At 33.1% G+C, this 117,540-nt stretch overlaps 3 protein-coding genes and 1 long non-coding RNA gene across 5 annotated transcripts; 2 read left to right on the plus strand and 2 right to left on the minus strand.

Moving 5' to 3' along the window:
* Positions 1-264: 264 nt before the first annotated feature.
* On the plus strand, positions 265-43,274 carry LOC144847824 (rab-3A-interacting protein-like). Of its 2 annotated transcripts, none has more exons than XM_078704359.1 (10): positions 265-391; positions 14,937-15,146; positions 15,670-15,799; positions 20,453-20,539; positions 20,632-20,709; positions 21,327-21,590; positions 38,186-38,394; positions 39,531-39,630; positions 40,325-40,391; positions 41,057-43,274. In XM_078704359.1, exons 2-10 carry the CDS (start codon positions 14,995-14,997, stop codon positions 41,122-41,124), a joined length of 1,155 nt encoding a protein of 384 aa, XP_078560485.1. In that variant the 5' UTR covers positions 265-391; positions 14,937-14,994; the 3' UTR covers positions 41,125-43,274. The 2 variants fall into 2 exon arrangements, with proteins under 2 accessions (XP_078560485.1, XP_078560493.1); XM_078704367.1 differs by lacking the exon at positions 265-391 and adding an exon at positions 11,759-11,797.
* LOC144836929 (uncharacterized) lies at positions 23,894-27,035 on the minus strand. The gene is made up of 9 exons (XM_078692238.1): positions 27,014-27,035; positions 26,392-26,532; positions 25,893-26,159; positions 25,661-25,699; positions 25,280-25,306; positions 24,805-25,088; positions 24,592-24,666; positions 24,207-24,375; positions 23,894-24,003 (listed from the first exon to the last, which is right to left on the minus strand). The coding sequence occupies exons 1-9, from the start codon at positions 27,033-27,035 to the stop codon at positions 23,894-23,896; spliced, it is 1,134 nt and encodes a 377-aa protein (XP_078548364.1).
* Positions 43,275-44,451: 1,177 nt separating the features above from the next.
* LOC144848367 (uncharacterized) lies at positions 44,452-100,117 on the plus strand. Its single transcript, XM_078705093.1, has 11 exons — positions 44,452-44,666; positions 59,629-59,819; positions 69,607-69,734; positions 70,885-71,003; positions 77,524-77,566; positions 89,637-89,755; positions 92,464-92,530; positions 95,113-95,232; positions 96,976-97,064; positions 98,003-98,636; positions 99,452-100,117. The coding sequence occupies exons 2-11, from the start codon at positions 59,672-59,674 to the stop codon at positions 99,548-99,550; spliced, it is 1,566 nt and encodes a 521-aa protein (XP_078561219.1). The 5' UTR covers positions 44,452-44,666; positions 59,629-59,671; the 3' UTR covers positions 99,551-100,117.
* A 15,811-nt stretch (positions 100,118-115,928) lies between these two features.
* LOC144853940 (uncharacterized) lies at positions 115,929-116,623 on the minus strand. Its single transcript, XR_013614472.1, has 4 exons — positions 116,588-116,623; positions 116,339-116,514; positions 116,089-116,138; positions 115,929-115,999 (listed from the first exon to the last, which is right to left on the minus strand). It is a non-coding gene; the product is annotated as an uncharacterized LOC144853940 (long non-coding RNA).
* Positions 116,624-117,540: the final 917 nt, after the last annotated feature.

Here is a 117,540-nt window from a genome sequence, read left to right on the forward strand (position 1 = left end):
GTGTTGAGCGCCCTATACGCGATAAACAGTTTAAACGTATAGAACTCCAGAATAAGTTAAATTTCCTTAGTACTTTATAAATCAATACTAGAAGAAAACTAAAAACGGTGAAAGTTTTAGATTTCCTAAAAGTTTAGTTATAACATGGATGGTTTTATACCTCCATGGTTAGTATATCGTATTCTAAAAGATGTGTTGTAGCGCCCTCTACACGATAAACATTTTACGGTTGAATCGCTCGCTCGAGCTAACTTGTTTTGTTGTTGTTTGATGTCAAAAGTACGTAAACACGGTTCTCTAGTAGTATTTCTTTAATTTGCTTGCTGATAAACATTGTCATCTCATTTAATCGGTATCGTTTGCTAGCTTCCTTCATCGTAATCACGTGCAGGTAAGTTTATACATCTCTATTTTGGAATTATTATGGTTTAAGTTCCTGTACTGTACTTTTTCACTTTTTAGCTGGTGGTTGCTGTGACTTTTTGTTTACCTCGTACGATCCATCCAGGTATCACATTGCATCTGCTGTACGCTGCTGAGACGGGAGATCCGGTGAGACTACTGCTTTCGACGAGTTTACTACTATTAGTGTTATTACTATAGCCTAGTTGTGGGTGGTCGGTTTATAGTTCATGGTATTCTGTAGATATTCAAAGATAAGAATTGAAAAAAAAATGTTTGCCCCAGTGCTTTATTATGCCCCTACTTTAAAGTTGATGAATGATCTGAGTACAATTCCCACCCTGCACCCGGCCCCCCCTCCCCTCTTCCTTCTCATTTCCTCCTCTCTTGCCTTCCCCTCAACAAAGTCTATATTGCTAAGACAATTAGCTTGACTGGAGAGGGAAAGCATAGTATAGCGATCATTATGTGTCAAGGCAAGACAAAGTTCTTTCATTTTTTTGTATCTTGAAAGTTGGATGATGCGTACGTATGATTCTCGAAATCGATGAGTTTGATATGTCAATTATATATAACATAAATAATTGGTAAGTAAATAAGTGTATCGCCTGAGTTTAGGTGTCATAATTGGTGTTAAAACCAAACAAATTTGTTGAATGATATTATTTATTCTTTACACATGCTAATATAAGAATTAAACAAAAAGGAGATTAGACTGAGAAATTAGACAAACAATGAGCTCTGGTAAAAGTACTTTAGTATGACCTTAGACTAAACTTAAACCTTTCTTTTAAATTTGAAATAAATAAATGCCAATACAAGGTCAAGGAACTAATGTTTATATTTAATAGTTAGATTTTCTGGCCTGTGATTGAAAATTACATTGAAATGACCAGGGAGCTTTAATATAATAATAATAGATAGATTGATATAGCGCAAATGTTGAAACGATGTCTCTATGTCATCGACAATAAAGAGAAAGAGTGGGAATCAAAAGGAAGAGAACAAAAAGACAAAAACACCAAGCTAGCACCCAAACCGGAGTATGGGGATACACCATCACTGCTAACTAGAGATCAGTGTGCATGGAAGTCCAAACCTCAATCTAGTCTGAGCTTCTAAGTTTAAACCGGGCTCACAGATACTGTATATCATAGCTGTCCTGGTTTTGATATACACAATTCAGCATTTTGTTGATTAATTTCATTTAATAAGAAAATAATATAGTATACTGTACAAATAAGGAATGTTAATGAGTGCGATGGTACAAATAATGTCATGAGGTGAAAGATTAAATTTCTACTTTCGCTGCGTTGGGTCTTCTGCCGACGAAAATACAAATACGGAGATAAATTGAGAATAGAAATAGTGCACTTATTTGTATCATGTGACCCACAATCGTCCAATCAAATTACAGGAATCTATTTAATAATTAAGTAATTAAATTTGTATAAAATGTATTGTAATATTCGATTTATCTATAGTCATCAATAAGAAATATTTTTGTAACAAATTCTAAACATCACAACTTAATTATGAATGCCGTAGTGGTAAGAATCAAAATTAAATTCTAAAGGTGTCATCTACTGTATTGAGGTTATATTTGATTGATTTTAACCTCCTAATCAATATCGAAATTAAATCATTGCTGCGACAACCGTGACGCTATAGATCGCGAAATATCTTATTTCGAAGTTGATAGTTGGTCAATATTGAAATGGGACCTTTGTGCTGCAAATTATGGAGATATTTACAATGGAATGAAAATAACGGTAAAATTGTGATTTCAGAAAATTTACTATGGTTGTGTTGCACACTAAATAGCTGTTACTTAAAGATGTATTGTCCCCCTGAAAAAATAATTCTTAACAAAATTTTTGTTGAATATGCCATTTTAATGTAACATAATAGTTATCCACTTTGACCAAAAATTGGATCGAAAAAAAATGTATTTACCTGAAAAACTAATTTATAACAAAAAATGGTCAAATTGGCTACCAGCCAATGGGTTTTTGGTTCAATTTAACCATTTACTTTGTCATTTTATAAGTGAAAGCATTTTTTTTCTACTGAAGTGATTAACTTTATTAAAACTACAAGATAACATATTAAAAGTCGGATTTAATTAATCTTCATTTTTCATGTTTTTGGGGAACAATACATCTTTAAGGTTTTAGGTAAGTTAGTTAATTAAAAATAATTGATTCATTAGAAAATTAATGACATTTTCTTAATATTTGGTGGGGTCTTTATTTCAAATTGTCCACAAAAGTTTATGGTGTGGAAAGGGTACAACTAAATATTAAATTTTCCAATAGACAGATCTTAACTGTATAAGTAATAGGTTTACAAAATAGCCCAAATATGCTCATTGGCACAAAATTACTGTATCATCATGACAATAGCAAAAATAAAAGCTAACCCTTTTATTATAATTTAATATAAATTTTCCTCTAAATATAGCAATTTAATTGAGTGGGATTTTTGGTTTATATTCTTTTTTCATTGTATTTAAATTGGCTTTTTGATGACAGGTTGGATAACAATTTGATATAAAGCTTCTGTTTTGATTTCATGCATGAACGATTTAAGAATTGTGGTTCGAGTATGGAGTGACTACTGTCGGTTGAAAGAGCATTGTAACGAATGTTGACTGTTTGTGAAAGCCAAATAATAAGTATTTACAGGGTTGTTGAATGTACTTCCCCTTTGAATTGTGTTCTACTTTTCATGTTTGAACTGTCAGAAGATCATGTGTAGTATGTTCCTTTTCAGGGGAATTGTTTTTTCTAAGTTCCTGATTTCCTCATGTGCATTTTATGCCTACAAAACTAACTTTGAAACCTCATTTCTTAAGCACTTTTTAAAATTTGATTTGGCCCATAAATAACAATTAATCACTAAAATAATCAACCTAACCACTTAATACTGTTCTGAACCTAACCATAATTAATCTCTTCCACCCAGCAAAATCTGTGCGCCCGGCTATAATAACGAATAGCATACTATTAACAGGAAAAATCAATGATTTCTGTTGAAATATGATAGCAAACATTCCATTAAAAATAAATTTATAAGATAAGAAATAGATAATAATTTTCGTATAAACACATTCTAAACCACCCAGTGACATACTAAAAAATAATTTAAAACGATTAAGATGAAGAAATCTATGAGAATGAGAAAAAGCCACCCCAACAGAGGTTAAAACTCAGCGTTTTATTTTAAATCACTATAAAGCCTGATTCCCACTAACAACGCAACGCAACCTACGCAACATAAGAAAATGCCCTTCCCATAATTGTTTTTGCCAACGCCAACCTACACGCCCCTCATTCCTCCCCCCCCCCCCCCTGCGTGAAATCAATCCTCGTTAGATACTGTAGATTTTGACCTGGTTCACCCCACCCAAGTACTATAAACCAGTGTTCTTGCACTGATTTGATTTCCCGTACGTAGCAATGTTTGCAGCACTGTTTTGTCATCGGTTCCCACTTGTTGATACGTCACTGCGCTGCGTTCTAGTGGGAACCATGCTTAGTGATAAGACACCATCAACAGGGTTGAAAGACATAAATCTAAATAAGTAATTTAAAACCAAACCAAAGAAATTTAAAGTTTAAATATTGGTAATTTTAACCTGAAAAATGAATGAAAAAATGGTTGATTAAATAGAGATGGTCCTTATGACAGTTTTGAGTTAGCGCAGTATTATACTGGCATATTTCCGCTATCAAAGTGTGTCCTGATCAAATATTGCATCTTATCATATGGCATTATCACCTGGTACCAATAGTTCCTAATCTTTTGGGTTCATAATAATAGTTGAGGTCAACGGTACAGTATATTTGATATATAATCTGGTTATACTTTTTGTTAAAAACCTATGTGTCATTTGATTGGTTGATTTGTGTCATGTGATGTGTATTATTTTCTCCATTTCAATGGTTGGAAGTACTGTATATTATTGCATGCTTCTGCTTTTTGTAAACATTGTGCTAGGAAATAATATGCGGCCAAACTCCGACATGTAGTGGGCATTGTTTGTTGACAAAATGCGAGTGGGAAAATAATCATGATGATGATATCTATGATTTTATTTAAATTATCTAATATAATAATAATAATAATAACTGGTACTTGATAGAGTGCATTATGCTGAAAGCCTCAATGTGCTTTACAAAGACAGAAAAATTAAAAATTCAAAAGGTAGGTTTTGAGGAGAGATTTGAAGACACTGGTGGAAGTTGCCTGACGGATGTCAATAGGAACGCATTCCAAAGAGAAACGGATGCAGAAGAAAAAGAACGATTTCCATAAAACTGCTTAATAAAGTAGTTCAGCGTTCTTGTGTTGTTTTTTTAACATAGAATAGGTTGTTTATTGTAAAACCATTGAATAGTAAAATTACTCTTCCCTGGTCACACTGCTTTCCTATGTTGTCTATAACAAAATTAAATGTGTTTGTTATTTTTATCCAATGTTTGCCATTTTTTTATTTCAAGTCGTCATTAGCAACCCGATATTTGATTTCAGGTACTGTAAATAGTTTGACAATAAATGACTTATGTCAGCACAGTAGGAGAAAACAACTAGATTTAAATTTTCTGAAAAATTGTAAAATGTTCGTTCACAGAATTAAAAATTTGAACTTTTAAAACGATTAACATGGGAGTATTAAAGTTATTTATTATTATTATATTATTTTATTAAACATGTGATAAATGTCAGATGTTTTTGACATATACAAACAATTCAATATAAAATCCTAGATCTATTGTGCACTAATACCTTTAGTATATGATCTTTGACGCATTTGTTTGTATATGGGTGTTTTTCAATGACCGTATTAGGAGTTTTGATATGATGTCAATCACCTACCCCTTGTCAAACTTTCCACATGAGAAAGTGCCTGTTCATAGGTAATTTCACACAAAAGTCAATCAGGTGTTGAAATGAGTCATGGTTGAATTATACCTAAATGTATTGTTGCTTAGAAGAGGGATAACCTAATTCTGGTGGAAAAGTTCAACTAATTGTGCTTTGTACAATTAGTACCCAGTCATGTTAAATTATACAGATGGTGAAAAATTCATGGAGCATAGCATTCAATAAATGAGATGTCTTCCTGAACATGACATTGGGAGAAAGAAGTCTTGGCAAACCAGAATTGGAAGACTAAAAGGCCTAAAACAAAAATTAAAAACCAAATGATATTGAGGTTAATCCATAAATATATTCCAAAAAACTTTATTTTGAAATTTAACTTGCTTATTTTGAAGAAAAAATTGCCTAGGACTGCACATCATTTAATTAATTCGATCATAATTTATTAGCCTAGGCCTATGTTTGTATTTTATGGCTGATGTAGTACAGGAAAGTCAACTCAATTCGTTGAAAAATTAAACATAGAGGATGTATTTCGCGATTATTTTGAGTTAAAATAACATAGAGGGCACTATATACAATTTTAATATAATGTCTCATGCGTTGGACACTGAAAAAGTTGGCAGGTATACTAAACTAAATTTTAAAATATTCAGACCCTTAGACCCCTATTATAAAATACTGGATCCTCCAATGGAGATCTTCACTGCTTGGACAGTATGTTTACAGGGCTAGCCCAATTCTGGTAGCAAAGTACAGTGTTATATTACCAGTCATATCTTTCAGATCAAATGTTAAATAATGGTCTTGTTGAGGTCATTGGCCCTATTATTTACTGGGTACTAAGTTCAAACCTTGTATAACCCTAATAAAGGTTCCCTCTCTAAAATCTTTATAGTTTCATGTTTGCAATGAGAATAATAACCAAGCAATAGCAATTTCCTAAATCGAGAGAAGGGAAGTACGCAATATGTAATATCAACCCTTTTAATAGAATTTAATATGTATTGATCTTTCCATTTGAGCTACTTTATTTAATTGAATAATAAAATTAGAAATGTACCGATACAAATGCTACTGAACTAAAGTAATTGAATTTTTAAAATATACTTACTGACGCGAAGAATTTATATCATTTTTTGCCACCTATTTTAAACATTTTTATGCTTGGGATTTTTTTTTTAACCTTACAAAGTTTAAGTAATCATTTAAAACTTAGTAAATTTTTATTTCTTTTTATACTGGGTAAGCTCTTCAGTACAAGACTGTTGTCCGGGAGGAGCTGAGACTGGACCATTATTCTTTTACTCTTTTCGATTATTGTTCTTAATTGTACTGTTCAAACAAACAGCGTTCGAAGGACGATGTAATGCGAGCAAAGGCAATATGGCACACAAACAGCATGTCTCGAACCCATGCCTCTCACACGCTAGTCCTTGTTCCATTCCCATTACGCCAAACTAATACATTGAAATATTGATTTCTTTGTTTAAAATATGAAATCTTTCATTGATCTCCAATAAAAATGTGTTCTTTTATTATTTGTATATGTAGTCTATGTTCTTGGATGTGTTTAGATTTATTGTCAAAAAAGATAATATTTTGACACACAAGACGTTTCATACTTATAATTCTTGAGCTTTTCAGACAAAAATTGACGATGGACTACTGTATAACTATAAGACAATAAAAAACAGACTTATTAGGGCAAGTCTACAGTATATGAAGCAGTGCATAAAATAGAACTATAAATATGAATTAGTCAGATGAATTATGTCTTTGAATGAGCATAGAAATTGACCTTCTGCATCTGTCTATATAATTCAACACAAAGTTTGCTTGCTTGGTATCATTTACATAGTACATTAGCTTTAAATAATGTTAAAGTTTTTGCCTCTGTCTAGTTGAGATGTCCTAGTTTACCTTCCAGTCTCCTGGGCGGTTATTATGTTTTCACCCCTGTGTATTTGTTTGTTTGTGAACAGCATAGAGGTCACAGTTTTTATCCAAATTTTGCTAAAAGACCAGATATGATCTATAGCAATACAGTGAAAACATTCTGACCAAAATAATAATATATTTTTTAATAATATTTTTAATTAACAACCATTTTTATATTATTTGGTTCTTATATTGTAATATATAGTTTCTGTTGAAAAATTCCTTAAGAAGAGAGGAAACTTTAAAACTGGTTTTATAAAAAGATTGCAAACAATTGGGGAAAAAAAGTTATTTGATGATGATGATGAAGACCTGAACCAATTGCGATTTTTAAAAACTTAAATAAAACTTAAAAGAAAATAACCATTCTTCCAAAATACGGTATTTAAATAAAAGTCTGATATTTTACATACATGTTATAATAAGTAATTATTTATATGCATTTAATTTGAAAAATAAAAGTTGATATTATAATAAAATGTATTAAATTATTAAGTTTGTTTGACAAAGACAGTTTTATATTTATATTCCATTTCAATAGTTTGAATAAATTAACTGTGGCATTTAGCAAAGAGAAAGTTGGTTATTGTCGTTCCTATGATAATTTGAAATACAAGGAATGTTATGCTAATGTATGATATTGTTGCATATTAAATGATCATAGTCCTAGCAGGAATTCCCCCGGGGGTGCCTATTAGTGGAGCGATTGGCAAGTGTATTACGCTACTGGAATGCTAATGGCTGGTAAACAGAAATGACAACATTCTATAGTCTGTAGAGTTTTGATAGATTCTGTAACAATAAAAAGTGTACTATAAATAATAATGTATGGAAAAAATAGAACACTATCCCTTTTGTATTTTTGCCTTTAAAAATATCCTGAAAAATAATTTTTCAATTACTTTCTTGTTGTTTTTTGTTGACTATGCCATTTTAATGTCACATAGTTATTCACCAAAAATGTGATTGAAAAAAAAAAAATTTACCCATTGGTTTTTGGTTGCATTTAATTACTTATTTTTTCATTTTATAAGTGAAAATATTATTTTTTTCATTATGTTTTTCTACAGAAGTGATTAACTTTGTTAAAACTACAAAATGGCCTATTCAAAGTGTGATTTTATTTTTCGTTTTTTATGGAAGACAGTACATCTTTAAAATCACATAAAAATGCTACTGTATATCTCTTGTTTTCATCTTGTGCATATTTTACAATAGTTTATTTTTCTTATGTCAAAATTGTATTTCCTTAATTTTCTTCTGGGCCTTATCATGGGCATTGACTTCATGAACAATTTCCTTCCAGTCTCAGTGGCCATCTGTAAAATAAAATAATATTGTAACCTCTTTGGAGATACCATCTTGTGAATATTCTATACAATAAGATAGAGTATGAGTAATTTACTTTATTTGTCTATTGAATTTATTACAGAAAATTTAATTTTTTTTTTTGGCATTGTCACCTTCTGTCTTAATATCATAATAGACATTGGCCCATGAACAAATTCTCTCCACTTTAAATCTGTCCGTGGTCATTCTTGTGTAATTTCTATTCTGGAAAAAAAGATAAACATTTCAACTGTCACAAACAACAACATAGTAAATTAATGTTTGCAAATAAAATGAAAGAAAGAAATCAGAATGAAATTGAATGTGTACAATTAATCACAACTGATATACTGATATTACATTAAAAAAAATTAAGATGGTGTTTATTTTTCATTAACTTTCAACTGTATTTGACGATGAATGTGTATCAATCTCTGTTGCACATGCAGTCAATCATGACTGACATTCAGGGACTTGACCTATGACATGATAACCCCAGTAAATTTCAAAGCAGTATTAAATTATTATTCTATTACCAATTCTTATCAAGTTGTTCAAATATAACTAAATTTATTCTTTTAATCAAAATGTCAGACAATTTAAATGTTGATTCTCAACTTTTACCTTGAAGCTGTAAATTTCTGTAATGAGAAGAAAATTGAAATGATAACAGTTTTGGCCTTGTGGAGAATGCTTGCTTTATTTTCAACAAGGTAATTTTTAATCTTGGATAGTATGAGGAAATTGCTGGTAAATTGTCAATATCGAGGGTCTAATTGTTTCTAACGCAAAGAAAATAAAGTTAAATAGTGTGTGAATAAATTGTATTTTCATTGGTAGTAGAAATAGGACCAATGTCAAGTAATACCATAAAGTGATATAGTGATATACCGCGTATAGTGGTTTAACAAAGCATTTCGCTAAAAATGCAGTTAAGTAGAGAGATTCACAAAACACATTTAATTTCAGCTTTAATAAGAAATGTTCATTTGGATTTTTTATTAACATGCATATAATGATCGCAACACAATGACGAGGTGGGATGCAAGTGAGTTAACCAATCACAAGCAGTGCTGTAACCACGAGAAATAAAGTGGTTCGATGATCGCACGAAAGGAGAACAAACTCTGTTCAAGCCACAGGCTTGTCAAAGGCCTCTATGAAAAGTGGTCAGGTTGAAACCTTACCAACCATATTGGTAGACTACAGCCACGACAAGCTACCCTTCGACGGGTCCATGACGTCGTGATTGATTAAATAACCCTAACGTTAATGCATTGTTTTGAGTACATGGTATCAAACCTTTTTGAAAGTAGGTAAAAATCACAGCTGAAGTTTCACTCAAGTGATGTTGTTTACATACTGTAGGTTGCACAATACCATTGTTTTGCAGATGTTTTACAAATTAAATGCAGTAATATAATTTTTAAATGATCCTTAAATTTATGTTTACTGGCCTTTTAACTGCAAACGGAAGAGATCTGGATTAAGCCCTCTTTGAACACAACCACAATTAGTCTCCAGTCTATGCTGGTCGATCTGCATGTCAGGACCCTTCCGCTGTGGTTTTCAGATGGTAACAGGTCTTGGACCCATATCTTCTCACCATGTTAGTCAAATTCCTTTCATTATTGTACCATATCATCATATCTATCAAAGTTAAATAGCCCAATAAAGCATACCAAATAGCCCACTGTGGTACAAGGCTTTGATAAAGCCTTTAACACTGATAAAACTCCTTGACCAATGAGATGACCATTGAGTTTGACCCCTAGAATGTCCAAGGTTATGAGATTTACATCACAAACTTGCAAGTTGCAGACCACAATTAGTCAAATTTCAACAACAAGTTCAGTAAATAATGTGCTATGTACTGCAATTAAAGGTAATATAATATTTTACATGTGTTTGTCATTGTTGTTTATGTTTGTAATTTCCTGTGGTTGAGTGAATGTTTATGGTTTTCCAATCTTCAACACCAAGGTTATAAATCAGTAGTTGGTTTAAACTTGTATTCCACTGCTGGCAATAGGATAGGGTACTTCTGTATAATCAGTATAACTAATAACCCATTCTGTATTAGCCTAGATAAAAGATTTGATAATGATATTAACAAATTTGTTTTAGAAAGTATTTCAGGTCATCAGCTTACAAGAATTGAAAAAAAAAAACATAAACATTCATTTACAATTTTTAAAATAAATTTTTGACTAAATAAATTAGAGCATGGTTCAGACCATTTTAAGTATTTCATAAATTCCCACGTACGCTCATAATTTTGCGTGCCCACTGCGAAAGGTACGTGTATATAGACCCAATGAACATTTGAAAGATTGTTTATCATGATTCCGGATCCTTTTTCACTTTTTACCCCGGGCAGAGATCGCAACTTCTGAATTCCTTGTTTTGTTAATGTTTTGTTGAAACTGAAAGGAATAAAATAGATAAAATGTATTGAAAAGTTAAACAGCTAAATTATTGTGTTTAATTTATTTCTATTGAAATTTTTAAATAACCGTGTGAACAATTTGAATCTTTACAATTACTATAATAATGACCAGATAATAACAAATAATCTTCGTTCTTGTTTGATAAGTGTTATTCAACATGTACAATGACACATTATGCTTTACAGGACAATCCTCTATTCTTTTGAACAGTAATATATTTTATATATTATAGGGTTTTGCCCTTTTTGCCTCCACAGAAATGCAAAGATGGCAATTGCACACAGTAGATCTTATTTACAGTATTTAATCGGTTTTACTTTGTAGTATAACTATGTACTGTAGTTGTTAACAAACGTAAATAATCCTTACCATTTGATTGGTTTATTTTGTGATGTGCTGTTGGTTATTTCGTCCTAAGCACAGGTTAATTGAATATTCAATGGTACTAATAAATGGCCAGCTTTTAACAAAAAATTCCCCCATATTTTGATTCATACATTTTAACAGTTTTAAATTTATTTGATATACAAGATATGGTTTATGTAATTTTTTTCAATTTTTTATCTAGATAGTAGGCCTACTTTATACAAAGTTAATATTGCATCATATTTTTAAATTCTGGGAATTAATAAACTGCTTTTTCTTGTTTCATATACCTTGACATTTGACCTTCGTTGGTATTACAATCTTAGGAAACTTGTTCACTTCCTTTCGTACATTGCAGCTGCGTTAGGAAGCTTAGTAAAAGTCGCTATAGTTGTGACCATTGGTAACTGTTGTTAACTTCAGTAAGTATTTTAGTAGTTTTGTTTATACATTGATTATGATATACAAGACCCCTTATTAAAGGGACAATTCGGGACTAAACACAAACGTTAATAGGAGTTTCCCTTGATGTGTTGGATGTCGATAGTATTATAATTTAACTGTCTATGTCGTTGTATTAAATTTGATTTGTTATTAGATTTTTCTTTTTGTTTTTAGTTAATAAGAATAATGTAAATATTTCAGGGTATATTTAAGTACAATATTGATCTTGGATATCTAAGAAAAAAAGATAATTACTTTTGGTTAACCATGATTGATAGATTGCCATCTATATAATTACGAAGTTTTGAGTAAGTGCTGAATCTGTATATTTAAAAATCTTGGTATATTTTATTGTTAAATATTTTGTACATAAACAGGTTGAAACAGAATCTAGTTACTGCAGTAACTACAGTATAATACTGTGGTATTTGAAAATGTTATTCAACTTAGTATAATGTCTAATAACAAAACTAAACTTTTTATATTAATACAAACATGTATTACAATGGTATCATCAATGGTGTCTATAATTCAATAATCATACTATTTCACTTAAGTCAATTAGACAGAATTACAATTTTACTTAAGTTGTATTCACTTTGGAGTTTTTGAATTTTAAAATGGTGAATAATATGTGGCCATTGGTTGGATACATTTTCTATATTTTCGTAATTGAAAAAACTAGACCCATTTATTGATATCAACATGTAAGACTATAAAGAGTGTAAAGTCTACCAACTGATAAAGCACCTAATTGTCACTATAAATAAGCACATAACAATGTGTACATAAATCAATATAATCCATGGCATAAGCTTGACATTTGTGTAGTATTTTCTAGGTTATACAGTATCACTAATTGTGTCAACCATTGTTTACTGTACCAGGATATATGTAGTATATTGGATTGTTTTATTTTTCAACAAACCTAAAGTGAAGCTGTAACTGGCACTTAACTAAAAGTAATGAAGGATCTAGTCGCAGGGCCGTAGCCACCAGTATAGTTGGTATGTTTTCAACCTGACCACTTTTTCACAGAGGCCTTTGACAACCCAGTGGCTTGAATAGCGATTGTTCCCATTTCTTGCAAATCCTGCACTACTTTATTTCTTGAGGCTACATCACTGAGTCGACATATTATCTGTAAAATTGTTGAGTGTTATACTATGCTGCATTGAAACACTGGTAGGCCTACTCATCATATCATCAAAGTTAAGCAACGTTGGGCCCGGTTGGTTGCGTTATTTGATTGGCAACCATCTGAGAAGATCTGGTTTGAGAGAGTGTGCAATGATAAGGGAATTGGACTTGGGTCAGTGTTTCATACAATAATTGAAGGTGCTGGAGAAGCTTTTTGGATTCAGGACTTGGGCCCATCTTTTATATATATTTTTACTCCATATTGTTCACAGTAACTTGCTGGTCTGAACTCAATGTGGCCACAATGGTGGTCCTTATCAACCTCAATCAGATATTAAACTGTCTCTTGGTTCCTCTCGTGATTTGTCTATTCTTTTAAATCATTACGATATTTGAGTTCTTTCTTTCTTCTCTACTGAAAGTGTCTTGTACAAAATATGGTGTGTCAGTTAATCAGGTTTTCACTTATTAGTTTTATCTTCGTGTGGTATTTTAGTTTTAAAACTTTAAAAATTGACAAAAACCAAAGGAAAAAATAATTTTTTAGAATTAGATATGAAGTTAAAATACAACATGGTTTATTTTTGTATGAGTGTTAACTTTCTTAACTTACAATATTGTATGTGTTTCTTATATATGTTTGTTAAACAAACATTGTCAGACTTAAAGTGCTGCTGTTTTGTATGTTGTTTATATATACCAAAATAAATAAATAAATTACTCATTACATATTCGTAATCCATGTACTGAATCGTCGCCAAAATAACTATGAAATTATGCATGCGCATTCCATGAGATGAGCATGTGAAAATGTGCATTTTCCTTGCGTTTTCAACTAAATTCAATTCAACTTTTATTTCATTTATATCCATATGGTACATATTATAAATATAACTGTGCCTGATTTGTTTATATTTTTTTAAAGAAATACAAAGTATTATGTAACAACCATAACAAAAATGTTTACGTTTATTTACTTCAACTTTGTGTTGTACATGTGGTCAATAGCTTTAGCCTTATTCTAGGAACAACTATGGCATTTGATGTTTATCAATAAAACAGAACTTAATGTTGTAAACAGTAAATGTAATACCGCATATCCTGAAATTGCACAACTTGCTATACAATCGTTGCCTTCAGCTATGTATTAGACCAAAGGAGACTTAATTGGTGTAATGTCAGGGTTATTTGTATACAAAATGGAAATTTATATAATCATGAGTGGATACCATGTGAACTTACTTCAAAATGAATGTAATTTTGCTTCTTTTTTTTTTTCCAATATGGAGTTTTCAATCATGTTACTACATATTCAGAATAAAGATAGCAGTTGCCAGAGTGAGATTAGTTTGCTACTTACCTGGATAAACTGGCATAGGCCTATCACACATCAACAAGGAGCGATTGAAGCGTGTAATTGTAATCATAGCTGTTATTTTCCATTGATTAGCTTGACATTTAAACTTGTGCTTTGTTACTGCTTTGGCCAAGATAGTTTTCTCAGTTTTGAGGGTTAGCTCAGTATCAAAATGCAATTTATTGCATTGAATCTTTTCAGTGATAAAATAAAGAGGATTATCATATACTCTATATCCACTATCAAACTGAACTTTTTATACTGAGCAACATTTAAAGTTTCCCCAAAAACAATAAAACATAAGGAGTGATGCAATGAAGCTTAAGAAATTTAAGCAATGAAATAATTTTGAATCTATGTTTCCTACATACCATTAAAATAGGAAGCTTTTGATTTGGGATGATCTAGGTCAAGTCAATCAATGTGTCATCGTCTGGACCTAGAAACCATCAAACCTGTGTCGAGGTGGGGAGCGAGGACACATGCCCCTATATTCGCGCACAAAATGTCCTAATATCACATAGTTTGATTGTTATTCTTGGCTTGGCTCCCCAATTGTAAAGCGAAAGCATTATAAATAGTTCGCATCATTTTTATTATCGGTTTGTTATATTTTATAGGTGAATGAAGACATAGTTGCAGGTTTCAACCTTGCTGGTTGTCAATAGTTTTATCACCATGGTGGACACGTCACCAGTTGTGCTTCAACTCCAGGCTTCATTTTCAAATAGTCATAGTGACTCGATTACAACGGTGAAAAACATTACAGATGAGTCATATGTAGATAAAAACTGTAACGACACAACGGAAGAACAAGAGAAAACAGAAAGGTATTATTATTTTAACATGAATAAAAGAAATATTGTTTAAAGATGCACTGTACGATTTCTCTTTGTGTCTACACTACCAAACTAGTTTGACAAAAAGTGTGTTGTGCCCAAATATGGTAGTTATATGGGCACATCATGTCCATATGGGCACATCATGTCCATATGGGCACATCACATTATAGTTTGATAGTTTTGAAAGCAAACTGATTTGCTTTTCTGTAGATTGTCACAATTGACAACACTTTTATGTTAACACTACTGTGTGCTTCTGTATATTGTCGGTTCACACTTGAGAAACACAAAGTTATTTTTATCTTCATCGTTGCGTTGCGTCCAAATGGGAACCAATCGAATGTCTCAACCATAGCGCTTGGTGAAACTCTTGTGACTGTATTGATAAGCATACATACCTTATTTGTAAATCTTCTTTTGAGTTGTAAGATAAGAAAAGTTTCATTTTCAATATTATAACAATTGTTTAGTCTTTACAAAATTATTATGAAATTCTACCATATGATTTCAGTGATCAAGATTATGAAAATTATGAAATGGAAAATCGCTTTCGCCAAAGATTAGGTAGCGCCGCGTCGGTAATGGATGCCAAGAACCATGCTTTTGAACGTGTAAAAGAGGAACTCCGCAGTGCACAACAGGTAACGTATACGAATCAATGAAATCCGCATAAATTATTAATAAGTGTATTATTTGATATTTTCTTATTGTTTTATAATAATAGATAAATATTTATTTATTTTATTTATTTCAATTCTTCATACCAACAGCGAGTTATCGCCACTTACAGATAGATTTAATTTATTATTTTTCAAAACTACTATTTTTACTAATTACAAAATATTTTTTTAGTGAGAGAGTATATCAGTTTTTAATGAACATATTGACCACATTTGGTTAACTGTAGATTGAATGATGTTTTTTTATGATGTTGATATTTTTGTCATACAGTTTAACAATATATAGATTTTTTTTATGAAGGATATAACAAATTACAAAAATGATGACCTAGCTACAATATGAGCATAAACCTAAAGCACAATTTATTGTTGTTACTTACTATTTATTGTTGAAGTATTATTAGCTAAGTTTATTGAAGTTCTTTCCACGGGAAATATTTGGGAAATTTATTTACAATGAAACTAAAACCAAATGATTCAATTGTTTACAAGTATAGTATATATAGACCAATTTGTTAGTTTACTTTAGATATTAATAGACATATTAAATGCATAGATTTTTAAAATGAGATACTGACATTGATATAAATTAATTATTAAATCAAATTTTTAATATTTGGCAGAAAAAGTTCTTAATTTTTACTGCTTTTCAGGTATACATTAGAACCCCTCCTTTGGAACACCTATTCAGAGGACACTAATTATTAAAAGGACACTTTTCTGTGGACGTACAAACAACAATAACTGTATATGTTTTAACACAAGGCCAACCCCATTAAGGGTCCCAAAAGTGTCTCCTTAATAGGAGTTTTACTGTGATAAACTTTATCTTTAAGAAAAAATCATGACAACATAACAGTTATATAATAATGAAATTGTTGCTACACAGATGTTAGTATAACCTTTCTGACCATCTTATCATAGTGTTTTAAATGATTGTGGAAACTATGTATGATTGTTTTAACGGCTATTTCCGTTGTCATTTCCTTTATTACCCTTTACGTCCTGGAAGGAAATGAATTACGAACATCTATCTGCAACAGTATATACTTTAATACACCAATCTTTCAAAAGTTTGTTTACTAAAAATTATTATCGCCCACACGATGGATTGATATAATAAAATAAATGAATACTGTATATTCTCAGGTATAATCCCAATTCGGATCTAATCCCACCTCCTACTTTAAATGTCTGATTCCCGGGTATAGTCCCAGTATTAACTTTTGATCTGGATGTAGGTTTTTCAGATTTGTTTTTTTTTTTATTTATTTGCTGGTTTGGAAATAAAATAAACAAACTTTTACCAATCATTTTTTTCCTGAATCATGGTTTCTCTGGGTATAGTCCTAATTTTGTGTTCTAGGGGGTGGGATTATACCAAAGGATATACGGTACAATATCACACATACTGTATGACTTTTCCTTTATAGACACCCCCTTTAAGTCCTGTCGTGTGAAACAAACAAGGGACAACATGTTGTAACACTACAGCTATCCAAGGGACATACTGTACCTAGCGGACACTTTGTTGGATTCTGATAGTGTCCCCTTAATATTGCCTTTATATAATATGTTCAACATAAACTCTTCACTTATAGAATGGTTGTAGAGTTCCTAACCTTACAGTTTGTCTCCAAACTTATTTTGGCCTCCTTCTGCACACTTTTTATTTACTAGTGTAAGTTTGTTCTGTAAATGTAAATGTTATTTGGGTGTGCACAGAAAAAAATAAAAACAACAACCCATTGTTTGTGCATTTTAAACATAGACACAATTCTACTTAATTTAATACTTATGTAAATTTTATTTTTACAGTACCTGAGTGGTCTTTCATAAATATACGTTTCATAGGTTGCGTGATATTTAAAAATGTTTTTTCTGATAAATCTTTAATGTAATGCACACTTCATCTTTCCACTTAAGTAGGAGTTACTGTAGCAGAAAGAAATATCCAATGCTAATGGTATATGTATTATTTGTATCCTCCTGAGATCTGCATCATACATATTAATGATAAGACCATATGAACATATTCATATTACGTTGACTCGGTTTTAAAACGTGGATACAATATTTTGAGCCGCAAATTGAACTTTGGCATTTCGTGTTTGAGTCTTCATTTTAAATTTTAATTTTTGTACTAAAAAGTAATTTAAAGTGGGGAGATTTTTAATATTTATAACCTAAAATATATTTTGTTACTATTTATTTATTTATTTATTAAACTTTGTTTAATCAGGGTGACTCAAAACAGCCGGGGCTGACATGCATGAGGCCCTCAACATTTAAAAAACGGGAACGATACAAACACTATACTAGCGAACTAAGATAAAATGTCTTTGTCGACCTTTCATATTTTGTCTTATTTTACCGTAATAGTGTTTTCCCTATGTGGTTGATTTTCTCTTTTTAAAAAAATATAATAAATTCATAAAGCAGAACACTATTAAAAATAATAATAGTTTGTCAAAAAGTAGTTCGTACAGAGATGTCATTTTAGCACTTTGAGTACTTAATTCAAACCCTTAAATTTGTATCAAATAACATTTTCACTATTAAAAGTAAATAAAAGTAGCACTGTTTATTACCAACAAAGAGTGTTAATTTTAATTTTTCAGTCCTTGAATAGTTATCTATTTTAGCGATCAATATCGTAGATATAACAATCTTTAGAGCACCATCAGCATTATAAATATAAAGCTCTATAGATGTAATCTTACAACAAAAGGTGGTTGAACCAAAGAGTATAATATATACATAGTACCTCACTGTTTATATTTGTTACTGTTTATTTATCAGAAAAATTTAACGTCCATCGTAATTTCTATTGAAGTGTATACAATAGCATCTTTGTAAGTGTTACCTTAAAGAAGTACATAATTCTAATAAAATTTGATAGAATGAAATATTGAATAAATCAAATATAGACTACTGAAATCTAGAGAGAGTGTGTAGCCTACTCTCCAGACTACTGAAATCTAGAGAGAGTGTGTAGCCTACTCTCCAGACTACTGAAATCTACAGAGAGTGTGTAGCCTACTCTCCAGACTACTGAAATCTAGAGAGAGTGTGTAGCCTACTCTCCAGACTACTGAAATCTAGAGAGAGTGTGTAGCCTACTCTCCAGACTACTGAAATCTAGAGAGAGTGTGTAGCCTACTCTCCAGATTACTGAAATCTAGAGAGAGTGTGTAGCCTACTCTCCAGACTACTGAAATCTAGAGAGAGTGTGTAGCCTACTCTCCAGACTACTGAAATCTAGAGAGAGTGTGTAGCCTACTCCCTAGACTACTGAAATCTAGAGAGAGTGTGTAGCCTACTCTCCAGACTACTGAAATCTAGAGAGAGTGTGTAGCCTACTCTCCAGACTACTGAAATCTAGAGAGAGTGTGTAGCCTACTCTCCAGACTACTGAAATCTAGAGAGAGTGTGTAGCCTACTCCCTAGACTACTAAAATCTAGAGAGAGTGTGTAGCCTACTCCCTAGACTACTAAAATCTAGAGAGTGTGTAGCTTACTCTCCAGACTACTAAAATCTAGAGAGTGTGTGTAGCCTACTCTCCAGACTACTGAAATCTAGAGAGAGTGTGTAGCCTACTCTCCAGACTACTGAAATCTAGAGAGAGTGTGTAGCCTACTCTCCAGATTACTAAAATCTAGAGAGTGTGTGTAGCCTACTCCCCAGACTACTGAAATCTAGAGAGAGTGTGTAGCCTACTCTCCAGATTACTAAAATCTAGAGAGTGTGTGTAGCCTACTCCCCAGACTACTGAAATCTAGAGAGTGTGTGTAGCCTACTCCCCAGACTACTGAAATCTAGAGAGAGTGTGTAGCTTACTCCCCAGACTACTAAAATCTAGAGAGTGTGTGTAGCCTACTCTCCAGACTACTGAAATCTAGAGAGAGTGTGTAGCCTACTCTCCAGACTACTAAAATCTAGAGAGTGTGTAGCCTACTCTCCAGACTACTGAAATCTAGAGAGAGTGTGTAGCCTACTCTCCAGACTACTGAAATCTAGAGAGTGTGTAGCCTACTCTCCAGACTACTGAAATCTAGAGAGAGTGTGTAGCCTACTCTCCAGACTACTGAAATCTAGAGAGAGTGTGTAGCCTACTCTCCAGACTACTGAAATCTAGAGAGAGTGTGTAGCCTACTCCCTAGACTGCTGAGTACCTTCAATTTCTGAATACCAGGTATTACCCGATATCTATTAAGAAAGTATCTTCACCTATTATGTTATACCCAAGTTTAATATAAAACGACAAGTATCTTTCTGTCTCTTTTGTTATTCCAGGGGCCGGATTTAGAGTAAATGGAAATAAATGCTTTTGTAGATAATAAAAGAAAGAAAGTATTAAGCTTTAATTTAACATAAAAAATACAGATAGCCCCTAAATAGTGAATAACACAAACACTATAATTAAATAAATAAGTTTGTAACCTTTGTAATATTTATATTGTACATAAAACATAATTCAGCATAAATGTACTGTACTGTAATTGACATTTGTCACAAGATGCATTCACTCACCAGCATCGGGGTTGAGAATCTCGATTTTACAATATTACACAACAAATATAACTATTTTGATGACACGCATTCTCTTACAGGCACTGGAGTTAAAAGATGAGGAAGTTGCTCTTATACGGGAAAAAATGGATCACGAAATTGAAGAGTTAACTGCCAGTTTGTTTGTGGTAGGGATTTCTTTAAGTGCTGTAATATCGTATTTGAATTACTGTAGTTTAATCGTGCATAGACTTTATTTCTTCGATATTTTATTTTGCAGGAAGCCCATGCTATGGTAAGAGAAGCCAATCTAAAGCAAGCTGAGGCAGAGAAGATTTTAAAGGAAGCCCAGGGAAAGGTAATTAAATTATGACATTCTAAAAAATCTGGTAGCTTAGAAAACAATTCCAGTAAGCGGACAGTTTAATATAAAGAGCTATTTAAACAGCTTCAAAGCGTGAAGTCTATTGGCTACACCTGAAAGCTGGAGAAAGTAGAACATCATTCTAGCTTCTCTGCCCTTTATTTATTTTATGTCTTTAGGCACATGTGGCCAAGGATTACCAATAGTAAATAAATCAGATCAGATAGGTAGTAATACCCTTGATGCAGGGGCTATTTTGTGAACCAGTTCACCAGGGTAACCCCCTACTCATATCGATTAATGAACTGGGTTCTTTAATGTGCACACAGGTTATAACTGTGTACAGAACTAGGAGCGAGTTGGCCTCGACCCATGCCGATATTATTAGCTCCTTGGGTATGGTAAATGGCACACCTGCCTTAACTGCTCGGCCATTTGACTCGCTCGACAGAACTGGAGACTAAAACAATCATATTACCAGTTTTCTGACATGACAGTACAATAGAGATTTTAATTTTTAACAATATTTTGTATCAGCCTAGGCCTGATAGAATCATGTGCTAAAATCGCATTACTCAGGCAAGTCATTTCTAACGGCACACTCTTTACAGATTGATGTATTGCAAGCAGAGGTTACTGCCCTCAAAGCAATGGTCCTAACATCAACACCCAGTATGCCGTTACCTCCGACACAATCACCGAAGAAATCGATAAGCATATTGAAACGACACAAGCCACAGAATCAAATTATCAGTCAACAGATGAGTATGTATAGTCACCATTGGAGGAATCCAGCATTGCTTGATACACCACTGGAACGAAGTAACAGCAGTCCAGCAGCTATTAATAACTCAACAGTACAGGAGCTAAAAGAGGTGACACGAATGCTTTGATATAATCATTATATAGTCTATATCGTGCCTACTTACCTGGATGAACCGACATAGGCCTTTTCCCCATCGAATTGAAAACATAACTCTAAAAGAATTAACACTGTATCGCCAAGACAGTGGTATCATATCGGAACGTGTTAACCATCGGAAATGGTGAGGTATACGGCTCATGGAATATACCACTGTCTTGGAGGGGTGTTAATTCTTTTCAAGTTATTTTCTCCCTATTCTCTCAGAAGGGAAAAAGACCTATGACGGTTTATCCAGGTAAGTAGCATTCATAAAAGACTACCAAAACCACCTTTCGGCAAAAAAGTTTTGGTTAAAAAAAATTTCTTTTTGGTGCAATTCAAGTTGTCTAGGATAAATTAATACTAGTATTAGTTATTATCTTATCCATTACAAAATAATTCATATTATTAGGGCTCCCCGCTGGAAAAAAGCTCGACGTCGAACTTGCAGTTAGTTACCGACAGTAATTCAATAGTATTTAGACAATGCGTCGATACTAAATCGACAGTATTTTGAGGATCTTTAAACAATAGAAGCAAGCAAAAACTAATTGGATTTACTATAAATAAACAGTTGACACGCGCTATCCTAATTAAGGCGGTTTATTCAAAAGCAGCGTTTTCTTTGAAGAATGACAATTCGCCGTCACATCGGTGACTTCCCTTACCCGCCTGATAAGGTGATCCGCCCACACCATGTGCCGCGTGTTGACCGACTATTAGTGTCTGATGTTTACAATTACAATCTTTGCCCGAGAAAAAAAAAACTTGACGTCTTTTTTTGTATATACAATACACGTAGGCCTAGCTTGCCGAGTGCCTAGCCTAGCCTACACTAGTATTAATAATATATTGATAATAATGTATATTAATAAAAAATAAAAATTATATCAAATACTGTATATCACATGACGTACAGAATTCCATTACGTTCTGTATAACTCTCTACCCAACACGTTTTATTAGCGAGGTCATGTCACGTTCGCATTAGCCTATCTATTTGCATGTTTTCCTCGAGTTTCAACTTAACCACCGGCAATTACAGTATTGTGAAAAAATAAATATACCCGATAACGTACACATAGTCTTACGGTTTTTTAAAAATGTATTCATAAACACGCCCCATATCATAACAACCCATCCTATGTTTATAGATTCGTAAAATGGTAAAATAGTATAGTCCATTTTTATAGACCTAACATGTTCCCAGCGCATAAGAGCCATTAGCAGCACATGGTTTAACAGCGACGCAGACTTCTCCCTTGTTAGCGGCGGCGTGTTAAAGACATTTTTGGCATTCCATTTCTCTTTGAAATACTACTTAGCACCCACTCCACTACTGCAACGTCATACTTGTTAACAACAAACAGTAACCTATGTATGATTATGAAAACTAATTTGAAAGACATTTTGGTAATTAAACATTTATTAATTAAGTCATAAATATACATTCAAGCATGATTTAAAATTTAATTTTAAAATGTATTTTCGTTAGCCAAGGAAGTAAATTATACAACAATAGGTCCAATACACTACCAACAAAATTAATCACATAAACATTTCGCAAACTTCACGCATCGTTAAGCTCTTCATAAATCCAAATTGTATTTTAGGATGTCACAATCAAAGTGTTAAAATGATAACATTGTTGCTCGCTCAAGTGGATTGCCTGCAGATTACTGAAGCCGGCTCGGGATCGTTATATATAATTATATAGAAAAGGTTTCGCAAAAAATGTGTATCAAATACAGTGGTAAATGTTTCGATTCAAGATTATAGGGTGGTGCGCGGATCGATGATTAGCCTTCAAAAGATTTTGAAGTATTGCACACTATATATTAATAGTGTGCAATCGGACCACAAGACCCCGACCAAGCGCAAACGTCTATTGTGATTCACCGATTAATTCCACCCAGTATTACAAATGATCAAATTAATATAGGCCTACAGATTATTGTATAGTTTATTATTTACGGTTTACTAAAACATTAAGACTCTATTAAAACAAAATTTCAATAAATTCTTTTATTTAAAAACTTAATTATTTACAAACATTGCTGATAAAAGTTTGCGGTACACCACGTGTATTAGTTCTGAAAAGAAATGTTGAGTTTCTCGACGTTTCGATCAATATGCTTTGATCGTCCTCACTCTTCTCACGTCGAGAAACTCAACAGTTCTCCAGAACTAATACACGTGTTGTACCGCAAACTTTTATCAACATTTGATTTCGCCATGCAAATCTTCAAACAATATTTACAAACAGTAATTTCTTTACGCTATTTGATTTTTTTTTTTTCTATATTGAATTTCTCTGAATTTTTTTCCAATGATACTTCTGGTATCTGCATATTCTGAATTTGGAAATCGGTCGGCAACGTAATCTGAAAAATGCACATAAATAAATATAGATAAATAATATTGACATTGGAGTTATAAACTTATAATTTTAGTTATCACATGTTTTAATTCGCCATCCTATTTAACATTTCTTTGAGCCTGACCAACTACACTATGGTATTAAATATGAATCACATTGTTTTTTAAAACAAACTTTCATAGTAAAATAAAATTGTTATCATGGTACCTTCAATCATTGTCATTTTGGTTTTGTCTATGGCATCTCGCCCATTCTTTCCAGAATAGTTGGAATTTTGTAATTCGTCTCTGCTAAACAAATTCTCAACCAGAAAACGAACCGCCAGTGATTTCTTGTTTATTCGGTCAGCCCGTCTTTTTATATTTCCAGGCAGTTTCTATACGAAAAATGTAGTTACAATACTCTTATAAAAGCCATATTGATAAATAAATACGTTAAAACATTCATTATAGGCCCACGAATTCCGTTCCCATGAACGGCGCAAAATTACAGAACAGCTATATTAAGGTTTTTCCAACCAAACAAATTGTAGTGTCGGACATTATAGAAACATTATTTATTATACTGTATATATATCTTTAACAGTACTTACATCTTCGGAAACATTATCTTCATTCCCCAGTGGTTGCATAGGCTGGTTTGGTGCTGCTACAGGAAATCCATTTTGCTAAAAGAATAATAAAATAATAATAATAATAATAATAATAATACGTCGGATTAATTTTTCAGTTAACCTGTAATTAAACAAAATAGTGATTCAATGGTAAATAATAAACATAAATAATCAAATGGCACATATACTTACTTGCAATCTTGACATGGCCTTCTCCACTGCAGCCGTGATCTTTTCTTCCATTTCTATACTCTTTCTCCGTTCCCGCTCTCTGACTTCGCTCTCTCTCTTTTCATTTCTCTCTCTTTCTTCTCTCAGTTCTCTTTCAACCCTCTCTCTTGCTTCTTTCTCCATCGTCATCTCTCTCTCTATTCTTTCTGTCTCTCCCTCATTCGCTGTCTCTCCCTCATTCGCTCTGCCATTCCTTTCATCAACAAACACTGCCATTGCCCTTGCGTATTCTTTTTGTTGCATTTCTGTGTATAAGAAAGAAAGATTAATGCTTGTATATGATTACTCTAAAATTTATAAGGCGGCACGGGACGAGTTTATAATCCCGTCATGGACCTATAAATTCTAATTTATAGATCCCACATTAAACACATGTGTTCATTTAGAACAGGTAAACGTTTCAGGATAACCAACGTTAATAATACATCTTACTTACCAATCCTTAATTGTTTTTCTGATTTTTCTGAAATGAATATTGTAAAATAACATGTTAATATTGACATCTATTCTTTATATTTACATTACAATATCCGTAGTTTCGAATCATTGTCATAAACCGTAGGTTTTACTCGCACAGTTTGGACACCATTTAAATAGTTTACAATTGAGTGTAGTTGGAAAGACACATTCAAGCTTGAACTGTAGCTGAAAATCCCACACATCCCAAAAAATTGTAGACTTTATATTTCAACCAATTATATATAACAGTATGGGCGCCGCTGATTATGAGTATATCATAGAAATGTGCGATATGTGTGTCAATGTTCGAACGACATAAATAAAACCTCTTCTAAATAGAATATATATTTCTTATTACCTTTCTTTTTCCGTTTTCCGTCCTGTCGTTTCTTATTAGCTATAATGAAATAAATTTCAATTATTGATTAACAATTTAAACAAATGCCGCCAGTAATTTTCATTTTAATTTTTTTTTTTTCAATCTTTATTATTTTTATATTTTTTTGTTAACTGATTAAGTAGTAGTTATAGTTTAGTCTAAAGCATTGGATTTTCAAGAGATTGGTATAAATGGAAACATTACTTTATACCTTTTGGACCTTGTTTCTTTCTTTTCCTTCTTCCATTCTGCTCTACGTTCTCTTTATCATTCTCTTCCACTTCATTGTCATCCATTTCTGCATCTTCTAACATCACGACTTCATCTTCCACTGCTCCATCTTCTGCTTCAATTTCTGTTTCCTCATTCTCTAGTACTTCTTCATTATCTGCTTCTACAGCCTCCTCATCTATTCCTGCATCTACTACCTCGTCATCATCCAGCCTATCTTTTGGCACTTCCAATGCCTTCTTAGTGGCTTTATTAAGAAAAGTTTTTTTTTTATTTAACTACGATCATAATCGTAAACATTCTTCTTGGATCAACAATACATTTAAAAACTTACATACATTTTTAAATTGTGTTTAATCGTTTTGATAGCAAAGTACAATGATCGTAGATTTTTTTATTTAGTTTTTATTGTTTTGTTAGTCTTCATAAAACGAATCTGATGATAAATAATAACAATAATAATAATAAATAAAACTAACCTGCCATTGAAAATAGTTTACCGTGAAAGCCTTTCACCATTACTCTGGCACCAATAATAAGTTTGCCATTGACAGACAGTTTCGACCCGGGGCTTAAGTCGGCATATGAGTGGTCGACGTCAAATATGACACGACCCCATGCTATAAAATAAAATTAACAGATCGTTAAGCTTCTGTTCAGTTACATTTTTAATTTACAAAAACTATTAAAAAACCTGATCAGAAAACTAAAACCCACTCCTTTACCTATACATCCATGAAAAACCTCTCAACTGACATCTCAAATGACATATAGGCCTATTATATATTAGATGCCTTTATATTATGACGATACATTGGGTCCTCCCAAATATTTTAATTGATAGGGCTTGGTATTTAGGAGGACCCGAGACATTGTATCAACTAATGGCTTACCATGGAGCTTATAGCTGATAATGGTATTCGGATCCGGCTACAGTACCTGATTAATCTTAAAATTGTACATATCGTAGCATAACGTTACTAATTAAGAGTAGGGTAAAACATCTAATTACTCAACTCCCTGACGCAAAACTACAATTACAATAATAACGTTACTTTATGTATTAGAAACAATATTTAATATAATATATAGCCTACTCACATTTAATCTGCAAAACATTCATTGTCGCTTTATATTTATAATGCAAACGTTTGAAGAAATACTGGAAAAGGTTGATGATTACCATACGTTCTAAAAAAAGCTGTGTGCCACGCTTTCATACGCCACAAAATGGGCGGGCATAAAATGCTTGGGCACGCTATTAAGTTATTTATGAAGGTTACATAATAGTTATTTCGAACTCTGTATGTCGATTGTCCTTTTCGGGCGTGTCTCTTAAAAGTGAAATAACAGTTATTACAAAGAACGACGATTGTTTTCGCGTGGTTCATTACAACGAATAAAATATTTTTACCAGCACGTACGAACTTTCATTCGAACACAACGAATACGTTTAAGCTTACTTTTGGATTATTTAAACCCTAAGTTCATTTTCTTAAACATTCGTTATTTACTTTGCGGTTTTGTCTCTGTATCGCTTTTAAAATGAGTGCTGTCGAAGACGATTTTCTATTCGGAATCACGAATGTGAATGATGAATTGAATGATTCTGCATGGATTGATCTTGTTCAGGATTCGCTCCATAACAAACCTCTATACGAAGGATGTACTATAACTGATCTTGACAGTGTGGCCCTTCTGATGTCCCTTTACATTGAGCACCAGGCAACTAACCGGCTGATTGAAGATATCCTAAATTTATTGAGGATGCATATGCCAAGAAATCTAGAATTTCCTAAACATATAAAGTCGACATATCACCTCAAGAAGCTATTTTTACAGGGAAAGGCCGATAAAATTCACCAACACAAGATGTGCCATTTCTGTAGTAAATTGTTGACTGAAGCTGACGCGGTTGCCTGCACAACTTGTAAAAAAAAGACAATGAAAACACCTCCGTTTTTCATTACAATTGATGTTGCAAGCCAGTTGAATGAATTGTACAAAGGTAATGATTTTATGTCACTCAAAATTATACTTAATTACAAACATTTGATGTATCCATTGATATTATTAGGTTACAGTACAGTAGCTTGTATGCCTATTTTGTTATCATTAATTTCATTATGGTGTACCGTTAACGGTTTAAACAATATAATAAAACAATTAAAGTATGTCTTCATTTAGTTATCATTTTATTAATAGATCCTTATATTTTATTATTAGATCCCAGCTTTAGAGATAATCTAAATTATAAAAAGACAAGGAAGCAGCCAGAGAACGGAACGATTTCCGATATATATGACGGAGAATTATACAAAGAAAGAGCTGTTACTGGTGGATTTTTGAGTAATGAGGACAATTTGAGCGTTGTATGGAGTACGGACGGTGCCGCAGTAAGCAAAAGCTCACACGTGTCAATTTGGCCTGTTCAAGCTGTCATTAACGAATTACCACCAAGATTGAGGTAAAACACACACTATTGGTATTTATTTGTTAGATAATATTTAAATCCAAAGGCAAATTAAAAAATAAGCAAAAAGCTAAATCAAAACGATAAAGCATAACAGACATAAAAATTAGCAGAGTAATATATTTATTATTCTGTGTCGGGCGTTCATTTACATTTGAAGGAGGCACATTTATTTCATTAGATTATTTCAAAGATAATATGCAAATTATATATATATATATTTTATTTTCCAATAATTGTATTTTCTTGTAGATTTACCAAAGAACGAGCTCTTGTGTTTGGACTGTGGTTTGGTAAAGACAAACCATTGTTATCAAGCTACTTTAAGGTTATAGCAGAAGTATGGAACAACTTACAAAAAAAAGGTGAGATATTCGGAATCACATATTAATTCAATTAATAATGTTAGAACACTTTTGAATACATCGAAAAAAATCATGCTAGCATGGAGCTATTAGTATAAAATTTGTTATAGCTCCATGATGCTAGCGTTTTATTATTTACATTTCGATCGCGTACCTCCCGCCGGATTGTCGAGTGCTAATGAACGTTTACAATTAAAATCGCAGTACAGTAGTAAGAAAAAGTAATTACAACTAACATTAACACAATCGTATGCACCGGACATGACGTTTAGTTAGTAGTTTTTTACCGTTCTTAAAATAGCAATTTCAGTCGCGTGTATTATTGCGCTGTGAGCCGCAACAGGTGAAAAAATATTAGGCCTATATATTGTAGAATGTATTTTATTTAGTCTTTTTAAGTAACCAATATTCAATAATTCACGAACTCATTTTCATTGCGGTTCAAGCCTTGATATCTGGGCTGTATCAAGTTACAGTGACAAGGCGTGTACAGTATTTACTAGCAACTCATGCCGGGTACGCGCTTGTCTGGTTGCGGTGTTCCTTTGTACGAATTATAACTCTAAATTTAGAATTGGTTAGCTAGCGGGCGTCGATATCTGGGCCATACTACATCCAGGGACCAATATAGTTACGACGCGCCAATTATTTCGCAACTCGCCTACATTTACAAGTCCGTGTGTGGGGTCGCTTTATTACGATCGCGATTCGCCTATAGTAGATCATAGACTAAAATTGTATTAATTAGGAACCACTTTAGGAAGTTAACAGCAAGACTTCTGTATGCCTAAATTGCTCTAAAAGACCTTCGTCCCCTGGAACGCAACCAAAACAAATCCTGAACACATCCCTAATTTTTTTTTTTAAATGTCTTTTATACTAATAAAGGTGTAATTGTGAACTGTGGTCCGACAAAAAAAAGAGTGAAAATAAAGTTTCTGGCAGGAACTATGGACCTACCAGCAATGGCCATGGTAAAAGAGATCAAACAGTTTAATGGGTTCTTTGGCTGTGGAATATGTGAGGAAACGGGCGTCCGTGCGAAGCAAGGGAAAGGAAGCGTTCAAGCGTACCCACAAAACGCCGAGCCAGCGCAATTAAGGACAAATGACAGGATGAAACGTCAAGCTATTCAAGCTGTGGCTTCCGGAAAACCTGTAAGTGTAACCTGCATTAGCCTTTGTTTATTTTGTAAAGATGTATTGTCCCCCAAAAACATGAAAAATGAAGATTAATAAAATTATTCTTTGGATAGTCCATTTTGCATCTTTAATATTTACAGCTTTAAATTACAGGGTTAATATATTGTGGCTATATACACAGGGCTATTATATGCAACATTAAAATTGCATATCAAAAAACTTTATTGCCATATTGTGATAATTTTTCTTTATTGGGGAAACCATTTTTGTCATTCTAAATTAATTTTATTTGATCAGGTTTGTGGCGTTAAACAAATGTCGGCCTTAACATTCATCGAAGATTTCGACCCAGCAGTCCAGATCATGATTGATTATCTTCATGGTATCTGTATAGGCGTCACAAAAGCCCTTGTCAAGCTTTGGTTGAAAAGCAGTGTTAAGGAGCCATACTATATCGGAGACAAGCTTGATCAAATCGATGGAAGACTTGCAAACATAAAACCACCAGACAATCTCACAAGAAATCCCCGCTCATTAGCTGCTGAACTGCCAAATTTCAAAGGTACCGTAGTTAAGTACAGTACATATTTAAATATCGACCATGTTATTTCGACTAGTGTGTTAAGTACATTATACAATATACTGTTTGAAGGTTTGCATGGCGAAATCCAATGTTGATATAAAGTTTGCAGTACACCACGTATATTAGTTCTGAAAACAACTGTTGAGTTTCTCGAATATGCTTTGATCGTCCGCAGTACATTATACAAAATAGGCCATACATGAAAGGACATTTAAAACCAAAGAAGATCGTCCAAAATTATTTTACACACAGAAACTTCTATTTAGATTTTTCTTTCAATCGTTTTAGTACATATAAAACATATTTAAAAGTTGTGTCTAATTTACTAGTAATTATCAATTATTATTATATTAACATATATTAACATGTTTTCTCTCCATACAGCCTCTGAATATCGAGCATTGCTACTGTATTATGGCCTGGTGGCGTTCAAAGGAGTTTTACCTGACAAGTACTTTAGGCATTTTGCAATGCTGTCAACGGCCATTTATTTGCTCCTTCAGGATGAAGTGACTTTGAACGACAGAACGACGGCGTCCAGTTTGCTCAGGGAATTTCACAGACTATATTCAGATTATTACGGTAATTAATTCATTTTAAATTTTGTTAGTAGGGCTACTGGGCTTGAAAAAATAGGTAAATTTAACCAATGTAAATGTGTCTTTAACAGCACTGGAAAGTTCACGGGGTCAGTTTTACCACAGGTTTTACACATAAAAAATAACTGAAAATTACTATACTACCTTTTTTGCCATTCATTAAATTTTCATTATTAATATATAGGAATTCAGAATTGCACTGTGAACTTGCACAATGCATGTGCACACATAATCCGGTGCGTTGAATTGGCAGGACCTCTTTGGGCTTTTGGTTGCTTCGCCTTTGAAGGAAACAATAGCACAATGGTGCGATTTGTTCATGGAACGAGATACGTTGGAATGCAGGTACAGTACACTAATTTTAATTTTTCCAGATCGTTTTATCAATATTTATTTAGAAAATCCGATAATAAGAGTTGTATGCATTCAAGGACGAATATTAATAATGTGCTTCGTAATGTAATGCATATTCCATTAAAGTGTGAGAAAAAAAATATATCATGATTTACTTCTATATACTGACAATGATTTTGACAGAATGAAAATATTAAACAACAAATTGTCTGTTTTAGGTAGCAAATGGATACCACATGCTTCAACGTATACGTTCTTTAAGTCAAGTAATCACTTGTCCCGAAGTTAATGACTACCTACGACGAGCAGCCAACAAGAGAAAAGGGTAAATGAGGAAATATAATTTTATAAAAAAAATATATATTTTTCTTTCGTTAACATTAATGTGTGTATTTGACACACGCTAATCAATACATTTGAGTAGAGGCCACACTTGTGTAAACTGAATTGTATAATACAGTATTTACTGTATATTAATATTATGATACACTTTTTTTTTTCATTTTAATTACCCTCCTAATTTACCTTTGTATCAATTTTTGTATATATCCCATGCGATTTTTGGGTATTTTTTCAATGAAACTTTTATAAATAGAAATTTATATTTTGTAAAAAAAATGTTTTTATATAGATACCAACTGTCGCCTGAATTAGGGCGGATGAAACGTTTACCGGATGACAACGGTGTTACCATGACGTTGAAAAGAAAGTTTGGATGTGACGCGGTTGTGCGACAATTTTCAAGATATGTAAACGGGTGGGATATTTTGATATCTGAAAACTGGCTCAGGCAAAAAACAAAGGATTCAACGGTTGTCGCCTACATGGATGGGAATGTTCAACGTTACGGGAGGATACTGGCGTTTTACAACATCTTGACTAATACCGAACAATTTAATGTGGCTGGCATCATCCCCGCCAATATTGTTTATGAGAATGGAATCGTCGGAGACGGATTGCCACTTATACATGGGCTCAATGCCGGTGGCCACACAAAAACCATTCAATTTGACAGGTAAGTTTATATTTTATATAAACTTTTTTTATTTAAATAAAATTACTAAGTGGACAATGATTTATTAAAGCGTTATTAATTAATAATAAGAATTAGTTATTATGAAATTTGTTTTTATTTACTTCTTAGATCACAGACACACTACGTTGATATCAAAGACATCGTGATGCGCATGGTGATGCTTAACGAAGGTGCTGAGACTGGCCTTATAATATCCATTGCGAATAAATCAGACCACGACTAAACTTCACCAATCAAACCATGGAGGATTTCAATTCAAACAAAACTGCTCTTTTCAGAGCAACTTATATTAAGACAAAGAGATTTGATAATGCATTTGTTTGTTTGTTTATTCATTTCCACTGAGCATTAGCGAATTTACACAAATTTCACACATCGTTAAGCTTACACCATTCATACAATTATTTCACTAAAAAGCTGATTATTTTATAAATATTGGAATTAAATTATATAGGCCTATATTTCAACAAATTATTCTAAATTTGGACAAATTGTTTTAATTTTCTGTTTAAAACAAATATTAAGTATGAGTAAATTTATTTTGACCCCCAAAAACCTGTTTGCGCTATGCATTAAGTCACACAGTGTTACGTCACATTACAACCGAGGGAGGGCAAACAACGATCGGAAATCCATTCAAATTTCTTATTCGCCTTCCTACCAGTACCAGCAACATTTGTAAATACAATTAATTGAATCACATAAACATTTTGCAAATGTCACGCATCGTTAAGCTCATTCATAAAACGAATGCAGTGTTTTATTTCAATCACTAAAAAGCTAATTCAACATTAAAGTTGGTTTTCAATTTTCACTGCAGTAATGACTATTAAGTATTAATTATTGATTTTTATATCGGTTTTTTTTTAAAGTATTTTATAAATATTGGAATTAAATTATATAGGCCTATATTTCAACAAATTATTCTAAATTTGGACAAATTGTTTTAATTTTCTGTTTAAAACAAATATTAAGTATGAGTAAATTTATTTTGACCCCCAAAACCTGTTTGCGCTATGCATTAAGTCACACAGTGTTACGTCACATTACAACCGAGGGAGGACAAACAGTGATCGGAAATCTATTCACATTTCTTATTCGCTTTCCTACCAGTACCAGCAACATTTGTAAATACAATTAATTGAATCACATAAACATTTTGCAAACGTCACGCATCGTTAAGCTCATTCATAAAACGAATGCAGTGTTTTATTTCAATCACTAAAAAGCTAATTCAACATTAAAGTTGGTTTTCAATTTTCACTGCAGTAATGACTATTAATTATTGATTTTTATATCGGTTTTTTTTTAAAAGTATTTTATAAATATTGAAATTAAATTATATAGGCCTATATTTCAACAAATTATTCTAAATTCGGACAAATTGTTTTAATTTCCTGTTTAAAAAAAATATTAAGTATGAGTAAATTTATTTTGACCCCCCAAAACCTGTTTGCGCTATGCATTAAGTCACACAGTGTTACGTCACATTACAACCGAGGGAGGGCAAACAACGATCGGAAATCCATTCAAATTTCTTATTCGCCTTCCTACCAGTACCAGCAACATTTGTAAATACAATTAATTGAATCACATAAACATTTTGCAAATGTCACGCATCGTTAAGCTCATTCATAAAACGAATGCAGTGTTTTATTTCAATCACTAAAAAGCTAATTCAACATTAAAGTTGGTTTTCAATTTTCACTGCAGTAATGACTATTAATTATTGATTTTTATATCGTTTTTTTTTTCGAAAAAGTATTTTTTAAATATTGGAATTAAATTATATCTATTTGAACAAATTCTTCTAAATTTTTGTAATTTTCTGTTTAAAAAATATTAACGCGAGACCAATCGGTTAAATTGATTGTATTGGTTTTATTATTGCTATTAATTATTAATTTTTATATCGGTTTTTTTTAAAGTATTTTATAAATATTGGAATAAAATTATATATGCCTATATTTCAACAAATTATTCTAAATTTGTACAAATTGTTTTAATTTTCTGTTTAAAACAAATATTAAGTATGAGTAAATTTATTTTGACCCCCAAAACCTGTTTGCGCTATGCATTAAGTCACACAGTGTTACGTCACATTACAACCGAGGGAGGGCAAACAACGATCGGAAATCTATTCACATTTCTTATTCGCTTTCCTACCAGTACCAGCAACATTTGTAAATACAATTAATTGAATCACATAAACATTTTGCAAACGTCACGCATCGTTAAGCTCATTCATAAAACGAATGCAGTGTTTAATTTCAATCACTAAAAAGCTAATTCAATATTTCAATTTTCACTGCAGTAATGGCTATTAATTATTGATTTTTATATCGGGTTTTTTTTCGAAAAAGTATTTTTTAAATATTGGAATTAAATTATAAATATTTGAACAAATTCTTTCTAAATTTTATTTTATTAAGTTAAGACCTATCGGTTAAATTGATTGTATTGGTTTTATTGTGTGTTAGCGTGTTTTATAACATTGTTTTTAATTTTTCACATTGACAACATGGTATTTTTTAGGTGGTCATGTTTTAACATGACAAAAAGTATTTGATAAGTTAGAAATAAAGAAACATTCAAAATGACTTAAAATAACAATTTTGAAACAACGTTAACAAGTAATTTCCTTAGAAAGGAAGTTATACAATAGACCCATCTACCAGCAAAATGTGCAAATACAATGAATCACATAAACATTTTGCAAATGCCACGCATCGTTAAGCTCAAGGCAGTTACGATACCCTTTCATGGTGACTTCATTAAAATATTTTCTTTTCACTATTCCAATTTTGTATTATGTATTCATGTGAATAAATCGATTGGTCAAACTTGCTTGATCAATATAATATAGCATCATGAACGTTTTATTTCACTGAAAAGTTAGATTTATAAACACGAATAGTCAATAATTCAAAGTGAAATTTTTAAAAAGCAAAATAAATTCTTTTCAAGCTCGGTAAAGGTTAACGTTAACGTCATGGGGTTGTGTTTAAAATGTATTTAAAACATGTTTTAACATGACCAAAAAAATGTAAAAAATAAAACAACATTCAAAATGAATTAAAATGATAATTTGAAAACAACATTAAAAAGAAAATTGAAAAAAATGTGAAACAAATTAATTAAGATTATTATCACATCGTACATGTGCCCCTACCATGGAGCAATCACTCCATGGTAGAACACAATGTCGATAACATTTCGACATCGAATTGCTATCGTCTGGCTTACGTAGCAGAATTAGCGATACACGTGTACAATACAAAAATAAGATCACTTGAATTTATTACCTAGGATGTCCACATTTCCTCAAAATACGTGTGGTGTAAAATTTTATAACCAAAAAAAATGAAACAACAAGATTAATAACATTTAGTTAAAACTGTGGCCCTGTTCTGCCATGGAGTAATCACTCCATGGTAGAACACAATGTCGATAACATTTCGACATCGAAATGCTATCGTCTGGCTTACGTAACAGAATCCACGACGCTCATTCAGGGTACAATAAAAATAAAAATGAGATCGCTTGCTTTTAATTAACTATCCTCGAAATGCGTGCCGTGTATAAAAAAAAACAATTATTAAGATTAATAATAATCTTCAGTTAACTTGTCGTCGAACTGTGACCTGTTCTACCATGGAGTAATCACTCCATGGTAGAACACAATGTCGATAACATTTCGACATCGAATTGCTATCGTCTGGCTTACGTAACAGAATTAGCGATAGGCCTACACGTGTACAATACAAAAATAAGATCACTTGAATTTATTACCCAGGATGTCCACATTTCCTCAAAATACGTGTGGTGTAAAATTTTATAACCAAAAAAAATGAAACAACAATATTAATAATATTTAGTTAAAACTGTGGCCCTGTTCTACCATGGAGTAATCACTCCATGGTAGAACACGATGTCGATAACATTTCGACATCGAAATGCTATCGTCTGGCTTACGTAACAGAATCCACGACGCTCATTCAGGGTACAATAAAAATAAAAATGAGATCGCTTGCTTTTAATTAACTATCCTCGAAATGCGTGCCGTGTATAAAAAAAATAAAAACAATAATTAAGAATAATAACCTTCAGTTAACTCGTAGTTATCGGAAAAAAAAAAAGAATCTTCAGTTAACTCGTCGTAGAACTGTGACCCTGTTCTACCATATAAGTATAATCATTCTATGGTAGAACACAATGTCGATAACTTTTCGACATCGAACTGCTATCTGAATCCTTATAGTACAATACAGAAATCAAAATTAATGAGATCGCTTGCTTTTATTATACCCAACTATCCTCGAAATACGTGGTGTATACATCGGAACAAAATGAAACAATCAGATTAATAATATTCAGTTCACTTGTACAACTGCGACCGTGTTCTTCAATAATAAAGTCATCACTCCATTGTAGAACACATTGTCGATAACTTTTCGACATCGAACTGTTATCGTCTAAGGGTAAGGCCTACATAGGACTACACGTCAATAAGAGCGCATGTTTTATCACCATACTAGAAATGGATATGGGGTAAACTATACAAAAAAACTATTACAATACATTTTAGGTTAACTCATCATGTTAGTTGCCATTAATAACTCAACAGTTCAACAACATTCAATTTCCGACATCGAATTGCTATCGTTTATTAAATGGAGTAACAAATAATATGGAAGGAGCTAATTTCGTATGTGTTTGTTATCGAAATGTGTAGTAATAGTATGTAATACACAAAATTAAATTTTATTCAGGCTGTTTCAGTGTGCGGTTAGGCCTACATTAAAAATTGTACTCATTTTCGGGGTACTGTAGGCGCGCCTATGTTACAGCAGCAGGTATGTCACTAAACACCACCACCACGCGTCGATACGTACTTCGTAGACTACACTACGGACTGCACTCTGGCCGCCGCCGTGGCGACATCGAACTGTCATCGTTTTGATAACGAATCTGCTTACCAGTAAAATACTGTTTGTTTTCATTATTAAATTAACTATTTTGAACCAAAAACATTTAAATAGCTAAAATCTAGTCTTAGGCCATGGTCAGGTTTATAATACACACAGACCTAGGCCTAGCCTTGATTAAGTTTTCTTCCAAGCCTAACGTGGGCCTGTGGAGGAGGCCTAAAGGATAGCCTGATATTATTTGCGTAGCCTATAATTTTCGTTGTTAAACAAATATAGGGGGCACAATTGATGGAAAATAACTATGTTTAAGTCTTGTAAATGCAAATCTGTCAATCAAAACATAACACACCCAACAATTCGAAGGGAGATAAACAACTTATCAGCTCTTATCGGGTGTGAAGTGTGCCTGTATCGGAGCTTCCTGGCAACATATATTTGGTGATTTCCCTAATCTACAAATAGACGTCGACGCGGTAGCGCGTTTGTGTCTAAACTGTCGAACTTTTTTCCAGCGGGTCTCCCAAATCCTGATTCCGCCGTTAAATATATCAAGTATTTAGTTATGAACAATAATACTATGTTTGTGGTATGAAATGGAGGCTTAGTTGGATGCCATCTTGATTTGACGATTACTGCAGCATATTTGCTGTGAATTATTTTTAGTAGGCTATGTAGGCTAACAAAAATGAAAAAATGAAAATGGAAAAACAAGCACTTCCTCATCTTGTTTATGAATACTAGCTAATTAATAATTAATAAATTAATTAATAATTGTTATCATTTTTTAAAGGCGGATCCAGTAACATTACATGAGTTTGAAACATGGAAGAAATCACCGTCATTGTCCATGGAAAGTGCGTTCATGAAACGTATACAGCTAGAAGATGTGCAACCGTGTTTGACATTCCCGAACAACGCCCTCACTGAAATGGTCCAAAAATGTGTCCTAAACAACTCATTATGTATAGAACCAATTCATGGTTCACAAAACACAAAAAAGTAAGCAATGATACATTAAAAATTATTTGGAATAAAGTAGAACTCATCATTTGGGAAAACATTTTTCAGGGGACAACTTTATTAACTTTACTATGAAACAGATGAGGGTCAATGTATGAACACTCTAACCAATTCATCGTATTCATTTATTCATCAGTGGAAAATTACTTCCATTTATTGTCATTTGCATATAAAATATACATAGAAATTATCTTTGCTCTGAGATACAAACACAGATAAAAGAAAAACTAACAAAACAAACAATTACAAAGTGTTATATCGCTCTCATACGGTTTACTGACAAGAATTTAGTGCCAGAATGGCAGCTGGATAAAAGCTGTTTTAAACCTATTTGTACGAGAGATGATAGACCGGTAACTCCTATGACACACTTTGTTGTGTCTATGAATAGGAGTTCTACTGTAGTATGTTGCCATGTCTATATAATGTATTCTTCGTCTTCATCATTGTAAGTTCCACAATAAAAATATTATTACAGAACTAGAAGGCCTACCAGAAGTAGTGGCTGTGTGTGACAGTGGCTGTGTGAACTAGTACACCAGGGTAACCCCCTACTCGTCTCAAAAGATGTACTAGGTTCTTTAAAGTGCACATCAGCCTGCGTCGGGCTGGTTAGATCGAAGAGAACGCAAGAAGGATTTCAAGTTGAAAATAAACGACTGTGGACTACTTTACCAAATGATCTTAAGGATGAGTTTATTTTCAACTTGAAATCCTTTTTGCGTTGTCTTCGATCTAATCTGCCCAACTATTAACTTTTTTCTTTCTTTTTTATTTTTACTTATTTTATTTGTAGACTAATTTTATTTTATTGACAAATTTTTATGAAATTTTTAAAATGAGGGGTAGCTGACTCATTTGAGTTACAGCAATGTATTTTGCTTAAGTTGCCCCTGCCCAGCATTTTTCATCTCTTTTTTTTTTATTATATACATATACATTTATATTGTATATTGTATTGATTTTATGCTGGTCGAATAAATCAACCAAACGAAATGAAAGAAGCAAAAAGGGGACATTTTGTGTACATTGGACCTATGATTTATAGTCCTTATCCGAGAAGACTTGTTCTACCACCATTCATCCATGTTACTCTTTTATTAATTTATTCACAGGATGTGTGCTTTGACCTCCGAGAATCGTGTTTGTAAATATCGTTTAAAGTTGGAAGATTCTGATAAATGGTGTGATGTTTCTACGTCAGCAAGAAATAGAGTGAGTAATTCTAATACACCTTTTTTCATTTAAAGTACTAATTTCACTTCAGTTTATGTTCTGTATAAACTATTCACTATACAGCATATACTATTTCATTGTATGTACTATTGCACTTTCATTACATGCAGTACGATTTCACTATATGAACTATTTTGCTTTATATACTATTCACTATACAGTATATACTATTTCATTGTATGTACTATTGCACTTTCATTACATACAGTACTATTTCACTATGTATTTTTTCATGGTATGTATTTCATTATTGTACTATACCCCTTTCACACCAAAAGCAAAACTCCGGTCACACAAAACATTAAATGACTTCTGAGACTTTTGAAAATAATTATTAAATTAAAAGTATTAAGTAAAATGATTCTAATGATCGTCGCTATGTAAACAAACAAAATAGAGGGTGACATTTACAATTTTATTTTATAAACCCCAGTGTTGCTAGGTTGGTTTGAAAGGGGTATCTCCGAAGTTTCTCAACATTTTGAATGGTCATAAACCCAGAGGTGTTTCTGGAGATCACTCCGGAGTTTTGGTGTGAAAGGGGTAGTATTTAACAATATTATTTCACATGTTCAGCCAATCAATTACCAATGCTTTAGTTGAAAAATTGAAATAAAAAAATACAGAAGATACAAAAGCTTTTTTTAAATACATATTTAAATTTGTTTTTCAGATTACTGCCGTATGCAATTGTTTCACATATTTACGCTACATACAACAAGGTCTTGTTAAAAGTGAAAGTAAGTGTTATCAATTTGAAACTACATTATGGTTTTAGTAAGAACATTTTTTTGATGTGTTGTTACCGCATGATTTGTGACTTCGGCTTTGTATATTTGAACCTAAAAAAACAGCGACTTACAAATAATACTTACACAGTAATAGGAAAGAATTGTGACTTCCATAACAAATTTGACCTTTGCAATTGTTCGACAAAGGCAGAGTTGACTGTATGTATGTAGTATACTTCTCATACCTGAAGTTGATTGGTAAAACTTTTGGTAATTGATGAAATGTCCCAAATTATTTTTAATAAAATAAGTGAATGTCAAAGTTTTCTTTCGACATACAATGTGGATCAGTTTTACATCAAAGAAAGCTCTGTCTACACTAGTTTGACAAAAAAGTTTGATGTGCTCAAATATAGTAATGATATACCCAAATATGGTAGTGATATTACATCATTATGTCCATATTTGGGCACATCACTTTTTTTTGTCACATAAAGTTAGATAGTGTAGACAGAGCTTCATCGCATCATTCAGGCTTTAGCGTAGTTGATGTATTTCTTGGTTGAGGCATTATTCTTTCTTTTTCTAAGTTGTTGGTTGGAGTGGGAAGTTCTAATTTAATGAAATATATCAATAATCAATGATAATATTGATTATACTCTTATTTTTTACAGCAATTGACATGTACTGGGAAATAGTACGGCTCCGAAAGGAAATTGCGTTGGCAAAGTTGAGTTTATAAATTCAATGTCGGACGATTGAGATATAGAACAACAAGATGACTTAAATCCATTAAGATGTTAAGAATGACTCTTTGATATGTATCTGTATCTCTTGCCAAGAGGTCAAAGTTCACAGAGGGTGGGTGTTACTTGGTGATGTGGATTTTTTACTACCGAGTAAAGTTGAATGTGTCTTCCTCCATTTACAATCTTTTTTAGTGTATGTTAAAAACGTCCATATATGGACATGATGATGTCATATCACTACCATATTTAAGCATATAGCTACCATATTTGGGGCACCGTCGTAACACTTTTTTTGTCAAACTAGTTTGATAGTGTAGACAGAGTTTCAGTGAATGTTAAATTTTATTATGGTCGTCTTCCAGGTCTGGCAATTAGTCCCGAAAATAATTATAATAGATAGTTCATGTTCATATATGGACATGATGATGTCATATCACTACCATATTTAAGCACTTATAAAAATATCAATAGAAGGATTATTATTAACTAAATTATTATATGAGAGGGGCAATCTATGGACGAAACCATCCTTAGTACAGTTAACTCTATTAAAGGGAACAACTAAAAGGTCCTTACAGCATGAGCAAGGTCTATTGATTTTAATAGGGAAAAGGGAACATAATGAGGTATGAAAAATAGAATTAACACATTTAATAATATAAATAATTATATGTGCATGAAAGTTAGTATGATTTGCATAGAAATCTCATAAGGTGTTTCCTAAAAGGTCACTACATAGTCCTCATTAAATAAGCATGATTAATAACCGAGTTATTCGGAGGCATTCCCAGAACTTCAAGTTCCATTTGTGCTAATTAAAGTCTTTCTTTTGTATCTTGTATTTAGCGGTTTAAGCTTTGTCAATGACACTATCAAACTAATTTGAAAAAAAAATGAGTGATGCCCAAATACGGGAGTGATATGACATCATCGTGTCCATATTTGGGCACATCACATTTATTTTTCACACAAAATTTGATAGTGTAGACAGAGCTTTATATATATTCATATATATATATAAACACAGTAGGCAAAGAACATTAATATATATATGTGGTATATTTATCTTGTATTTAGTATACCTCAAATGTATGGTACTTATCTTGTTCTAAATTACAAATGTACAACTGGGTACTTATCTTGTTTTTAAATTACAAATGTATGATGGTACTTATCTTGTTCTAAATTACAAATGCATGGTAATTATCTTGTTTTTAAATTACACTTTACACAGTACATCTATTAGTATTAGAATTAGTATGAGAAAATGGATGATTCTTAGCCTGTATTCTACACCCGTCCCTCTATACATTAATCGTCACTAGGTATCAATCAATTAACATGTGGCCCTTTGTTCATTGATAGACAACATTCTTCCATAGAGAGTTGGGGGTGGGGGAGAGAGTTTGGGAGGGATGGATACTTTTATATAGACCGTTAATGTATGAAATTATGTACGTATAAATTTATAAATAAATGTTTACAAGATATATCTATGTTTATAAGAGTAACAAGGACAACACTATCAATTCAGTCAAAAGCACTGCTAATTACACAAGGCACCAACAACAAGAAGATTTTATTTTCTGTTTTTTGTGCACATAAGTTGTGCTATGTTTATGTGTTATATTCCTATCACTTTTCATTTACACACATTTTTAAATTTGGGTAGTTGCAGAAGCTATCATAACATTGATTATTGCGTGACCACACAGATGATCATAACCACCATGTATAGAATTTCCCATCACTTTTGTAGCTACCTACATTTTCTGAAATCTTGATAGTCATGGAAGCTATCACAAAATTGAAATGTGAGCATCCCGGGGTGATCATACACAGAAATAAACAAAATTGGTTGTTAAAGAAATTGCAAATTTCTGAAATCTGGATAGTTGCAGACGCTATCAGAACATAGTATAGTGATCTATGGAGGAAAAAATAATAATAAATATTTTTTCCTCTATGAGTGATCATAATTGTCAATGTTGGTGGCTTCCAATCAATTGTGCAGTGCTTTTGACTCTTTTGATTATCATCAGTATATTTTATTAGGCAAATTACAATTAATTTATAAATATTAAATGTTACCTCTATAATTGAATATCTGTGTATTTTATATTGTAAATAAAAAACCTAAGGTACAGAATTCTGTTTTATCGTTTATTGTCATATGATGTGATAAAGCGTCAAAAGATTCACTGTAAATGTACGTTGAACCAGAAATAATGAAAAAAATTAAAACATAATTGATCACCCTTGATGGCTGTGTGAAATAAGTGCGAAAATGTCCCAAATGATTGTAAAATCAAAGCGGTAGTCCTACTGTGTTTGATCGACTGGGTGTGATCGACTAGTGGATCCGATCTTATAAACAAAATTCTTTTTATCAAACCAATGGTACGAATTACGAGATTATAGATGGTAAGAAAAGAAGGTATTTACCATTTAATTTCGTAATTCGTACCATTGGTTTGATAAAAAGAATTGTTTGTATCATAACTTGCTTAGCAAAAAAATTCAACTTTCTTTTAAGTTTAAGTCCGTTTAAAAATAACCCAAACAAATATTTGTACATATTTTTTAGTAGCCCAATCTACATCCTTCTCATGAATTCCCTTGTCAAATCTTAAGTCAGCAGTTCTGATTATTTTAACAGACTGACTTTATTTAGTTCAAACAGCTGAACTTTATATTAATATTATATTTGTTGTTAGGTTCGATTAATAAATCAAAAGACAAATTGAGAACAATAACAAAACATTTTGGAATACAATGTAGTGTTGCAATAAATCATATAAAGTAAAGTATAGTAATGTTGATTGTTATATAAAAATTAAAATTGTAGGTTGTTGACACATTGAACTTTATTAAAGTTACGTATGCCCACAGGAATTATTATATAACTTATGTAACACAACCCAGAAGGAGTTTGAGCCAATTCTATATAAAGGTTATATTAATTCAGACATTCTACCAAAAACATTGTCCATATTGAAGGCCAAAAACAATACATAACAAAAACATACATATATTGTGATCTATGCATATTTTCCACTTTTCCCGGGTTGTTTACTTTTTCGTTTTTATTGAGTGAGCTGTCTACATATTTTGTATGTCTAATTTTTATTTTTTATATTGTATACCACGGTGTAATTCACAATAAATATTATTTTCAACAATGTTTTCTGCTAAAAACCATAATATTGTATATATCGCCCTCTAATATTCATGCAGTCTGAGCATGCACACAAACAGCAAGAGAGCATTACACAGCCAGCTGCATAATAATAACCGAAAAGTTGACAGCGAAAGCGAGTAGTAGTTTTTCTTGGCTGATGAAAAAAAACAACACTTTGTAGGATTGTCGTAGTCAAATATGGAGGAAATTATTACTGAAAATTGAAAATGAGCTCGATTGAATATCGGCTCTACCGTTTTACGGGATATATTCACAGGATACTACCCTACAACGTTTTATTTTTCTTCTATGGTTAGCTAATTAGAAAACGTCAAACGCATTTTGGAGCAAGCAGTAAGCTAAGATTTGTTTTCTTTGTTGTTATCGTCGTTTTGTGGGCTGGGCCAGAGGAGGCGCTGTGTGTGCCAATGGTGTACGTGCAGCAGCAGCACACCAGGCAGCTGAGAGTGAGAGAGAAACACAGCTGATTGTTGAATTGACATTTCAATGTCAAGGCCTAGCCTGGCTCAGTCTGTCTAGCCTATTAGTAATTACAGGCCTAGGCCTATATGCCTATTTACACCAAGTTTCTTTTAAAATTAATTTATCTCTAATATTGATGAATTATTGTTGTTTTTTAATAGGTAATAAAAAATTTTCTTTTCCTTTTTGTTCACTGTTTTTAACTGAAGTTTCATCCAATCCTACACAGTCTAGGTAGGCCCTATTATTAGAGCCTAGGCCTACTCTACTCTAGGCTAGACAGAGTCACAGAGAGAGAGATAGGCCTAATATAAGATTATAGGCTAGGCCTAGGCTTATACGAATTTTATAATCTGGCTGCAATACTTAATTGAACGTTCGATTTTTCATCTGAAGGCAGGAGACTTTGGCAAGACTGCATGTCGCATCGCTCCTTGTCTGGTCTTGATAAATATCCTCCAAAACCAGCCACCTTCCATTTTTTTTTTTATTTCGGCTGTTGGCATGATGTACATTGACCATGTGCTACTCAGTGAACTAGCAAAATGCTAACAATATAACAAACTATTCGATTGATCTTCCTAAAGATGAATTTATACATGACAATTTATACATGATATATGACAATAAATATTTTTTTTTTGTGACCATATTTAATGAGGCTGATCCATCCAGCAATTGCTGATCATTAGGGACCCTCAGAGGTTCACAAGACCAACATATACACAAGATGCTCTACATAAACAAAGTCTTATTACAAGTCTTTGGGATTGAAATTGTAATTTTATCCTTGGAAAAAATCCCGACATGTGACAGGACTTGAACCTAGGACCTTTGGGGTGGTAGCCAAGCATCATAACCACCAAGCCACAACTCCACTCCAATCAAATATGTGACAATTTATACAGTATATGTGACAATTTACTGTATATGTGACAAAGTGACAATTTATATGTCATAATTACAGTAGTACTCATACACTGATAATGTTTGTTTTTTTTTTATCCTCAAATAAATCCTATAAATGTGTATTGAAATGTACAGTACTTTGCCCTCTACTGAATACATTATATATTATACTATGAATTATTAATAATTTATCGCTCTTTTACTGTTTTACAGTACAGTAGTTAACCTTGAAAATTGAATTGTCAATTTATTAATGTAAATGGTACAAATTAGCTTTTAAACTATTCATTTTTTTATTGCTGCTCATATTGTCAATACCATTGAGGAACAAAATCTGCTCGAAATAGTTATTTTGCATTTTTAAAGGATGAAAATTTAAGGCATAATCTAGATTACTAGGAATTATTATTTATTATTAATAATATTATAATGTAATAATCGCTGTACAGAACAGTCCCATGATATTAATAATGATCATCAGATAATTTTATATAACACACCTAATGTATCGTGTGATTTGATTTTGTAATTTTTAAATTATTGTGTGATGTGGTGGGCAAAAATATTGCGTGACCGGCGTCTCATCCTGAGTTTTAGTTTCACTGTTCTGTGTATACAGTATTTTGCAATAGAAACAGGCTTTTGTCCTTCATTCAAAACGACTTTATTATACGGTAAGCCCGAGGCTTTCTTTACAATGCCATTTAAAATTGTCACAAATTTGTAAACGGGGCATTCCACAGTATTTGGTCCGTGGGTTTAAAAATTTCATTTAGTGATTTTGATGTAACTCTTGGCCATTTCTTAAAGTAGACATGTTGAAGTTTATTAAATAACATTTTTTTTATTTTTCTGATATTGATTTTTTAAGTTATTGAATATTAAATATGAAAAAGTCATATTTGGCGTTACGGACGGGACATTTTTAATCCTATTTATTTCATAAACTATGCATCTTATTACTGTTTTTTCAACAGATATAGTTACTTTATGTCTCAATAATACATAATCAAGTATTTAATTAAATTTTTGTTGTTTATTAATTTCATACATCCATTTCAAATTCATAAATGTCCCGTCCGCGACGTTTTAGGCGGTTTTTTTACATTTATTTTAAAAGTAATGATGCAAAAATCTTGATATTTCATTTTCTCCTCCTGAGAACTATATCTCATTATATTATGAACAAATTTTTTGAAAATTTTAGATTTTGATGAAAATATCATATTTCAAAAATATATTGTTACGGACGGGACATTTTTGTTACGGACGGGACGTATCATTTAAATCCTAATTATTTCACAAACCATGCATCTTTTAAACATTTTTTTGCCAGATATAGTTACTCTATGTCACTATTGTACATATTCAAGCATTTTATAACATATTTTGTTTATTAAATTTCATATATACATTTCAAAATTCATAATTGTCCCATCCGCGACATTTTAATAGTAGTTTTATGGTGTTTTTTACATTTCAGTTAAAAGTATTGATACCACAATTTAATATTTTGTTTTCTCCTTTTAAAACTATATGCAATACATTATAAACAAATATTTTGAAACTTTTGGTGAAAATATCATATTCAAAAATATATTGATGACATTTTTCGTAGGCACGGGACAGACATTTTTGTTAAGGACGGGACATATCATTTAAATCCTTTTTATTTCATAATAAAACCATGCATCTTGTTAACATTTTTGCCCATAAATATACTGCAGTTACTTTTTTTTCAAAGTAAGCTCCAATTATTCATAATATTAATATTGTTTATTAATTTCATACTTGCATTTCAAAATTCATAATTGTTACTGTACTTCTGAGACATTTCGATTGATTAAAATTGTTATTTAATTCCTAATTTTAAATCTTAATTTTCAACTCCCAAGGATATTAAATTGCAATAGATTTAAACAAGTTTTTTAAAACTTGTATTTTTTAATTAAAAAAACATTACTATCAAAATTTATTGAATGTTACAGATGGGACATTTTTTTTATGGATGTGATGACAATATTGTAAGAATTAAAAAGTGTTTTTGTACTGTAGGATGAGAAGTACTGTACAAAGGTGTTAACTGTTGTTTATTAATCACAAAACATTGTGGTCTGTATTTAAAACAACAACCCACAAAAGAACAATACCTAAATCCAAAACAACATGACCAGTATGAATGGGAGTATTGGGTGCGGTCATCGCTTTGTAGATTTCATTCTTTGGTGAATTTGCAACCAAAAACCTTTTATAAATCAGATACTAAATAATTAAGATTGAATTTTAATAGAAGTAGGCCTACAGTTATTAAATCCAAGAAAGGATAGAAGGAAATTTCAGATGCAACTTGGATCCACTATTCACTAAAACAAATTCAGACGTCAAACGCCAACGCCAATTTTTAAAGATTCGCCTTAAATGTGTTAATATCTTGAAGTCTTGTTTAATATGCCAAGCATAACTTTTATATTAGTGTAAATAAATATTTTGATAACATTTTACAATATTGCTTCTCGTTATAACTCTTCGAATAATTAATTTTATAAATAATATTTCATATTTATGAATTTTAATATTTTCACTTGACATAAACTTTTAAACAGTGTTTCAAAGGTTGAATTATATTTTGACTTGTAAATAAAAGATTACATTGATGTAAAAAACTTATTTTTAAATTTTTTTAATAGCAAAATTATACAATTTTTTAACGTGGACAAAGTTGTCCTGTCCGCGACGTTAGAAATGTCCCGTCCGTAACGACATATAAATCATATTTATTAATAAATTTTCAGTTCAATTTTTATAATTAACATTCAGTTATCTAAAACAACTATCTGGCAACATAATAATACAAAACAAATTTTAAAATCTCTTTTAAATGAGGAGAAATATTACAATACGTAAACCTTCTCAAAAGTCATGTCCATTTGCCGTCCCATCCGCGACGCATACAATTTTCATAATAAAATTTTTTTTGTACAGTCTTTTTTCTTTTTTTGACTTTCATAATAAACATTGGCCATATGTGTATACATTTATTCTACTTTGAATCTTGTATTCTTTTTTATTTCTAAGATATGTCTAGTTATATTCTCAAAAATGTCCCGTCCGTAACAAAAAAATACTGTGGAATGCCCCAAACACAAACACATTTTTTTATATTTTCGTGCACATATTTTGATTTTTTGTTTGTAATCCTCTATTATTTCAAATTCAATACAATAGTTTATGTTTTGCACCTGACTAGATTAAATAAAATATTTGTGACATCAACTGGTAGCTTGTACATTGACATCTAATAAAGTTATAATTGTCAATAATGGCCTGCAATATAATAGTAAATCGTAATGGAATAATTATTGTTTAAAGGTCATAGTTGATTCTAAAAATAACCCATTAGTAATGGTGGAAATCCAAAACAAGTCTGTGAAACTACTATAAAGGTCCTATACATTTACTGTTCACTGTACTGTATGCATACACTGATTTTAGTAAACAGGGAATATTTTCAGATTAAATCCAGGTAAAAATATTTATAATTACAGTTTTATTAATTATTATAAAGTTGTGAACATGTCTTGATGATCTTCCAAAAGTACTAAGACGAAGATTTATTCATAGACGAAGATAAAGTATAGTATACTATCAGGTATCTCTAACTAACACTAACAGTCAATATTGCAGTTAGTAATGTGGACTGTGGAGAATTATATAATTGTCCGTCTTTAAAAAACCCATTACTTTTGGACATTTTTCTGTCCTAAAACCTAAAATTACTGTACAGTTTGTAACCTTATTAAAGTTTCATTTCAAAGCCACTTCCTTGAACTAAATTCTCTTCCATTAATTTTAGCAATCATATTCTCTAATTTTAAAACCAAGTTAAAATTATATTTTGGATATAACCAATGATTTTTAGTGGATGTCTGCCCACCATCTCTGAATTTTGATTTAAATATCTAGTCACAAATTTTATCTTTTATAAAAAAATTTAGGATACTGTAACAGTAAATGTAGTAATTTGATGTTCTGATTGATAACTGTCTGTAATGTTAGTTATTTTGTGTAGAGGACATCTTTAAGTCCGCTCTGTACTGCAGTAGCATACTTGTATCCTCTTGAAATAAAGTTGAATAAATTATTTGTAATTAAATATTAATACCTGTACATCATTTAACAATACTGCCATTTTAATTGTTTTTGATAAATAATTTTTTTCAAGAGCATAAAGTAGTAAATTCCCTAAATTATATTTACTGTAGTTCCGGGATCAGAAGAAAAATTGTGTCAAGTGGCTTAAATTAAAGCTCTGTCTACACTATCAAACTAGTTCTGACAAAAAATTATGTGCCCAAATATGATAGTGATACACAAATATGGTAGTGATATGACATCATCATGTCCATATATGGGCACATCCCATTTTTTTGTCACAAAAAAGTTGATAGTGTAGACAGAGCTTTAGTTTTTTATTCCTTGTTCAACAAGTTGTTTTATTTTCTCCTTATGGAAATTTTAGATAATCTAGTAATCTGTATCACATGTGCCTTTAAATTTGACAGACGGTACAATAGTTTACAATTCCAATGTTGTATAAAACTATTAAAATATGGAGCTAGTGTAAAATGTACTGAACAGTAGGCCAAAAAGTCTCCCTCCCTCATAAGCAAACATGGTTTCCACTATGGCACAATGTAACGCAACAAAGTGGCGTAACAACGCAAAGTGCTGTGTTGCGTATTCACAAGTCCGAACCGAAAATGCAAACATTGCTGCAAACATAGCTACGGGAAATCCATTTGATTTCAAGCAATGACGCAAGAACACCAGAAACATTACAGTGCATGATGAAGAATGCTGGTAATCTGGTCTTGTTCAAGTACTGTACTGTACGTACTTGAAAATGTGCTGACTCTTTCATTTTTCCTAGTCATTCTCTCTTTTCAGAACACGTTTCTATACTAGTATCAGTACTGTAGATGAAATTATAATGATAACACTGTACCATCATGTTTTATACTGTCTGCACTGCAATTATGAGTGATTATGACATACTGTATGTTCTAAAATTAGTATCCAGTTTCTAGGATGTACGTAAATCTTCTAATAGTACTGTAACCCACACTCTAATAGTAATCCCACTTTTAGTAACTCACCTTATAAGTCAATCTATAATAATAACCCACTACTCTAATAGTACAGTAACCCATGGGGGTTACTATTAGAGTCACAAAAACTTATGATGCAGTCGTATTTTGAAAATAAGGAGATAATGCATGTTGATCTCGGGAGTGGGGAAGGATTAATTGTTTTTGAGTTTATAAAATAAAGTTCAACCAAATTTGTTTATTCCTACTGTTTTATTATTTTGCTATGAGTTGCTGACCGAAAAAGTTGGGGCTGGGTTACTATTTTCAGGTGCCTAATTTAATATTAGTAATAGTAGCCAACTACTCTAATAGTAACCCACCCTAAAAAACAATCAGAGAATAATAACCCAGGGTTACAATTGGGAGATTAACGGTACCTGTTTGTATGATAATACAATAGGTTTTACTACAAACTGCAAGTACTACTACAAAAAGTAATTCAAAAATTATTTACTTTTATTTAAATTTAAATCCTTTAGTATTTTATGAATAAATAATACGAGTAATATTAATATATTATAACTACAGTACTGCAAAGGTTTATTGCTTATTGGTCCGTTATATACTGTAATATACGAAAGTAATTTAAATAGTAAAATATTTTAATAAAATACAATAGCTACTGTATACAATGATAAATAAAAGGGTACAGTATTTAATAGCTGATGCAAATGGAAAAATTTGCTATAACGTTAACCTTTGACATTTTAGCAAATTTGTCCAGGTCAGTCTTTAAATTAGCAAGGTCAGTTACCTGCTGTTAATTTTATGAACTTTGCAAAACCACTCAAACGAAAGAAAGGTTTTCTAAAAGGAATTGATGTTATGGTTTTATAGGATCTTTTGTCTTTACGGATAGATATATTTAGTACTACTGTTGGAATCTATGTACTGTATCCTACTGTGCAGTATGAGATAATGATCACACATAATAAAACAAACAAAAAAAAAGACCCTTATGGGGCTACCTGTAGGCCTACTATAGTATTCACTGCAAGTGTATAAAGCTCTTTTACACTATCAAACTAGATGACAAAAAAAGTGTGCTGTGCCCAAATATGGTAATGATGTAATACCATCATGTCCATATATGGGCACATCACATGTTTTTGTTACATAAGGTTTGATAGTGCAGACAGAACTTAACATTTTTCTAATGTTTTGATTGATTTTGTTTTAGTATGGTATAGTACAGTATATTGGCTAACTCCACTCCACAAGCGCTTCAAATGTATTTATAAGCCCCAAATGTAATTTGCACTCTGTACACAATAACATTCATAAACACTCCTTATTTCACTCCATACTACAATCTTTTATTATAGCTGTCACAAGCACTTTACTATCAGTCTTAATAGTTCTTTACTCACACAGAGGTGCAGGCTTATTGTACATAAAGCCTTTATAGAACCTTGCCATTTGTCACTGATTTGTTACGATTTTTTTTTTTTTTTTTTTTTTGCAATTTTTTGTTTAATACAGTATTTATTCTCCATGGTTACACAACAATGTTCATGGTTACACAGTTTTATACAGCTGTTGTTGCTGAATTAATATAGCTGAATAATACCATTAGGTAATAAAGTACAAGGAAAGATAGCCAAACAGTTATTGTCTGATATTACACCTACAGTACTGTATTGTACAAAAAAAAGCATTTCGTATGGAGTGGAGTTATAGCCTGCCCTGGTGGTTTACTGTAGATGCTCAGCTGGGTTCAAATCCTGTCAGATGCCAAGGGGTTTTTCTCATCACAAAACAACTCCACTCACAAAAACTTGTAATACTAATACTAATAGACTTTGTGTAGATCGTCTAATGTGTAATGTTTTTGTTTGTTATTGAATAATAATAATTTATTTGGAAGGTATTTGTAAACCGCTTTATTAGCCACTAGCCTTAACGGCTATGTGGCTATCTGACCTTTTCACTCCAGGAGACTTGTCTCCAAACTGTCATCAAATTTTTAAAAAATATATAAAATAAAATTACATTTTTATATTACCGCAGTAATTGCATTAATGTCCAATCTAACATCTTCGTTTATTGTAGTGATTGCCTAGAGTCTTTTAATCACTTCTATTTTATTAAGATTTATTTTAATAAAAATTATACTCTTTAATAATAAATATATTTCAGAATAAATATTAAATATTTATCATCATTGTCATTTTTAAAATCAATTATCTCCTACTGTAAGATAACAATTTCAATCCATGCCAACAAAAGTAACAATTTATTTGTCAAGACTCTTGCACGGTATTCATTTAGACAGAAAATATGTCTGATTTTCCAAGTATCTCGGTAAAGAATTTGTTAAATGTTTACTGGGCGTTCAAATCAATATGGAAAATGATTGGATATATGCATGACATATTATGTAGTGATGATTTCATAAGAGTCAATTTGCAAATCAGTTTTTATGGTTCAATTATTATGCAAACTTTCGTTGCTCAATGTAGCGTAACGATAGGATTAGATTTTTCTCGACTTGCAGACAGCTATTGTATTCAGATAATTTTTTAGCAATGTTTTTGGGGATATACTTTCAAGAATAGTTGAAATATGTCCTGATAAATTTTTAGTGCAATTAGTCATACACCTACAGTACAACACAGTATATTTGGCCTAAAAAACTGATTTAGTGAGTGAGTGGCCGAGCGGTTAAGACAGTGGAACCGTAATTACGTAGCCATAACATCGGCAGGAGTTCGAGGCTCACTCACTCCATGGTTCTGGTGGTAGAACGAGTCTTCTCGGATAAGGACTATAAACCGTAGGTCCAGTGTACACAACTAGCTCGTGTGCACTTTAAAGAACCTAGTACATCTTTCGAGACGAGTAGGGGGTTACCCCGGTGTATTAGTACATCACAGCCACTGATCACAAACTGGGCCCTCTGGGAGACCAGTCTTTGACTGAAGAGGTTACCCAGTATAAATATATATTTCAATCAATCAAAATCAATTTTTAGTCGTGTACAACGCGACTCTACAGCTCACTATGTTGGTCGGTTGGTCGGTAAACACTAACTTCAGCACGCGACTGCAGCCATGTATATGGCCTTGTTAATTTCATCAAATTCTTCCTTAAGCTTGATTCCCACTAGGACGTAACGCGACGTAAGCAATTTAAACCAATCACAAGCTGTGGATCATCAAAATTTGCACTTGCAATGTTGCATTGCGCTTACGTCCTTGCGTCCTATACTGGGAACCAAGCTTACCTGGGGCCAAATTAAAACATTTTTTTTAGTCAACTTCTACGTTTGATACTTTCATTCATTCATATTTATTAGAAACCATCCGAAAAATAAGGAATTTATAATTTAAATTGGATGCAAAAACAGGAACTGTTTGAGGGATCGAAACTGAAAATAAGACAAGCAAAATATTAACATAAACATAAAAAACTGCTGACATCATTAAATTCACCTGACTCTAGGTCCCTGGCATAAAGTTACTTCATAGTGCAATAGTTGAAAATATCATTAAAGTGGATAGAATGGTGATAGTGTAGGGCTACACAATACTAGTGCTATGGCTATAACCAGGGTCTGCTCATGTAAATAATTCTTGTTTACGCTAATATTAGTGGCTAACCCAATATCAACAATCTGCTAATGTCAGTGCACGCCTTATTGTTTGAATAACGGTGCATGTACATATTTGATCAAGTCTCGCTGCAAGATTTCAACATTCCCAATGTGTTAATTTGAAAATATAGTAAAATAAAAGAAGTAGAATAATTTGCTTTATAATATGTTTCAAACCTTTACATTCACAATAGTATTATTCAAAATGTTGACCCAACATATTTGACCCTCCATAATGTAACACAGACCCCTGCCCTGATAAAATCCCAATCACTATTTATACTGTATACCAACCACACTACTGTAGTATTAAAGATATCCCCTTCACCTTCCCTCCCCACTTCGAGATCGTTATTATTTCAAATGTTGTTTAAAATCTTCCCATGGTACAGTACAATTCCGGTCAATTTGATCCTATGTTTATAGTTTTATACCCATGATTTGTGAATTGTGTTTAAACCCGGATTTGATACTTGATATGTGATGGACAAGGAAATGATTGCTGTTTAGGGAGCGTGCCCAAATGTTTTTACTCCGTTAATAGACTTTTAAATGCGTTAATAATATGCAAAACGTTAATGAGTTGGGCGGTCTGTACTCAGCAGAGCGTATCATGGTGGTTAATACTGTACAATGAAATTGAATTTACTATCTAACGCGTACAACGGAAGAACAACGTCCGTTGTTTTCGTCCGTTAAACGCCGACCTAACAGATCGTTTTTATATTCGTTAAACGCTCATTTAACGGACCCTTGTACTGACAATATCACACCACACATTACAGAGTTCAATACAATAATATCTAATAATAATATGAAGATCGACGGCAATTGCTGTAGAAAGGGCCTTGCTTGAAACTGCAGATGATGTGGTAAACCGTCATTTCGACGGCAAAAAATGCTGTTAAAACAACATTACCCAACATTAAATTATCAGCATCTACAATTCCACAATTTTTGTTGAACATTTTCAACTTATAGAACATTCCTATAATATACTAATTTTTTGTTTAGCATGCTTGACGTTAATTCCTTTTTTATTTTTTACCCTGTACACTTGACCGAAAAAAAAAATGGCGAAATTGTAAACACAGATAAAACCCCGACTGTCGTATCGATAGTATCAGCATGTATAGCCTTTATGGAGACGGTATGGACCAAACAATATAGAAACCGGTCGCCGTCTATCTAGAGCTAAAACATTTACTGACTGTAGCTGCCGCGCGAGGAGTAGCAGTGTCCAAAAACAGAGGAGGAAACTTTGGGCGATATGACGTCACGTTATTAGCAAGCACATGGTTTTTTTTATCACCGCGAAGCGATGTACAACACGCACCACAGTGTTTTTGGCCAGCCTCCGTGATGCTGCTGCAAGGGTGTCATGTTTATTACAAAATACTAAAAAAACTGTGTACATGAACAATTATTGTATTACGTAAATAAATCATTACTTTAACTATCGCTGACCTCGAATGTGTCCAAAAACAGAGGATGAAACTTTGGGCGATATGACGTCACGTTATTAGCAAGCACATGGTTTTTTATCACCGCGATGCGATGTACACACGCACCACGGTGTTTTTGGCAGCCTCCGTGATGCTGCTGCAAGGGTGTCATGTTTATTACAAAATACAAAAAAAAACTGTGTACATTAACAATTATTGTTTCTATTTAGGCCTAAATGGTGTAATAGGCAAAACACTTATACAGTATATATATAAAATAAATATATAAAAACAATGTGCAATTGCCTTCTTGCAGTAGGGAGGCGTCGCAAAAAAGGGAATTCCCCTACTTGCTCTCAACCAAGGGCGAATTTACTATTCAGTGCGTTGTTCCGTTAAGTGCGTTGTTCCGTTAAACGCCGAGTTAACGGGCGATAGATGACAGTATATAGAGTATGCATCATTCGAATACCCATCATTCCCGGAGTTTACTGAGTTTTTGTGTCCGTTAAACGCCGAGCTAACGGACGATAGTATTGAATGACAGCATAATATAGAGTATAGCATCATTCCACAGGTTACTGAGTTTGTGTCCGTTAAACGCCGAGCTAACGGACGATAGTATTAAATGACAGAGTGTAGCATCATTCCACAATTTACTGAGTTTCTGTGTCCGTTAAACGCCGAGTTTACGGACGATAGTATTGAATGACAGCATATAGAGTATACCATCATTCCACAGTATACTGGGTTTTTGAGTCCGTTAAACGCCGAGCTAACGGACGATAGTATTGAATGACAGTATTATATAGCATCATATTCCACAGTTTTACTGAGTTTTTGAGTCCGTTAAATGCCGAGTTTACGGACGATATTATTAAATGACAGTAGGCCTATTATATAGAGTGTAGTATCATTCTACAGTTTACTGAGTTTTTGTGTCCGTTAAACGCCGATTTAACGGACGATAGTATTGAATTACAGTAGAGTAGCATCATTCCACAATCTACTGAGTTTTTGTGTCCGTTAAACGCCGAGCTAACGGACGATAGTATTGAATTACAATAGAGTAGCATCATTCCACAATTTACTGAGTTTTTGTGTCCGTTAAACGCCGAGCTAATGGACGATAGTATTGAATTACAGTAGAGTAGCATCATTCCACAATCTACTGAGTTTTTGTGTCCGTTAAACGCCGATCTAACGGACGATAGTATTGAATTACAGTAGAGTAGCATCATTCCACAATCTACTGAGTTTTTGTGTCCGTTAAACGCCGATCTAACGGACGATAGTATTAAATGACAGATAGAGTATAGCATCATTCCACAGGTTACTGAGTGTTTGTGTCCGTTAAACGCCGAGCTAACGGACGATAGTATTGAATTACAATAGAGTAGAATCATTCCACAATTACTGAGTTTTTGTGTCAGTTAAACGCCGAGCTAACGGACGATAGTATTGAATGACAGCATATAGAGTATAGCATCATTCCACAGGTTACTGAGTTTTTGTGTCCGTTAAACGCCGATCTAACGGACGATAGTATTGAATTACAGTAGAGTAGCATCATTCCACAATCTACTGAGTTGTTGTGTCCGTTAAACGCCGAGCTAACGGACGATAGTATTGAATTACAATAGAGTAGCATCATTCCACAATCTACTGAGTTTTTGTGTCCGTTAAACGCCGATCTAACGGACGATAGTATTGAATTACAGTAGAGTAGCATCATTCCACAATCTACTGAGTTTTTGTGTCCGTTAAACGCCGATCTAACGGATGATAGTATTGAATTACAGTAGAGTAGCATCATTCCACAATCTACTGAGTTTTTGTGTCCGTTAAACGCCGATCTAACGGACGATAGTATTGAATGACAGCATACAGAGTATAGAATTATTCCACAGGTTACTGAGTGTTTGTGTCCGTTAAACGCCGAGCTAACGGACGATAGTATTGAATGACAGTAGGCCTATAGAGTAGCATCATTCCACAGTACTGAGGTTTTATGTCATATACAAATAACAATGCATCTGGGGAAAAGGCAGAATCCCAGAAAGATACAGGATCTTTGGTTGCTTATGCAGATTGCAATCAGCACATTTTTTTCCGTGAGAAGAATTCCTGGCGTTAAATAAAGTGTACCTTTCGAAATCCATGTTCTTCACAGTCTGAACTGATACAATAAATTATTAAAAAAAATATTGTCTAAAGTGCAAATCTATATTTGATTGTTTAATTAATGAAATGTTATGGATAAGAGTTGAAACCGTCACAAAATGGCTCAGTCAAAGCAAAATTATTTAACAATTTTAACGAGAGGAGAAGCTTATCTTTCTAGGCTTTCTTTGTTATTAATTGTTTATAGTGTAATCTAAACAATAGCTACGCGATTGTCTGGCGGTGTACTTTTAACGAATCGTTCATGGCCTAGCTCTCTGTAGTGCGGTATTCGCGTCGATATCATGTTACATCCAGGGATCAAAAATGCGTATTTTTTTTCAGGTGAAAGTCGGCTATTAGAAATTTAGACACGTGTCGCCCGACGTACCAGGCTAAAAAATACCATGAATCGGATCGTAAATAGTATGCTTAGACCTATATATTTTTATTTTACCGTGTAGGCCTAGGCCTATATATATTTTTATTTTACGGTAGGCCTAGGATACAGTATAATACATGATTATTTTAATAATAAATATAATTATAACATAACATACGAGCCCAAAAAGCTATTAAACGAATTAACAATCGTGTTAACAACGCGTTGTAACAACAATGATCGGACTGCTAATAACCCGTTATTTTGAGTCATCATAGGATTTCACGCAACATACCATAACAAGGACTGTTAATAACGCGTTGGAATCATCGTTACGCAACACTGAACGGCATGTCCGGTCTCCCGTTAATTACGCGTTAAACAATGGAGTGATCATAACAGCATAGTAGCTAGTAAACGGAGGGCTTGATATGCCTCACTGAACACGCCCAACCCCATTTAAATTAGCTTGCATATAACGGTAAATCGTTAAACTAGTTGCGTTACAACAAGTTAAACGGAGTAAAAACATTTGGGCACGCTCCCTTAATGTTATGCCATTGATTGGTTTGCACTGCTGTCTGAATCCAAATAAAGTGATGTAATATGCTAAAGCTCTGTCTACACAATCAAACTACTGTAGTTTGACAAAAAATGTGTGATGTGCCCAAATATGGTAGTGATATGCCTAAATATGTAGTGATATGACATCATCATGTTTATAAATGGTCACATCACATTATTTTGTCACATAAAGTTTGATAGTGTAGACAGAGCTTATGTGTGGGCCAGTCATTACTAATGATGGCATAATACTGAGAAAAAAAAAGCCAATTCTAGACTTTGTTGGCCCGTTTCTACTGATCAAGAGAATACATGTATTTAAATACCGTATTTTGAACGAGTTGTATTTTCTTGGCAACAGAAAGGATCCACAAAAAACAAACCATCATTAAAATACGGTTTTACAAACCCCTGTATATTCCGGTCACGGGCATCCAATGCCGGTTTTTAAAAAAGGTTTTTGTGGAACAATTTTTAGCTGCAGCACGATTCTTTATTATAAAACTGTTTCAAAGACGATTTTGAGGGGGATTTTCCAATAGAAACAGGCCTAGGCCTTAGAGATTATTGTAAAAAAACGGACTTGTCCAACTTTATTTCATTTTTCCTTTCCTCTCTTTTGTAGACCTGTGCCTTCAATGTAATGTTTTAGTCATCGTCCACACAACATGTCAGAAGAGTACCAAGAAGAACAGTTAAATTCTTTAATTCTGGAGTTATCTAAAGACAGCACCGACCAGTGCCTAACTAGTCTTCTTGATCCAAGAGGCAATTTCGCTTTTCTTTTACAAAACTGTCTTGTTCATTGGAAAGATGGTAAGTTTTTTACATTGGATACATGATTCTAAACTAATTTGACAAAAAAGTGTGAAGTGCCCATATGTTTAGTGATATGACATCATCGTGTCCATACAGTACATGGGCACATCACATTTTTTTGTCACATAAAGTTTGATAGTATAGACAGAGCTTAAGATTTATTGTCAGCAACTTGTTATAGTGTAGCAACTCAACTAACTGTAAATAACTAAATTATACTGTATATTCTCCGTATCTTATGATTTCCGCAATATATCCAATATGCTATTATAAACTGAAACTATATTTTTGTTTGTTTTTAAAAACAAATTTTTGCAATATTATGTTTTTAAACATTAAAGTGTGGAAGACTTTCATTTTTGCATTTCATAACATTTATTTACAAAATTGAATTGGATTCATTCATATTGCAGTGCCTGCATCATAAATGTCTGCATTTAACTAAACTAAAATCATATTTTTGTAGTCACAAAAAATGTAGTTAATTTGCCATGGAAACACACCCCTGCATGTTGTAATGATCAAAATTAATTCATTAATCCCATGAATGTCAACTCGTCCAAGTTAATGAACTCTAAATGACTCTTTGGAGTAATTTTATATTGAATAGGATTTTCAAAGAATCTTTAACACATTAAAATAGAATTTGGTTTCCAGCAACTACCCACATTGTGTATTTTACTTGGTAGTGGTTCCCTGGAGTGTGATAACCTACTAGAGTGTTTAATGAACCTGGAATGTTTTTATGTGATTGTGAAGTTTAATGCTGATTAGTGTCGAAAACATAATGCATAAAGGCGTTATTCGACTGGTTGCTTACTGTTTGGGCTTCTTGCAAACGATCTACTCGCACTGCTCAGATAAAAACATCCGCGGAGCTAACTGTAGAGATATCCCCAAAACAGACCAGTCATTTTTTGGTCAAAGTGAACTTTAAGTGACATTAAAATGGCCTGCAGTACTGTATTCAATTAAAAAAAATGTTTTCTTCATGGGAACAATATCGTTAAATATAAAGGTTCCATTGTATGGCTTCACAGTAGAACAGTATATTTTCAGGAGGAAAATATACTAAAAACAAATTTGTGTGTGAATCAACTATACAATAGATCTTTGAAATCAATAGGCTGATTTGTGTACAATGGGGATAGCCTTCAACAATACTTGAATATTTTGAGTCTTCAATACATTTTATACTGTTGCTATTGTTGTACTAATTATATGGTAACAATGTTCTATTGATTATTCCTCTGGTTTTAAACAGGTTTATTCTTTATATTGATGTTTTTTCTTCTTTATTATTATGCTTCATAGGCTGGCCTCGTACAACAGTTAAAATCGCTTATATTCAGCAACTACTGTAGTGACGACAGCCAAATTATGGTCCGTACCATTCCCTACCTTTTCTAATGTCAATTTTTAAGCACCATTGACAACGATCTCATGGCACTGTAGACTTGATTCTTCTCTTAGGGTCACATATCATTGCTGACCCTCTCTTATCAGTTGTTCACCACAGTGGCTGTGTGTGAACTAGTACATAAAACTCCCTCATCGTCTTGAAAGTTTTTTAAGTGCACACAAGCATTTTGTGTATTGGACCTAATGTGCGGTTTCTTTATTTGAGAAAAATATTGAGTCATCAAATCAAGAAATCTTACCAAATTTTTTGTAAATGTCATACTGTTATAATTTTTCTCACAATTTATTTTGAGATTTGATAAATTTATCAAATTTTATTTTCAATATAAAAACTTAATTAACATACAGTAAGAACTAGACTTGCCCCAAGTCTGTATTTTTTGTCTTTTTTTTTTATTTATTTGTTTTTATTTCGACCGCGATTTTTGTCTGAAAATACAGACTTGTGAAACACGTATAGAAATCGATTTGCAGACCGCAAACATCCAATAAGAATGACGTAGGTTATCATACCGTATTTGGCTATATGGGGCGGGCGGTATGTAAATATGGATTTCGAATCAACCAATGATCATTTTGTTTCAAAATGAAAAAGATCGAGTACGTACGTACAGTGCTGAATGTACGATCGAGACTGAACAACTGTTGAAATATAAAATCGTGTTGCCAAGTTGTTTTGTTTATTAATTGTTTAGTCCTGGCCTAGGCCTCCTTCGTAGGGCTACTCAACTCGTACGTATGACCTGCCAAATAAAACGCCAATAAGGTACATACCACTACCGACCGGCACACAACAGGGCTACACCACCACACAGAACAGGACAGGGTCTGGGTGGGAATTAAATCAAATTTTCTCCGCATAATAAATGATCCATTCAAAGTTTGATTTGGCGGAGAAGCTAGCCTATCATATCAAGACGAGTTTTCATGTTCTTGGGAAAAATCTCATCAAATGTTTACCAGACTACTAGGCATATAAAATCATTTCTAGCCTTCAGAAACTTTCATCAATGTACCCAACCAGGCCAAGTACACATTGTCTAAACGTAACATAGCGCATGCGCATCGTCTTAGATGTTGAGCCTTTGAAAGTCTGAAATATGAATATTAAAACGACGTACGAGTGAGTAGCCAATGGCATGCGGCTGAAACTAGTCAACTGGATAATTTATGCACCAAGAATTCTTGGTGTCAAACCACGTGACTTATGCGTGTTTCCCCAGACGGAGTATCCAAACTCAAGTAATACACGTATGAAACGCCATATGTGCAAAAATATTTATATTTTTACAAAACTCCGTCTGGAGCCCAGACTAAGTAAGAACCCATGTTAAGTATCTCTGAGTCTGTCATCCCGTTGTTTCTTATGGACAATTGATTAATCAACCTATCTGATCGTACAACATTATTATTGAATAATTTATGCAGAGGTGCCAAATTTCTATCATCAAAATTTATTAAATTTTATGGACTTCATTATCTTAAATCCGCTTTAAACTATATGAGAATATAAATACTTGCGTAAACCAATAGCGTTGAATAGTTGACGTCACTTTTCTGATTTCTTGAAAATATGCATTAATTTCATCTTTCAATAAAAAACAAATGGACTTCTTCCTTTGACGTACATTGGAGTAACTCAGTAATATTCATTTATGATGAATAGTATTAGTAGTGTGGGTGGAAATTAAATAAGAAACATATGAAATTAAAATGGAAGCTAAGAAATAATGACAAGAACTATGTAATGAATTTTGATTATATAAAGTTTTCATTGTGTATCTTTAAACTCCTAGTATAGAGTTCTGCGGTGTGACGTCACAACGATAGATGGCGCTGCATGGTTGCTAGCCAACCAAAAATGCGTTCAACGCTACTACAGTATATTGATAAACAGTATAAATCTGTATCTCTATCAAACTATGTATCTTAGCTTGATTTTTTTTTAAACTGTAGTTTCAGAATAAATAGATTATTAAAAACAAATATTTAGTGATCTTTTGAAATTTTAGTTTGTTTTTATTAAAAAATTATTAAGTTTTAAAATGTCTACTTCAATAAGCCTATTCCAAACCATTGGTGACCTTGGAGTCACTCAGGCAGGTTGAACGCATTTTTATGCAGCGCAATCTACCGTTGTGACGTCAGCACCGCAGAACTCTATGTGTATAAAGTACAGTACTGGTATATCATATCAATTCAATCCATCACGTTTTAGAGCTTACACAGACTTTAATAAAAAAAAAATTATTTTTTTTCTAAAACCATGGTCCTACAGTATGTCACTTGCATCGTATTCTGTAAGATCTTAATGTTATGTGTATAAAGTATCACTTTGATCATTACAGTTTTATAGCCTTTATAGTATAAAACAAGCAAAGGGCCATCCACCTACTGTATGTATTAAGTCACTTATAGGCAGGATCTGAATATGTATATGTAAAGTATCATCAGGCGGTTTTAGAGCCTTTTAAGTAACACTTTTTGATTCATCATACAGTTTTTAGAGCCTTTAATAGGATTTAAACAAGCAAAGGGCCATCTACCTATGTACCTGTAAAGTCACTTATAGACAGGATCTGAGTATGTGTGTAATTGTAAAGTATCATTTTAGTCCATCAGGCGGTTTTTTAGCCTTTTAGTAACAAACTTTTTGATTCATCATACAGTTTTAGAGCCTTTAGTTAAACAAGCAAAGGACCATCCACATGTACAGTAAGTCAATCATAGATAGGATCTGAATATGTAGTACTGTAATTTTAAAGTATCATTTTAGTCCATCAGGCAGTTTTAGAGCCTTTTTAGTAACACTTTTTGATTCATCATACTGTTAAAGCCTTTAGTTAAGCAAGCAAAGGACCATCCACATGTAAGTCACTCATAGACAGGATCTGAATATGTATGTAAAGTATCATTAGTCCATCAGGCGGTTTTAGAGCCTTTTTAGTAACACACAGTTTTAGAGCATTTAGTTTACAAGCAAAGGACCATCCACATGTAAGTCACTAAAACACAGGATCTGAAATGTAAAGTATCATCAGTTCATGCAGTTTGCGAGCCTACAGTAGAGAAACAAACTTGTTGAAATACACTACTGTATGTGCATAGTAAAACGTATTACTAAATAGAGTAGTCCATCAATAATCATCAAGTGTGGATACTGTACGTACCAGTTCTGAATACAATTAAATGTCATGTTGTGAAAAGTGGAACAGCAGTGTTGATAAAACGGTTTGCTTAAATTCCTCATATTTAATTCTTGGTTCTCTGTTGGACTTAACATACCATAGCAATTATTCCTTTGCATGGTTATGTTTGTAAGACTCCTGTTACTGTCAAATACAATACCCAAGGTCCTGTTTCTGCTGCATAAAAATAACTGGTTAAAAACGGTGTGAATAGATTAACCCCAATTTCTTGGAAGCAGAAACAAGACAATTTTTAGTAACCGGAAATGGTAGTGCAAAAATAATGGTTAAAAACACCCATTCAATTCGGTGTTAGAACGCCATTTTAACCGGTTATTGCTGGGAAACTTTTAGCTGCAATCACAAAATATTGACAGCTACTGACCTTGAGTCAACTACACTGCAGTAACGTTTGAATTAACCGCCAGGACCAATTGCATTTTGCATAATTCTAACAATTTTTGTCAATGACCACCCATTGATTTAAACGGTTATTTTGGAGAAAAAATTGAGCAGAAATGCAGTCAATATAAAAATTACATTTTAAATCTATTTTGAAATAAACGGTTTATTTGCAGCTATGCAGCAGAAACAGACCCAAGACACAAAGTTCTGACTTCAGTATAGAGTTCAAATGCGAGTAGAGCTAGGAGCTACAGTATGTAACTAACAATATCTAAATTTGGAGTTGAACAAGTGGTTAATATTATGAAAGTTTGATTGATTGATAATTAAAGTAAATTGCTGTTGACGTGTCTGAATTAAACGCACCGTACAAAAGCATTTCCATGCTTTACAGTAATTGAAATGTGTCAAAGATTGCTACTGATGGATGGAACATGGCAGTACTGTATACAAATAATGAATGGGGAGAATATGTAGATAAAGTTGAAAGATTATCTGTTCTATTAACATGACTGAGGCGAGTTAAATGGGGTAGACAAATGAAAATATTCTCTCCATTCAATGAACACAAAATTAATTCAAAACTTTTATTACATTATTCCGAGCTTTCATCTTTATTCAAGGGACCAAAACAAACAAATTTTATTCTCGCCATAGAACAGTTATACTAATAGATGGCACATACTACTGGTTGGTTTTTGGCAAGTGATATGATATTATTACCAATCAAATGATAAGGATGCACAGAGTGCATGTGAACATGAACTTGTCTGAGTCGTGAAGGGGCGTACAGTAATTTTGTATTGTAGTACTGCAGATACTATAATATAGCAACAACTTTAAATTAAGGCATACATTTTAACTGGCCTACTTTGCCCTTTCTTTACTGAAGAAGATGATACTCTAAACATTAGATTTACTTACTTTATGTAATTGAAGTAGATTGGTTAATTTAAACTGATGCTACTCAGTATTGAATTATAATCAGATGACCTTTGACATTATGTGTGGGCCGTATATATACGGAATATTTTAAATAGACCTACTGTAAAGAATATCAAACAAACTTGTGCAATAAAGACTAATTATTTTGCATACATTTTTTAGGTCATTACAATTCCGAATCAAACCTCACACAATTCTTTAGTTCTAATTTGAGAACTTGGATGAATCAAGTAATTAATTAAATATAAAAAGCACGAATGTGCGATACTCGGGATACAGCAAAAGAAGCTGTAATGACGTCATAAGACCCGTAACGTCACATACATCAATAACCTCGCTACCAAATACGGCTATACGGTACCACCTTCGAGACGTGATATGGCTGCATCCGGTTTGAAATTAAAAAATCCGGCTCTATAGCTTTGAGGACATGTCCCTGTAGTATATTCATGCCAAATCCCAGATCAACGTATATACTACAACGAATAAGGGAGGAGTAGTACTTTATAGATCGCACTTTTTACTCAATAGTGTCGGATGGAAGAGAAGATGAGAGAGTCCTAAACTCGAATACCCCGAGTAATAAAAAGAACGTCATATGGCCGCGGCCTACTGGAAAGAAAAATGTGAAGCTCTGAAGGAGTTGAACACTAAAGCCTTTGTTATATTAATAGAGGAATTCATGGTACAGACTATAGGCAGGCTTGTGCTGTGCATAAATTAAGGTAAAACAGGAAAGAGCAAAATTGTTAGAAATGAAAAGCTTGTGGATAGAACTTCTTTAGCTGGGTATTAAAAGAGTTCACAAGTGGTGCACTGTCAGATTTAAATTGGTAGGGAGTTGCATGTTGGAACTGCCACTGCAAAGGAGCTGCCATAGCAATTTAAGCTTTCTGGCAATAGTTAGACGTCCTACATAGTCTTTGAGGTACAGTATCATGTAAGTTGACATTGACCACCAGTCCTGACCTATAAGAGATTTAGTTGGCACACTGTCAAATTGACATTTGTAGGGAATTGCACAACGTTGTAGCTGCCACAGTAAAGGAGCAGCCACAGCAAAAGCTTTCCTGTCATACTGTAGGTACTTAGTCTTTGTAGATCTAATCAGACCTAATAAGAGATTTAGCTGTCAAATTGAACTTTGGAGCTGCCACAGCACGAGGTAGCTTTAAGGTAGATGCACTCTTTGAAAGTGACCACCTGAGCAAAGAGATCTAGCTGTCTAATTTTTAAATTGGTTCAGAATTCCTTTGGAGCTGCCACAGCAAAATCTCTCCAGCTCTAAGGTAGATGCACTAGTCATTGTAGTCATAAGCTGACAGTGAACACCAGACCTAAGAGATCTAGCTGTCTAATTTTTAAATTGGTTCAGAATTCCTTTGGAGCTGCCACAGCAAAAGCTCTCCAGCTCTAAGGTAGATGCACTAGTCATTGTATTCATAAGCTGACAGTGAACACCAGACCTACTGTAAGAGATCTAGCTGTCGAATTGAAGTTGGTTCAGAATTCTTCAACTTTGGAGCTGCTACTGCACAAGCTTTCCAGCTATTGTAGATCTAGATGCGCTAGTCTTTGCAGTCATATGCTGACAGTGACCATCTGATCTAAGAGATCTAGCTGTCAAATTGAAGTTGATTCAGAATTCCACAACTTTGGAGCAGCCACAGCAAAAGCTCTCCAGCTACGCTAGGTACAGTAGATGCACTAGTCTTTGGAGTCATATGCTGACAGTGACCTCCAGCGCCTGACCTTAGAGATTACCAGATTTAGCTGTTAAATATGCTCAAGCTCAGATACTGATAGCTAGCCAGTACTAAATGTTTACTTCATTCTGTGATGCACAGCAAAAAGAAAACATATTCACAGCTACTTTATTTTCCTTTCCATTTCTTTCCCTTTCCATTTCATCGTTTATGGCCTGTTTTTGTATAAGTTGTGCATATTGTTTTTTATTCAGTTCAAACATCGGTCAGTAAAGGTTATAATATAGTAGTGATTCTAAAGCCGGTGGTACAATCGTGCATATATTAATGTGATAGAAATGTTTTGGATTGGCCATCAGAACTTGACTGATTACCGTTCTAATGTGAGCATAACTTGATTGAGCTATAGCAGTTTGTTCACCACTTGAATATCATTTTCATGAGTATGTATTTAAGTACTTGTTTATTTTTATCAGTTTAACAAAACCTAGATATTACTGATAGCCTATTTGTGGTTTTGTTCTTGCCATCCTGGTTCAGATATACTGTAACATAAATATAGTGCGTTACTATGAGTAATTGAGTTTATTCTGACACCATTTGGCATGGAAAAATGTGTCTGCTTCACTAAGGGTTTTGTCAGTAGAGGGCCGTGATTGTGTTACAAATAAAAATTGCTCTGATTAAAGACTGTTAGAAAAAAATTAACTGACTGGAAGTGGAATGGATTGGAATTTTTTAAACATGGTATTAATATCATATTTTCATTTAAATTAAAAACTACAGTACTATTAGTACTGTGGAAAAGCGTTCCAAGTGTATATTACACACACTATCTATTGCTACTTTGGTCACATTAAGCGGCAAGATGAAATGGAGAAGAGAGTGTTGGAGGCTTACATTCCAGGGAAGAGAAGAAGAGGGTGACCAAGATGTCAATGGGAGAAGATTATAACAGATGTGTTTGGCTCTTAATCAAGCAAGTAGAATGACAGAAGACAAAAGATGGTTTCAGAATACTGTTAGAGAAGCCAAGTTTGGTATGACGACGTAGAAAACTCAACACTATTAAATATAACATTGCATATATTCCTAATTATTAATTTCAATAATAGCAATAAAACTTGATCATATTAATTTATTATTGAAAGTTTTATAGTATACAATGAGTACTAATGCAGTATTTTAATAAACTCCAGAAGGTCATTGACATTAAGAGTAAAGACCAACATTAGAAATTATTATATTGTCTCGAGTCCAAGGATGCTATCTATATTACTTCATTACTTTCAAGACAGTAAATTAATATTATTGACAATTTAGAATTTGAAAATGCCTTGGAGTTATTGTTTTTAGTTTTCATTAGGTTATGTGTCAGAAGTTATATCAACAAAGTCAGATAATATCAATGCTGTTATTAAATTATCCTCTTGAATATATTAATATTATAGCAAACAGTATTGTAGAAATTAATAAATGAAAGATCTGATTAGTCCTAATAAAGGGCGATAGAAAGCAATACCCTAATTAATAGAATTATTGTTGCTTCTTTGAAAATAACCCTTGCTGTTTTCAAAATACTGATATTTTTCTCAAGTAGCCTGATTTGATAAACACGTTTACATAAAAATAGAATTAACATACTTCTAAAAAAACAATTATTTTTTTAATATTTTAAGAATACTTTAATTACAGAGTTTTATCCTCTTTCATTGTACAGAGACATAGTGGGGTACATTGGGCCATTCTTGTGGTTTACATAACAAAATTAACTTGTGGAGTTCTTTGCCTGACACAGTGTGCATGACAGAGCCTAAAATGGACCAGCCAAGGAGTGTTTGAACCTTTGCCTGAGTATGGCTGTGGTTTGAGTTGCCATTCCACTGTCTACTGCTCCACCACTTGACACATTATAAGGAATACTTTAAAATTACCAGGTTCAGTTTCAGACTATAAGCTGAGAATGATGTGTCAGAACCTTTTTCACATTCTATTCCGGGCCACAGTCACTTTAGGCCTATACCTGAGTGATTAAACCTGCATTTTAACAGATTGAAGATCCATTTTGTTTCAAGGAAAACTTGTTAAAAATTATTATATTTTTTGTTTGAATTATAGGTTGGGAAGGTGCTTGCTTAGATAGCTTTTTGAAATACAGTCTATGTGATGCAATAGGAAGGATCAACAATGAATTGGAAGACAAGAAAGAAGAGAAAACACTATCAACAGATTTGACAGAAATAGAGGTAAGAACGAAAACGACAAAGTTGAGGGAAAAAAATAAGCACATCTCAAATGTCCTTTTACATTGCCTTTGATTGTATTGTGACCATTTGTATTTACCGTAGGCGGATTGGGCCCCTCCTAAATTTTGCAAATTATAGTGCAAAAGGTAGGAGTAATTTCAGTTCGGCACCTAAAATTTGCCATTTTTAGGCCCTGCAACACTGCACATGGCATTGCTATCTAATAGCGCCATTTCTATGTTTGGATGGATTCATTTTTTCCACACTTAAGTCACAATCCCTACAACCCTCTTCCGATATTTCATTTTTCCTAGTTGGGGTTTCTGAATTTTATTTACTGCTAGACTAATAAATCAGAAATGTACTGTATCACATTTCACCCTCACTCACAGGTGTGAAAGGAAATATCATCATAGGTTTAATCATGTATTAACCTCTTGAATTTGTGTAATTTTCTAGAAAACATTTTTGGCATACAGACTAATAGTGATAAATTTTACACAAAAAAAACTCCCCAATAATAATAGTTATAGAGTTACTTGTAAAACATGACGATAAAAGTGACTTTTAATGTCAAAAGTTATGTACAAAAAGTATTTGTTTTATCTGTCTAGACGTACTGTACTATTCACAATTATAGGTCTGGAGTAATAGCAACAATAAGAGAAAAAGGTGTCCAAACCAAGCTTCTTTTGCAACATGATTTTACAGACCATACAACTTTCATCATAAAGCTAAAATATATATTTTATATTAGTGTTTATTTCTTTTTTTCAGATGAATCTATAAAGCTTGTCTTTGAACCAGTGGCGTAACGTAGAGGGCGAAGGCCTTTAGCACTCTTAAGTGGCCCTCCACAGCTGGGTAGTTGCATTGGGCCTGCTCATGCTCTAGAGCTCCTTAGCCTCTGAGGCCCCTTAAGCTCTGGGCCCCTTAAGCTCTTGGGCCCTTTAAGCTCTGGGTTCCTTAAGCTCTGGGCCCCTTAAAGTTCTGGGGCCACTTAATCTCTGAGCTCCTTAAGCTCTGGGGCCCCTTAAGCTCTGTGTTTTAGTCAATTATTAGTGCCTGGGCCCAGCTGTTACGCCACTGCTATCAGAAATAAAGATTGTACAGACTATATATGCTATGAGGTGTTTGTTATTTTTTTCAGGTGAATCTATTAGCTCGTCTTGAACAAGTCATAGAGCTTGCTGTTTGTTGTCTAAGTAAGCAAGATCTAAATCCACACGTATTATCAGCTCTTAACCTGATCCTGGATCCAAAGACAAGGTAAGTAATACCCAATCGATGCCGCTTCTGACGCGGTTGCGCAAATAGCCTCAATACTTTAGAATTAATCACTTAACTCTCAAATCCACATGTCAGTGCTTGTCTTCCAATTGCTCTTTTACCCTCAGTTAAGTCTCCGGGGCACAAGCTCAGTCACTACTCTTTCCTTACACATTTTGGTAGTACGATTGCTAACCATTACACAAAAGCACTCTATTAAATGGGTATGATTTGTATGCATATTTGACTAAAGTAATATTCAAATTAGTGTTTCTGTATTATTATACAGAGGAAATAGCATATAATAGCTATACTATTTTATGATTGCTCTATAGGCATAATAGTGCATAAATTTTCAATCCAATTTCTACGCAAATATATAATATGAATATTATACACAAAAGATAATTTAATATACATATTAATATTGACAATACACAGTACGTTCATAGGTCACATACAGGATGATAATTGTATAACTATGTATGGAGTAGCTTTGCGTCATGGAACTAAGTAATTGATTAGATGTTTGCCCTACACTGACATAAGTACTAGTACTTAAATACTAAATATATTGAGAACACTTGCGAAAAAAATAAGTAATTCTCAGGTTGAACTTACAACCTCCAAATAACTAGCCTATAGCGTTTATACCTCTAAAGCTTTAAACCTCTAGATTGCGCTGGTGGCTAGGGGTTAGATTTGAGTCCAAGGAAGCAGGGGATGTACAACTATACTTGGTGGAGTACCTTTGCGTCCGGAAGCTAAGTAATTGGTCAGAACTGACCAAGAGTACCGTCCGTATCATGATACAAAAACACGACAAATATTCATAATCATACAGCCAACATGGAGAGTCAATGCAAATGTTACACACAAAAATAAATGATATGAATGCTCGATAACGGATCAATATTACATAACAGCGACATTACATTAAGTTTGATATATTGACCTTGAAGTGACATGACTGTCACACTATACAAATAGCGAATATCAAAAATCCAACTTAATACATTCAAATCTGGAGTGTGCATCAATAAACATCAAATACATGCTGAGGAGATACTAATTATGAATTTTGATTTTTTTTCAATCTCAGTCTTTAATCTTTAAAACTGTTGATACTTTATTACTGATAGTATTATCACTAATAATTATGTACAGTAGGCACCAAATCCTAGATAGGGTGAGGCTATTTGCATGGTCGCCTGGACATGCAAATTAGTATTTTCTATGAGTACAGTTGGCCGTGCCTATAATCCATATTTGGTATGTCTTCTGATGATAAGGAAGTTCAATTTAAAATGTGTTCAAAATGAAATAAATTGTGATAAATAAAATGTGAATATATTGCTTTAATAAAAAAAAAATGTAGGTGTGGATATATTGACAGAGTTCTCAACTTGCTATAAATAATTTTAATAGTCTTAAAAAAAAAAATTCTTGAGGAAATATCAGTGTGTTTTAATATTTCAGTTTTTTATGCATGGCGTCAAATAGTCATTCTGCATGTGCAGATTGAATGTCTGATTTGACAATGTTATAGTTTGCTTGGTGTTTCATGAAAACAAAAGGCCACTAGCATGTTTTGACTTGCATGTATCATTGGGTGAGACTCCGGAACCAGGCCTTTCTTCAGTGTTGGTCGTGGATTTTTTTCATATTATTGTGTTTTGGCAGAGGGTTTTCATAATAAGGCCTAATCATAATTTTGTGCTTGTATGTATTTCTATGGCATTTATCTCTATTTGCATACGTCTCTAATCGGCTGAATTTCTATAGTAATTATGGACGTTTCGTAGAACTATTTGAATGTATAAAGTATGATCTTTCTACACATGGTGATATGCAGTGCTACATGATATGAATGTTTTTAACTTGGCTAGCTGATAAACATTTCAACTTGGTGAGTGAATAAGGCTGGTTAATCACAGTGCAGAGAGAAACATATCCAATTGGTATTGATTAAAGCACAAGAACGAAAGAAAAAAAAAACGTAGAATGTTCTGGTTTATTAAAAGATCAAATATAAGCTGAGGAAGAAAGATTTCCTTTTGGTTTTAATCAAGGCAATTACAAATTATGTTGTTTAAAGATATATTGTCTCCCTAAAAAAAATGTTTTTCTATTTTTTTTGTTGAATATGCCATTTTAATGTCACATATAGGTATTCACTTTGACCAAAAACTGGATCTAAAAAAAAAAATTATTTAGCTGAAAAAAAAGAAATTTCATCACACACAAAAAATCAGCCTAAAGCTCTGTCTACACTATCAATATTTATGTGTGGAAATTATGTGCCCATACATGGACATGATAGTGTAGACAGAGCTCTAATTTAGTAATACTGCATATTGGTTGTTGCCTAGTTTTATTATTTGCTTTGAAGTGATTATGAAAGGATAGACTTGCTGTACGTATAAAATAAAGCTCTGTGTCGAGAATGTTTATGCACCATTGAACCTTAATAAATATACAGTGAAAGTACATTGCTAAACCTGGTTCGTTTAATACTGTACTTTGTTTATAATTCACATTACTGAAATTGTTGCCCTTGTAAGTGCACTAAATATCCTGTTCCTTATTCTTGCTGTTTGTCATGATCAATTGTATATTGTTTGCTTGTCTTGTAAATCTACTAGTTACTTCATCATAGGTTATTGCTCTTCCTTTATGATTCCTGGCATATAACATAATCTACTACTCGTCTACATTGATTTTCTAAAGTATTCCTAGTATAAATAAATGCATGCGTCTATAAACATCCTCATTAGTGCCACTACTAATGGCTAATGCCTATGATTACTCCGGTGGTTTATTTACTCAAATGGAGCTTCGTCTTACTTATGATATTTGTTCAAATCTATCATTTACTTCTGTTTCATGGCTGTGTGAATCGTTCATGAAATTTTAAACTATTATGAATTGAGTCCAAATAAAACAAAACTGTTTAGTTTAATATGTTGCAGGTATTTGAAATTATTTTTGTTGAGGGTTTTAGTATTAGCTGCGAGAATGATGGTTCAAAGATTCAGTTGCTATTTATTACACGCCTCGGAATGCTTGAAGACTGCGACTGAAATTTCGATGGAAAATTTAAAGTAATGTTTTTTTATTGAATAAATAGCTTATGTGGCTTCCAAATTTGATAAGGAGGTTATATATTGTCCCTTAAAAAAATAATTTTGTTGAATAGGCCATTTTAATGTCACATTAAAAATGTTTTCCCTAAAGTGAATAACTTTATTAAAACTGCAAAATGGCCTATTCAAAGTCTGATTCTATTAATCTTTATTTTTCATGTTTTTTTTAGGACAATACATCTTTAAATATGTTTTTATTTGGCTTAGCATTCTTTTGCTTTTTTCTTCACATAGACTAGTGGAGCTGTTATAACGTTCCTGCCTTCCAATACCAAGGTCGAGGGTTCAATGCTGACCTAGTGTCAGTTTCTCTTCCTCCTGTCTGGCAATTCCATTCTAAACATAAATAAAGGTTCCTTTTTCAACTTCCTGAAATAGCCTTTCCATCTTCCCCCATCCCTCCCTTCCTTTTTTTTAAGTATCTGCATCACCTGTGTTTTTAGAATACTTAATAACCATGAAATTGATTTAAGGTAATTCAGTTAATAACATAATACAGTATCATGATCATAGAACATGGTAATTATTGTTGTTAAATTAATTTGTCATTGACTCCTGTTTAACCTATAGTATTTCAAGGGCAATGAAGATTGTCATTTGAAACAGATTTGCAATGCTAATCACTGAAGTATATTTTAATGGAGCAGGTAGTGGTATTTCATCATCATTAGAAAAAAATGTCAATTAATAACAATAATTACCAAATTGTGCATACTTTATACATACAGTAGAACCCCTCTTTTGAGACACCCTTATTAAAGAGGGTACAACTATTCAGGGAATGCCCCTATTAAGGGGACACCCCTAATTAAGGGGACACCCCCTATTAAGGGGACACCCCCTATTGAGCGGGCACACTTATTAAGGTACACTTTCCAGTAAAATGATTGAAGTATTAAAACATGAAGGTTTTAATGGTGGTACAGTTGGAACTTCCCTTTTCATAGAACACCTCTATTAGGGGGACACTTTCTTGGTGCAATTGTTTTAACACTACAACCCCTATTCAGATCACAGTAGAACTTTTCCTTTGGGACATCCCTTTTCATAAGACACCTCTATATTAGGGGGACACTTTCTTGTATTTTAACACTATAACCCCTATTCAGAGCACAGTAGAACTTCTACCTTGGGATATTCCTATTCACAGGACACCTCTATAATAGGGGGACACTTTCTTGTGAACTGATTGAGGTGCAATGTATATTTTAACACTACAGCCAACCCCGGGGGGGTCACTTGTATATAAACCAAACGGGGGGGTGCAGCAGCCACTTCAAGACATGAGGCACTTGCGCTACCTGTTTTACTGAAAAATACCACGGACTTGAACTACCATTTACCAAAATCCAGTGTCGGTTAAACTACCTGTTAAAATATTCGAGCCATATAAAAAGACGGCAGAAACAAGGCCACACCAGAGAGGGCGCAATATTTGTACTGGTTCCCGGCATGATCTGCGCATGGCCAAAGAGACCACCGTTCATCAAAAAACGTGACGTGTTTTGACAAGAAGTTTATCGCGCGTCCGATATCCGAGGTGCAATTGTGTGTCGTGATCGTGAACGATCGATGATCAAGAGTGGTCACAGTTGAATGATTTTGTCCTAGGCCGGCCGGCCCGCTGGCTAGCTATCTGGCTGAACTCTATTCAAATGTATTTTATAGCGATGGGCCCCGCGATGGGCTTTTTATAGCCGGGCTTAGGCCTATAGATAGCATCCAGTATGCTAAAATCCCTGCAAAATTTGGCGATAAATCATGCCATTTTGACACGGGTGGGCGGGCCAGGGACTTAAACTACTAATTTCACCCTGTCATTTCCTACACTTGTGCTACCAACTCTCCATATTTTCCCACACTTGTGCTACCAGGCCCTCGAAAATATACCCGTAAATGCGGCACCTCCCCGTATGGAAATATTTAAGAGTGACCCCCCCGGGCAGCCAACCCCTACTCAGGGAGATTGATTGTACTATAATGTGCAACAGAATTTGATTGGATTTAATTTATTTCATTTTCAGAACAAATCTGTGAATTACCATCTACTCTACATATTTGTGGATTTAGCAGAATCAATGAAAAAATATGCATAGAAAAAACTTATAATTTCTTTCTCGAGTAGAGCGTGCTCAGTCGAGCAAGAAATAGATTTATCGGCATTTGTTCAATTTACTCACGTCATCCGATAGGGGATTGTTGCCACGGCAATTTAACATCCGCTACCAATCTTCTAAGTTGTATGCTTACCTTATAGACTAGACGGATAAACTTATTGATGCGAGTAATTTGACCTCTCACTAGACGTTATTAGGTTTTTGACCTTCGTATTTCCAATATAAAATCTCAATCCTGCAATTATGATGGTAATATGCTCAATTACTATAAAGCGCAGTAGCACATCAACTGATTCTAGAAATTAATTTTTAAATTTACAAATTATTAATTTTTTCATACTTTTATTAGTATTGCCACTAGCCAGTGGGCATGAGTTAGTACTTTGGCCTATGTGAGTAAGCAAACTTTTGGTTACTTTAGTAAACAAAACTACCAAAATGTTTCAATCGAAACAGGCCTTTAGTAAACCATTTTGAAATAATTTAACCGTGTTAATTTTCTTCTTTCTAACCATAATCAAAAATTTCAAACTATGATTTTTTTAATCGATCGTCGCAAATCGCTAACCTGATACATGTCGAAATTCAATGATGCATTGCGTTCACATCGTGTCACAAAATCCATACCATTGAAATGTTGCGCTCTATATGTTCATAGTTGATTATCTGTGCCGCATATTGCTGTCAAACATCTCTCCAAAGTACTTTATGTTTTAGTACATGTAGATTACATTTGAACCATGCTGCAGACAAAACATTCGTAATACTCATTATAGCACATTTCTCGTTGATGTAAACACGTATTACATATAATGACATTTCCAATTACTAAGGAAACATGAATTATTTCCCATGAAATGCATCTACCAATTCGTTGTAAACAAATAAATTAACACCACCACCATCAGACAGAGTACTAACAGCTAAATCCTTTTATTTTGTGTTTTTCCACAAATAAAATGATAGTGAAAATTAGGAATTAAATACAAAAATGTTGATATTGAAATTTTCATCATAATCATAATGTATAGAAGTAACAAAAATTCTTTGGTGTCAAACTGTAAGAGAAATATATTGAAATACAAAACTTCATGAAAAAAAATGTTGTTTTAAAAATGGTTATAAATGTTTAGAAAATATATTTAAAAAGGTATATAAAATGAAAATGTGTTATTGTATTAACATTTGTATACTACAAGTTTTATGTATTTTGATATAAATTTTAAATTACACTTTGTTTTCTTATTTTATTTTCAGCATCCACAGTTTTTCCAAGGCTACCTCTTCTGGGTATAAAAAGGTAAGTAAGAATCCTGATGGAGATAATAAATATGCATCTTTTAATATGCGGTTACGAGATTATTGCGAGCCTAGCAAACGCACGAACCAGTGAGCAACTGTTTTTATAATTTTTTTATGAGATTTACAAAATAGTTTAGTTTAACCATGGAGGAATTAATTAAGTTCTAAACGAAAGTTAAAAGATTTGTCCATCGGTTGAGAATAACATCTCTGACTTGGGCGAGTTAAAGAAAAAGCTTGACTGAAACCTGAGGAAATTCGGATTAGGCCCTCTACAAACCCATGCCAGCCAGCAGTGCAGTGTCTACCAGAACACTGTGAGACGATCCTCTACTCTTTTTTTAATACTGTCAAACCAAATTAACATGCACTAACTTCGGTGATCTGACGAGTACCGGTGTTTCAGCGCAACATGGCATTATACTATGAGCCTTTGATAAGAAACACTTGTATGTTTATACCAAATTTATCTACCGTGTATTATTTGACAGTAACTGTAGGATAATGCTTGGCTCCCACTAGAGACGCAACACAACAACGCAACGTAAGGGATTTGACCAATCACAAGCGATGGATTTATTCGATTGTCGCTTGTCATTGGTCAACTCAATTGCATTGCGTCTACGTCCTTGCATTGCGTCCTAGTGGGAACCAAGCTTAAGTGATTAGTGACATTTCCGCCAGATTCTATACTATTACTACTTTAGGATATAACAATTTTGAGGTTATTTAATAATATGGTAAGCTCATTTCATTAGTCCCTTTGGAATTAAAAATAAATTTCTACATTTTGTAAGCTGATACCATTGAACTGTATTAAATCAGCTTATGTAGTCAACTAGGGTAATGTATGCTTTTATGATGTGTAATTTTATGAAGTAATAATAATAAGCACATTATAATGGTCCCTTAATGGGATATTCTTTGAAAAATTCCCAATCGTGTCGTCTGATACCAAAATGAAGTACAATGGGTTAGTTCTATTATACAACAGTGCTAACATATAGAAGTTTATAGTTATGTATCCTAAACCATTAACACTATTTATTATCGATATGTACTATGTCTGTGAACTGGCCTAGTTATGGATTCGGGGTCGTGATAAATGTATCTGTCTATGATCCTTTGTAATATACTTTAAGTGCAATACTATTTATCATGGTTACTTGGTGCTATAAAACCAATTTTTTTTAGCCATTTGATGCTTCAACTTTATTGATGGTACAAACAGTCTACCATGTGTATATGTGATGATCGTAAATGCTGGAGAGCCACATTGATCAACCAATTGGCCGAGTGAGTGGCTGAGCGGTTAAGACAGTGGAAACCTAATTACGTAGCCATAACATAACAAGGGTTTGAGACTCACTCGCTCCATGGGTCTGGTGGTAGAATGAGTCTTTTCAGTGTAAATGTATAGTGTCTGTATAGTACCATCGAAAGGGCAAGGCACAAAGGACATCACGGATGTGAATTGTGCTGGGCAGAGATGGGCACCTATACTTCCTTCAAAGTCTCCACCCAGCTAGCCTAAAGATTATTTTAAAGCCTTCCACCCAGACTATATTTAACACAGCTCAGACAACTCAGGGTATCTTTATTTCCTCATGTGCAACCCTTATTTGTTTAGCTCTATTAGGGTTAGCTGCCAGTGGCGTAACACAGGTTGAAAGGGCCCTTGTTTAGCACTCCTAAGGGGCCCTCAAACCCTGAAACTCTGGGGCCCCTGGGTTTAACGAGTGTTTATAGATGTTACGACACTGGTTACTGCCTTGAATGCTGTTTTCTAACAGTGTTTATGATTACATTATTTGATTGTTTACAATGACCCAGTTAAGACTTGGTTACTAGCTATGATCACTCCTTATTCATATTTATTTTAGAGTTTTATTGTAGCTTTGTGCTGTAATTCATTGCAAACAGTTTGACTGTTACAATTATCAGCTGAGATGTCAACGACTTGCTGTTTGTATCATGCAGATGTTATTCCGAAAGCGTATGAACTATGAACTTATAATGTGATTAGGTTATTGACATTAAATGTGTTATGAGAGAGACTTGTCAAGTATTATGAATGAGTCTACTGTGTAGGCAGTAGCCAGACTATGGTAATCTCCTTATTATTGCCATTCCATCGAATATCGTTAATAATTTTAATCAAATAAAATTAAGTATTTCAAAGAAATTATCTATTTGAAATTTCTTTAGATTAAAGCTTTTGTATTTTTAATTATAATTTTTGTATTAATATTTTGTTTTCTATTATAGCTGTTGATTACTGTAGAACATTCTGCGCAAAGAGAATGACTATTAGACTCAATAGCTGCACAGAGAATAAAACACAGATAAACACAAATCTAAAACTAGAATTTAATTCGTCACTTTGACGAATTATAGGTGATCATTTTTATCATTTTACTGAAATTAATTTTTTTTAAACATGCACGTACGTTAACATACGATCGGAAAATGTTGATGTATGCCATCCTATTATATGCTTATAGTGCTGAGTTGTGCCTATATGCCATATACAATATGTACAGTATATACTGTATATCTATATACAGTGTAGCATAGGTGAAATTACGGGACACACATGTTCTAATTTTTTGGCATGATGACGTTATCAAACTAAACTTTAAGATGACAATTTCGAAAGATAATTAATTGAGCAAAAAAATATAAGATTTGGAAAAAAATTTGGCACGTAGAAGCGCTGTGCGCGCTCTTTGAATTGTGTATAACTTTGACGAAAAATATGAAAAAACTACTTTTTCACTTCAACTGGCCATATGTTAACGTCACAACATCTGATAGGCTTAATTTTTATATGAATTAATATCTACATTTCATCAGCTTTCATAATAAATTATAATCATCAAGGTAACCTTTAATTCTGAAGAGCTGTAAGATATTCAAATTTACTGCGAAGGTGAAATTACACTGCCTACGTTATTCAAGTTTTTACGCGTGATGACGTCATTAAAATGAAGATAGTGTCAACTCATGATAAAGATAATTAATTAAGCAAGCACATACTGAAAGTTGTGCGAAATTCGAGCACACATAACCAAGATGCGCTCTGTTGAATGTGATAATCTACACAAAAAGATAACAAATCCTAATTTTTAAATTCAAGTGGCCATTTGATGACGTCAAAACATTTTGTACGTAAAGTGTGTACATGAATTCATATCTACAACTCAATGGCTTCCAGAATAAGTTAAAAAAATCGGGGGTCATCTTGCATTCTGAAGAATTATTTTCATTTTAAAAAAGACCTATTTTTCACCATTTTCAGAACTTTTGTAAAATAAATGTGCGCATTTTGTCATTTTTAACGTGCTCGTATAGCGTTATTTTAAGTCGGAACTGACTCAAATTTGGTGAATGTACTAAGGATGGTGAGTAGAATGAGATTTGTAAAAAAAATTCATATTTTTTACGCTTTTTAAGTATCGCGCGCGCAAAAACGCATTTTTGCGCAGTAATTTTTTGAAACACGCAAATGGCCTAATTCATGCTCTAAATTGATCAAAACTTAATTTTGGGCGTTTTAAATTTTTAACGCGCGATATCACGCGCATGAACCTACGTGCGCGTGCGTTTTTATTTGCTAATATTTTTACCCTTGATCTGAAGTTTACGTGTAGTGAATTTCATTAATATGTGATAATGAATTATGGAGATATGATTGATAATGTGATTTCGCAAAATGGCGTATAAATGTCGTCACGGATGAGTGATCACGCTGGAAAGCTTATTAGGATTAAGTTGTATTATTTGAAAGATATTCTGAAATTTTTGTAATCATTGACATTAAACTTTTTGAGATAATTGTTACACAAAATAGTGTACAGAAACAATAAAAAGAAAAAAAATAACTAGATTTGAACTCGTCACTTTGACGAGTTCGGGTTATCCGCGCAAATGCAACATGCAGATACTTTAAACTATGAACCTCGACAATTACTATGCCATCCTATGACATGAAATAAATATGTTTACAGTGCTGAATTGTACCTATTTTGTAGCATACAGCATATTACAGTATTTACAGAATACACTGTATATGTTATACAGTGTAGCATAGACGAAATTACGAGACCCATCTTTTAAATCCAATTATTAACACGATGATGTCATCAAATTGACATATAAACATAACTATTTTAGAAGCTGATTATCTAAATAATTACATTAATACAAATTTGAAGAATTTTGGGCACGTAAAAGTGAGATGCGCTCTCGTTTAAATGCAATGAACTTTTACGCAAGAGATGAAAATATGACTTTTTGAATTAAACTGGCCATATGATGACGTCACAACATCTGATTGGCAAAATATTTACATGAATTCGTATCTACAATCCAATAGCTTCCAGAAAACGTTTTAATCATGATTATCACTTTTTATTCTGACGAGCTATAACAGATTAAAATTTACTGTAATGATAAAAATAAGTGCCCTACGTTATTTACATTTTTAGACATGATGACGTCATAAAAATTAAAATATTTTTAACTCATGCGAAAGATAGTTGATTGACGTAGTCAATAATAAAATCTCGGGGGAAATGGAATACGTATAAGCGAGATGCGCTCTGTTGAATGTGATGAGCAATAACGAAAGAGATAAAAATCCTATATTTTACATGCGTGTGGCCATACGATGACGTCATAACATCCGAGAGGTGAAAATTCTGCATGAAATCATTTCTACAATTTATCTTCTTGCATAATAAGTTAAAAAAATTGGGGGTCACCTTCGATCCTGAAGAGCTATAATAGATTTAAAATAGGCATTATTTTGACAATATTTTGTAACTTTTTAAACAAAAACGCGCGCAAATGGTCTAAATCAACATGTTCGTATGACGTCATTTTAATTTGAAATGATGTAAATCTTTTTTAAAATGACTAAGAAAGGCTGTAAAATCATAATTCAAGAAAAAAACACATGATTTTCATGCTCCGTGCGCACCTTACGCGTAAATTTTTTCGCGCGCGTGGGAATTTTTGACATGCTCAAAATGTCATGATCAGCGTAGAAAGTTGATTAGAAATTAATTTTGCGCATTTTGAAATGTTAAATGCGCGTGCGCGCGTAACTTTTTGTGAAACATGCCATTTTTAATCTATAGAAAGTTTGCCCTTGATATGACTTAAATTTTCACCAAGTGTCAATACAAAATGACTTTTGGTTTATAATCTATGATCAATCATTGAAATTCATAAAATCGCGCGTAACTTACGCTGCGCGACTCTAACGTCATATAACGAAGTTTCTTGCACATCTACAGCTACAGGTCAATCTTTTGACAAAGTTATACAAAGTTACGTTCACAAGCAATAGAGATATGCTGGTCACAAAAATCCGGGAAAGAAAGAAGAATAACAAAGAAGATGAAAAAGATATTTACAATCACAAGGGTTATCCGCAACTTTACAAGTTGCGGATAACCAATAAAAAAAAAAAAATAATAATAAAGATTTTATACAATAACAATAGGTGATCATTTTATTCTAAATGATCACCTAATTAAATTTCACACAAATAGAAACCACGGTTCCCACAGAGGTCTGGTTTTGCATTTCTCCTTGCAAAAAAAATCATTCCTATATCAAATGTAACAACAACAATGAGGTCAAAGTTTTACATTGCAAAATTCTCCACATAAACCTCTTTGGTTTGGGAGATTGGGATCTAAAATCAATTGAGTTTATTAACCTGAATCTCATTCTATATTTTAAAAGGTTTTTTTTTTTCTTTATTGGGAGACTATTGTAAAAATATGGTATTAAATCCGTTCTTTCATTTTAAATAGAAAGTGCCCATAGTAGGATTACATTACAAAAGGCCTTTTGTTTTAATTTTGAACTTGCCTTCTGTGTCGATTATCATATAGTAGTATTGTTTCCTTTATTTCCTGGTTCAGAATTGATTCTAATCCAAAATCGCATTTTGTGCACATGTCTCTCATCTACGAGGAAATAGTTTAATTTTTCGTTTTATCTTCTGTATTGAAATTTTTTACTTAAACCATAATTCTAGATTTGAATCTATCACATATTTTTTTACTTGATTGAATATGATATAATGATAGGCTGGTCCCTATAGAAGACTCCTTTACATACTGACTGTACATCGTCTCAACTGCTGTATTGAAAATTTTTACTTACACTTACAGTAAACCATAACTCTAGGTTCGAGTCTACCACAAATTTTCTTATTTTATTGAATATGATATGATAGGCTGGTTCCTAAACAAGAATCCTTTTACATACTGTACATCGTCTCAACTGCTGTATTGACATTTTTTACTTTAATTAAATCATAATTCTAGGTTTGAGTCCACCACCGGATTTCTTACGTTATTGAATATGATAGGCTGGTCCCTAAACAAGAGTCTATGTATTACATTTTCTTTTGGTTTTGATTCTTATATAATTAATAATAGGCAATTTTTGATGTGATAGGTAATAGGTGCCATTCTTCCTGTAATTTAATTAAGTTGTACTCTATTTCTTGACATTATTTATGTTATGATATACTAATATTAATTATTAAGTGAATGATTATGGTTGTATTTGCCTCATGAATTATTCATGAATCAATTAGGTATATCACAATATAATCAATTTATAAAAGGACAAGGCAACTTTGTATCAAGGTGACATGTGTCAAGTCTTGATGCTTTTGTTTATATTTTAATGTTGAGGAGATATTAAGAGGGGTATAGCCTAACCCTTAGAGCCCTAATGTTTTTCAAGCCAACGAACCTTCTTTTTGCCTGAAATAATGCCCTTTTCAACTAGATACTAGCAGCGGAAGTAATGGTATATAGGCCTAGGCTAGCCTAGCTTTCAGCTTTTTTCCCCTTTTGTGAAATAAGTCATGGAGTGAAAAGTATCCATGTAATAATATTAATAATAATTTTGACTTGTTTAGTGCATAATGTGTAAAGCTGCTATATGCTTTACATTAAAAAAAAGAAAAACATGTTTTCAATAAAATAAAAAAAATAATCTGGATCTAGAAGGCCACAAATAACATAAACTAGAAACTGATTATTGTGAATGAAAATATGTAACACAATAGCTAATCAGTCTCATTCATTCCCTAAATAAATTTAAATTATGGAATCATTGTCCTAAAAAGTATAATCTAGCTTATTGTTCATCCCTTTGTATAGTTTCTTTGTTTCGATGTTCATTAGAACATGAAGGGTTTGAAATCTGAACAATAAGATCATTATCTATCAAAATAAATCATCTCCATGAAATGGATGTAAAGCTCTGTCTACACTATCAAACTAGTTTGACAAAAAAAAGGTAGATTAATTATTCATCAGTAGTGATATGATCATCATTGTAATTTTTGTGTTTGAACACAGGTTATTAAACTCTGTCTACACTGTCTACATCAAACTAGTTTGACAAAAAAAGTGTGATGTGCCCAAATATGGTAGTGATATTTCCAAATATGGTAGTGATCATCATGTCCATATATGAGCACATTTTTATAGTGTAGACAAGGCTTTAGGTTCTTTTAAAATAATATTTTATCATTTTTTCTTCATAAAAACAAATTGCATATTCAGATTTAACAAAACTACAGTATATCGCATAAAAATGATAAATTAAAAAATAGTAATTATAGTTATTACTCATTTTTCAGAAAGACTTTTTATTTTATAATTTTTTAAATTTATATTTTCTTCAGTGGATTGGCAGATTTCATTGTAAGTTTGTTTAACCTTTTACATTGTACAAATGTGCACCCACATAACAAAAATACACTCCTTTTGGGTTCATTAGAGTATTTATTGAATATCATGTGACCAACAATCCTCCAACCAAATGACAAGGATAATACTTTAGGTGTAATATAACTTCAGCGCATTGGCAGATTTCTTTGTAAGTTTGTTTAACCTTTGCAAGAAACATTGTACATTGTACAAATGTGCACCCGCATAACAAAAAAATATACCCCTGATGTCGTTTGGGTTCTTTAGAGTATTTATTGAATATCATGTGACCAACAATCCTCCAACCAAATGACTTTAGGTGTAATATAACATGATATATTATCTTGTCTTTAGTGTTAATACCTCTAGGAAATCTTGTCATTTCAAGTCCATAATTACTTTTTGTAAATTGTCTGGTCTATTAATTACTGTACATCTTTTGCAATGACATAAAAATAAACCTCAGACAATATCTGCAGACATACCTTGGATGCGATGTAGGGCTCAATGGAATTACGATTCAAGTGACTGATGACCTCTATCTACATTAAGCGCAATGATGACGAATGTTATGACCATAGTGTGTGTGGTGTATAGACACCTCCAAGCTAGTTAACATTTTACCGAGTTGCGAGATCACTATAGAGCTTAATACTTGATTAATGTTGCAGACCAATTTACATGCAATTTTAAACAGACATCCTTTAGTATTATTCCATTTTTGTAGGCGACGTATTGTCAAGGATTGCCAAAGGTGAATTTAATGAGTGTTCCCAATATACAGAGGACAATACCGTACATTCATAATACAAACGTGCAAGAAACTCTAATAGGTAAATGAAGATTTGTCATTAAAAAAAATCGAACAGGATTTGAATCCAATTTCAATTCAATTCAAAATTCTTTAATCGTCCCACACAGGGCAATTCAATTAAAAAGGTCGGAATTAAAATGATCTTACAAAATATACAAAATATCACAATACACAGTACAATATAACAAGAGTAACACCCTGGGATCAGTAAATTATCAAAACCGTTATTAGAAACAATTTCTGACATCAGACAAAATTTGAACCTAGGTCCCTAGAATCGGTAACCGATCATCAAAACCACATGCAATAGTACTGCTTTTAGTAAAAATTAAATGATTAATATTAACTCCCTGCCTATATGTTACAGGGTAATGGTGAGTAATATTGGACTAGAGGGTGAGGCAAGATTTTGAGACCTGTCTATGCCATATATTTTATATATATCATACAGTATAGTTTTTATCAAATTTACTAATTTAATGCCAATAGAGTGAGTTATTTCTTAATAAAATTCTTACATTTTTGCTATATCAGTATCGTAGTAAACACAGTAAAATGCTCATCACGCTGTAAAGCTCTGTCTATACACTATTAAACTAGTTTGACAAAAAAGTGTGATGTGTCCAAATATGGTAGAAATATGCCCAAATATGGTAGAGATCATCATCATGTCCATATGGGCAAATCACATTTTTTTGTCACATAAAGTTTGATAGTATAGACAGAGCTTAACATGGTGGCATATGTGTAGGGACATGAATTCAACGGCGGGGGCATCTGATTGGCCAATTAAGGCAGCCATATTCGATAGTCCCTCTCCATTTTGAATCACATTTTCAGCTGTGTTGGAGTTTTAAAAAAACTGTAGCTCCTTCTATCTACAAACAAAAAAAATTCATTAAAAAAGTCCTAATTCAGCTTAAAGTTCATTCACAGATTAGCTGAGCTCATACTGAATTAGTGCTTTGTGATCGCCATGGCAATAATTTGTTTCTGAATTCTCAAGTGTGTTTTTTCATATGAACAAGAATAATTATGTCAATTACTATGAAATTGTCTTTGGGAAAAATCTGAACCAATTTTTGATTTGTGTACAGATTAAAATTGATGGCTAAATGATTACCATTGCTCATTATGTGGGAATATGTTATGATGCAAGTCTACAGTAATTGAGTACTGCTGTGCTATTTTAAAATCTTGCATTAATGCATTGTATAGTGAGATGACGCATGTGTATGATTTACTTGAATTTCCATGTCCTTTGGAGTAGACGTTAAGTGGTTCCAACAGTGTGTAGAATAAGTCTAAATTACAAATGTGAACAGGGGAAAATGGATTATTGAGAATAAAAAAATTAAGAAATTTATATCCCAGTGTAATAATTGTTTTCAGTTCTTGTTGGAATTAGAAATATAGACAGCAATATAAATTTATGATTTGGATTGTTTTTGCAATCTGGTTTGTCATGAGTATAGTTTTTGCTCTAATAGCCTCCCATAGAAATTAGCCTCAATCAGAAGCCATGTATGATATTAGAACAAGAGTTGCTAATTAAACTAAAAAGGTATCAACTTACCTAATATATTAGTGTCCTATTTAAAGATTATTTAGTTTACAAGTAAAGGTATAATAATTAGATAGTAGTTGAGCCAATAGACTGATCTGTGAAGATGATTTAAACTACAGCCATAATGTTGGCACCCGTTCAAAGTTCTCCTTGGCCATAGTTCGAGTGGTTTTGAGTGAGTGAGTGGCCGAGCGGTTAAGACAGTGGAATCCTAATCCATAGCCATAACATCGGCAAGGGTCTGAGGCTCCATGGTTCTGGCTGTAGAACAAGTCTTCTCGCATAAGTACTATAAACCTTAGGTCCAATGTACATAGAAGCACTTTAATGAACCTAGTACATCTTTGAGCCACCGAGTAGGGGTTACCCCGGTGTACTAGTACACACACTGAGCCAGTGTCGCGAACAGACGGCACCGTAGTTGGCTGCCGGTGACACAATGAGGCAAACAAGGAATTTATAATTAATGACAAATAGAAACCTTTAAAACCTGGAAAGAAATTGCCCTTTTAAAAAGTGCTTGACAATTAATAGTTTACCCATACAATTATGATCTGTCTACTTACTTATTACGTCACATTGGCGTAATTTAAGTTTTAAGGAGATTGTTGCTAAGCATTCAATTTTTATGTTTGTGAGTTTATTATTAACTGTTTAATGATTCTAGGTCTTTGATTATAATATGGTCATTTTTTTCAGATGAGAAGTGTGGATTGTATTTAATGTGCGTTTATTGAGGATGTTTCCTCTCAGTGTTGTAACTAAAGTAGGCTTAAATGTTCTCAGAAAAACCCATTTCTAAATGTGGCTATGTAATAAAGCTGTCAAGCTTTTCTCTATGGTGTACAAATTGTTAAATTAAGTTCCCAAATTCAATACATTTCCATTCTAATTTTGTTTTTTAGTAATCGTGAACTGTACTATCTATTAGATACTGCACTTTAGGGGTGTGTTTCTGCTGCATAACGCAAATTAACCATTTAGCTGTCAATAAAATAACCGTTGCGGCTAAAAGTTGCCCAGCAATAACCGGTTAAATGGCGTTCTAACACAGAATTGAATGGGTCTTTTTAACCGGTTATTTTGCGCTGCCTTTTAACCGGTTACCACAAATTTGTCCTGTTTCTGCTCCAAAGAAAATGGAGTTAATTTATTCACGATTTTAACCATTTTTATGCAGCAGAAACAGGCCCTACATTTCCATTCTAATTTTGTTTCTAATAATAGTGACCTGTACTGTTTATTAGTAAGACTGCACTTTAGTCATAGCAGATATATTCAACCGTTGATTTTAATGTCAAACATAATTCTATGTCGTTGTTAACTAACATGGTACAAATAATACTATTATTATTTGTTATTCCTTATGATCAAAAGTAATTTGATATATTTTGTATATATGACAAGAACACCATAACCATTAACCTATTTAATCAATAGTGATAATTAGTATGTCAATAATCTCACTCACTCGTTTCTTTACAGCCTTCGTTGAAGAAGCCAATCGTTTCTCGGCACAAAAGACATTCAATTTTCTTCTTGCGATTATGCATTAAATAAAATTAAATAATATAATTGGGATTTTTAATATTATAATTTTTGTACTACAGTAAAATGTTCCCTTTATTTAAGCTCTGTCTACACTATCAAACTTTATGTGACAAAAAATGTGATGTGTCCATATATGGACATGATGATGTGATCACTATCATATTTGGGCATATCACTACCATATTTGGGCACATCACACTTTTTTTGTCAAACTAGTTTGATAGTGTAGAGCTTTTAGATATCCATATTCAGTGGACATCTCTGTTTTGAAGGGACATTTCCCAGTAAAATTAGGCTAACCATATATGTTTTAGTGTTACTATTATTTACGATAAAGTAAATGAATAATTATTATTATTAATAATACATAATTCTGTCTTTACAGTCTCCATTGGTGAAACAGCTTTTGAGTCATTATTCCAACGCTGGAGGTTTTGTCTCGTTACAGGAGCGTCTGACCCGATGTAACGAGTTAAATCTGATACAGATAGCTTGTCTCCTTAGGTATAGTATTACTTATCAGTTACTTAAGCTCTGTTTACACTATCAAACTAGTTTGACAAAAAAAGTGTGGATGTGCCCAAATATGGTAGTGATATACCCAAATATGGTAGTGGTATGACATCATCATGTCCATATATGCGCACATCACATTTTTTTGTAATATAAAAAGTTTGATATTGTAGACAGAGCATTAAGCATGGTTTCCACTAGAGACGCAACACAAAACATAGACAAAACGCAAGCAAGTTGGCAGACGACAGTTCGAGTGTTCCAACGCTTGTGAATGGTCAACTCTGTATGTTGCGTCTCTTAGTGGGAACCACGCATTAGAGACCATGTGAAATTATCATACTGCAGTTTACTGCAGTAACTAGATTTTGTTTTTTTCGATTACCACAACATGATGTTTAGATTTTCAAACGTAAGTAATTACTGTGCCTTTTAATATGTCTGGTTGTACAAAATGAAATGTATACCATAAAATAAAATGATAAAAAGGGAATAATTTCGCCAGTTCAGCATAGCAAGCTATACAAAACAACCTTATTGCTACACATTTCAAAAACTGTGTCAAAAATACAATACAAAACTATGTTTCTGGACTTAAAAATCAGTTTAAATAGCAATAACAATATTGCTAAATATAATTTTTCCCTGATAAATATTAATATTTCATATTTAATAGTGTATGTATACATGAGACAAAATCATTATGAATATCTATACAGAAAAACATAAACAACATAATACATCACTCTTCTTCAACAACACACCTGGTAAATAATATTATTTCTGAAAATGATATGCCTCTGACAGAGATAATAACTAATGTCATTGATAGAAGACCAATTGACACAGTTCAGTGACCTCTCTGATGGTAATCAGATCCATATCAAATATCGAAAATTTATATAACCTTTAATCCACATGCATTATTATGTCATACATTTATGAGTATGGTATATTATAAGTTGTATTTGAATTGTAGTTTAATAAAAGAGTCTAAAATAATAATGTTAAATAGCATGTCAATATTAAGTAAACTTGAACAATATTTAGTGTACTAGCACGTGGGGAGGGGGGGGATCACTTGTATATAAACCAAACGGGGGGGGGGGGGGGGGAGGGTGTGCAGCAGCCACTTCAAGACATGAGGCACTTGTGCTACCTGTTTTACTGAAAAATACCACAGACTTTAACTACCATTTACAAAAATCCAGTGTCGGGTAAACTACCTAAAATATATTATATTTTTATCTGCTGATGCGAAAACTCTATTCAAAGGTATTTAGCTTGGTCCTGCGATGGGCTTATATAGCCGGCCGGGCTTGTAGCATCTAGTATGCTAAAATCCCTGCAAAATTTGGTGATAAATCGTGACATTTTGACACGGGTGGGCGAGCCAGGGACTTAAACTACTATTATCACCCTGTCATTTCCCACACTTGTGCTACCAACTCTCCATATTTTCCCACACTTGTGCTACCAGGCCCTCGAAAATATACCCGTAAATGCGGCACCTCCTCAATACATGTATCCAACTCAAAATTTCGAAGATAGTTCAGTTTTTAATCCCTCTTGTTAACCATGTACGTTTTCTAATTTTCATGTTCGCCTTGTTGTGGTCATGACAATAAAGTTTTATCTTATCTTATCTTACTACATTAACAGTACTGTACTCCTAAGCTTTCGTGCTTAAGGCCTAGGCCGTAGCTATAGGACTTCGGAATCATGCCAGGCCTATTTTTATTCTAATTAACAGTACTGTACTTCTAAGTAGTTTAATTAATTTAAGAACATATCATCTAATGATGGATTATCAATTAAACATCAAAATCTCATTATCATTCATAATTACCCATTCAATGTCACTATGGGTGATTAGTTTAATATTAGAATTCAATAGATTAGTACTCGACATCAACAATGGTTAATTAATTATCACTGAATATGATGTGATTAAGATTAATAGAATAAGTACTAGTGTACTATTGAGGTACTGCACAGTACATTGTACTCAATGTGTTTATTCTTTCTTCCAAAATGAATAATTCTATATATTTCAAATTATTCTGGATAATTCTCATCCTCAGTTATCATTCAATGTATAATTTCAAGGCAGTAGTGAGAGTTTAAAAACAGACGAGGCAAAGATGCTTTAAATATAAAATCTGACGATCTCTGCTGGAGAATTGGGGTGGGTGGTGAAAATTGAAGCACCTCGTCTGCCTCATGCTGGCTACGGCCCTGAATTTTGTAGCCTGATCGTATGGGAAAATGCTACTGAAAGGCCTAAAAATGCTGCTGGGGTCAAATCCTTTCTTAGTCAATACTCTGATTTTACCTATGTCTGAAAACACTGTACTCATAGATTAGGTATTAGGATTTTACTTATTAATGATCAGTGCTACTAACTCAAATACTATGGTATAAAATTTGAATACTGAGCTAAGCCTCACATGAGACAGATGGTAATGGGTTATTCTCATTCTGTAATTTCCGAAATATGTGAGAAATACATGTTCATGACAATTCTAAAATTGTATTTGTACCCAAATTTCACACTGCAAGAGCAGTAACAATATACAATACAACTGGTGAGATATTTGTTCGTTTTCTCTGTCTAGTCGAAATATCTTTTATCTTTCTACCTCAATAGGTAATATTTATTCAATAGAATATTAATGCGCTTTATTTACTCTTTACAGGCCCTTTGGTAACTGTGCAGAGGCTTTGACCCCCGACATTGTGCAGTCGTATTTTGTTACGGTTCTAGTAAGTATGAGAAGTCGCAATTATTTGGGAAATTCCGCTTTTGGAAATTTGTCATGGTTTTTATTATGCAAATTTGTGTGTTTCCCCATGTCTGTCAACTGTCAAACTTGTTCTAAATTAAATTTAATAGCATACAGTACTCAACAATACATTAATGGTTATAGACATAGCCAGCAATGCTACGTGTAATATCCTGGTGTGGATGACCTATCAAGATTTATTTTCTACAGAAAATATGGGAGGGGGAAAGGGGAAATGTTGATTGATAGATTAACTTTATTAAAAAAAACAAATACAAAAATACGGAAACAAATACAACATGGAGTGGAGTTGTGGCTTGGTGGTTATGATGCTTGGCTACCACTCCAATGGTCCTGGGTTCAAGTCCTGTCACATGTCAGGATAAGGGCAAAATTACAACTCCACTCCCAAAGACTAATATTATGTAGAGCATCTTGTGTATATGGTTGTCTTGTGAACCTCTGAGGGTCCCTAATGATCAGCAATTGCTGGATGGATCACCCTCATTAAATATGGTTAAAAAAACAAACAACAGAGAAAATCAGGATAACCCTAAGGGGTCCTAAAACATTTAAAATAAAGTTTCAACCATGCACATACATACAAAAAAAAGCATCTTGTACAAAATATTCTGTTTTAACAGAGAAACCAAAGGAGTACTAGTGCAACAACTATCCGAGTTTGTCAAAACTTCACTTGTTACTGTTAGTGTTAGGAATTACACAATAACAAATAGTAGATTTTATTACAGTACCTCCATATAAATGGCACCTTATAAAGACTTAAGTGGGGAGACATCGGATGCTGTAAAGTTTGTATTGCTATGAGGAAACAACTAAAACTCTGGTTGAAATAAAAATTCCTCTATTTCCTACTTGTGTAAAGATTTTACTGTTGTACACATTTGGCATGTGTGCACTTAAAAGAGTAATTTTTTTTGAAAAGTAGGCGGCAGAACTAACCCAGTGTTCATAAAGCCCCCCTCTTGTTAAATGGTTGATAAACGACACTAAAATTCCGCCTACAACATGTCTGTGATTAGACTACAATCCATTTAAATGGTGACACTGATGGGGAGGCTTAGGCATTTCCAACAACGCACTGGTTTAGGGACTTTAAGTGGCACCCCAGCCTTTTTTGACATGTTGTAATTCCCTTTTCCCCTTCCGGGCCTTGCTCAGGGGCTCCTTTAAGCTCTGGGTTTAGCCAGTGTACGCTCATAGCCATTCCACTGCCAATAGTCTGTAAAGGCAATATAGAAATGTGCTTTACTTTTGCAAATGCTTCTGTTAGCAATGCACTATTACAGCACACAACCAGATAACCTTTAGATGTTTGTAGACAATTTTAACAGCAGTTTGGTGCTGGTATATCATGACCCGCTGACATTGTATTCTGTAGGTACATGGATAAAAGATAAGACATGTTTACTGTACTTGAATAGGTCATGTTGACTTTCAATATTATTGGTAGTAAGGGCTCATAGGTGTGGTTATGTTTATAAAGCTAATGAGGGCGCTGTCATGTTTTTGTCACATTAGATTTTCAAAGTTTACATTCCTAATGTCGTTTTTGTATAAAAAGCTGTAGAAAAATTGTTGTAGACAAAATTATTGTCCCAACAATTTTTTTTTTTTCCTGAGCGTAAGTATCAAAAAAATCAATAGAAATACAAAACACAATTACATCCTCATTTACATACAACCTGTCCTATTTGTATATAAGTACTCTAGGCGTTGTTTTCTGTTCTGATGATGAGAATAGTTTCTCGAAACATTTTAAGGCAGTTTGCCTATTTATCAAATGCCTCACAACTCAAAAGTTTTAGTGGAATCATACATGATTTATCTAACAAAACACAATAGTCAATATACATTGAATTACCAGCCACTAAATTGCACTAAATCATGTTTATTGATGCAGATGTTTATTTCCAGACATTCTATAGCTGATTTTACAATTCATAATAAACATAAAAGATATGATCATTATTAAATGCATGAGATATGAAAAAGCATTTGTTTATTTCAAATCATGGTTTTTACATTGTGGGAATAATTGCAGAGTAATTTATATTTCCGGTAAGGAGATATTTTTACAATAAGTTGTCTAAATTGTTTGATTGAGCGGTTAATGTTGTCTAGACATCACATTTTATACCTGAGTAATTATTGATTAATAACATTATGTATTTCTTTACTCTAGAAGAATGGTCTATGTTATACTTAATAAACATTGTATTTCTATGACAGTTAAAGGAAAATAGCAAAATCAGCACTGTGGTCATGTTACAAGAGTTGTCAAAACAATATAGATTATATGATAAAAATCCTAGAAAGTAGGAAACCTACGTGTCTCCGGTGTAGTTAAACACCGGAGACACATAGGTACACCAAAAAACATTTAGCTTCATTTCACCTCACAGAAAGCACACCGTGGTTGTTGGATTTTCCCATTTACACCAACCAATAAAAACTGCAACACAGGGTTACTTCGCTGTTGCAGTGATAGTGTAAAGAGGGTTTCAGTTTCATGTATGATTTTCTTTCTTTTTCTTTCAGGATGGATTATGTAAATATGTTGAAGAATTAGATAGTGATGTTTTACTACAGGAAGACACACAAATTCCCTGTATTTTACCAGATCTTGCCGGTCAAAAACTTATAGAAACGTTACTTGACGTAAGTTAGTTCATGGAGTTAAGTTAATTCATACCCCATCGTTTTTTCTATACTACAGGTGGGTTTCCGGTTGCACAAAAAGCTAGCAATGCAATAGAACCATTGATTAGATCTTTACGTTCAATGGAACAAACCAAAATTACTTACAGTATGTTGCGTGGTCACTCAATCAAAAAGTAAATAAGCAGTATATTATATTATTATTGTCAACAGCAAATCAATGACTACCTAATGGTATGTTTCATGATACAAAATAAACCAATAGAATGGCAAGCATACTATCTATAGGTGTTTTTATAAAGTTGCAGGGCAAAGGCCCCTGGTTTTAGCACTCCTAAGTGGCCCTGCAATGCTGGGTAGTTGCATTGTACTGCTCTGGCACCCCTTAAGCCGTGAGGCCCCTGGGTTTAGCCATAGCCGTTAGCCACTGAAAGTTGCTATGCATCATGGAGTCTGCTCCTAGCTTTCATCTTGAATTTTCACTGTTGGACATATAGATGGCAACAGTGTTAAATTTCCTTTTAGACTTCAACTACAAATTATACCCAAATCATGACATTTCCTTTTTCATAAATATTTTTGATATTTAAATGATGAGATGATTTAAAAAAAATACAAAAGCAAGCTTGTAATGATGAATATAATCCAACATAAACCAGTTAAGCACAGTGGATTGAGGATATTAAGCTGTCTGCAAAAATCAAAATTAGTTTCAGGGTACACGCACCTATTCAGGGTACGCACACCTATTCAGGGTACACGCACCTATTCAGGGTACGCACACCTATTCAGGGTACATGCACCTATTCAGGGTACGCACACCTATTCAGGGTACATGCACCTATTCAGGGTACACACACCTATTCAGGGTATGCGCACCTATTCAGGGTACACACACCTATTCAGGGTACACGCACCTATTCAGGGTACGCGCACCTATTTAGGGTACGCGCACCTATTCAGGGTACATGCACCTATTCAGGGTACACGCACCTATTCAGGGTACGCGCACCTATTCAGGGTACGCGCACCTATTCAGGGTACGCGCACCTATTCAGGGTACGCGCACCTATTCAGGGTATGCGCACCTATTCAGGGTACGCGCACCTATTCAGGGTACGCGCACACCTATTCAGGGTATGTGCACCTATTCAGGGTACACACACCTATTCAGGGTACACACACCTATTCAGAGGACGCACACCTATTCAGGGTACGCACACCTATTCAGGGTACACACATCTATTCAGGGTACGCACACCTATTCAAGGGAAATCCTGACACTTTCCTGTGAAAAAACATGGGGCAAGGGGTATGTTTTAACATTTAATTTTGAAGTGGACACTTTGTTTTGCCCTGAAGGTGTCCCCATAATAGACTTATTATGTTTAATTTATATTTCTGGTGACATTGTACCTAGAAGTAGCTTAGTCGAACTCCTAATTGATTGATATAAAACATGGTGTTGTACATTAATTATTTCTACTAATATATTTCGGATTCCGGAAACCAGTCGACACACCATTAATTAATTTATTAAAATATTTATGTTGCAAGTAAGTGTAGACATCATTGATATGTCACTCATTTTATGTCATAGTAATTGTGTCAAGCACGATAATTGTCAATTGTAGTGACAACCAGAACTGGAGTGATAGATGACGGGGACATTAACGATGGCTTGTATATTAAACGAAGATGACTCAATTACACTATATTAAAACAACTTTTATCTTGTCTTAGTCACTGAGTGCCATCATCGTTCAAGTGAAGTCAGAAGATGTGGATGCGTATATCAACGTACAGTGCTGGCAACATCGTATACGAACAAGGTATTATAATGAGGCTCGAAAAAAAAAACCCATGAAGAAATCTGTTGATCATGCCGCAATATATACCCACTCACTGAAAATAAAAATATGTGTTTCGTGAATCCTTATAATATTAATATCTGCATACAATTTTTAATCTATATTCATTATGAAATCCGATCATCATTATATATTTATTACATAAATATGAATAATTCATATGCCTCAAAAAGAATTAGGAAGAATATAGAAAAATAGTATACAAATAATGGATGTTTGTGATATAATTCAGGTCAGGCTTTCGAAGAACGTAAATATTGTCCCATTCAACAAATACAAAACATTCATTTTTTTTGTTATAACACACCTGAGTAGATTGGAGGATTGTGGTCATATGATATTCAATAAAATACTCGAATGAACACACCTTACGTTATCAAGGGTGCAAATGCGAGTGAAATTTTGTTATATGCGAGTTGAATTTGTTATAATGCCTGTTCATTCTAGTTACAATGGTATGACACAAGCCTATAAAGTGCGCATTCTATAATTATTCTACTTCCCGTCCAAAATGCTTTAGGTCTTGGCCTATAGCATCTCGTTAAAAGTAGGTGTGTTATAAAACAAAAATGAATGTTTTATATTAGTGCAATGGAACAAATAATTTCATGAAATTTCATTTCAAGTTGAAATATTTATTATTTCTGTTGAATCAATTCTAGGCAGGAGACGACAGTATTAATCTACTGTATATGAGATATAATACTATTTTGTAAAAACCAAATAGTGCACAAAAAAGCAATTTCTAATAAGTCCTATCCATTAATTTTCACAAAAATGTCATTGATGGGAAAAATATGTTTAACCATTTATTGTTATTTGTCGTTGTGCATAGTATAAATGGGCCTAAACAGCTGGCACTCAATATGGCATTTACAACAATAATAATTTTTTTTTAGGCTAATGATGCTAGTTGATGGTTGCCAGGGTGCTTCTTCTTCCAAACCTCCAGGAATTGCTTTGGCTACAGGAGGAGGAGAATTAAATACAATGGACTTGAAACAACAACGGGAGCAGGCCTCCCTCAAATCTAGAAACGTGAACGTTCTGATAAACGTACAGAATAAAGGCATGGAATGTATAGAAGGACCGACCGCCGGAAATGATAGTTGCAGTAGTGGAGAGAACTCGCCGGGTCTCGGGCCTAGTATTAGCGGTTATCAGTCTCAGAGTCAAACGACAACGGACATTCCCATTCCAATTGAAACACAAGCTAGGGCTACCAAAGTGAGAGGTGAAATGAGTGAAACATCATCTCTCGTATCCACTGTACCGTCGGTACATGTCTCACAGTCTGGAAGTGAAAATGGGAATTATTGTCGGGTGTGTTTCGAAGCAGAAACATCACCGAAAAATCCATTGATTAACCCGTGCCGATGCACAGGTTCTGCTGGTAGTATCCATCGCCAGTGTCTCGTAAAATGGATTCATATCTCTGGGCATCGCCAATGCGAGGTCTGTAACGCACGATTTAACTACGTTCCAGTCGGGGAAAGGTTGAGAGGAGTTGTCGAGAACTTTCGGAGGAATAAGGTGAGGATGGAATTTGTGAAAGCCACCAGCATCATCGTCATTTCTGCTACCATCACGATCATCATTGTCCTCACCACATCATTATAGTCATCATCTGTATTGTCGTCAACCAACATTATCATCACCATCATTATCACTATCATCATGATCAGGTTGCATCAGTTTGTGGTCAGATGTTTGCCCTTCTCTTACAGAATTGTACTTTATGCAAAGTACATACTGAGAACACTTAATGTTATTATTACACTTAGGTAATTCTCAGGTGGGACTCAAACCCATGACCTCCAGATCACTAGCCTGGCACTCATACCTCTATACCACCATACATTGACTAGAGGCCAGGGTTAGATTCTAACCCAAGGAAGCAGCGTGTACTGCACCAACATGATGTTCTCAATATGCACTTAAGTACAATTACGAGAGTTGGGCAAACATCTGCTCATTAGCCAATCAGTGATCTCCATCTCTGCTATGCACAACTTAAGAATTGTTCATAGACCTACAGTAGCAATGTATTTATATAGACAGATGATCATAATCATACTTTGTTATTTTATTTTGCTGCGTCACAAAAGTCACTTCTTGAATTATGTATGTATAATAACATCGGATTACATTTTAGGATTACTTAAAGTCAACACTGTAGTTCGAGAAAACGGATTAGTACGAAGATAGTAAATTTATGATAACCTCTTAGTGAACTTCAGGAAAAGCAAAAACATCATTAATTTTTAAAGTTCATTTATAATGTACAATCCAACCAAATGCTGTAATAGTGAATTAACTAGCTTTATTTTATGTTTTCATTTCTACAGCGATGGCGAAATGCTGCGTTTGCTGTACTCGTGGGACTCGTCATTCTTCTGTACCTTATCATTTTCGCCGTCTTTCCTGGTGGTATCATGAACGAATGACCAATAGCGATCAACCTGCACTATTAGTAAAACTTTATCTTCTTCCAGACCTGTTATTACTCCTGTTTAAAATGCATTTACTTGCCGAATGTAAAAGAAAAAGTAACGGGTATTAGACATTGATTTTGAATGTATGTATTTAACTTCTGTTCACACTATGAAACTTCATTAAAGGGTTGTTCAAACACATGTTCAGATACCCAAAAGACACAAAAGCACATTTACATTAATAGTATAGTTTAATTAAGCCTGTGTTCACATTATGAAATTGTATTCAGGATTGTTCACACACAACAAAGGTCTTTATTGTTAAGATCGTTGATTTATTACTTATGTCTGTGTAAATGAATATGATGAGTTTATGAGTTGTTTATTAGTACATGGTCTTTGTAAAACTGTCTTTAGATTCTAGATTAATCTAATCCTAATAGTGTTTGTGCTAGTCTTAGTTAATTCATACACATTTTAAATCAAATAGCTTAGTTTAATGCCATCACAGTAATGTGTGAACATCCAAATAGGGAGCATTCAGTTTCGACCTATGACCTATGCATTAATGTGTTGCTGGTCATCATCTACGAACCACCAAATCTGTTTCAAGGAAAGGAATAGAGTGAGCAAGCTATGCATGCTATGCACGATGAATTAACAATTAAGTTGTCTCTCGTTGCAAAGCTCCCTAATAACAACCACTAATAAACAATATAATGTGGAAACTTAGACCATAATGATCACCATGTCAATAGAGTGCGTTGTTTAGATATTTTTTTTTTCCGTTCATAGTGTGAACAAAGTTTACATTTAATTTTCACTTAGCGGCGAGTCATTGGTACGGATGCCTTTAAACATAATGCTATTGGTGGATACAGTAGAATTAATACTGATAATGGCCGATGATGTACCAATTTGTTATTCGTCCTCCGCTGGCTAAGGCTTGTTTCCCACTTGGACGTAACACAACGATATAGGCACAACGTATGTGAGTTGACCAATCACAAGCTACAATTCCTCCATTCACAATTGGATACTTATGTTATTCCGCTGCGTCCAAGTTGGAACCTAGCTTTAGAAATATAGCTAAGGGTTTAAGATTGTATATCTGTTTATTGCAATGACAACAGTTGAGAACGAACCTTACTACTTAATTATTTTATCATATTTTAGTAAAATATAATATATACTGCTATTAATAGCAAAAATAATGCACAAAGCAACAAACACATCTATATATATATATATATAATTACACATTTTTGCTTCGCATGTATATATATTTTTCGTGTTTCCTAGCATATTTCCTACAATTCCCTCTCATTTATCGTTTTCACTTTGAATTTTTAACTGTATAGTAGTACATAGCTTTTCACATATTTGTTTAATGGTAGCAGAAAGTAAAGTCCATTGATAGAACTTGGTGCTCAGTAAAAGCTAAGGTTTAAATGTTGACCCAATGTCAATATTCATTATTTACTAGTGATCTGGATTTATGATTGAAGGAACCACTAAAATACATATCTAGTAATTGTCCAAATTCTAAATTTAAAACCTTATTTACTTACAATGATAGTAACACGTCACTAGTCATATTAGGCAACATAGACATTGTGGCCGACTAGTTCTGCATACACCTTAAAATGGCGAGATAATTAATGTAGTAAAATCTGTCTATGTATAGAATCATAGGCAAAAATCACATATGTATCACATGTGATGCCTGTATAAGGCCATAGATACAATATATTATTGATTTCACATGTGATATATCCCAGAATTTGCCTATGATACTGGACACATTGTCATATCTGGAGATTCATTTACCATATCTGGAGATTCATAATGCAATATCTGGAGATTTGTAATGTCATGTAGATATGTAGAGATAATCAGGTGGACAACATGCTTAGTAAGGGCATGTGGCGCAGTGTGTTGACCTTGGACTACTGACTGTACGGTCATGAGTTCGAATCCAACACTCGTCACATTGCTTGCATTCTTAGGCAAGACACTTTACTTACATTTGTCTCTCTCCAGTCTAGGAAATTATTATTATGAGTAATACCATAAATGATTTACTACTGAATCTCTTATGACAGACTGTTTTTTAGGCTGTGGCATTAGGATTACTATGTTTTTAAAGGGATTTAAATAGGCAATACAACTTGACAAAGTAGTATTTTCAACCATTAGTTATAGGATCAAGGAGTTGTTGCCATTTATCACTGCTCAGTCACCAGATCCTATTTACATAGGTTCTTTTTTATGGATAGTAAACAAATCTTTTGTTCGTTGACCCTTGATATTCACTTTATGGCTTTATGGTTTATTATTCATTGTTTGTGAACATCTTATTATTAACCACAAAATCAAATCGTAAATTTAAGATCCAATACAGTCGTTCATCTTTTTTATTTTACCAAAATCCAACTAAATCTCTGTCTACAACATCAAACTAGTTCGACAAAAAAGTGTGATGTGCTCAAATATGGTAGTGGTATGCTTAAATATGGTAATGATATGACATGTGATGTGTCCATATATGGGCACATCACATTTTTTTGTCACATAAAGTTTGGTAGTGTAGAAAGAGGTTTATAATTTTTGGCACACATGGTATGTCATACCTGTACCTAGTTACAAACAAAAAACAAAACACATGCTGATGCTGGTGGAACTTGCACAGAACTAGAGACTTGGAGCAAGGTTGTGTTAGAACTGCTTTTGGAAAAGATTGAAAACATTAGATTGTAAAAGTTCTTTTGCATTGTAATACTAAAGGTGTTTTGAATTTCTTTCTAACTAATCGTAATAACCTTTACCATCAGCGTTTTTTTTTTTATGACTGGTTTGTTAAAAAGAATTTCTAAAAAAATTACAGTAGTTTTTCTCAAAATATTTTAGAATTAAACAATATCACAAACCTCTAAGAATTGACATTTCTGGTTGACAAAAAAAAAGTTGACGCTGGAAAGATACTTGTTTCTAATTTTCCCCACGGAAAGAGAGTCATTACAATTAGCCACTGTATTCTTGTATGGTTTTGCACAATGCATGTATAAATATCATAATTAGTTTTGTGTATTTTCCCTCTTTAATTTACTCTTAATAACTTCTATATATCTGTATTGTAGATAACCATTAATTGTATTTATAAAAGATATTTTCATATATCATATAATAATAATATTCATTTAACATTATGTAATGTAGTAATATCCAGAATATAAAACGTAATTATTATGTACAGACATTTGAACAAAAACAAAATAACCAATTATTTGGAGTTACAATAACAAAATTGTTGTCGTTGCTACTAAAATTAACTTGGACCAGTATAGCCAACAGAAAAGTTTAAGGGAACTACGTTTTGAATATATTGTTAATATTTCAAAAAACAAATCACAAATACAACTGCATTTTTGTTATTTTCCAATCTTTAGGTTTTTGCTTTTTGTTTAATATTTAAATTTTCCTTTCGTAAATGATGGTGTACATCATTTTTTCTAATGTCAAATCCTTATATATTATGAATAAATATATTTTATTCATTTATTCTGTAAAATCTCATCAGTCAATCTATGAACCATTTAAAATATACAGTAGTATGTAGTACGGTATTAATTTGTTGGTTTTATAAAAATGATATATCGCCCTCTCTAGTGTATTAAAGCAGATCTACTACTACTATTACAGTACATGGTCAATAGTTGGTAAAGGGAGGGAGGTTACTGAAATAAGGTGGATTGGTTTTTTGTTTGTTTTTTTATTTCAATGAAGGGACATTATCTTTTCTTTGGAAGGCAATCTTAGACAATTTTTTTTAATCTTTCTGGTTCCGTTCAATTAAATAAAACTACTAAAGTAATGAAATACAGTAGAACCCCTATGTTGGAATACCACTATTCAGGGGACACACACCTATTAAAATATGAAATGAAGGAAGGTAATATATATATGTTCTAACACTACGTCAGACATCACTATTAAGGGGACATTTTGGCCGAACGGTGTCCCTTTAATATATAATTATATTTTAATTAATGCACTGACCGATTCATTTTAAAATAGAACTGCTGTGTTTTAAGTAAACGTGATGTTTAAATGTTGAGTTTATAAGATTAGACATGAGATGGTTGCAATACTGCCACCAACTAGACATTCTAGTATCTAGTATCTACAAACATATTTTTTATTTCACCCTAAAATAAGTCCATAATATAATCTTTATTTAATTATTATTATAACATTTAACTTACTAAAAAAAGTGTATTTTCTACTGATGTTGGTACTGTAGGCCTATATATGTCTGACCTGAGGTATAAACCCACCCTCTAATTTCAAGGAAATAGTTGTTGTATTGTGACCCATTCAGTATCTATATGTTCAGTCTCATAGGAAACTTCTTTGATACAATGTCACTTATGTATCACATATATGCGACATCTGTATCATAAAACATAACATAATATAGGAGCCACATGTGATAATATGTGACATTGTATTAAACAATGTTCCTATGATACTGCACTACTGTATAATGCCATATGGAAAGATACAGTTCAGAGAATCTGATTTGTATGTTATGTCTTTGTTAGGGGAAATAAGAAGATACGATAAAAGCAAGATACCATAGTGCTTGAATATTTTAAATGTTAGTTAAATTCTTAAACACTTAATACCGATTTATTAAAACCATTTACATTGTATATAACCATTAAATGCATTTCAATGCCTATAGTTACATTCAATTCAAACTGCTGTTTTTTACACATACCTTTTTGTAGTGTTTCTGTTTATAAATTATTTTGTATAGATAAATGTATATTGCCTGTTAACACTCTCCATCTAACCTTGTATAAATAACAGCAGAGGCTTAATAAATCATAATAGATAAGCTATTGTATATAATTGTTTAAAAAAGGAAGAGTTTTGATTCTTTCTTGTGTGATTTTCAACAAAAGAGCATCCACTCATCGTTCAAGATATTTTTTTCAAATAATATGTTGAAGAAAGTTTTTTTTATTATTATTTCTCTTTAATATATTCTACATGATGCAGGTATTATTTTTAATTTGGTATAATATGCAAAAAAAAGGGCAAATGTTTTGTATTTTGTTAATTAGTTTAAGTTACCTAATATAATATTTGCTTGATATTAATAGTTTATAATAATAATAGTTATGAAGATAGTAAATCCATAATTCCTCCTGTACTCTACAACTACTGCTTTCAGTATCACTATATTACTTTCTTTCTGCCAGTACAGTTTCTGCCACTAATGTTTCTGCCACTATTGGTTCTGCCACTAATGTTCTAACACTAATGTTTCTGCCACTAATGTCTCTGACAATACAGTTGCTTCTATTATTGTTGCTGTTATAACTTCTCCTACTGTGGATACTCTACTCCCTGTGCTACTTTTGGTATTGTCGCTTTTGTTGCTGATGCTACATGTGTCATTTAACATTGAAGCTTTATTGCTACATTGTTGCTGATACAATATTGTCATCAGTATTATAATTGTTGCTAATACTATAGTCACTGTGCTATATACTGTATGTATATGTATTTTGTCATTTAACTTTCAACTTTGTTGCTACAACTGTTGTTGATACTATTATTGTCACCTTTGTTATAACTGTTGCTGATGCTACATTTGTCATTTAACTTTGACCTTTTGTTGCTACAACTGTTGATACTATTATTGTCGCCTTTGTTATAACTGTTGCTGATGCTACATTTGTCATTTAACTTTGACCTTTTGTTGCTACAACTGTTGATACTATTATTGTCGCCTTTGTTATAACTGTTGCTGATGCTACATTTGTCATTTAACTTTGACCTTTTGTTGCTACAACTGTTGATACTGTTATTGTCACCTTTGTTATAACTGTTGCTGATGCTACATTTGTCATTTAACTTTGACCTTTTGTTGCTACAACTGTTAATACTGTTATTGTCACCTTTGTTATAACTGCTGCTAAATTGTCATTTAACTTTTAACTTTTGTTGCTATCAACTATTACTGTCACCTTTACAAATGTTCCTGCTGTCATAATTGTCACCTTTTGTACAACTGTTGTTGCTGTCATTTTCACTTGTAACTTTGCTGCTGTTACCATTTTTACTATTTTTTAAATATTTCTCTTGGCAAAATGTCTACCTTAGTTACAATTGTTGCTACTCTGACTATTTTCAGTTCTGCTTCTATAATTCCTCTGCTACTAATATTGTCATTTCTATTACTGTTGCTACACTTGTTCTACTATAACGTATGTTATAACCACTAATAACCAATTTGCATATTACTGTACTTGTTTCATATTGCTTTGTGTTCTCTTCTTTGTATCTCCCCTGTTTAAGTTTAATTGAATGCTTATAGATACTGTATGTTTCAAACAAATTTATGAACAGAATGAGTAGTGGTGGTTTAATTTTGCAATGGTTTTGTAAATAAATAAAATGTGTGTATAATAGTCTTGTTCCAATACTAGTAAAGAGATAAACTTAAAAAAAAAACGAAAAAAACATTTGTATTATAATATACTGAAAAGCATAGTACAAAATGTATAACTGGGTAATTTGTTATTTTCTGGTTGCATATGTGTTGTTTTACAATTACCTTTGTTATTCTTTATTATTGTTCTTATTTCTATCAATTATTATGAAGTGCTACAATATTAGAATATTCTCCTGTTGTGATAGAACTAATAAAATGGAATATAATTCCATGCATATTGTACAAAATCTAGTGTTTTGTTTTTGTTTAGGCCTAAGATAAAAGTTTTTCAGGTGGCAGTGGTGAGAGTCTTGCTTCGGAGTATGAAACATGGATAATAACTGCTGTAATTAAAGCCATGGATTGCTGCTACACATGCATGCTAAGGAAAGTAGATGTCAGTTGGAAGGCACTGTAAATGACTGAATGACTAAAAGAGTTTCATTGAGTCTCTACCAGAAATTACAGCAATAATTAGAGAAAGTTTACTGGGCAATGTAGAGGAAGTTAGTTATAGTGTCTGCCGGTGGTGGTGACATGGAGATCAATTGGATGTCCAATGTTGACATCTGCTGAAGAAATATGCAGGTATGTTTGCAGTACAATTATTAACAGAAATACATTACATCAGAAACACCAAATGTTGGTAACTTCATCTTTTGTGTAAGGCTAAATAGACCAAACCATAGCAAAATGGAAACAACTGATAAGGATCTTTTAAACAAAACCTTTCTCTTTTTCTTTCTTTTTTGTTAACCACCACCACCTTTATTTCATAAACAATAATTACAGAATCTCTATACATTTTCTAGCTTTTTTCGTCACATTCTTTCCTAACTCATCTGTGTTTGCAAACTAAAGACTGCTAGTTTCCACAGGTTTATGAAAACTTCTCTTGCAACTCGGAGTTCGCTTGAGTTTGCAAATCAACGTTTGCTGTTCCCTAGTCAATGTATCGTCTGATGCAAGCTATTCAGCACTAGTAACTTTTATTTAGTTCGTGATATCTGTCGATAATACTGTAGTTTAATGGGTCACATGACTACAAAGACAAATTGATTTGCTGAGTTCACAAACCTTCTGCAAACCTGTTTTTGCAGTTTATCGAAGTTTGTTCAACTGATCTACACTAGCGAACGTTTGCAACCAAAGTTGAGTTTTATTTTAGAAATAAATCCTAGTCTAGAACTACTAGCAAACTTTACCAAACTTTTGTTTACAAACTCTTAGCTTGTCATTGTTTGGAGAAGTTTGTGATTCCATGTCTAGACTAAAACCTTGTTTACAAACTCGGAGTTTGTTAAGAATAGTTTCCAAAGTTTGACAAACTGTAGAAAACAAGTTTGTAGAAGTCTACACTTTAGTTTGCAAACTCTAGAAAATTCTGTGTTTGCAAACTGAACGACTTTTTATATTACACGTAGGCCTAATAATATATGTAGGCCACTGACGTCATTCAGCATTTTTCAGAAACTCAGGGTGTTTCAGAATTCTTGAAAGAGATTTTATGTCCTTTTAATATCATACATCAACATACTGATGAATAGTGTTTCTACAAACTGTGCGTGCACTATTTGTTTAATATTCCTCGCCATACAAACCCTCAAACAATAATTATGCCTTTCTGAAAATTGGAAGAGTTTCAAAGAAATCACGTTATGATTCATTTATTCAGGAGCACAACAACAAACTTTGTACAGCTCAGTCATTCCTCTCTGAATGAATTGGTAATTGTTTTATTATCAAACATTAAAGTGCAGGTCGCCGGAGTGTTGTCTGAACAGAGATTAGCATTTTGACAAAACTACACTTGACAGTTTTAGAACAAATCGAGAGATTGACAGTAAAACAGTGTTTCTATTTCTTTTTAAAAAATGACATTTATTTATCTGTAAATCAGGTAAATATGCTGCAGGCGTGATGGAATAAAATGGAAGAATTAACTTGTTTGATAATTATTTTGGAGCGTATCTAAGCCATTTTATTTGGGGATTGGAAAAAGAAATAAACGTACTCTTAGACCTGAGTCTGAGTTCTTCCCTTTAATAAAAATTAATGTTGAAGCATTACATCTTTTATTAGACCTTTCTTTGTTTTATTCCTCGCTCATTCTGTTTTCTATCGTAGGCCTACCACTAACCATATTTTGTATTGGTTTCTTCTTCTAAAAATTCTAAAATGGCGTTGAGTTTTCTGATTCAGATTTTCTATTTTAAGTAGCCTGCCGCTTGTTTCAATCTTTCTTCTGGCAGTCCGCCGGTGCATCTCTCTAACTATCCATTACTTCTCTTTTTTTTGCTATTCAACCAGTTGTTTTTATATGTTCTCAGGTCACCTTCTAATTCTATTCATATTATTTTGGGTTTTGTCTCCTTCTTTTCTCTATGTCATTCTTGGTTGCCAAAACCGTGAGTCCTGCAAGTTTCAACCTTATTAAGTGTAGTGTATTTTTAAAAGTTGGCTGGGTATTGATAAATTGGCTTCATAATAGGGTATATTTTTGTAATTTATAATGGAAGTTTTTAAAATATCTCAATTTTGTTGTTATTTAAAAAAAAATGCAAATGAATTATACATGTAACCGATTGAAATTGTTTCCATTTTCAGCTTTAAAATAAAGCGCTTTCATCAATAAAGTTACTATCGTTGTTGCCCTCTATCGCTGGGTGGATAGACTTAATCCCAACGTTTTGTATCCACAAGTTCGAAGGTTAAAACTTACCGGCCCGGCGGCGGGGGAGAGAGAGTCTAGAGATCGAAGAGTGTGTGTGGCACACCGGGAGAAGACCACCGTGTAACGTACCTGGACGATCTGTGTGTATGGTGGGACGAAAGTCTTTAGCTAGTAAACACGTTTCAACCCGTTACTCTTCTAAAATGTAAAGGATATATAGGATATATAAATAGGATGATCCATACACAGAATTACAAATGAACGAATTCAAAGGTAAGTGTTCATATCTTCTTTTGATTTAGCCTAATATATTATAGGCCTATATCCAATCATGATGGAGGAGGGAGGGTGACCTAACTAAAATTTAAAAACTAGCCTGGCGGCATCTAGCCTACCTAAAACCTAGTCTCCTCTCTCTACTACTAGGCCTAGGCCTACTAGTTATACGTTATTAGCAGCTAGGCATCATATAGGGCCTACAGTATGTATCTAAACTAAACTCTAGGTGCTAGGCCTATTAGCTATTTACCAACCTTGTTGTAGGCGTATGTACCCGTGTGTAGGCAGTGTGCACCTATATAAAATACTGGATGGTGGATGTGTTTACGCAATTCAATTTGCGCAAGAATATTCTTGCAAAATTTTAAATTGCGTTGCGGAATTGGTTAAACACAAAATATAATAAAACGTCAGCTAGCCTAGCTCAACATCCACGCGCGGCGGCGAAAGGATCGATGTATCTCTTTTAAAGTTTTTGCCGTGTAATTTATCGTCTCTCTTAAACAAATAGGCCTACCTAAATTGTTTTATTTTATATTTATAACATTTTAATATTTATTTATTACTTGCATAGTTATCAATCCTAGTATATTTTATAAATTTGTAATATCAAGCTTTGGTTTTATCAAATGTAATACAGTACTAAAATACCTTGCGCAGTTTAAAATTTTCTGCTGAATTTGAATTGAGTATCTTAATTAAAAAATCCTTGCGCAATTCCAAATTGCGCATAACAAATGTAATTTTTTTTTTTTCACTCCTAGTTGAAAACCAACGGTTTTCCGACGGCATTATTATGTGCGACATGTGGAATAGATTTTTTTTTTTGTTTACTTTACTTACATCTATTTATTGAATATTGTTATGTGTTATGATATGGACTTGGTTCTGAAATAAAAGTGAATTGTAATTTAAATAAAGGATTTTTGATATCTTGTTCACTTCTTCCTTTCATTAATCATGACATGACGTGTGTAGGCGGTTCTGTTCTGTCTGTAGGTTGTTATTAATTAATAATTAATTTAAATTAAAATTTAGAATCTTTAAATTAGTTGAAGTGAGTGGTGTACATACATAATTTGCTGTAAATGGGCAGTCGCATAAATTCTTGGCACTGAATATTTGAGACAGGGCTTAATACCAAAATGCATTTTAGATTAGGGCCTGTTCAGACTTACATAGTTGTGGTTTTGCATTGTACTGAGTGTAAAGTCTGAACTAGGAAAAGATTAGTTAAAAAGATAAAAGATTAATCGAAGCTAATTAAAATGTGACCCTGCTAGCAGGTATTGTATTTTGAAAATTATATGTGTGCTACAAATTCCACAACTCAATATATTCAGGGATGCTGTAGCTGTGCTGGATTTGTATTTTGGTGTGTAGAAGTTTACCAAATTTAAGCGCACTCCTCAAGGGCAGTTAGGGCAGTGTGTTAGGTGAGTGATCGCACTCGCTCGCCTTAAAAGACAAGGCCTGCCTGCTAGGATACAAAATCATAGGTCTGGATAAAAACAAAAGACTTTGAATAATATTTTAAAACATTTCCACAAAATAAGATTTATCATTTCCTTTTAAAATAATATATCCCAATTTATTTGACACTATTCACTGGGTGGTCCCCTAGTTTAAAAGTGAAAGTTTAGAAATGGAATGTTAACTCTGAATACCTATGTTTAGCATTACAGTTCATTAGACTTTCTGTCTCCATTTATATTTTTAAAAAGTCCATCATCAATTATGTACTGTAATAATTCTGAATGCATTAATTTTTAAAAGAAAACAGAAACTAAAAACTCAATATTTGCCATTCATGCTGGAAAATTGTTAGGGAGGGAAAAACATTCCCTATGTTTAATTCTGAAATCGTATTTTTTCTGTGTTTCAATCAAATTAAGGTTTATTTGGCAATGAAAATAGTTTAATAAAATTTAGGGATGTAGAGTATGAATACGGTAATGAAAATGAATACATCGCAAAAATGTATTCAATTTTATGTTGATCCAGTAACAATCTATTTGGCATAGGAACAAAACATGAGGGCAACATCCATGATGATGATTTTGAACAAAGTACATGGCTTCTATAGCCGAAAACTGCTATGTTTAAGTCAAATTGACCTCAAATTTTGAATTTAAATTTTATATCGTATAGTCTTTTAATATTCAATGCAAAAGGTGATAAAATAGATCAAACACTATATTCGTTTGTACTACGAATATGAATGCTGATTTTCGTCGATATTTGAATACGCTTTACAAATATGAAGTTGTTTTTTTTTCTTCAAATATTGAATTTGATGAGACTTTTCTAAGAATGATTTCTTAATCCTAAGGAGATGATAGATGTATGGATAATGTAGCCATCTTCTTAAGATCTGGTGACTCACGAAGCGTTAAGTCCTTTAGGGTATCATATGTGCCTCGGGGTTACTGATGGATTGCGTTCCCAGCTGTATGATAATGTTGATGGAGTATGATGAATTGCTTTATTCAACTTTTTTTCGATGACGTATTTTGGTCAAAATTTTATTTTAACTGTATACTGGGAATATGTGATTGAATCCAATTTCATCAAGAAAGGTTTTATATTTTTTACTTTAATCTGAAACAAAGAGATTTGCTATGACTCGTAACTTAAAAATTAAACGACCTGTACATTAAATGAGTCCGTGCTGCATGCACGATAAGGCTAATTTATTATGGATCATCAACATTAATTGTTGCCGAAGTGACTTAGAAATAACATTAGTGCAAAAAAAATTACCGTTTAATTAGAAAAAAAGAGTTTTTTTGTTGCTAAATTGCATGAATTTATTTCAAACTACAAGTACCAGAAATTACAATGGAAGTTATTATTAATTTTAAGCTAGATTTACAGAGCAGGCTGCTGATGTGAAGTTTGGTCACAATGTTGTATAATTTATTCAGATTTCCAGTCTTTCGTTACCTTTTTTCCCGACATCCATCCATAATAATGCTAAACTTATGGCAAGTCTACACTTAGCAAACACCGAGTTTGGCAAGAAAAGTTTCCAAAGTTTGTTAAAGTAGAGTGACTAGTTAATTAATTATTTTATCTTGACAGAGGAGAGAATTGTACAGTTATCCAGTGTAGTGTACAGTACTAGGTAATGCACTTTGCTATCAATTTAGCTGCAACCAAATTAAGTCCAGTGCGATCAAGGCTTTAGTTTGACAATTGGTACAAACCATTGTTGATATAGTATTACCGAATCCCATAAAGGCAACCTACACACTTCCCCATGGTGATTGCATAATTGATGTAAAAATAAAGATAAGATAAAGATAAACAGGATGGCATGTATTTCAGTATTTCGAGTATCCTACACACTTCCACTAGGAAAAGAATATTTCCTTTTTAGAGCGATCACTTCAGATAACGAATATTATCGTTAGTTCCTTGGAGGATATTTCTAAATGTGGTTTCGAAACAGGATAGTTGGAAGATTAAAAAATGCGGGAAAGTTTACGATTACTACTGTACATTGTACTGTGTAAGTGTAATAAATGACATCTCTATAGCAGTTCTAGTGGTCTGAATAATTCCTATTATTAGACCCTCTGGCGAGCATCTTTGACAAGATTGATAAAGTATTTATAGTATAAAATAGAAGGTGAGAAATAAAATGTATGGAGTCGTGTAATATCACAGTGATGTGATGCAGCCTACTGCACTGTAACTACCAACTGCCAGGTCCCAATGTGTTCCCAAATTACAGCTTTTTCTTCCCACTATATTGGAACTAATCCAAGATTTTTGACACACTAGTGGGTGGGAACTACACATTATCAACCTTCAGGCACTACAGATGAATTCTAAATTTAAGAGAAGTCACAGTCACAAGATCCCGATGGGGACTAGTTTAATTTAAAAATGGAACATTTTCATGTGTAAACAGTTTTAATAATAGGGCTTAAAATACTGTACATGTGTTAGTTATTTAAAGTGACTAACAATATAACATTATTTTCAAACAAACATATGAAAATAATCAACAGAAAGCTGTTTCTGTCTATAGACATCTAGACAAACATAAAATTCTTGAAAAATTTCATCTGGTTTCAAAATAATATTGTATTGTGACCAAGGCTACTGGAAATAGCCGAAACGTACAGTAGCAACTGTAGTGAGTACTTGATAATTGGTATCGAACATTAAATTTTGTATACAAAACATAAAATTGTTATTACTATGACCAAGGAATGAATTGTACTTCAATTTTTAATATTAAAATGATTAATAATTATCATTCGCTATCTCTTTCTACAGTACAAGAAAGAGAATGGGGCTTGCAGATGGCACCATTGTCTTTAAAGATTGTTCCACACAATATCAGTAATTATCAGAAAAGGAATGGATGTTTGTAACTCAATGTTATTAAAATGATTAATAATCATTAATAGTTATCTCTTTCTGTAGTACTTATCCAAAGAAAGAGAATGGACTTGCAGATGGCACCATTGTCTTTAAAGAGTGTTCACTCACTGAGCAGCTTTTATTTAGAAAAAACATGATTTCCTAATATTTTTCTCAGATGGGAAAATGCAAATGTTGGCCTAATATCCAAGAGATGGCTCTTGAAAAACAACACCAATTCTGGTTTAACTTTATGTATTAAATTTTCAAAACAAGATTTAGCCAAAAATATTATGGTATTGAAACAAGCTGGAAAGTAGAAAGGAGGGAATGATATTGACACTGCCTGTGGTGTTGTTGTTTTGTTTGTGCCCTCATGCACACTGCTTCTTTTGTGTCAAACTTTAGAGTAAATAAAATTATACTGTAAATGTACTGTACTTGGAGGTGTACAGTATTAAAGGTGACAGTAAACTTTTGGGTTACAATGGAAAACTACATTCAATGCAAACTACTACTATACTACTATCTTTAGAATGGTTTATTGCAATTGGCCTATGGTTGAAGAATTGTGGACCAGGGAGTGCTAATACTGACAAATGTAAAACCAGAGAGATAAAGAGGTGAACCAATTGTCAAAAAAGAAAGTAAACAAACTGCATTATTTGTTTTGTTGTGATAAGAGTTGGTACAACTGACATTCTTTGAATATTTGACCTCTTTACACAGGAAATGGACAATCATATGTCAGAAAACAACATTAGATTACCTATAATTTATAGTCCACTTTAGATAATGATGAGAATGTTAAGTGTTCTAATGATTGCATGTGACCTACAGTATAATGTTTATTAAGTATGCCTGTACCAGTTTGATACAACTGACTATATTTACAGGTCAACCAATAACATTTCTTGAATGTTTAAGCACCTGTAACTTTTTCTAAGTTTGCAGTTTTTGCCCGAATGTTGCTGAATGATTACTTAAAATTCTCATAAAATCCTAAATTTATCTGAAATGTTCCATAAATGGTGTGTTTACCATGCGAATCTGCCTCCAAAGCCTGCTAAAATTAGACAGAGCTACAGTATTAAAATCTTAAAGAATGATTTGTGACAGAGTTATCTATCTATTTTTATCAGAGTTATAGTATGGGGAGGATGCTTTCAGAACCTCAAGTCTACAGTAGTAGTAAACGAATTAAATAAGACAATCTTTTAATAATGCTAATTGTAATTAGTCAAGTTTTTGCTCATCTCTTTGAAATTGGCTAAAAGTCAATACAGTACTGACAGTAAGCAAAGACTTACAGTAGTACTTATTGCAGAATTCTAAATTCTCATGGTAAAATACAATGATGTCGCAACTTTTTCACAAAGTGGTGTGTATTCACATTACAAATTTGTTTTGACAAAGTTTATTTGTACAAGTTATGACTAATCTTTTGCCCAATTGTCTTGTCAAGTCTTGTTCAGGAGAGGTCTGTGAACTCTTGTCACTGGGCTATCTTAAATTAGTGGAAAATTGACAATTGTAACTGATCAAGCTGCCTCTTTTTGTTCCTAGTAAAAACATTTTTTTTAATACAATGTTATTATTGATATGTTCGTAAAGTAAACTTGTCCTTACTTGTTAGTATTTATCTGATGTGACACGATTTGATTCAGGTTGAAAGTCAATTAGACAGAATTGTCTGGTTTGTTTAAGGAATTTAATTTTTTTTTCATATTCTTTGGAAACTATTGTTTTACTTTCATTCCACTTTCCTCTTTTTACACTTTTTATCAATATTATTCTTCAATTTGTATTATTATTTCTTCTCCATTCCATTTTTTTCTCCATTCTCATTTCTTCTCATTACAATACAAGAATGTGACCAACATTGTCCTATTCTGGAAACCGAGTTCAACTGAGGCTAACAATTTAATGGAGTGGAGCCACTACATCTTCTTTTCTGTTCTTACTTGAAGACAACCTTCACACAGGCAATACTTTTGTTCTTTGTGTATCATACAGTAGCTGTCCCTCTGGAGAGTAAGGCTATCCTTCCTATTGTCAGTTTATCCAGGTAATAATACAACCACCAACACCACTGTTTGTTTGTGTACCTTTAAAATATTGAGAATTTATCAAATAACGTAAAATTTGTTATAATATAGACTGGATGATAAACAACATAATGGAGTAGATGCCTTCACATTTACTTACAGTAAATTTTACTTTCAATCTGCAACCGAAGTGTGTGGGTGAGAACATAATTATAAATCAAATGTGTTCTTGATTGTTTCAGATAAATTTGGTGCATGTTCCTGATTGTAAAGCCAATAATCAGCACTCACATCACAACTAATGAATTTAGTTTGATTATTCTCTCTCTATATTAAAATAAACACAATTCAAACATAAATAAAACTAATGATTACTGACAAGGAAAAATGTCAAGTCATAAAGTAATAGTCACTGTAGATTATTAATAAAATTATATCTATTTGCAAAGATATATTAGGCAGAAAGTGGAAATCCAGATCTGGAAACTCTCTTAAAAGCAGACAAGTGGAACTCTCCTAATGAAAGTGGAAACTCAGATAACTGGAAACTCTCCTAAAAGCAGACAAGTGGAACTCTCGTAATGAAAGTGGAAAACCAGATAACTGGAAACTCTCCTAAAAGTAGACAGTCAGACAAGTTGAACTCTCCTAATGAAAGTGAAACCCAGATAACTGGAAACTCTCCTAAAAGCAGACAGCCAGAGAAGTGGTACTCTCCTAATGAAAGTGGAAACCCAGATAACTAGAACTCTCCTAAAAGCAGACTGTCAGAGAAGTGGTACTCTCCTTGTGAAAGTGGAAACCAAGATAACTAGAAACTCTCCTAAAAGCAGACAGCTAGACAAGTGGAACTCTCTTAGTGAAAGTGGAAACTCAGATAACTGGAAACTCTCCTAAAATCAGACAAGTGGAACTTTCCTAATGAAAGTGGAAACCCAGATAACTGGAAACTCTCCTAAAAGTAGACAGTCAGGCAAGTTGAACTCTCCTAATGAAAGTGAAACCCAGATAACTGGAAACTCTCCTAAAAGCAGACAACCAGGGAAGTGGTACTCTTCTAATGAAAGTGGAAACCCAGATAACTAGAATTCTCCTAAAAGCAGACTGCCTGCCAGAGAAGTGGTACTCTCCTTGTAAAAGTGGAAACCCAGATAACTAGAAACTCTCCTAAAAGCAGACAGCTAAACAAGTGGAACTCTGCTAATGAAAGTAGAAACACAGTAAACTGAAAACTCTCCTAAAAGCAGACTGCCAGACAAGTGGAACTCTCCTTATGAAAGTGGAAACCCAGAAAACTGGAAACTCTCCCAAACTGGACATCCAGAAAATTAACTCTCAGAAAATTTTGTACAAATCTAGAAAATTGGAAACTTTCATAAAATGGACAAATCCAGATAACTGTAAGTGAAAACTTGAAACTCTCCCAAAGGTTGATATCTAGTTAACTGGAATCTCTCAAAAGTTGACATCCTGTTAACTGGAAACTCTCCAAAAGGTTGGTATCCAATTAACTAAAAACTCTCAGAAGTTGATATCTCGTTAACTGGAAACTCTCCCAAAAGTTGATGTCCAGTTTAACTGGAAACTTTTCCAAAAGTTGATATCCAGTGAAGTGGAAACTCTCCCAAAAGTTAATATCCAGTGAACTGGTAAGTCTCCCAAACAATACACCCAGAAATTGTGGAAACTCTGTAAAATTTTGCACAAATCCAGAAAACAGAAAACTTTCCCCAATGTGGATACCCAGAGATCTTGGACACTCTCCCAAACTGGATTATCCACAAAATTGAAAACGTTCCTAAAACATTGGAAACTCCCTGCCCTAAAAAAAACCTAATATATTCCAAAAGTGGAATTTCAGTGCACATTTTTGGGAGATTTTTTTGTCTATGCTAATTTGCTAGGGAAAACAAAAATTTATTTTTTATACTAAAGGATAAGATTGTTTTTTTTTTTAAATATCAAGAAATTATTATGTGTTTCTGGATTGAAGTGTTTTGATTACATCATTGATTGAAGTTATATTTATAATGTTTGTTTTCATGGTGGACACAAGCTGAAAACTAATTGACAAAATCTGGCATTTATGAAGTAAAGCCTGCAGAATTTGCGTAGG

This window comes from Antedon bifida, chromosome 1, assembly GCF_963402885.1.
Source record: "Antedon bifida chromosome 1, ecAntBifi1.1, whole genome shotgun sequence".
NCBI lineage: Eukaryota > Metazoa > Echinodermata > Crinoidea > Comatulida > Antedonidae > Antedon > Antedon bifida.

Coding starts and splice junctions, on each gene's coding strand:
- LOC144836929 (XM_078692238.1), bottom strand. CDS start 27,035: ATGAATGTTTTGCAGATTAAAT. Junction 26,533..27,013: donor GAATGTTTTGCAGATTAAAT/GTGAGTAGGCTA, acceptor TTTATTTTATAG/CATGGGGTCGTGTCATATTT. Junction 25,307..25,660: donor CGGAAAACGGAAAAAGAAAG/GTAATAAGAAAT, acceptor TATTCATTTCAG/AAAAATCAGAAAAACAATTA.
- LOC144847824 (XM_078704359.1), top strand. CDS start 14,995: ATGGTGGACACGTCACCAGTTGTGCTTCAACTCCAGGCTTCATTTTCA. Junction 20,540..20,631: donor TAACTGCCAGTTTGTTTGTG/GTAGGGATTTCT, acceptor TTTATTTTGCAG/GAAGCCCATGCTATGGTAAG. Junction 39,631..40,324: donor CTACGTCAGCAAGAAATAGA/GTGAGTAATTCT, acceptor TTTGTTTTTCAG/ATTACTGCCGTATGCAATTG.
- LOC144848367 (XM_078705093.1), top strand. CDS start 59,672: ATGTCAGAAGAGTACCAAGAAGAACAGTTAAATTCTTTAATTCTGGAG. Junction 89,756..92,463: donor CAGATAGCTTGTCTCCTTAG/GTATAGTATTAC, acceptor TACTCTTTACAG/GCCCTTTGGTAACTGTGCAG. Junction 92,531..95,112: donor CGTATTTTGTTACGGTTCTA/GTAAGTATGAGA, acceptor TTTTTCTTTCAG/GATGGATTATGTAAATATGT.